We start from the raw sequence: 112,941 nt of genomic DNA, 5'->3' as shown, positions 1-112,941 counted from the left end.
ATGGGTGGTGGTGGTGGGTGGTGGTGGTGGTGATGGGTGGTGGTGGTGGTGGGTGGTGGTGATGGGTGGTGGTGGTGGTGGGTGGTGGTGGTGGGTGGTGGTGGTGGGTGGTGGTGGTGGGTGGTGGTGGTGGTGGTGGGTGGTGGTAGTGGGTGGTGGTGATGGGTGATGGTGGTAGTGGGTGATGGTGGTGGTGGTTGTAGTGGGTGGTGGTGGTGATGGTGGCCCCCGAATTAATTGTTTTAATGCAGTACTAGGCCCCATACATGTTCGATACCACTCTCCGGGATCTTTTTTTTTTTTTTTTTAATTTTAGGGAGTGGGGAGAAAAAGAAGAGAAGGGATGAGAGAAAGCAAAAGTGGGGGGAGAATGAGACAGGGAAAGAGAAGAAAGACACTACAGCATCACTCCTGTGAGGGCTAAAACCCAAGGCCTCATGCATGTTAAGTTGTACACTCTAACAACTGAGCTATCTCCCAGCTTCTCATAAATTAAGCTTTCAAGGACTGGGGAGGTAGCATACTAGTTATGCAAAACACTCTCATAGCTGAAGCTCTGAGGTCCCAAATTCAATCCCCAACACCAGATCTGAGCTCACATTGTGTGGTCATGAGTAGGAACATTCCAAGCTGCCCCAATATCAGGACCATCTTCCTCAGGTGTAGCATAGAGTATGTTGTCCAACCTCCCTTCAGAGGATGGAACATTCTCTACCGTTGTTGATCCAAGTTGAGGGCAAGGTCCTATGGGGGGCCCACAAAGGGGTCTCTTGTGTTGTTCCTGATAGGAATGACATAACAATGGAGAGAGGGATTTAGTCAAGGTCTAGGCCTATCAAGTCTGTTTGGGAATCTCAGGATTCCCTGATTAGGGCCCCAGCTGGTGGGGTGGCCTGATAGTGACTAAAGAGTCATCGTGAAAGTATGCCAGTCTCTTGCCCTTATTCAGCTTTTGCAGTCCTTGCTTTGATGAGGTTAGCTTTGGAGTGAGTGAGAGAACTGTAATAGGAAGTAGGTGAGGAGGGTGTCTAAGTCTATAAGTAGACACTATTTCATTGTGAACTTTATACTGACTTTATACTATCGTGTATTTTTGCTTTCAGGTATATATTTTGCCCTAATTTATGAATACGTGTGAACATATGCTCTATCTTACAGGACCTGGTCTATATCTAGGTTTTGGGATTTTGTTAGGAAGTGAACCGCCTGGATTGGAATTAGTATGAATACTATGAAAGGAAAGGTCTCACCCAAGTGATGAGGGTGAAGGGTTGACATTCTATGCCTGACGTCTCGTCTCTGGACACAGTCTAAAGAGAAGCATGCTGATGTGGCACTCCTTGCATTGATTAGGTTGCGATCAGAGGATACAATATCATTTGGTAAGAATTGAGAGAAGCATGCAGGAAAGTGAGCCCCACCCTAGAGGTTCCAGGACTGGGGGAAATATAGGCTCTATAGAGGAAGTGGGCCTCTCTTCCTTTTTATTTCCTTCTACCATCTCAATTTCTGGCTTTCTCTAGCCAATAAATAGATTTAAAAAAAAAAAAAAAGTTGAGAGTTGGCTCAGCATGGTTTCCAAGAGTGAGAAGCCAGCAGCATCTGGCTGAGCAGCTGGTCCTCTGTAGTCTCTGACTCTTACTGTTGGGGAGACAGCATAACAATGATTATGCAAAAGATCTTTCATGCCTGAGACTCTGACATCTCAGGTTCAATTCCCAGCATCACCATAAGCCAGAGCTGAGCTATGTTCTTTTTTTTTCAATATATTTATCCCCTTGTTGTTGCCCTCGTTTTTATTGATGTTGTAGTTGTTGTTACTGATGTCATTGTTGTTGGATAGGATAGAGAGAAATGTAGAGAGGAGGGGAAGACAGAGGGGAAAAGAAAGACACCTGCAGACCTCCTTCACCGCCTGTGAAGCGACTCCCTGGCAGATGGGGAGCCGGGGGCTCCAACCGGGATCCTTACGGGTCCTTGCGTTTTGCACCAAGTGCGCTTAACCCACTGCCGCTACCACGTGACTCCCCTGAGCTGTGTCTGATACCTATTTGTCTCTGTGTATATATACCTCCCAATAAAATGTTTTAAAAAACTAAGTCTTAAAATGATTAGAAACATACATATAGCTAAGTACAGAGTGAAACTTGCAGTCCGCTCAAGCAGCCAGCTCTGTTTGGAGTGTGCAATCTCTCCAAGGCACTCGCATTCCCATGTCTGCTATCCCCCAGTCCCTCACTTACAGCCAGCACTGTGGATTTTATGTATACCAATGGCACAAGTTTCCTAATCAGTTGAAAATGAGACCTTGCCCTAGAAGTACTATAACCACCCACAACAAAAACACACACACAATGTCAGTATCAAGCAGCTTCTGTTGCCCATTCGAGCATGCACGCACATACACACACAGTATGAGGGTAGGGGCAGCGGGTAGGTAGATAGCATAATGATTATGCAAAGAGAGTCTCACACCTGGGGCTCAGAAATCCCAGGTTAGATCCTCCACACCACCATCATCCAGAGCAGAACAGTGCTCTGGTTAAAAAAAAAAAAAAAAAAAAAAAGCACGCTCCCAGCTACCCCCCTGCAGGGGAGCCACTTCACAGGCAGTGAAGCAGGTCTGCAGGTGTCTGTCTGCCTTTCTCGCCCCCTCTCTGTATTCCCTTCCTCTCTCCATTTCTCTCTGTCCTATCCAACAATAAAACAACAAATGCAACAAAAGGGAATAAATTTTAAAATATTATTTAAAAAAACCCGAATGTGGTCCTGGAGATGGCACGGTGATAAAGCTTTGGACTCTCAAACATGAGGTACCAAGTTTTATCCCCAGCAGCACATGTGCCAGAGTGATGTCTGGTTCTTTCTCTTTCCCATCTTTCTCATAAATAAAATCTTAAAAAAAAAAAAAAAAAAAAAGGTAGTGATCCAGGAGGTGGTGCAGTGGATAGAGCATTGGACTCTCAACCATGAGGTCCTGAGTTCGATCCCTCGCAGCACATATACCAGAGCATGTCTGGTTCTTTCCTCCTATCTCTCTCATGAGTAAATAAATAAATTCTTAAAAAAAAAAAAGTACAGAATTGAGCAATAAAAGAAGCAAACTGCAGACGATGCCCACAAGTATTGCTACTCTGCCACGCGTGTTGCATGAACTTTTGTATAGAGGGCATCGTGTATGTATGTGTGCTTGTGTTTTTAGAAATACCCCTATCTGCATGTACGAAGTTTTGTTTTGCTTGTTGTTTTATTGTTGTCGTTGTTGGATAGGACAGAGAGAAATGGAGAGAGGAGGGGAAGACAGAGACCTGCAGACCTGCTTCACCGCCTGTGAAGCGACTCCACTGCAGGTGGGGAGCTGGGGGCTGGAACCAGGATCCTTATGCCGGGTTAACTGCGCTTTGTGCCACGTGCAGTTAACCGGCTGCGCTACCACCTGACTCTCAAAAGAGGTCATTTTTCTGCTCCTTTTGGAAAAAAAAGTGGGCAGTTAGGTTTTAGAGGTGCCCATGGTCCATCTCCAGTATTGCAGATGATATGCCAAACCTGCAGTGGCAACAAACAGCTGTTTTCCAGGACCTCAAAAACATCAACCGCTGAGATGGTAGTTCGGATTCCATGCTCTTCAGACAGGCATCACAATTAAGATGAATTTTTTTTTTTCAGAGCCTGTCTCACAGATATGATTTGGCTATTTCCAGGCTGATGTATCATTCAGAAATAGAAAAAGGTCACAGCACCAGTCCCTGCACATTGTCATGGCACTCCCACCTGGAGCCAGTTTACAGGAATGCACGCAAGCTCTCTCTCTCTCTCTCACTCGCTCTCTCACACATACACACACACACACGCACTTTACTTATTTTCATGAGATACTAATAGGGGTAGGGAGACAGCATAATGGTGAAAAATGCAAACCAAAAACCAAAAGGCCACGAGGATTTGTATTGCCAGCATTGAGCCTTTGCGATAACACTGGTGGCAATTAAAAAAAAAAAGAAAACAAGAAAAACCCTTTAAAAAATAAAGTGTCCAACAACAGATGAGTGGCTGAGCAATTTGTGGTATATATACACAATGGAATTCTATTCAGCTGTCAAAAATGGTGACTTCACCGTTTTCAGCCGATGTTGGATGGACCTTGAAAAAAATCATGTTGAGTGAATTAAGTCAGAAACAGAAGGATAAATATGGGATGATCTCACTCTCAGGCAGAAGTTGAAAAACAAGATCAGAAAAGAAAACACAAGTAGAACCTGAAATGGAATTGGTCTATTGCCCCCAAGTAAAAGACTCTGGGGTGGGTGGGTGGAGAGAATACAGGTCCATGAAGGACGATAAATGACATAGTGGGGGTTGTATTGTTAAATGGGAAACTGGGGAATGTTATGCATGTACAAACTATTGTATTTACTGTTGAATGTAAAACATTAATTCCCCAATAAAGAAATTTAAAAAAATAATAAAAGATATTTACTTATTTTTTAAAAGATTTTATTTATTTATTAATGAGAGATAGGAGAACAGACAGAAAGAACCAGACACCACTCTAGTACATGTGCTGCCGGGGATTGAACTCAGGCTTGAGTCCACTACTTTATCCACTGAGCCACCTCCTGGACCACTTATTTAGTAAATATTTTTTTAAACTTTAATAGGACTAAGAAATTTAGCGGAAAGGGGGATAGAGAGAATGGTGACGGTAGATAGCATAATGGTTATGAAAAGAGATTTTTATGCTTGAGGCTCCAAAGTCCCATGCTCAATCCCCTGCAGCACCATAAACCAGAGCTGATCAGTGGAGAGACAGAGAGACTCCCGCAGCACTACTTCACCACTCGTGAAGCTTTCCCTGTGCAGGCGGGGAGCAGGGGCCTTGCTACTGCACAGCCAACATTTGAACCCTGGTGCCACATGGGAGAACCACTGTACAGGGAGAAACTCTGGCACTATGGTGTCTCTCCCTCTGTCACTATATGAAATAAAAAGAATGAAACAATCCAGAAGTGGTGACATCATGTATGTGCTAGCAAAAAGTTTTTAAATACAAATACTCCTATGAAATAAATCCCGTCACACATTGGTTTTCCGTATAATTTATTCTCACAACATTTTACTTTGCTATACTCAAAGTAATAAAACTATGAAGGCAGTCTAAGAGAACAGTCTCACTTGGTGTCAATTTTCCAGTTAACTTGCTGGCTTGTCCACTCACATACACTTGCTATCTTGAAGAACTTACTTCCAGATATGGCTGAAGCTTCTATGAGGTCATCTTTGAATTCTTGAATATAGGCAATCAATATTATTAATGGTACAGCCTGTTATACTTTTTTTTCTTGATAGTTACTGGTAGTGAGTCACACTGGTTATTCTCTTGTTAAAATGCATCTTCAATGGTAGCTAAAAATTTTCCAACAACAACAACAAAAACAGCAAAGGAAAAGGATCAATGATGAGTAAAAAAATACTCTTGAGAATAGAGTATGATACATACACACTGGAGAAAATAGTGAAGCTTCTCTTGATTTAAACCCTTTTATTGTTACAAGTCTGATAAAAATGTACTCAATTATATTTAATACAGTAATATTTAATGGCTATTGTCCAAAAGTAAGTAAGTAAGTTAATTTGTAAAAATAACTAAAGTTTTTATCACTTAGTCTCTGGTCAATGAGAAAGGAAGAAAACCTTGCGTGACATAACAATAAATAATTTCACACAAAAGGCTAGGTAACCATAAGAATAGTATATTAATCAATATATTCTCCTTGTATTTACAATAAATCCATCTGTTAATACTGTGCTAGAAAAAAAATAATTAGTACACATCATGTAGTAGAAGCAGACTGAGATCGATCATACCTCTCACAATTCAAGACATACAGGTATTTCTCTCACAACTAAAGTACGTGTCAACATGACAGTCTCGGTTGAAGATACAACTGACAAGAGTATTTTACAGTAGATCAGGCATGTTGTAGAATCAAGGGCATTACCATTAGGCAAGCAAAAAAAAAGTTAACTAGTTTTTCTACGAGTGTTTAAATAAAGTAGTTACCATGTGAGAAAACAGTAAACTGGGGCACTGCATTAATTAAAAACAACTCAAACAAGAAAGTCATCAATAGAAATAAAACAAGGCATTCTTATAACTGTATCATGCATAAAGGGATAATTTAACATAAATTTAATGACAAATAAATCAGGTCAATTTTACAATCATTGGAACAAACTATTTAACCACATAAGAAGTATTGCAACACCATTGCTTATGTTTTAAATTATAATATAATCTAACATCTAAAAGCTGCATACTGGGAGTCAGGCAGTAGTGCAGCAGGAAGTGCAGGTGGTGCAAAGCGCAAGGACTGGCACAAGCATCACACTTCGAGCCCCTGGGTCCCCACCTGCAAGGGAGTCACTTCACAAGCAGTGAAGCAGGTCTGCAGGTGTCTATCTTTCTCTCCCCCTCTGTCTCCCTTTCTCTCTCAATTTCTCTCTGTCCTATCCAACAATAATGACATCAAAGTAACAATAATAACTACAACAATAAAACAACAAGGGCAACAAAAGGGAATAACTAAATATTTTTTAAAGTAAAAAAAAAAGCTTTAAAAAACTGCATAGTCTGAATGTTTTCTTTAGGAAACTGCTGTAAATTATCATCTGAATATAAATTATAAATACCATGACACAATTATGTAATCACCAATACATACATGCACAGTGAAAATTCTTGAAAGCTGGGGAGGAAAAGATAAGACTGGTCAGAATTCAAATTTCAGACTAATCCATGATAATATAGAATAGAAAAATTCACAAAAAATATATATAACTTGATATCCTTTCCAAATTCAACAGTCCACTAAGAAACAATCTCTAAACAAATTCCCTGCCTCAAAGGTAAAACAAGAAAATGTAAATCTATTGTTTTAATTTTCAAGTTTATGCTCTGAAAAAGGCTAACACTAGCCAGAACTGCAATACTATTTTTTAAACCTCGACTCATATATATATATTCATATTCATTTTTAGTTACTAATAGGGGATAAAAAGAGAAAAAATATTATTAAGGAAAAGCACATATAACCAGGATTCAAACTATATACTGATATGATCGATTTAATCAAGCATTTCGTACTACACTGCTACTATCTATTCTTGGAATATTAATTTAAAAGATATCTTATCATAACTACTAAACACTTTTCATAGTAAAACAACTTTCATTTTTTATTTCCTTCTGTCCCTTGTTACTTAACACTCTATTAACTGTCTGATAAGAAACATTCCACTACAAAATCCTTGGTTCCGTTTCTGAAGAGGTGTTTTTAACACTTAAACCTGCCGATCCTGAGATGATGGTGTTGAGTAGTGATGATGACGACAGGAAAACTAAGATCCAGAAGACTTTTTACTCAAATTTCTGCTTTAGTTTTTTTTGGAAGATGGCTGGCAGAATAGAAAGAACAGCCAAAATCATTAGGACAAATACTGAATTCCAGGAAACAGCTTCCCCTGCTGTTGTAAGTTGGTATAGTGTTGTTCCTGCCTTAATTGCGACAAAAGAAGGAGGTGCAACACCTAAAATAAAAAAAAGAAAAGACATCAGTAAAAGCCATTAATTGTTTTTACAGCTGGACAGTTACATACATATGACTTCCAACAGCATGAACTAGAGGCCTTACCTAGAAAAGTGCCAATAAAAAAAACTTTCAATGGCACATTTATCACAGGAGATGTAATATTAATAAACCAATTAGGCAGAAATGGTGTTATCCTCAAAAATATAATGTAGTTAATGAGATGTTCTCTATGGCGCTCAACCTGTTATTAAGGAAAAACAAAAAAGAGGATCAAGATATGGCTAGTTTGGGAAACAGCTTACTTAATATGAACTATCTTAAATTTTCATTCTTGAGAGTTCAATTTATCTAGTAGCAATGATACAAATAAGAACCATGCTAAGTAACCAACTTTTTAGTGCCTTTGACTTGCAGTAAGGGCTAGTATAGCAATCAAAAACCTAGTCTCCAAAATAATCTCAAATCTTTAATTTTTGCTATTATGACATATATCACGAGTGAATTAATTCATTATTGATGAATCAGATTAAACAAGTTTTAAGGCAATACTAGCTGGTTAAATATAAGGGATTATAAATTATACTCATTTTGATTAACAATTTACTTACATAAAAATATATATATTCCAAAGAAAAACTTACATATAAAATTATTTTAATGTTCAATATAAATAAAGGTCATAAACTGAGAAAAGTACTATACTAGATGTCCAGAGATCTGAGATTTTAGATTTTTTTTTTTTTAATTTATTGATAAGAAAGATAGGAGAGAAAGAACCAGACATACTATTGTACATGGGCTGCTGGGGACTGAACTCAGGACCTTATGCTTGAGAGTCTAATGCTTTATCCACTGCACCACCTCCCGGACCACCAGATCTTGCTTTTTAAGAAAATAATTGTGGCTTTGGGTCAGAGCTTAAGGAATAAGACAAGATAATCGCTAAAATCCTGAGATTTAAATAGTGTGATACTTTTGAATCTTTCTACAATATCAAATATGTTAGACCTTTTTGCAGACTAGTGGATATATTTATTTTGTTGTTGTTACTCTTTCGAGACTATAACTGAAATGAACTTTTGTACCCATTCATGAATTACATTAATGGAGTTGGCCAATACAACTTTTAGTAACCCACTGGCAGTATAACATGTCAACACAAAACTGGTGGGGTTGTCTTTGCAACACACTGAGTTCTATGAACTGTCACAAAATAGTGCCCAGAGGGGATCGGGCGGTAGTGCAGTGGGTTAAGTGCACGAAGCACAAGGACCGGCATGAGGATTCCGGTTCAAGCCCCTGGCTCCCCACCAGCAGGGGGTTTGCTTCACAGGTGGTGAAGCAGGTCTGCTGCAGGTGTCTATATTCCCCCGCCCCCGTCTTCCCCTCCTCTCCACATTTCTCTCTGTCCTATTCAATAACAACGACATTAATAACAACAATTAAGGGGGGGAGCGCAAGGACAGGTGTAAAGATCCCGGTTCAAGCCCCCGGCTCCCCACCTGCAGGGGAGTGGCTTCACAAGAGATGAAGCAGGTCTGCAGGTCTTTCTCTTCCCCTCCTCTCTCCATTTCTTTCTGTCCTATCCAACAACGATGACAACAACAACAGCAATAATAACTACAACAATAAAAAACAAGGACAACAAAAGGGAAAATAAATAAATAAGTAAATAAATAAATATTTTTTTTAAAAAAGGGCAACAAGGGGGGGGAGAAAATTTTTTAAAAAGTGCCTGGGAAGTGGAAGTGTTGGACTGGCAAGCATGAGGTTGCAAGTTTGATCCCTGTCATTGCACTCTAGTTTTCTTTTTCCCTTCCTCACCCCACTCATTAGTAAATAAAATAAAGAATTAACATAGCTTTATAGGCAAGTTTGCATTTGAGGGGCCTGCTGATGTTGTACCCAGTAGAGAACTCAAAGTTATAACGTGCAAAGACCAGAATTCAAGCTCCCAGTTCCCACCTGCAGGGGTAAGCTTCACAAGTCATACAGCAATGCTGCAGGTGTTTTTGTCTCTCCTCTATCTCCCACTTCCCTCTCAATCTGTCACTATCTAAAATAGATAAAAATAATTATTTTAAAATTTTTCATTTGAAATTATTATTTTTTGGTTGTCATCCTTTTTTAGCTTGTACATGCATACATTTCTCAGTTTTCCATATAACAATACAGCCCCCACTAGGTCATCTGTCATCCTTCTTGGATCTGTATCCCCCCCCAACCCCAGAGTCTTTTACTTTGGTGCTCATTTGAAATTATTAACATTAATTACCTACCACTTACTTGATTTTATATTGGTAAAAGAGCATATTTAAACCTTAAGTCTGAATAAATTTATGTAGAGAACTATACACTGAGCTACCAATCAGTTAAAGAATGACATTTAAATAATTTTAAAAATACTTGTTTAGGGAGTTGGGTGGTAGTGCAGTGGGTTAAGTGCATGTGGTGCAAAACGCAAGGACCAGTGTAAAGATCCCAGCTCGAGCCCCCAGCTCCCCACCTGCCAGGGAGTCGCTTCAAAAGCAGTGAAACAGGTCTGAAGGTCTTTCTCCCACCCTCTCTGTCTTCCCCTCTTCTCTCCATTTCTTTCTGTCCTATCCAACAACAACATCAATAACAACAACAATAAAACAAGGGCAACAAAAGGGAATAAATAATATTAAAAAAAATACTTGTTTACCTGCTGTGACCATTTAACTGCTTTCTCTGTTAGGTATTTGTATACAACTGGTCTCCCAACTAAATAGGAGAGCATATAGCAGAATGAGGCACCAAGTCCAGAACACTAAAAGATAAGAAGCCATAAGCATTTATAATTTCCCAGTTTATGTAGGTAGATATATTCACCTAATGAAAACTAGCTTATGTCTTTGGGGAGTTGGAAAGGTACTATGTATGACCCCCCCCAAAAAAAAAGTTTAATCTGGTCCTTTTTCAAATTATAGCTAATATGAAACCAATGAAGACAAACCAAAATTTATGGTTAAATTTAAGGACCATATCCAAAATGTTAATGAGACTATAGATTAAAACTTTTTTCTTTTCTAAATGAATGTTTGAAAATACCACCCTCAAGCAGCCAAGAAATAGCACAATAGGTAGAGAGAAACTGCCTTGACATAAAGCACAGACTTGAGTTCAAAGCCTGGCAACACATGTAAGTACCACGGTGGTGGCACTGAGGAAAATTCTGGTATTGTCCCATCTCTTTTCTATCCAAATGAAAAAGTTGGCCATGAAAATGCAAGGCCTTGGTTCCACTGAAAAAAGAAAAAGACACTGTCCCTCTTAAGGAGGGATTTAAGTTCCTAACACCCCGCCCCATTCCCAGAAGGTAGCAAGGCAGACAGTTACAGAGACCACAGTACCAATGCTTCCTTCAAGGCAATGGGGGCTGGGCTCAAATCTGGGTCATGTACATAGCAAAGCAACACACTATCCAAGTGATCTATTTAGTTGGCCTGGGGTTGAACTCGTAAAATTGAAAGTCTTTTAAAACTAGTAAGTCCAGATGGGAGATAGGATGGTTGTTATATAAGACTTTCATGTCTGATACTCTAAGGTCTTGAGTTCAACCACTGGTGCCACCAAAAGCAAGAGCTGAACAGGGTTCTCATCAAAATCATCATCATCATCATCTACCTGGGCAGACAAACCCACCAATGTGTCCTAGAGCCTCCCCCCCCTTCAAATCCCTTCCCCACTAGGGAAAGAGAAAGACAGGCTGGGAATATGGATTGACCTGCCAACACCCATGTTCAACAGGGAAGCAATCACAGAAGCCAAACCTTCCATCTTCTGCATCCCATAATAACCTTGGGCCCATACTTCTAGAGGGTTAAAGAATAGGGAAACTATTAGGGGAGGGGATGGGATACGGAGTTCTGGTAGTGGGAACTCTGGGGAAATACAGTTTTTGTTCGTGTTTCCAATTTATAAATCAAAAATTAAAATAATAATAAACCAGTGGGACTAGGACTATTCTCTCATCATTCTAGCTGAATGATGTTTTTTTTTTTCCTAGTCTCCCAATTTCTTTTATATACTTACCAAACAGACAAGAAATAAGGCTAGAGGAAAGGGATAAAGGAACCCTGAGAGAATACTGAGGAAGATGGAGCCAGGAATAGCAAATGTTTGCAAGCTGTTAACTTCTAAGTTAAGGATAAAAACATGACAAAATAAAACTTTTAAAATAGGAGTTTTATGAAAAACCCAACACTTCAAAAAAAAAAAAAAAAGTATTAGCGTCCTTTAAAATGACTTGATTGTAATACTCTTAGGTGTTGACAATTTATGAAAATCAAATTTCTAATATATACAAGATGAACTATGTACATTGGCAAAAAAAGAAAAAGACTATAAAAGTGTTTCCTAATGCACTAAATTTACTCTCTAATGTTTTCAGGAAGCATGATTTCTTTTTATTTTATTTATTACCAGAATACTGCTCAGCTCTGGTTTATGGTGGTGCTGGGGACCTTTGGCGCCTCAGACATGAAAGTCTGTTTGCATAACCATTATGCTCTCTCCCCAGTCCAGGAAGCATGATTTCAATGAAGGTAGGAGTGTGAGTGAGTGAGTGAGTGAGTGAGTGAGTGAGTGAGTGTGTGTGTGTGTTATAATCACTTATTTTAAACTATAGGTGGAACACATTAACTTGTACAATTTTGTGTTATATTTATAAAACAGTTATGCTATATAGCCTAAGATAAGGTCTTTCTCTTACTCATTGAGTTTAAAAAAATAGTGTATTTTTCACACTTAAGAAAATTTACACAGGTTTCAAAGACTACATCTCCCATAAGCCATTCACCTAAACAAAATTAATAAACCCAATGAACTGACAATAATAGTAGCCAAGTTTATTTAAGTTAAAAGCATTTTGTAACAATAAATTAAATCTTAGTACCATGGACAGCACCAAGGAAAGTTCTTAGATGATGAATAGTGCTTTGTCTCCATCTCATCTGCCTGCCTGTTCCCCAAAGGTATAGATTTAAAAAAATGGTATGGAGTACAGGGATAACAACAGTTGTTATGCAAAAAGACTTTTCAGACTTAACCTGGAGCTAAGTGCATCACAAGTGCCAGAGTAATGCTCAAGTTCTTTCTCTCCATTCCCTATTAATAAATAAAACTTTCAAAAATCTCCAAAAGCAAAACAGGCTGGGAAGACAGCATAATGATTATGCAAATGACTTATGCCTGAGGCCCTGAAATCCCAGTTCTTCTATAAACTGAACTTATTATTTTGAGATATTTATAAGTTCACATGCAGTAATAGGAATAAGAAATGGTCATCTGCACAGGTCCCCACCTGTAGGGGGTTTCCGCTTCACAAGCGGTGAAGCAGGTCTGCAAGTGTCTATCTTTCTTTCCCCCTGTCTTCTCCTCTCCCCATTTCTCTCTGTCCTATCTAACAAGGATGACTTCAATAACAACAATAATTACAACAATTAAAAAAAGGGCAACAAAAGGGAAAATAAATATTAAAAAAAATTTAAATGGTTATCTAATTATCTTTTACCCAGTTCTTCCCAATGGAAACATGTTGCACAAAGGCAGTTCAAACCAAAGCAAACAAAATACTGACAATGGGGGCCAGGTGGTGATAGGCCTAGTTGGGCACACACACTACCACGTGCAAAGCCCTGACTTCAAGCCCTCAGTGAAGACCTGCAGGGGCGAAGTTTCACAAGCAATGAATAGTCCTGCTTCACCACTTGTGAAGCTTCACACCTGTGGGTATCTCTTGTCTCTCTCCCTACCTGCCCCTTTCCTCCCAATTTCTCCATCTCTGCAAAATAAATAAAGCAATACAAAGAATACTGACAAAGCTTTGGTCAAGTATAGATTCTTTTCTTTTTTTTTTTTAATTTTTTTATTAATTTTATTTTTGAGAGAGATGTAGAGAGAGACACACACAGAGAAACACCAGAGCACTGCTCAACTCTGGCTTATGTTGGTGCAGGGGATTGAACCTGGGACTTAGGAGCCTCAGGCATGAGAGTCTGTTTGCATAACCATTATGCTGTCTCCCCTGCCCAAGTATAGATTATTTTCATCAGGCTGGCAAAATAGCTCAGGCAGCTAGTGTTGCTCTGTCATAAGCATGACCCAGGTTAGAGGGTCTCTCTCCCTCCGTGTGCACATGGAAAACAAAACAAAGTAAAACAAAAAACTTATTTGTTTTAAAAGGGCAACTCCATGTTGCCCTTTTAAAGCCAAAGCTATTTATTTCCCTTTCACCTTTGAAACACCTACCTTAAGTCATGTCAACTGGTAATCTGTTTTATTTTTTAATTTATTTATTATCCACTTTATTTTTAATTATTTATTGGATAGAGACAGCAAGAAATTGAGAGCAGAGGGGGAAATAGATAAACAGACACCTGCAGATCTGCTTCACCTCTCGTGAAGCTTCCCCCCCTGCAGGTGGGGACCAGGAGCTCTGACATGAGTCCTTGTGCACTGTATTGTGTATACCCAACCGGGTGCACCACTGACTGGTCCCCACTGCTAATCTGTTTTACATTTTTTAAAGTTTTATTTATTTATTTATTTGTTATTGGATAGAAACAGAGAAATTGAGGGGGGGAGATAGAGAGGAATAAAGATGCCTGCAAACCTGCTTCACTGCCTGTGAAGCGACTTCCCTGCAGGTGGGGAGCCGGGGGCTTGAACCAGGATCCTAACCAAGCCACTGCAATACCGCCCGACTCCCTGTTTTACATTTTTTGATGTTGTTGTTTTAAAGATTCAAGGATAAAGTTTAATAAAGCTATTCACTATGACTATGCTTCGGTGTGTAATATCTTCTAAATTGGTGAAATGTTTTTTAATTGTAGTGTAATAACTTCAAATTTTTAATTAAATCATAATTCATTAATAGTCACAAAAAATAACTACCTTGAATAATACAGAAAAAAAGAAAATGTTTATAAATTAAAGTAAGCAGACAACAAAATAACAGATAAGTATTCAGAATACCAACTGATTTGAAGAGATATAGGATAATGGTGAGAATATTTTTTCCACTTTAACTACTTACTATTACAACACAACAGATCTTTTAAAACCTTTTTCTTGAGCAAACTATAAAGCATATTTCAGTTAAAAGGATACAAAATATATGTAGCAAAATAAGCTACAAGTACTTGTACATAAAAGGTGTCCTTATATTTGGATAAAACTTTTCCTAGAGCCTTGGCATCATCCATATCTCGGGGAACCTTCATATTCATTCTTTCTTCTCTAAAGAAATAAAATTAAAGTGAAAAATTATAAAGCAGAATTTACTAGAGTAGCATCAAAGTTTAGAACATGAAGTTCTATAATGCTGTTTTATTAATGTTAATAAACGCAAATTTAAATTCTATAAACTATATGTATATTAAAATATATTACGACACTCCTTGTGCTTTGCGCCACATGCACTTATCCCACTGTGCTACCACCCAACTGCCCATAAACTGTTTTAATATAATTTCATGAGATGTGATCTATTTGTGAAAATTCAAGATGATCCAAAGATTAAAAGGGTTTTCTGTTTGTTTTAACAGAGCATAGCTCAGCTGTGGCTTATGGTGGTACTGTGGATTAAGCATGGGACCTTCAGTTTGCTTGCATAACCATTATACTATCTCCTCAGCCCAGATTAAAAGTATTTATTCTAACATTGGTTTATTTATTTTTTAATTTTTTATATTTATTTTCCCTTTTGTTGCCCTTGTTGTTTTTCATTGTTGTAGTTACTGTTGTCATCATTGTTAGATATGACAGAAATGGAGAGAGGAGGGCAAGACAAAGAGGGGGAGAGAAAGATAGAAACCTGTAGACCTCCTTCACCGCCTGTGAAGCGACTCCCTTGCAGGTGGGGAGCCCGGGATCATTATGCCGGTCCTTGTGCTTTGCGCCATGTGCGCTTAACCCGCTGTGCTACCCCCGGACTACTTAACCGGGTCAGAATCTCTTTGATAATATACAATGCTGTGGATGGAACTTAGGACTCATGCTTTTGGGTCCAAAGATTTATCTACTGTGCCACCATCTAGGTAACTTAAATTTATAAATGAGAAAACCCATTTTAGCTTACAAACTTTTCTTTTACTTGATAATCTTTTAGAATTTAAAATAGCATTTTATGTTATTTTTGAATTCAGTTGAATTTTATCAAGTAAACAAATGAACACGAGTATTTTAAATATGAAGATGCTTATTTTATGGCTTAATATGAAATTTTGGTTTCAGGGTCAGGGGTTAAGCAAACAGAAGTATTAAGGACCCACACAAGGATCCCAGTTGGAGGCCCCAGTTTCCCACCTGCATGGGGTTCACTTGAAAAACGATAAGCAGGTCTGCAAGTGGCTGTATTTCTCTCTCTTTCTCTCTCTCTCTTATTATTATCTCTACTTATTTATTGGATAGAGACAGCCAGAAATTGAGAGATGGGGAGATAGAGTAGAAGAGACACAGAGAGAGACCTGCAGCACTGCTTCACCACTAGCAAAGCTTTCCCCCTGCAGATGAGGACCAGGGACTTAAATCCAGGTCCATGTGCACTGTAATATGTGCGCTCAACCAGGTGCACCACCACCTGGCCCCGTGGCTGTATTTCTCTTTCTCTGTCTCCCCTCCTCTCTCAACTTCCTGTCTTATCCAATACAAGAGAAAAAATGGCCATAAGAGTAGTGGATTCTTAGTGCCAGGCACCGAGCCCCAGCAATAACCCTGGAGGCAAAAATAGAAAAAAAAATTTTTAAAAATTGGGCTTGGATAGTTCAGGGAAGCTGTGAGCTATAAGTTCATTAATATATTTAATTTTACTCAAAATTGATTAGTGACTTTAGATTATTATGAGAACTACTTAGATTGAAGCTAAATATGTTTTTTTAAAGATTTTATTTATTTATTTATGAGAAAGATATGAGAGAGAGAGAAAGAACCAGACATCACTCTGGTATATGTGCTGCCAGGGATTGAACTCAGGACCTCATGCTTGAGAGTCTAGTGCCTTAGCCACTGCGCCACCTCCAGACCACGAAGCATATTAGTTTTATATGTCTTAAATTCAAAATTTAAACCAATGAGGAGCTGGGCAGTAGCGTGGCAGGTTAAGAGCATATCATGCAAAGTACAAGGACTGGCTCAAGGATCCCAGTCCGAGCCCCCAGCTCCCCACCTAAAGGAAAGTCGCTTCACAGGTAGTGAAGCAGGTCTGCAGGTGTCATTCTCTCCCCATCTTTCTCCATTTCTCTCTGTCCTATCCAACAACAATAACCAAAACAAAGATAAAACAAGGGCAATAAAATGGGAAAAATGGCCTCTAGGAGCAGTGGATTTGTAGTGTAGACACCAAGCCCCAGCAATAACCCTGGAGGTCAAAAATATAATTAATTAATTTAATTTAATAAAATTAAAAAATAACTCTTTACAGGCAGGAGACAACATAATTGCAAAAGACTTTTTCACACCTGAGGCTCCAAGGTCCAAACTCCAGCACCCCCCCATAAACCACAGCTGAGCAGTGGTCTGATATCTACCTATTGGCACCTACCTATCTTTCTCTCTGCATCTCTCATTAAAATAAACAAATACTAAAAAGAAAACTCCTTATAAGAGTGTGCATTAGTTTACACACAAAGAAATAAGCGAAATATAAAAAAGGTCTGTAATAGCACTTTTTAAAAATATTATTTATTCCCTTCTGTTGCCCTCATTTTCACCTCCTTTCAGTATACTTACTCATTTAGCTGAGGAAAGTTTTTATATACCAAAAACATAACAAAAGCTGCAGATAAAAAAATAGACACCAATATAAGGAGTGACATCCTTGCTGAGCCAGCTTCTGCACAGGCGATTTCTGATGAAACAAAAGAAAAAGCTAAAATTAAGGTAAATACAAGACAGTACCTCCCCCCCAATCAGTAATTTTAAAGGCTTTTCTCCAATAACAAACAACTGATAGTATCAATTCAGACTTTTGCCTAACACAGTTATAATTATTATTTTTGGCCAATGTGGTGATTGCTGGGATTGGTGCCTACATGACTTCACCGCTCCTGTGGCCTTTTTTCCGTTCCTTATTTTTTTTCCAACAGAGCACTACTCATTTCTGGTTTATGGTGAGGGGGGGGCCTTTAAAACTGGGAATAAAATCTATTTGCTTAATCATTATACTATCCCCCCTTCATCCTTTTTTTCTTAAATATTTTTTATATTTATTTTTATTTATTTATTTATTCCCTTTTGTTGCCCTTGTTGTTTTATTGTTGTAGTTATTATTGTTGTCATTGTTGTTGGATAGGACAGAGAGAAATGGAGAGGGGAGGGGGAAGACAGAGAGAGGGAGAGAAAGATAGACACCTGCATACCTGTTTCACTGCTTGTGAAGCAACACCCCTGCAGGTGGGGAGCCAGGGCTTGACCCAGGATCCTTATGCGGGTCCTTGTACTTAGCTCCACCTGCGCTTAACCCTCTGCGCTACAGCCCGACTCCCCATCCTTTTTTTTTTTTTTTTTTTAGAGGCAGAAATAGATAGGGAAAGGGCAGGAGTAGATAGTGTAATGGTTATACAAAGAGACTCTCATGCCTGAGGCTCCAAAGCCCGAGATTCAATCCCCTGTACCACCAAAAGCCAGAACAGGGGAGGGGAGGGGACAGGAGGAGAGGGGACAGGAGGGGAAGGGAGGCAAAGGGAGGGGAGGGGAGGGGAGGGGAGGGGAGGGGGAAAGGAAAGAAAGTATAGTATAGAATTGCCTGTGTGCTATTTATTACTGTAGCAAATTCTTTATGAACATTTGTAAAGCTATATTAAAGAGGTATCACTCTCCCCATGAGATCCCAAGTTCAATTTCTAGCAGCACACGTACCAGAGTGATGTCTGGTTCTCTCTCTCCTATCATTTCTCATGAATAAATAAATAAAATTATTTTTAATTAGTGCAATGGACCTGCTCAAGGATCCTGGTTTGATCCCCCTGCTCCCCACCTGCAGGGGTGTTGTTTCACAGGCTGTGAAGTAGGTCTTCAAGTGTTTATCTTTCTCTCTGTCTCTCTGTCTTCCCCTTCCCTCTCAATTTCTCTCTGTCCAGTCCAGTAACAATCACAGCAATGACAACAGTAATACAACAACGATAAACAAGGGCAACAAAAGGGAAGGAAAAAAATCTCCAGGAGTAGATTCATAGTGCAGGCACCGAGACCCAGCAATAACCCTGGAGGCAAAATAATAATAAAATAATAATAATAATAAAGTAAGAGGTAATCACTGCCAGTTCAACAGATATTTCACTTCTCCTAAAATTAATGTCTTTCCTATGTCCCCACTGTGTTCTAATCACCAGAGGGTGATCCCATTGGCCCTATTCTTACTGTGTAACTCCAACACTCTGCCCTTCCAAGCAGACAGACAAGAATGGACACTTGAAGCAAGTAGAAATTGCTCATTATTGTGTGACTACATTTTCTCTTGACAATTTGATCCAAGAACACAGTCTTTTGGTGGTGGGAATGGTGTTTATGTACACTCCTATTAATTTGTAGTCATATAAATCACTAATTATTATGAGAGGGTAAAAATTGGTTGTATGTCTCAAACTTATTAAAGCACAGACTGAGTCTTTTTAATACATAGGCTGAGTCTGATATGTTGACTCTCTCAAAAGCCTAGACCAAGGAGAACAGAAGCAACCGGTGGCACAGCTACATACAAATGTCAAAGGACATGAATTATGGTGATGTTGGGTATGATACAGCAAATCCTAACAAAGGGATTTTTCTTTTTCTGTTTTTTTAAGATTTTATTTATTGTGGTCCGGGAGGTGGCACAGTGAATAAAGCATTAGATTCTCAGTTATGAGGTCCCGAGTTCGATCCCCGGCAGCACATATACCAGAGTGATTGATATCTGGTTCTTTCTCTCCTCCTATCTTTCTCATGAATAAATAAATTCTTTTAAAAAAATATTTTATGTATTTATGAGAAAGATAGGAGATAGGAGGAGAGATAAAGAACCAGATATCACTCTGACACATGTGCTGCCGGGAATCAAACTCAGGACCTCATGCTTGAGAGTCCAAAGCTTTACCACTGTATCACCTCCCAGACCACACAAAGGGATTTTTCAAAGTTAACCCAATTACCAAATAATGTGATTATTACAATAACTATTTATTGTCTTCTTGAACCCTAATACAGCAGGAACCTCACATTTCCACTATAGAGCCTATATTTCCCCCAGTCCTAGAACCTTAGGGTGGGGCGCACTTTCCTACATGCTTCTCTCAATTCATACCAAAAAATATTGCATCTGCCAATCCCAACCTAATCAACAACAAGTACCACCTCAGCATGCTTCACTTTAGACTGTCAAAAGACTTCAGGTGTGGAATGACAACCTTTCAGCTTCATTACTTGGGTGAAACCTTTCCTTTCATAGTATTCTCTAATTCCATTCCAGGAGGTTCACTTCCTAACAAAGTCCCAAAACCTAGATACAGACCAGGTCCCCTGAGATAGAGCATATGTTCACATGTATCCATAAACTAGGGCAAAATATATATCTGAAAGCAGAAGTACACTAGAGTCTGCAGAGAGTAGCCCCCAACACTTCATCTGCACTATTCCAGCCTTTAGGTCCATGATTGTTCAACAATTTGTTTGGCTTTGTATGGTGACTCTCTTTTCAGCCACCAGGTTCCAGATGCCAGCAAGATGCTGACCAGACTTCCCTGGACTGAATGACCCCACCAATGTGTCCTGGAACTCACTTCCCCAGAGCCCTGACCCACTAGGGAGAAAGGCAGGCTGGGAGTATGGATCAACGACTCAACACCCATGTTCAGTGGGGAAGCAATTACAGAAGTCAGACCTTCTACCTTCTGCATCCCAAAATGAACCTGGGTCCATACTCAAGAATAGGAAAGCTGTCAGGGGAGGGGAGGGGATACAGAGATCTGGTGGTGGGAATTGTGTGGAGTTGTACCCCCTTCTTATAGTTTGGTTAATGTCTACTTTTTTAAATAAACAAAAAAATAAATTAATTAAATTAAATAAATGATAAATAAAATAAATCTACCAGATACTAACTTGTCCAGCTCTCACTTTTCCACTTACTTTCAGAAAAGTATTAGAATAAGGTGCAAAGGGCAGGGGTAGATAGCATAATGGTTATGCAAAGAGACTCTCATGCCTGAGGCTCCAAAGTCCCAGGTTCAATCTCCTGCACCACCATCCACCATAAGCCAGAGCTGAGTAGTGCTCTAAAAAGAAAAAGAAAAGAATAAGGTGCAAAATAGAAGGACTGACAAAAAATTTATGGTGCCAAGTGGTGGCACACTTGATTGATCACACGTTACAATGTGCAAGGACCCAAGTTCGAGCCCCAGATCCCCACATGCAGAGGGAAAGCTTTACAAGTGATGAAGCAATGTTGCAGTTTATCTGTTTCTTTCCCTCTCTGATCTCCTCCTTCCCTCAATTTCTGGCTGTCTCTATCAAATAAAGATAATAAAGGGGGCTGGGCGGTAGTGCAGTGGGGTTAAGTGCACATGGCACAAAGCGCAAGGGCCAGAGTAAAGATCCCAGTTCGAGCCCCCGGCTCCCCACCTGCAGGGGAGTCGATTCATAGGTGGTAAAGCAGATCTGCAGGTGTCTTATCATTCTCTCCCCCTCCTCTCTCCATTTCTCTCTGTCCTAACAAGGATGACAACAATTAATAATTACAACAATAAAAAATAAAATAAAATAAGTTTTTAAAAAAAAAAAAAAGAGTGGTCCATTATTTAAAAAAAAAAAAAAAAAAGAGTGGTCCGGGAGGTGGTGCAGTGGATAAGGCAGCGAACTCTCAAGCATGAGGTCCTGAGTTCAATCCCCAGCAGCACATGTACCAGAGTGATGTCTGGCTCTTTCTCTCTCCTCCTATGTTTCTCATTAATAAATAAATTTAAAAGGGGGGGGGCCAGGCGGTGGTGCACCTGGATAAGCACACACACTACAGTGCACAAGGATCTGGGTTCATGCCCCTGGTCCCCACCTGCAGGGGGGAAGCTTTGTGAGTGGTGAAGCAGGGCTGCAGGTGTCTGTCTCTCTCCATCTCTATCTGTATCCAATAATAAATAAAAAATAGTTGGAAAAAAAAAAAGAATGATGCTCAGGTTCTCTATCTCTCTTTCTTTTGCATTAATAAATAAATAAAATCTTGTGGTCCAGGAGGTGGTGCAATGGATAAAGCATTGGATCCTCATCCATCCTATGACCCTGCAATTCCTCTCCTGGGGATATATCCTAAGGAACCCAACACATCCATCCAAAAAGATCTGTGTACACATATGTTCTTGGCAGCACAATTTGTAATAGCCAAAACCTGGAAGCAACCCAGGTGTCCAACAACAGATGAGTGGCTGAGCAAGCTGTGGTATATATACACAATGGAATACTACTCAGCTGTAAAAAATGGTGACTTCACTGTTTTCAGCCGATCTTGGATGGACCTTGAAAAAGTCATGTTGAGTGAAATAAGTCAGAAACAGAAGGATGAATATGGGATGCTCTCACTCTCAGGCCAAAGTTGAAAAACAAGATCAGAAAGAAAACACAAGTAGAACCTTAAATGGAATTGGTGTATCACACTAAAGTAAAAGACTCTGGGGTGGGTGGGTAGGGAGAATACAGGTCCAAGAAGGATTCAGAGGACCTAGTGGGGGTTGTATTGTTATATGGGAAACTGGGTAATGTTATACATGTACAAACTATTGTACTTACTGTTGAATGTAAAACATTAATTCCCCAATTAAAAAAAATCAGGAAAAAAAAAATAAATAAAATCTTGGGCTGGGGAGACAGCATAATAGTTATGCAAAAATACTTTTATGCCTGAAGTACCAAAGGTATTAGGTTCAATGCCTAGTACCATTATATAAACCAGAGCTGAGAGTGCTCTGATGAAAAAAAAAAAAAAAAAAGTTTGGGTGAGAGTGGATAGCATAACGGTCACATACAAAGAGACTCATGCTTGTGGGTCCAAAAGTCCCAGGTTCAATCCTAGAACCACCATAAACCAGAGTTTAAAAAATAAAGGGTGAGGGCAGGGGTAGATAACATAATGGTTGTGCAAAGAGAGTCTCATGCCTGAGTCTCCAAAGTCCCAGGTTCAATCCCCTGCACCACAATGAGCCAGAGCTGTGCAGTGCTCTGGAGTTTCTGTCTCTTTCTCTCTCTGCATCTCTCTCAAAAATAAAATAAATAAAATTTAAAAAATAAAAATAATGATTAAAAAAAAATAAAGGGTGGAAGTAGATAGCATAACAGTTACACAAACAGACTTTCATGCCTGAGGCTCCAATGTTCCAGGTTCAATCCTTACCCCACCTCCACCATAAGCCAGTGACAATCTGTGCTCTGGTTAAAAAAAAAACTGATTAATTAAAAAAATAAAATCTTCGGGAGTCGGGTGGTAGCACAGCAGGTTAAGCACAGGTGGTGCAAAGTGCAAGGAACGGCGTAAGGATTTGAGCCCCCAGCTCCCCATCTGCTAGGGTGTCACTTCACAAGTGGTGAAGCAAGTCTGTAGTTGTCTGTCTCTCTCTTTCCCTCCTCCATTTCTCTCTGTCCTATCCAACAACGACAATAATAACTACAACAATAAAAAAACAACAGGGGCAGGGGTCGGGCGGTGGCACAGTGGGTTAAGCACATGTGGCGCAAAGCGCAGATACCGGCGTAAGAATCCCGGTTGGAGTCCCTGGCTCCCCACCTGCAGGGGAGTCGCTTCACAGGCGGTGAAGCAGGTCTGCAGGTGTCTATCTTTCTCTCCCCCTGTCTTCCCCTCCTCTCTCCATTTCTCTCTGTCCTCTCCAACAACGACATCAATAACAATAATAACTACAACAACAATAAAAACAAGGGCAAAAAATAAATAAAATATTAAAAAATCTTTAAAAAATAAAATCTTCAAAACTTTTATTTATTATTTGTAAGAGTGACAGAGCATCACTCTGGCATATGTGATGCTGAAGACTGAACTTGGAACCTCATCTTCCCTTTGTTTCTCTCTGTTTCTGTCTCCAAAGGGGTGGGGGCTATGAAAAGATAGACACAGCAGGAAGCAGTGGAATGACATGAGCACAAAGCCCTGGCAAATTAAAAAAAAAAAAAAAAACTTACCTAGCACTTAAAAGCTATCTATATAGATACTCTTTTGACCAAGGACAACTTTATCTTATTATCAACAAATACATCAACAACTCTAGACAAGCCTGTCTGTATTGACACACACTAATTTGCAAACCTATGGTTCCCTTGCCCTGAATTTTCTTCTCTATTGAATCCAAACCCTTCATATCTCCTATAAACTTGGAGTGCTCACAAGTAATTTTAACAATATCCTAAAAACTGTTTTTGAATGTCTTGTGCTTGTGATGAAATGAAATGCACACACTTTGGAGGCTTCAAGGTTTTATTTTCTGAAAACTTCAGCTAAAGGAAAAAAAATGGGGGTGGAGGGAGGAGTTGCATAATGGTGATGCAGAGGCTCTCATGCCTGAAGCTCCAAAGTCCCAGGTTCAACCCCCACTCCCAGCACTACCAAAAATCTCAAAGCCAAGGTGGAATCATAATACATAATATCCTTAAAAATGTCAAGTTCAGGGGCTGGGCGGTAACGCAGTGGGGTAAGCATGCATGGCTCAAAGTGCAAAACCTGCGTGAGGATTCCGGTTTGAGCCCTGACTCCTGCAGGGGGGTCAGTTCACAAGAGTTGTGAAGCAAGTCTGCAGATGTCTGTTTCTCTCCCCTTCTCTATCTTCCCTTCTTCTCTTGATTTATCTCTATCATATCCAACAAGGACAGCTATAAGGACAATAAACACCAAAGGCAACAAAAAAGAAAAAAATAGCCTCCAGGAGCAGTGGATTTGTAGTGCAGGCACCGAGCCGGAGCAATAAGCCTGGAGGCAAAAAATAAATAAATTAAAAAAAAAAAAAAGTCATGTCCACGGTGTATTTCACCAAAGTAAAAGTCTCTGGGGCGGATGGGGGTGGGGGTGTGCAGATGCTGGAAAAGGATGACCGAGGACCTAGTGGGGGTTGCACCGCTATGTGGAAAACTGAGAAATGTCATGCATGTACAAACTACTGTTTTTACTGGTGACTGTAAAACATCATTTCCCTTGAATCTAGACACCATCCTAAACGAAAAGACCTTCATCATCCCCAAGGTCCGATTCAGATAGTGAGCTTTAGATAAGGGGCCTGGTGGTGGCACACCTGGTGGAGGGCAAGGACCTGGGTTTGAGCCCCCGATTCCCACCTGCAGAGGGAGCGCTTCACGAGTGGTGAACCAGGGCTGTAGGTGTGTATGTCTCTCTCTCTCTCTCCCCCCTATATCCCCACCCCTCTCAATTTCTCCATCTCTATTCAGTAATAAATAATTTAAAAGTAGGGAGTCGGGGGGTAGCTCAGTGGGTTAAGCGCACGTGGTGCAAAGCACAAGAACCGGCGTAAGGATCCCGGTTTGAGCCCCTGGCTCACCACCTGCAGGGGAGTCGCTTCACAGGCGGTGAAGCAGGTCTGCAGGTGTCTGTCTGTCTCTTCCCCTCTCTGTCTTCCCCTCCTCTCTCCATTTCTCTCTGTCCTAACCAACAGCGATATCAATAACAACAATAGTAAATACAACAACAATAAAAAACAAGGGCAGCAAAAGGGAAAATAAATAAATATAAATTTAAAAAAAAAAAAAAAGTAGGGAGTCGGGCTGTAGCGCAGCGGGTTAAGCTCAGAGGGCGCGAAGCACAAGGACCAGGATAAGGATCCCGTTTCGAGCCCGCGGCTCCCCACCTGCAGGGGAGTCGCTTCACAGGCGGTGAAGCAGGTCTGCAGGTGTCTGTCTTTCTCTCCCCCTCTGTCTTCCCCCTCCTCTCTCCATTTCTCTCTGTCCCATCCAACAACGACGACAGCAGTAACAACAACTACAACAATAAAGCAAGGGCAACATAAAGTAATGAATAGGTATTTTAAAAAATAACTAAATCAAACTTAAAAAAAGACAGCATATATAAAAGGAAGACAGCCACTCCAAAGCCACGTAAGATAGAGCAGAACCCAACGTCCCTGCCCTGGGTCAGCTTGCCGACTGGAGATGCCGCAGCCACTGAGGCCTCAGTCCCTCCCCCAGTGAGACTCCCGGCTGGTCGCCCCAGCTCCGCCCGGCGCCAGCATCGCCTCCGCCGACCGCACAGCAACAAGCCGGCGTCCCTCCTCCTCCTAGTGGAACCAGGCGGCGCCGGCGTCGTCGCTTTCACCTTTTATTCATCTTTCCTAAGCAGAGCCCTGACACGCTCTGGCTGAGGGTGGTGCGGGAACTGAACCTGCGCCCTGGAGCCGCAGTTTGCATAACCATCCAGCTACCTCTCGCCGCCCTCACTCCTCTCTGAAACAAACCCAACTAAGGCACTTGCGACGCGGCTACCAGTCCGGTCACCACAGCCCGGTCGCCCCCGGGGTCTCTGCACTCGGGGCCGCCAAAGCAACAGTCACTAAGGCCCCGGTCGCCACAGCCCCGGCCGCCACAGGCCCGATCACCACAGCCCCGGCCGCCACAGCCCCGGTCACCACAACCCCGACCGCCACAGCCCCAGTCACCACAGCCCCGGTCGCCACAGCCCCGGTCACCACAACCCCGGTCACCACAGCCCCGGCCGCCACAGCCCCGGCCGCCACAGCCCCGGTCACCACAGCCCCGACCGCCACAGCCCCGGTCACCACAGCCCAGGCCGCCACAGCCCCGGTCGCCACAGCCCCGGCCGCTACAGCCCCGGCCGCCACAGCCCCGGTCACCACAGCCCCGGCCGCCACTGTCCCAGTCACCACAGCCCCGGCCGCCACAGCCCCGGCCGCCACAGCCCCGGTCGCCACAGCCCCGGTCGCCACAGCCCCGGCCGCCACAGCCCCGGTCACCACAGCCCCGGCCGCCACAGCCCCGGTCACCACAGCCCCGGTCACCACAGCCCCGGCCGCCACAGCCCCGGTCGCCACAGCCCCGGTCGCCACAACCCCGGCCGCCACAGCCCAGGTCACCACAGCCCCGGTCGCCACAGCCCCGGCCGCCACAGCCCCGGCCGCCACAGCCCCGGTCACCACAGCCCCGGCCGCCACAGCCCCGGTCGCCACAGCCCCGGCCGCCACAGCCCAGGTCACCACAGCCCCAGTCACCACAGCCCCGGCCGCCCTCGGGGTCTCTCCCCTCCGGAGCCCGCCCGCCACGGTCACCACAGCCCGACCACCCCCGGGGTGTCACCCCTCTGAAACACGCTCACCCTTCAGGCGGCCTCCACGAGCCTGTATCGCGGGACCCGGCGTCCCCGCCGCGCTGCCCGGCTCCGTCTGCGTGCGCTCGGCGAATCTGCCTTTCGCCATGTCTGAGCAGGGAAGGGATCAGCCGAGCGCTGCCGCCGCACGTCAGTACCAGGTCCACCGCAGCGTCCCCAGAACACCCGGAGCCGCGGGCACTTCCGGGGCGACCCCGACAGCGCAGGCGCGCGGCGCGGTCCCGCCCCGCACGCCCGCCCCCAAGCCTCGCGCGATCACAGCGGCCCAGTGACCGCGAGACCGGTCGGCTCCGCCCCTCCCACATCCAAGCCTCGCGCGACCACAGCGGCCCAGTAACCGCGAGGCCGGTCGGCTCCGCCCCGCCCACATCCAGGCCTCGCGCGACCACATCCGCCCAGTAACCGCGAGACCTGCCAGACCCGTCAGCTCCGCCCCGCCCCCTTCGCCCCACCCCCACCGCCACCCCCGCCTTGGGGAGCATGCGCAGTCGCGGATCCCAAGTCAGGGTTTGGCTCGCGGACCGCGACGTCCGAGGCCGCTCTACGGACCCGGAAGTGCGTCCTGGGGCGGGCCGACCTGTGCCCCAGCCGCCGGAAGTGCCCGAGCGGTCCGCCGCTCCCCGTGCCGGCCGCTTGGCGGAGGTCGAGGCGCAGGGAGGCGCGCCGGCGGAGGGCTGCGGCCCGGGTTCTGCGGGCACAGCAGAGGCGCCGGGGACGGCGGTGGCCAGGCCGGCGGACTCCCCCCGGTTCGGGCCCCGCGCCGCCGGAAGCCCGAGCAGGCCAGGGCTCTGGTGAAGACGATGCTAAGCGCGCGCATCCCGGGGCACGAGGACCCGGGTTCGAGCCCCGCTCCCCGCCCGCAGGGGGAAGCGACACGGGTGCTGGGGCGGGGCTGCAGGGGTCTGGCCGCGTCCCCTCCGCCTCCTGCCCCTCGAGGTCTGTCTCTAACAGACGAGACGCTTTGCAGACCGTACAAACAGCCACGGGCAGCTGGTGTCGCGTCGTGTCGCGCGGCCGTGCGGGCACCCGGGGCGAGTGGCGACCGGCGCGCTCCCCTTTCTCGGGGACGAATGAGGAAAGCCTTCTTATTTTCCCTTCCGTGGCCCCTGCTTTGTTGCTGTAGTTACTGTTATTGTTGTTATTGATGTCGTCGTTGTTGTTGGCTAGGACAGAGAGACACGGAGAGAGGAGGGGAAGACAGAGAGGGGGAGAGACAGACAGACACCCGCAGACCTGCCGCACCGCCTGGGACGCCGCGACCCCCCTGCAGGTGGGGAGCCCGGGGGCTCGAACCGGGAGAGCGGAGACGGAATGTGGGTGGCGGGTGGGTGTGGAGCGACACGCTGGTGGCCCACCGTTAACCTTTCCCAAAGTGAGCATAGGCCCCTCTGCTCGATCAGCTAGGGCCGGGGGGGGGCGCACCTGGCTGAGCGCACAGGTTCCGGTGCGCAGGGACCCGGGTTCGAGGCCCCGGCCCCCACCAGCAGGGGGAGGCTTTGCAAGCGCTGAAGCAGGGCTGCGGGTGTCTCTCGGTCTCTCCTGTCACACCTTCCCTCCTGATTTCCGGCTCTTTGCAATAAATAAGAAGATCGATTCTTTTTTTTTTTTTATTTTATTTTCTCTATTGGGAATTAAAGTTTTATAGTCGACAGTAAGTACAATAGTTTGTACATGCAGAACATTCCCCAGTTATCCACACAACAATACAACCCCCACTAGGTCCTCTGCCATCGTGTTCCACGACCTGAACTCTCCCCCCCACCCACCTTAGAGTCCTTTACTTTGGTGCAAAACGCCAAAGTTTTTTGGGGGGTTTTTTTCAGTAAACTTCTGTTACCATCATGGTTAGAATTTAAAAAAAAAAAAAAAAAAAAGGGAGCCGGGCGGTAGCCGAGCAGGTTAAGCGCAGGTGGCGCAAAGCACAAGGACCGGCATAAGGATCCCGGTTCGAGCCCCCGGCTCCCCACCTGCAGGGGAGTCGCTTCACAGGCGGTGAAGCAGCTCTGCAGGTGTCTGTCTTTCTCTCCTCCTCTCTGTCTTCCCCTCCTCTCTCCATTTCTCTCTGTCCTATCCAACAACGACAACAATAATAACTACAACAATAAAAAAACAACAAGGGCAACAAAAGGGAATAAATAAATAAAATAAGTATTAAAAAAAAAGTTAAAACTTAGAGATTCAGGAGTCGGGCAGTAGCGCAGCAGGTTAAGCACACATGGTGCAAAGCGTAAGGACAGGCCTAAGGATCCTGGTTCGAGCCCCCGGCTCCCCACCTGCAGGGGAGTCGCTTCCCAGGCGGTGAAGCAGGTCTGCAGGTGTCTGTCTGTCTCTCCCCCTCTCTGTCTTCCCCTCCTCTCTCCATTTCTCTCTGTCCTATCCAACAACGACGACATCAACAACAACAATAATAACTACAACAATACAACAACAAGGGCAACAAAAGGGAATAAATAAATATTTAAAAAAAGAATAAAATAAATCAGATATTTGTAATACTGGTACTCATATAATCTTTGTTGAGTTTCTTTTATTTAATGCCATATCAAATCTAACCTCTTTTTTAATTAGAAGAATTTAGTGAAAACAGCAGCTTTTCCATATAGGTGAGCAGAATCTGAAACCCCTCATCTTTCATTCCCACGTGAGGAGACCTCAATCTGAACTGGAAATGGAAGCAATTCTGAAACAAAAAGAAGAGCAGCTTCTCAGAGAACCCAAAAAGGAGGGGTGTCCTGCTAAAAATAGGTTGGAGTGGAGTGGATGGACGCAGACATTCAGAACTAATTGTTAAGTCCCGGTATTAGGGCAGCTGTCAAAAGAGGCCGGTGGGATTAGCCCCGGAAGCCTGCTGGCAAAGCGGGGAAGAGGCAGCAGGCTGAGAATGGGGGCTGCAGGGTCAGCACCTGCGGGCACTGGGCAGTCTGCAGCTGCCCTGATGGACAGGAAGGCCCTGGGTGCCAGACTAGAAAAAGCGGGGTCAGGCTCCCTGGACCCACCTCACTCTGCTGCCAGAGCAGTCAGGTGGCTCAGAGTGGCTTTTTATTTTTTATTTTCTTTTGCCTCCAGGGTTATTGCTGGGGCTCAGTGCCTGCACCACGAACCCACTGCTCCTGGAGGATATTTTCCCCATTTTGTTGCCCTTGTTGTGGTTGTTTATTGTTGTTATTGATGTCTTCATTGCTGGATAGGACAGAGAGAAATGGAGAGAGGAGGGGAAGACAGAGAGGGGGAGAGAAAGACAGACACTGGTTCAAATCCCAGTTACCACCAGCAGACGGGAGAATGTTGGGGTGTTGCAGGTGTCTTTCTCCCTCTCCTTGTCTCTCCTGTCCCTCTTGATTTCTCTTTGCCTCCAAGAAAGAGATAAAGGAAGGGAGGAGGGAGGAAGGAAGGGAGAAGGAAAAAAGGGGATGAAAGAGAGAAAGAAAGAAAGAAAGGAGGAAGGAGGGAAGAAGGCAAGCAGACAGATAATTGAATAAGCATGTAGAGCTTTTTTAAAAAATTAAATTTTTTATATTTACTTTCCCTTTTTTATTGTGTTAGTTATTATTATTGTTATTGACGTTGTTGTTGGATAGGACAGAGAGAAGTGGAGAGAGGAGGGGAAGACAGAGAGGGGGAGAGAAAGACAGACACCTGCAGACCTGCTTCACCGCCTGTGAAGCGACTCCCCTGCAGGTGGGGAGCCGGGGGCTCGAACCGGGATCCTTACGCCCGTCCCGGCGCTTTGTGCCACATGCTTAACCCTCTGCGCTACTGTCCAACTCCCAGCCTTTTTTTTTTTTCCTTTAAGATTTATTTAGGGGCCGGGTGGGTGGTGCACCTGGAGGAGTGCACATGTTACAATGCACAAGGATCCAGGTCGACCCCCTGGTCCACACCTGCAGGGGGAAAACTTTTGGAATGATGAAGCAGTGCTGCAGGTGTCTCTCTGTCTCTCACCCTCTCTATCACCCTCTTCCCTATAGATTTCTGGCTGTCTCTATCCAATAAATAAATAAAGATAATAAATTTATTTTAAAAAAATGTGGGGGTAGATAGCATAATGGTTGTGCAGAGTGACTCTAGTGCCTGAGGCTCCAAAGTCCTAGGTTCAGTCCCCTGCATCACCATAGCCAGAGCTGAGCAGTGTTCTAGTAAAAAAAAAAAAAAATCAAAAATAGGGAGTCGGGCAGTAGTGCAGGGGATTAAGCACAGGTGGCGCAAAGCACAAAAACCAGCTTAAGGATCCCGGTTCAAGCCCCCGGCTCCCCACCTGCAGGGGAGTCGCTTCACAGGTGGTGAAGCAGGTCTGCAGGTGTCTGTCTTTCTCTCCCCCTCTCTGTCTGCCCCTCCTCTTCCATTTTCTCTGTCCTATCCAACAACGATGACACCAACAACAATAATAACTACAACAACAATAACAAAGGCAACAAAAGAGAAAAAATAGCCTCTAGGAGCAGTGGATTTGTGGTGTAGGCACCGAGCCCCAGCAATAACCCTGGAGGTCAATAAATAAATGAATGAATGAATAAATATGGTCTGGGAGGTGGCACATTGGATAAGGCATTGGACTCTCTCGAGCATTAGATCCTGAGTTTAATTCCCAGTAGCACATGTGCCAGAGTGATATCTGGCTCTTTCTCTCTCTTCTCCTATCTTTCTCATTAATAAATAAAATCTAAATAAATTAAAATTTTTGCCTCCAGGTTCATTGATGGGGCTCAATGCCTACACCATGAATCCACTGCTCCTGGAGGCCAGGTCTTTTTTTTTTATTATTGCTGTTATTGTTGTTATTTTGCTGACTAGAACAGAGAGAAATTGAAAGGGAGGTAGACAGAGGGGGAGATAAAGATAGACACCTGCAGACCTGCTTCACTAGTTGTGAAGCAACACCCTCTGACCCCCACAGGTTGGGAGCCGGGGGCTCGAACTGGGCTCCTTGTGCCCGGCCCTGCACTTTGCACTATGTGTATTTAACCCGGTGCACTACTACCTGACCCCCTAAAAATATTTTTTAAAGTGTCCTCTTGTCAGTCAGGGAGACTGAGGCCATGGACATGGAACTTCACCAAGTTGTGTGTACACATCTCATTGCAGCCCTAAGGGCAGCGCGGTCACCAACACAACCCCACAGCCTTCGACTTCGGTTGTTCTCTGTGATTTTAAGTGCTTGAAATAACTCTTTGGTGACTTCTGTGATGTTTGCTGAGTGGATCACCTGTTATTTTTAACCCAGAAGCCATCTCAAAGTGAATGGCATGTAAATCAGAGGCTGTTGTGACCAGCTTTCCTGAACCTTTTGACCAGGAAGTGTCAGGTGGGAAAGAGGAGACTTCAAGAGGAAGAGAGGTCACACCAGAGTATTTCGTGCCCCCAAAGACTGCTTAATCAAAGGCTAACTTGTTCCTTGCCTGCTTTTATTGTGCAATAGTTGGAAGAGTCCCAAACATACACTCTTACTGGTCATACACAGTTGATTGAACTGGTGTGTTGCTGTAAAACATGAAAAGCTTGTTTTAGTGATTGCATCCTGGGGCAAATATACACCAAGAGGTCAAGGTCAGAAAAGCTGCCTTACCAAACATGATCTACGGCGTGGACATGGGTGGTTCAGTGGTAGAATTCTCGCCCGCCAAACAGGAGCACGGCCATACCACCCTGAACATGCCCGATCACCGCTGATCTCCGCAGCTCTAGCTGGGAGCACCACAGATGGCACTGGGAGTGCTCAGGGGATGATGCAGCAGAGCAGGGGTCTCTCTCCTCTATATTTCTCTTTTTCCTCCCTTCCTTCCTTCCTTGCTTCCTTCCTTCCTTCCTTCCTTCTTTTCCACGACGCTGATTAGTTCCGGCTTATAGTGAGTGGTCCTGGGACCTGAGAGCATCAGGCATGAAAGTCTTTTTGCGTGATAATTATGCTATGCCCACAGCCCTCGCTCTTTTCCTTTTTGCGTGATAATTATGCTATGCCCACAGCCCTCGCTCTTTTCCTTTTTGCGTGATAATTATGCTATGCCCACAGCCCTCGCTCTTTTCCTTTTTGCGTGATAATTATGCTATGCCCACAGCCCTCGCTCTTTTCCTTTTTGCGTGATAATTATGCTATGCCCACAGCCCTCGCTCTTTTCTTTTCTTTCTCCAGTGAAAAAACAAAATTGAGAGCGGAGTCTCAGGCTCACTCGCACAGTACAATGTTTTGCTGTGTGCATGACCAACATTCGAGCCTGGTCCCTACCACATGGAAGGGTGTTGTGGTTCATTTCATTCTCTTTCTGCCTTTATATTTCTTTGCCTACCTGAAAAAAAAAAAGTGAGCAAGGGAGTCTATTCAGTGCTATCTTGCATATGGTAGGTCCTGAGTTAATTCCACAACACTTCATTGAAAAAGAAAAGAAATATACCAAAATATAGTGAGTAAAATGGTAGTGTTTTTTTTATTTCTTTTTTTTTAATTTCTTTATTGGGGAATTAATGTTTTACATTCAACAGTAAATACAATAGTTTGTACATGCATATTTAATTTCTTTTAAAAGACATTTTTATTTACTTTTTTTTTTTGCCTCCAGGGTTATCTCTGGGGCTCAGTGCCTGCACTGTGAATCCACTGCTCCTGGAGGCCAATTTTCTCATTTTGTTGCCCCACTACTTGAACTGTAATGTCCTGGACTTTACTGTAGTAGTTAGGGTGCTCTCCAGACTTAATTGTTTATCTAAAATCCCGAGTATTTCCTGTCTATGGATTCTGCTTTAATACGCACTCCCCCTTCTGTGTGTGTTTGGATTTGGCATAACCCAGAGTGTGCGTAATATCATTGCTTTGACCTGGTTTTTCTTTTTTTTTTTTACCTGATTTTTCATTCAGATAGAAAAGCATAGAGAGTGTCCGGGAGGTGGCGCAGTGGATAGGGCATTGGATTCTCAAGCATGAGGTCCAGAGTTCAATCCCCAGTAGCACATGTACAGAAGTGATGTCTGGCTCTTTCTCTCTCTCTTTCTATCTTCATGAATAAATAAATAAAATCTTTTTTAAAAAAATTAAAAAGAAGGGAATCGGGCAGTAGAGCAGCAGGTTCAGCGCACGTGGCGCAAACCGCAAGGACCGGCGTAAGGTTCCCAGTTCGACCCCACAGCTCCCCACCTGCAGGGGAGTCACTTCACAGGTGGTGAAGAAGGTCTGCAGGTGTCTGTCTTTCTCTCCCCCTTCCTGTCTTCCCCTCCTCTCTCCATTTCTCTCTGTCCTAACAATGACAACATCAATAACAATAATAATAACTACAACAACAATAAAAAGAAAACAAGGGCGACAAAAGGGAAAATAAATAAGCAAAATTGAAAAAAAGCAAAACAGAGAGAGAGAAGAGAAACACCTCTGCATCAGTGCCCCATTCTATATTAAAGCGCCTTCTGCATGGTTCTGTGGCTCAAACACACAGCACAAGCCCTGCTCACTGAGCTATCTCTCACCCTGGCTAAGAGCTCTGTTTCCCACTAACAGGCAGTGTTATTTTCTGTCTCATGGACAACACCGACTGCTACCTCACGCTACTACTTGCAGCTTGTCACAGTGTGTTCCCCAGGGGAGGTGCTACTGCAGCGGGCACTGTGCTCTGTGGCGGGAGAGCCCTGCTTCCCTTCCTCTCAGTTGGCACTGGATCACTGCATGACTTGAGTCAAGCATGAGCCATTTCCTGTGAGTGGACTGCTTTATTACTCTAAAGAACAGTGTGAACCTTGGGACCAACCCAGACAAAACAAAGTCCAGAGCAGTGAGCCCCTTGAGGACAGTCACCTGCAATGTCTGCTCAGGTGTGGTCGACGCAGGTCAGTCTGTTGCTCAGAAGCCCGTTCAGTGGACGTGGTGTGCACAGTGACGATTCATTTTGCCTTCCCCGTATCCTTTCTGGTCTGATAATATAACTTCTCCTGTGGTCCGGGAGGTGGCACAGTTGATAAAGAATTGGACTCTCAAGCATGAGGTCCTGAGTTCAATCCCCAGCAGCACATGCACCAGAGTGATGTCTGGTTTTTTTTCTCTCTCCTCCTATCTTTCTCATTAATAAATAAATAAGATCTTTATATATATATATATATATATATGACTTTATATATGTTATATATATTGTTTATATATATTTATAATATATTGTATATTTTATTATATATTATTTATATATTTTATATACAATGTTATATATTATTTATATATTTATTATATATTATATATGTAATATATATTATATATATTTATTATATATATTGTACATTATTTATATATATTTAGTCCCAGTTCTGTCAAACTCTAGCTTTAACCCTGGTCAATCAGAGCAGCACAATACCTCTTGGATACAGCAATTATATGACCCATGCTGGACTTAGGACAGTCTGACTTGAGAATTTACTAATTATTTTTTGCTGTGTCAGGCCTCATTCATGTAAGATTTACTTTCTTTCTTCCTTTCTTCCTTCCTTTCATCTTCAGAAAGAGAGGGAGAGATAGCAGAGTATCAGGGCTTCCTCTAGTGTGACATTCCCATGTGGTGTTGGGGTTCAAAGCCAAGTCATGCATCCTACCTGGTGAGTTATGAGCTCTTATCTGGGAATGTTAATTAAAACAATCAGGAAAAAAAAGGCATTTTTTTTGTTGGGGTGAAAAGATGCTCAAATGTAGCCTAGAAGTGTTCTTACATCTTTGTCACCTCATAGGGAGAGCCTGCTTGGGAATGAAGTCAGCTTAGAGGAAAGCAAAGCTGAAAGGCAGAGGTTAATCTGTCACGATTTGCATTTACCCTGATGCCAGCAACTGGCCAAAGGAGTCCCTGGTATATTACCAACATACCTGCTTTTATTGTGGGAATCAGCATGAGCTGGATTTTTATTGAAACTGATACAGATGCCTGCTCTGAAAAAAAAGAAAGGAAAAAAAAAAAAAGAAATGAATACAGATGGCAAGAAACACTGACTAGTATGTATAAGTAAATAAATAAATAGTATTTCCTTCTATTTTACCAGCTGAGTAAGTCTCCTGAGAGGAAATACACCAAAGCTGCAACGTACCAAGTTGCGTTGGGAGGCAGTGTGATGGTGAGGAGAAAGGCTCATTCCTGAGGCTCTAAAGTCCCAGGTAAATCCCCACATGACATAAATCAGAGTTTAGCAGTCTTTCTGTATCTTCTCTGTATCTCTCTTTCTCTCATGAAAGAAATAATAAAAGAAAGATGTAAGGGGGGCAGCTGAGCACCCACATTCTCATGTACAAGACTGAGTTCACGTCTTTGGTCCCCACCCACCGGCAGGGGGACGTTTCACAGTGCAGCAAGTGCTGCAGGTGTCTCTCTTTTTCTCTCCCTCTAGACTCCTCCCCTATCAGTTTCTCTCTATCATGTCAAAGAGAGAGAGAAAGGAAGACAGAGAGAGAAAGGAACGAAGGAAGAGGGAGAGAGAAAGGAGCCCTGGGAGTGGTGGATTTGTCATGTAATCACCAAGCTTCAGCTATAACCCTGGTGAATAAAAAAATTAAATTACAGGGAATTGGGCGGTACCACAACGGGTTAAGCACACGTGGCACAAAGCACAAGGACCAGCATAATGGTCCTGGTTCGAGGCCTCGGCTCCCCACCTGCAGGGGGGTCACTTCACAGGCAGTGAAGCAGGTCTGCAGGTGTCTGTCTTTCTCTTCCCCTCCTCTCTCCATTTCTCTCTGTTCTATCCAACAATGACAACAATAATAACTACAACAATAAAACAACAAGGGCAACAAAAGGGAAAAAATAAATAAAAATTACAAAATAAATCTAAAAAATTAAATTACAAAAGAAATAAAGAGTGTGGTGTGGGAGGTGGTGCATTGAGGTCCTAAGTTCAGTGTCTGGCAACATGTACCAGAATGATGTCTGGTTCTTTCTCTCTCCTCTTGCTATATTTATCATTAATAAATAAATAAAATCTTGAAAGAAAGAAAGGCACCAAGTTGAAGGAGCCAGGCAGTGGCTTAACAGTGCACATAGTACTAAGCACAAGGATCTGCACAAGGATCTGGGTTCAAGCCCCTGCTCCCCACCTGCATGGGGGGGGCACTTCACAAGTGGTGAAGCAAGTTTGCTGGTGTCTATCTTTCTCTCTCCCTCTCTATCTCCTCTTACCCTCTCAATTTCTCCCTGTCTTATCCAATAAAATGGAAAAAATGTCCTCTGGGAGTGGTGGATTTGTAGTGCCAGCACTGAGCCCATAAGATAACCCTGGAGGCAGAGAGAGAGAGAGAAATACACCAAGTTGAAAAAAAATATTCAAGTGGCCTGGGAGGTGATTCAGTGGATATAGTATTGAACTCTTTATTTTTATTTTATTTTATTTATTTATTTTTTAAATATTTATTTATTTATTTCCTTTTTGTTGCCCTTATTTTTATTATTATTGTAGTTATTATTGTTGTTGTTATTGATGTCGTCGTTGTTGGACAGAACAGAGAGACATGGAGAGAGGAGGGGAAGACAGAGAGGGGAGAGAAAGACAGACACCTGCAGAGCCGCTTCACCACCTGTGAAGCGACTCCCTTGTAGGTGGGGAGCCGGGGCTTGAACCGGGATCCTCATGCCTTTCTTTGAGCTTTGCGTCACATGCGCTTAACCCACTGCACTACCGCCCGACTCCCTATTTTTTTATTTTTTTATTTCTTTATTGGAGGATTAATACTTTACATTCAACAGTAAATGCAATAGTTAAATACAATACATGCATAAAATTTCTCAGTTTTCCACATAACAATACAACCCCCACTAGGTCCCCTGTCATCCTTCTTGGACCTGTACTCTCCCCTCCACCCACCCCAGAGTCTTTTACTTTGGTGCAGTACACCAACTGAACTCTTTTTTTAAACAAGGATTTATGTATTTTTTGTTTGTTTGCTTGTTTTTTATTTTTTTATATTTATTTATTTTCCCTTTTGTTGCCCTTGTTGTTTTTCATTGTTGTTGTAGTTGTTATTGTTGTTATTGATGTCATCCTTGCTAGATAAGATAGAGAGAAATGGAGAGAGGAGGGGAAGACAGAGAGGGGGAGAGAAAGACAGACACCTGCAGACCTGCTTCACCGCCTGTGAAGTGACTCCCCTGCAGGTGGGGAGCCGGGAGGCTTGAACTGGGATCCTTACGGCGGTCCATGCGCTTAACCCACTGCGCTACCGCCCGTTTGTTTGTTTTAAATATTTATTTATTTCCTTTTTGTTGCCCTTGTTGTTGTAGTTATTATTGTTGTTCATGTCATGGTTGGATAGGACAGAGAGAAATGCTGAATCCCCATTTTTTTTTTTTTTTTTATTGATGTAGAGAAGAGAAATTGGCAGAGTGAAAGACACCACAGCATCAAAGCTTCCTTCAATGCTGTGGGGACTGGACTCCAACCTGGGTGGCACACATGGCAAGGCAGCACAATTTGAGCTATTTCACCAGCCCTTTTAAATTTATTTATTTATTATTGAATAGAGACTGAGAGAAATCGAGAGGGAAGGGGAAGATAGAGAATGAGAGAGAGACAGGGAGACACCTGCAGCCCTGCTTCACCACTCATGAAGCTTTTCCCCTGCAGGTGGGGACCGGGGGCTTAAACCTGGGTCCTTGCACACTGTAATGTGTGAACCACTGCCTGGCCCCTCCAGCTCTTGTAAATTCGTTTTTATTATTTATTTATTTAAAAATGTTATTCATTTATTAATGAGAAACATAGGAGACAAAGCACCAGACGTCACTCTGGTACCTGTGCTGCCAGGGATTAAACTCAGGACCTCATGCTTGAAAGTCTAATGCTTTACCCACTGCACCACCTCCAGGGCCACTGAATTCATTTTTAAATTTCCAGAGTACGGGAGTTGGGCAGTAGCACAGCAGTTAAGCACACATGGCGCAAAGCACAAGGACCGGCATAAGAATCCCGGTTCGAGCCCCGGCTTCCCACCTGCAGGGGAGTCGCTTCACAGGCGGTGAAGCAGGTCTGCAGGTGTCTGTCTCTCTCTCCCCCTCTCTGTCTTCCCCTCCTCTCTCCATTTCTCTGTCCTATCTAACAACAACGACAGCAATAACAACAATACTAACTATAACAATAAAAAAACAAGAGCAACAAAAGGGAATAAAAAAATTTTCCAGAGTACTTCTGGGCTCCCGAAAATCAAGGGAAGGTGCTAGGTGTTTCTAGTAGCGACAGTGGAGAACACACCCCAGCCAGTGGCTGCACACTGCGGTTCCCCCCAGCCGCACTCCTTCTCTTCTGGACTCTCTTCACTTGGTTGCTCCTTCTCCTGTTCACTGACATCAGAGCACTGCAAAAACGGTATCATCTGTTTTCCATCTACACCATGCCTTGGCCTCGTGTGAGCTTAATGTGCAGCTTGGCGATACGAGAATCCGGCATGAAGCCCAGCCAGTCTATCTTGGCGTTACTCTCGATCGCACCCTGTCATTTCACGAACATCTCATAAAAACTGCAGCAAAGGTGGGCGCGAGGAATCACATCATTGCAAGACTGGCCAGCTCCTCATGGGGCGCGAGCGCTTCCACACTACGATCATCATCTCTGGCATTCTGCTATTCCACTGCAGAATACTGTGCCCCAGGATGGTTCCGTAGCCCCCATGTCCACTTGGTCGACTCCAAATTATATTCCTCCATGAGGATCATTTCTGGAACCATCCGTTCCACCCCAGTTCCATGGCTGCCAGTTCTTAGCAACATCGCCCCGCCAGATATTCGTCGGGATGTGGCATCATCTAAGTTCATTTCCCACGTCTACACTCAACCGGACCTGCCAATATACGCGGATATCTCCGCCCACCCTGTCCAACGCTTGACGTCTCGTCACCCAATCTGGTCCCCTACGCCTACACTGAACTTCTCTGTTCCAGACTCTTGGAAACAGAGTTGGCAGTCAGCTGAGGTAAAGAACAAACTCCTCATCACATACCCCTGCGAGCGTCAACCCGGCTTTGACCTAGCACGTTATGATCAGGCCCTCCTCAATCGCTATGGAACAGGCCATGGCCGGTGCGCCGCTATGTTCCATCGCTGGGGAGCCAGAGACGACCCGAACTGCCCCTGCGGCTCCAGACAGACTATGACCCATATAGTCAACGACTGCCACCTCTCCAGATTCAAAGGAGGTCTCGAAACTTGACATCAGGCTCAACCTGACGCTGTTGACTGGCTACGGAAGAAGGGCAAACGCTAGAAGAAGAAGAGCACTTATCATAGGGTGTAATCAAATGCTTATGAGCTTATCCTTACTCCTGGCTCCTGGAGGACAAGGACCTATTTTTTTTTTTTAATAATCTATTTGTTTATTTATTTATTTATTTTACTTTTTTTTTTTTTTTTAACCAGAGCACTGCTCAGCTCTGGCTTATGGTGTTGCCGGGGATTGAACCTGGGACTTGATGGAGCCTCAGGCTTGCAAGTCTGTTTGCATAACCATGCTATCTACCCCCGCCCTTATTTATTTATTTATTTATTTTTTAACCAGAGCACTGTTCAGCTCTGGCTTATGGTGGTGCAGGAGATTGAACCCGGGACTTTGGAGCCTCAGGCTTGAGAGTCTGTTTGCATAACCATTATGCTGTCTCCCCTCTGTCCTAAGGACCTGTTTATATCCCTTTATGCAGGATGAAGAGCACTTATATATTTGTGGGAGGGGTGGGGGTCTGGAGGAGCCAGAGAGGCTGGTGTGTTTTGGACACAAGGGGAAGGACTCTGGCCAAAGACAACAGAGTTGTTGAGCATTCTTGCATCAGGGTTTGAAGAACATCTTGGGTGGCAAAAATGTGCCGGGTCAGTGTGTGAGGGTTGCACAGGAATGTGGCGAAACCAGCTTAGGAAGTCACCACAGTGATCTTGGAACGAAAGCTTAGGAAACCCAAGATGGTTACAGTGGGACGAACCACATCAGAAAAGTAATCACAGGGGCCGGGTGGTGGGGCACCTGGTTGAGCACACATGATACAAGGCTCAAAGCCCCAGGTTCAAGGCCCCAGTCCCCACCTGCAGGGGGAAAGCTTTGCAAGTGGTGAAGCAGGGGTGCAGGTATCTCCGTCTCTCTCCCTCTGTATCTCCCCTTCTCGATTTCTGGCTGTCTCTATCAAATAAAGACAGTAAAAAAAAAAAAAAAAAAACTTTAGAGAAGTAATCACAGATAGAGTTGCTGGCTACTAGGTGCTGCTACTAGTTTCTAGGCTATGCCAATGCCACCAGGTCAGAATCTCCACTATTGGGCTCCTGTGTAATGTAAGATGTGGCCAGATGGCCTAACTAACTCGAAGGGAATAACACACCAGGCAAATGGCAGCACTGAGGCCACCCCCCACCACCACCTATTGCTAGAGATCCCAACAGCCAGGGGAGAAGTGGCCGTCTCTCTGCACTGCAGGGTTAGGACCAGTTTCCTCTGCTGGAGCCTCTGCCCCTCAGGTGAGGGTGAGCAGGGACAAGCAGCGACCCGGGAACAAGCTGTCAGCCCTGTCCAGGTCTTGCAGGAGGGCAGCTCCAGCGGAGTCAAGGGGCTGGACCGCACTGCCCTGAGCCTGGCCTTGGAGCAGCGGGGTCAGAAAAGCTGAGCTGGGGGAGTCGGGCGGTGGCGCAGTGGGTTAAGCGCATGTTGCGCAAAGCGCAGGGACGTTCGAGCCCCTGGCTCCCCACCTGCAGGGGAGTCGCTTCACAGGCGGTGAAGCAGGTCTGCAGGTGTCTATCTTTCTCTCCCCCTCTCTGTCTGTCTTCCCCTCCTCTCTCCATTTCTCTCTGTCCTATCCAACAACAAAGCAATGTCAACAATGGAAATGGTAACTGCAATGAGGCTGCAACAACTAGGGCAACAAAAAGGGGGAAAAATGGCCTTCCGGAGCGGTGGATTCATGGTGCAGGCACCGAGCCCAGCAATAACCCTGGAGGAAAAAAAAAAAAAAAGAAAAGCTGAGCTGGCACAGCCAGGCTGGGCAGGGAGGAGGGCCCTGCGACCCAGAGCCAGGCTGCAGAGAGGCTGGGTGCCGCCTGGGGAATCCCACCCAGGGGCTGAGAACAAGGACTGCGACTGGACATGTGTTCAAAGGGCCCCAAGCAGCTCATTTTAATTTTTTTCTTTTTCTTTTTCTTTTCCTTTTTCTTCTCTTTCTTTCTTTCTTTCTTTCTTTCTTCTTTCTGTCTTTCTTTCTTTGTTTCTTTCTTTTGCCTCCAGGGGTACTGCTGAGGCTCGTTGCCTGTACCATGAATCCACTGCTCCTGGAGGCTATTTAACCCCCTTTTGTTGCCCTTGTTGTTTTATAATTGTTGTGGTTCATATTGTTGTTGTTATTGATGTCATTGTTGTTGGGTAGGAAAGAGAAATCCAGAGAGGGAGGGGAAGACAAAGAGGGGAAGGAAAGATAGACACCTGCAGACCTGCTTCATCGCTTATGAATAGACCCCTCTCCCACGCAAGTGGGGAGCTGGGGGCTCGAACTGGGATCCTTAAGATGATCCTTGTGTTTCAGGCCACGTGCTTTTTTTTTTTTTTTGCCTCCAGGGTTATTGCTGGGGCTCAGTGCCTGCGTTACAAATCCACTGCTCCTAGGGGGCTGGGTGGTGGTGGTACACCTGGTTGAACCACATGTTACAAATCTACTGCTCCTGGAGGCCATTTTCCCCATTTTTGTTGCCCTTGTTATTGTTTTGCTGTTGTTCTTGGATAGGGCAGAGAGAAATTGAGAGGAGGGGAAGGTGGAGCGAGCGGGGAGGGGAAGACACACACCTGCAGACCTGCTGCACCACTTGTGAGGGGATCCCCACCTGCAGGTGCGGAGACGGAGGCTGGACCTGGGATCCTTGCTCTGGTCCTTAGCTTCCCACCACGTGCGCTTCACCCCGTGCGCTACTGCCCGGCCAGCTTACTTTCTAAAGATCCATAGTCATGGTCTCACGTGATTGTTAGCTGTTTCCCTGGGTCCTTGTGCACTGGAACATGTGCGCTCAACTAGGTGCGCCACCTCCAGCCCTCTTTCCTTTTACTGAGGGTGTTAATGCTCACCAAGCAGTCACTGTCCCATGAGTTCAACTTCATCAGGCATCAGGCCCTCAGCTCTCTTCCACTGGTCCCTCCCCACCCCTTCCCCAGAGTTCCCTGTTTTGCTACTGTACATCACGCCCAGTTCACATTTCACTTTCTTTCTTTTTAAAAAAAATTTTTTTATGTACTTATTTTTTCCTTTGTTGTCCTTTTTTTTCGTTGTTGTTGTCGTTATTATTGCTATTGATGTTGTCGTTGTTATATAGGACAGAAAGAAAAGGAGAGAGGAGGGGAAGACAGAGAGGGGGAGAGAAAGACAGACACCTGCAGACCTGCTTCACCGCTTGTGAAGAGACTCCCCTGCAGGTGGGGAGCCGGGGGCTCAAACCAGGATCCTTGCCGGTCCTTGTGCTTTGCGCATTGTGTGCTTAACCCGCTGCGCCACCGTCCAGCTCCCTACATTTCACTTTCTTTTCTCCCTCCTGCCCTGTTCATTAGGCCCTACTTATAAGAGATCATATGGTGATAAACAGATTGTAGGACTTATCTATTTAGATAATTTTACCAGAGCCCTGCTCAGGTCTGGCTTATAGTGGGGGCCAGGGATTTTATTTATATTTATTTATTTATTACCTGAGCACTAATCAGCTCTGGTTTATAGTGGTACTGAGGATTGACCCTCTGGGGCTTCAGGCATGAAAATCTTTTTTTCATAACCACTACTCTATCTCCCCAGCCCCAGGCCAGGTATTTAAGCCTGAGGCCTGGGGAGAGTCAGGCATTCAAATCTGCTGTACTGTCAGTGACTCAGTCTTTCCACGGTATTTGTCTCTGACTGTTGTTGTTAGTTTCGCCACCAGATTATGACTGTGGTTCAGTGCCTGTGGGAACTTCACTGCACCAGGCGACTGCTTCCTTTCCTCTAAGCAGAAGGTGAAAGACTCTGGGGGTATGTGTGGCACGCCTAGTTAAGTGCACATATTACCATGAGCAAGGACCTGGGTTTGAGCCTCCTGGTCCCACATGCAGGGGAATAGAGACAGAAAGGAAACGAGGGAAGGGAGCCGGGCGGTGGCGCAGCGGGTTAAGCGCATGTGGCGCAAAGCGCAAGAGCCTGTGTAAGGATCCCGGCTCGAGCCCCCGGCTCCCCACCTGCAGGGGAGTCGCTTCACAGGCGGTGAAGCAGGTCTGCAGGTGTCTATCTTTCTCTCCTCCTCTCTGTCTTCCCCTCCTCTCTCCATTTCTCTCTGTCCTATCCCAAAAACAAACAAACAAACAAAAAAACCAGCTATGACAACAATAGTAATAACTACAACAAGGGCAACACCAAGGGTAACAAAATGAGAAAGATGGCCTCCAGGAGCAGTGGATTCCTGGTGCAGGCACCGAGCCCTAGCAATGACTCTGGAGGCAAAAAAAAAAAAAAGAAAAGAAAAGAAAAACATGAAAGAGTAGATAGAGAGGGACCATGAGAGACATCCACAGAACTTCACTGCTTGTGAAGCTTTTCCCCTGAAGAGGCTTGAACCTGACTCCTTGAGCACTATAACGTGCACTTAACCAGGTGTGCCACTACCTGACCCTACGATTATTTTTGTTTATTTTTTATCAGAGTACTGATCAGCTCTGGTTCATGGCGGTGCGGGGGATTGAACCTGGGACTTTGGAGCCTCAAGCGTGAGAATCTCTTTTTTTTTTTTTTTTTTTTTTAAATTTTTTTGGTTTTCTTTCTTTATTGGATAGACAGCCAGAAATCAATCAAGAGAGAAGGGGGGATAGAGAGGAAGAGAGACAAAGAGACACCTGCAGCACTGCTTCTTGACTCGTGAAGCTTTCCCCCTGCAGGTGGGGACCCGGGACTGCAACCTGGGTCCTGGCATGTTGTAACATGTGCACTGAACCAGGTGCGCCACCAACTGTCCCCCGAGAATCTCTTTGCACGACCAGTATACTGTCTGTCCCCACCCAAGATTCTATTACCTAATACAGATTTACAGGAAGTAAAAGACAATACAACAAATGATGATTTTCTTTTAAAAATATTTTATTAGGGAGTCGGGCGGTAGCACAGTGGGTTAAGCGCAGGTGGCACAAAGCACAAGGACCATCATAAGGATCCCGGTTCGAGCCCCGGCTCCCCACCTGCAGGGGAGTCGCTTCACAGGCGGTGAAGCAGGTCTGCAGGTGTCTGTCTTTCTCTCCCCCTCTCTCTCTGTCTTCCCTTCCTCTCTCCATTTCTCTCTGTTCTATCCAACAACAAAGCAACGTCAACAATGGCAATAATAACCGCAACGAGGCTGCAACAACTAGGGCAACAAAAAGAGGGAAAAAAATGATCTCCAGGAGCGGTGGATTCATGGTGCAGGCACCGAGCCCAGCAACAACCCTGGAGGAGAAAAAAAAAAACACAATATAACTACAACAACAGGGTGGAGAGTAGATAGCATAATGGTTATGCAAACAGACTTTCATGCCTGAGGCTCCAAAGTCCCAGGTTCAACCCCCCCGCAGCAACATAAACCAGAGCTGAATGATGCTCTGGTTAAAAAATAAGAAAAAAAAAAGAAAGAAAGAAATAACTACAACAACAATAAAAACACAACAAGAGCAATAAAAGGGAAAATAAATATATAAAAAATAAATAATATTTTATTAATTTTAATGAGAAAGATGAAGAGAAAAAGATACAGAGAGATGAAGAAAGAGACCAGAACTCTGCACAGCTCTGGTTTATGGTGGTGCTGGGGTTTGAACCTAGGACCTTAGAGCCTGAGGCATGAAAGTCTTTTTTTTTTTAATAATTTTTATTTTTATTTAATAGTTTTTAAATATTTATTTATTTTCCCTTTTGTTGCCCTTGTTTTTTTATTGTTGTTGTAGTTATTATTGTTGTTATTGATGTCATCATTGTTGGATAGGACAGAGAGAAATGGAGAGAGGAGGGGAAGACAGAGAGGGGGAGAGAAAGACAGACACCTGCAGACCTGCTTCACCGCCTGTGAAATGACTTTCCTGCAGGTGGGGATCCGGGGGCTCGAAGGAGGCATGAATATCTTTTTGCTGACTTATTGCACCAAAGTAAAAGACTCTGGGGTGGGTGGGTGGGTGGGGAGAATACAGGTCCAAGAAGGATGACAGAGGACCTAGTGGGGGTTGTATTGTTGTATGGAAAACTGGGAAATGTTATGCATGCACAAACTATTGTATTTACTGTTGAATGTAAAACATTAATTCCCTAATAAAGAAATTTTTAAAAAAGTCTTTTTGCATAACCACTATGCTATCTCCCCAGTTCCCAATGATAATTTTTCAGGCAGAGTATTTGCCTAGTTTTCAGGTTGTTGCAGGACTTGAGCTAATTGATTCATATGTATGACCTTACAACAATTTAGTGACAGATTTCTGTTGTTCTTTTTAAAAATTTTTTTCTTTCATCTGTTGTTCTTTTACAGAAGAGAAATCTGTGTCTTTTTGTCATATAGAAACTAGGAAGCTATAGAGTTGCGTTCAACCAACCTTTGAGATTCATACTTCCTCTCCTAAACCATGGTATTGAAATTGTAAGTGACTAGAATAATGTTTGGCATTTAAAAGCTAGGTTTTTTTTGGCTGACGAAATAACTCAATAAATAGGGTGGTGTGATTCAAGCCTGGCCACCATGACATTGAAGCAAGTTTCAGTGCTAAGATCTCTTTCACTCTCCCTCTGCCTTTTTGACTTTCTTTACAATAAAATACCTTTAGCCCACCTACATGTTAACTGTTGGCCTCAGGCAAAAATCAGTAAAGTCAGGGGTCCCTTGAAATCTAACTAAAATAGACTTCCTGGCTTTTTCCAAAATGGAGACCCCCCAAATCCCACCTGCTCTATTCTTATCTTTAGGGCCCTAATTATTAAACAATTTGTTCTACTTTATATCTTAATGCTTTTCAGCCACCAAATTTCAGATGTTACCATGAGGCCAACCTGCTTCCCTGGGCAGATGACCTCACCAATGTGTCCTGGAAGCCCACCTCCCCAGAGCCCTGCCCCACTAGGGAAAGACAGAGACAGGCTGGGGGTGTGGGTCCACCTGCCAACACCCATGTCCAGCGAGGAAGCAATGACAGAAGCCAGACTTTCTGCTCCCCACAATGACCCTGGGGCCATACTCCCAGAGGGATAAAGAATAGGAAGTCTTCTCCTTCTTTTTTTTCACAGTATTTGTCACACTGCATTTTAATTACCTGTATCAATCTCCCATTAGGCTTGTGGTCCCCTGCGAGCAGACTATCATGTTCACTCTTTGCTGAAGTAGCAAATCATTCAGTGAGTAATGAACAACATTGCTTCCCCTATGTATGCGTCCATAATTACTGAGTAGTCATCTCCAAATGTTGATTTACAAATGATTAGATTTAAAATCCTTAAATTTAGACCAAAAAAAAAAAAAAAAGCCAAGACCTGGACTTATTTTTTGCTTAGTCATTAAAAATTGTAGTATTGAGGCATTTTATTATTTAAAAAAGGTATGTATATGCATAAACTATTAAGAATTTAAGTTTCATCACACATGTACTTCATTTTTTAGCTTGATCTTCTAGTGAATCTTTAGCTTCATTGATTTCGCTTGCTATATAAGGAGGTCCTCCTCTATCTGGGTGATTTAAAAGCATAATAATTCGAAGATGAGCATCTCTTATTTTCCCTTTGTTGGCAGTAGAGCTTACACCCAGTATTAGTGCTGCTTCCCGCTTTGTCATTTAGGGTTCAAACCCACCTCTGTAATAGCCACCACTGAAGGCAGATTTCGGTAGACTTTGAAAAACTTGTTTTACTTGAGGCTCCACATGCTTCATGGCTTGCAAAACATAGCAACCTGCACATCCTGCAGCTGCAATGGTCAGTCCAGCTGCTACCACTGTGCTCGCCATGGCTCCAGCTCGGCTGCCCAGGCCCACAGTGCGGTTCATCCCAGCCTCACCGGGAAACTACGAGGCCGCCACCCAGGACTTATTAGGATGGGAGATGAAGACTCTCTCTCTCTTTTTTTTTTTAAAGATTTTATTTACTTATGAGAAAGCTAGGAGAGCAAAAGAAAGAACCAGACATCACTCGAGTTCATGTGCTGCCGGGGGTTGAACTCAGGACCTCATGCTTCAGAGTCTAGTGCTTTAGCCACTGCACCACATCTCCCAGACCACAAGGGAGCATTCTAATGGAGGGGCTGGGATGTGGGCTGGGATATGGACTCTGGTAGTGCGAATTCTTTTTTTTGCCTCCCGGGTTATTGCTGGGGCTCAGTGCCTGCACCAGGAACCCACTGCTCTGGAGGCCATTTCCCCCCCCCTTTGTTGCCCCCTTTTTTTTTTCTTAAAAGGCAGAAACATTTTTTAAAAGTTTTATTTACTTATTCCTGAGAAATGATAGGAGAGAGAGAAAGGGCCAGACATCACTGATACATGTGCTGTCGAGGACTGAACTCAGGACCTCATGCTTGAGAGTGAAGTCCAAAGCCTTAGCCACTGCGCCACTTTCCAGACCACTGTTGCCCTTGTTGTTGTAGCCTTGCTGTGGTTATTGTTGTTGGTGTCGTCCTCATTGTTGGATAGGACAGAGAGAAACGGAGAGAGGAGGGGAAGACAGAGAGGGGGAGAGAAAGACAGACACCTGCAGACCTGCTTCACCGCCTCGGAAGCGACTCCCCTGCAGGTGGGGGGGGGGGGGGCTCGAACCGGGATCCTTACGCCGGTCCTTGTGCTTTATGCCACATGTGCTTAACCCACTGCGCTACCGCCCCACCCCCTGGTAGTGGGATTTTTTTTTTTTTTAATGAGTTTATTTATTTATGAGAAAGATAGGAGGAGAGAGGAAGAACCAGACATCACTCTGGCACATGTGCTGCCAGGGATCCAACTCGGGACCTCATGCTTGAGAGTCCAAAACTTTACCACTGCACCACCTCGGGGACCACGGTAGTGGGAATTCTATGGAACTGTACCCCTCTTATCCCACAATCTTGATGATAATTATTAAATCAATTAAAAAATTAAATGAAACTTAGGTTTCTGGGTGAGTTCTCAGTCTGATTACTTTCCTAGAAAATGAAGGCTATGAAATACACACCCATATACTTCATTCTGGGGGAATATTATCTGACCTCAGGACAGTTCTGTGAGCGTTGGCACCAAACCCCCCTCATGTGTATTCTGATATTTCTGTTCAATCTGCCTGCTGAACTTGACTTTGCATATTACAGGATTATGCAAAGTGTAACAGCTCCTTCCTACCTTATGGTAAAAGGAAACCTTCCTATGTGAGTTAAAACAATAATCCAGCTAGAATAATTATTAGACATATGCAGGACATGTAAACCTGTACGCCCAAGCTGAGTGGTGGTTTGTTCTCTAAAAAATATTTTTTTATTTGCTTGGGTACTGGAAAGTCTTTTTCTTTTCTTTTTTTTTTTTTTCATGTCAGACGGGTAATGTGCCTGCGTCGTAACAAGGTTTATGGGTGGCACACCTCACGCAGTCGCATGACAACCCAATCATCACACTTATGAACTACAAAAGGATCTGGAAAGTCTTTTTCATCACCCTTATGCTATCTCTCCCCAACCCTCTCGCCTGTTCTATATCCAATCAATATGCAAAGATAGTAAAATTTTTTGATAATTCTTTTTTCTCTTTAATTTTTTTATATTCATTTATTTTCCCTTTTGTTGCCCTTGTTGTTTTATTGTTGTTGTAGTTATTATTGTTGTTATTTTTTAAATTTTTTATATTTATTTATTTTCCCTTTTGTTGCCCTTGTTCTTTTATCATTGTTGTGGTTATTTCTTTATTATTTTTTTTAATTTATTAATTTATTTTCCTTTTTGTGGCCCTTGTTTTATCGTTGTAGTTATTGTCGTTATTTAAATTTTTTTTATATTTATCTATTTGCCTTTTGTTGCCCTTGTTGTTTTATCGTTCTTGTAGTTATTATTGTTGTTATTTTTTTAAAAAATTATATTTATCTATTTTCCCTTTTGTTGCCCTTGTTGTTTTATCGTTCTTGTAGTTATTATTGTTGTTATTTTTTTAAAAAAATTATATTTATCTATTTTCCCTTTTGTTGCCCTTGTTGTTTTATCGTTCTTGTAGTTATTATTGTTGTTGTTGCTGTCGTTGTTACTGGACTGGACAGAGAGAAGTGGAGAGAGGAGGGGAAGACAGAGAGGGGGAGAGACAGACAGACACCTGCAGACCTGCCGCACCGCCTGTGCAGCGACTCCCCTGCAGGTGGGGAGCCGGGGCTCGAACCGGGATCCTTCCGCCGAGAACTCCTTTTTGCGGAGTGAGAGCCCCGCCCTCGGCCGGCCGCGCTGCGGCTCGCGGCGGCCCGCGCGGACTCCATCTCCCAGGCTGCCCCGCGCGCGCGCCGACAGGAAGTGGCCGCCGCAGCTCCCGCCTCCACGTTGTGGCGAGGAGGCTCTATCCGGGCCTCGGGGCTCCTCTTTCCTTTCGCGCCGGTTGCCGCTGCGGAGCGCGGCGGGTCCATGTGCGAGGCGAGCGGCGCTGTTCGTGGCCCAGTAGCACCCGAGCTCGGGGTTCGACCGCGTCCGCGCCGCGATGGATCCCAACACCATCATCGAGGCCCTGCGGGGCACCATGGACCCTGCCCTGCGCGAGGCCGCCGAGCGGCAGCTCAATGAAGTGAGACGCGGCGGCCGGGGCCGGGGCCGGGCGGGAGGCGGGGGGCGGGGGGCGGCGGGCGGCGGCGCGGGCTCTGACAGGCGCGGCCGCGCGGACCCGGGGGAGCGCAGAGCGCGGCGGACACATGGCGGCCGGCGGCCTGTGGCGCCCTCGCAGCCGGCCCTGCGCCCAGGAGGGGGCGAAGCTCGCGCGCCGGCGGCTTCCCGGGCGCTTCCGGGAGCCGGGGGCCGGCGGGGCGCCGCGTGGGGCGGGGCGGGGCGGGGCGGGGCGGCCGTGCGGGGTGCGGGGTGCGGGGTCCGTCCGTCGCCCGCCGCTCGCGGGTGCAGCGAGTGCGGGGACCCCGCGCCTGGGCTGCCTCGGCCCCGCTGTGGTCCGCACGCCCCGTCCTCGGGAATTATTTGCTGGGAGGCGACATGGGTGCTGCGACTCGGTGCCGGCAGAGTCGACCTGGGTGCCGGGAGTGACCTGGGTGCCGGGAGTGACCTGGGTGCCGGGAGTGACCTGGGTGCCGGGAGTGACCTGGGTGCCGGGAGTGACCTGGGTGCCGGGAGTGAGCTGGGTGCCGGGAGTGACCTGGGAGTGACCTGGGTGCCGGGAGTGACCTGGGTGCCGGGAGTGAGCCGGGTGCCGGGAGTGAGCCGGGTGCCGGGAGAGTGACCTGGGTGCCGGGAGTGACCTGGGTGCCGGGAGTGACCTGGGTGCCGGGAGTGACCTGGGTGCCGGGAGTGAGCCGGGTGCCGGGAGTGACCTGGGTGCCGGGAGTGAGCCGGGTGCCGGGAGAGTGAGCTGGGTGCCGGGAGTGACCTGGGTGCCGGGAGTGACCTGGGTGCCGGGAGTGAGCTGGGTGCCGGGAGTGACCTGGGTGCCGGGAGTGAGCCGGGTGCCGGGAGTGAGCCGGGTGCCGGGAGTGACCTGGGTGCCGGGAGTGAGCTGGGTGCCGGGAGAGTGAGCCGGGTGCCGGGAGTGACCTGGGTGCCGGGAGTGACCTGGGTGCCGGGAGTGAGCCGGGTGCCGGGAGTGAGCCGGGTGCCGGGAGTGAGCCGGGTGCCGGGAGTGACCTGGGTGCCGGGAGTGAGCCGGGTGCCGGGAGTGACCTGGGTGCCGGGAGTGACCTGGGTGCCGGGAGTGAGCTGGGTGCCGGGAATGAGCCGGGTGCCGGGAGTGAGCCGGGTGCCGGGAGTGAGCCGGGTGCCGGGAGTGACCTGGGAGTGACCTGGGTGCCGGGAGTGACCTGGGTGCCGGGAGTGAGCTGGGTGCCGGGAGTGACCTGGGTGCCGGGAGTGAGCCGGGTGCCGGGAGTGACCTGGGTGCCGGGAGTGACCTGGGTGCCGGGAGTGAGCCGGGTGCCGGGAGAGTGAGCTGGGTGCCGGGAGTGACCTGGGTGCCGGGAGTGACCTGGGTGCCGGGAGTGACCTGGGTGCCGGGAGTGAGCCGGGTGCCGGGAGAGTGAGCCGGGTGCCGGGAGAGTGACCTGGGTGCCGGGAGTGAGCCGGGTGCCGGGAGTGAGCCGGGTGCCGGGAGTGACCTGGGTGCCGGGAGTGACCTGGGTGCCGGGAGTGACCTGGGTGCCGGGAGTGAGCCGGGTGCCGGGAGTGACCTGGGTGCCGGGAGTGACCCGGGTGCCGGGAGTGACCCGGGTGCCGGGAGTGACCTGGGTGCCGGGAGTGACCCGGGTGCCGGGAGTGACCTGGGTGCCGGGAGTGACCCGGGTGCCGGGAGTGAGCCGGGTGCCGGGAGTGACCTGGGTGCCGGGAGTGACCTGGGTGCCGGGAGTGACCTGGGTGCCGGGAGTGACCTGGGTGCCCGGGTGCCGGGAGTGACCCGGGTGCCGGGAGTGAGCCGGGTGCCGGGAGTGACCTGGGTGCCGGGAGTGACCTGGGTGCCGGGAGTGAGCTGGGTGCCGGGAGTGACCTGGGTGCCGGGAGTGAGCCGGGTGCCGGGAGTGACCTGGGTGCCGGGAGTGACCTGGGTGCCGGGAGTGAGCCGGGTGCCGGGAGAGTGAGCTGGGTGCCGGGAGTGAGCTGGGTGCCGGGAGTGAGCTGGGTGCCGGGAGTGACCTGGGTGCCGGGAGTGACCTGGGTGCCGGGAGTGAGCCGGGTGCCGGGAGAGTGAGCCGGGTGCCGGGAGAGTGACCTGGGTGCCGGGAGTGAGCCGGGTGCCGGGAGTGAGCCGGGTGCCGGGAGAGTGACCTGGGTGCCGGGAGTGACCTGGGTGCCGGGAGTGACCTGGGTGCCGGGAGTGACCTGGGTGCCGGGAGTGAGCTGGGTGCCGGGAGTGACCTGGGAGTGACCTGGGTGCCGGGAGTGACCTGGGTGCCGGGAGTGAGCCGGGTGCCGGGAGTGACCTGGGTGCCGGGAGTGAGCCGGGTGCCGGGAGAGTGAGCTGGGTGCCGGGAGTGACCTGGGTGCCGGGAGTGACCTGGGTGCCGGGAGTGACCCGGGTGCCGGGAGTGACCTGGGTGCCGGGAGTGACCTGGGTGCCGGGAGTGAGCCGGGTGCCGGGAGTGACCTGGGTGCCGGGAGTGAGCCGGGTGCCGGGAGAGTGAGCTGGGTGCCGGGAGTGACCTGGGTGCCGGGAGTGACCTGGGTGCCGGGAGTGAGCTGGGTGCCGGGAGTGACCTGGGTGCCGGGAGTGAGCCGGGTGCCGGGAGTGAGCCGGGTGCCGGGAGTGACCTGGGTGCCGGGAGTGACCTGGGTGCCGGGAGTGACCTGGGTGCCGGGAGTGACCTGGGTGCCGGGAGTGAGCCGGGTGCCGGGAGTGAGCCGGGTGCCGGGAGTGACCTGGGTGCCGGGAGTGAGCCGGGTGCCGGGAGTGACCTGGGTGCCGGGAGTGACCTGGGTGCCGGGAGTGAGCTGGGTGCCGGGAGTGAGCCGGGTGCCGGGAGTGAGCCGGGTGCCGGGAGTGAGCCGGGTGCCGGGAGTGACCTGGGAGTGACCTGGGTGCCGGGAGTGACCTGGGTGCCGGGAGTGAGCCGGGTGCCGGGAGTGACCTGGGTGCCGGGAGTGACCTGGGTGCCGGGAGTGAGCCGGGTGCCGGGAGAGTGAGCTGGGTGCCGGGAGTGACCTGGGTGCCGGGAGTGACCTGGGTGCCGGGAGTGACCTGGGTGCCGGGAGTGAGCCGGGTGCCGGGAGAGTGAGCCGGGTGCCGGGAGAGTGACCTGGGTGCCGGGAGTGAGCCGGGTGCCGGGAGTGAGCCGGGTGCCGGGAGTGACCTGGGTGCCGGGAGTGACCTGGGTGCCGGGAGTGACCTGGGTGCCGGGAGTGAGCCGGGTGCCGGGAGTGACCTGGGTGCCGGGAGTGAGCCGGGTGCCGGGAGTGACCTGGGTGCCGGGAGTGACCTGGGTGCCGGGAGTGAGCTGGGTGCCGGGAGTGAGCCGGGTGCCGGGAGTGAGCCGGGTGCCGGGAGTGAGCCGGGTGCCGGGAGTGACCTGGGAGTGACCTGGGTGCCGGGAGTGACCTGGGTGCCAGGAGTGAGCTGGGTGCCGGGAGTGACCTGGGTGCCGGGAGTGAGCCGGGTGCCGGGAGTGACCTGGGTGCCGGGAGTGACCTGGGTGCCGGGAGTGAGCCGGGTGCCGGGAGAGTGAGCTGGGTGCCGGGAGTGACCTGGGTGCCGGGAGTGACCTGGGTGCCGGGAGTGACCTGGGTGCCGGGAGTGAGCCGGGTGCCGGGAGAGTGAGCCGGGTGCCGGGAGAGTGACCTGGGTGCCGGGAGTGAGCCGGGTGCCGGGAGTGAGCCGGGTGCCGGGAGTGACCTGGGTGCCGGGAGTGACCTGGGTGCCGGGAGTGACCTGGGTGCCGGGAGTGAGCCGGGTGCCGGGAGTGACCTGGGTGCCGGGAGTGACCCGGGTGCCGGGAGTGACCCGGGTGCCGGGAGTGACCTGGGTGCCGGGAGTGACCCGGGTGCCGGGAGTGACCTGGGTGCCGGGAGTGACCCGGGTGCCGGGAGTGAGCCGGGTGCCGGGAGTGACCTGGGTGCCGGGAGTGACCTGGGTGCCGGGAGTGACCTGGGTGCCGGGAGTGACCTGGGTGCCCGGGTGCCGGGAGTGACCCGGGTGCCGGGAGTGAGCCGGGTGCCGGGAGTGACCTGGGTGCCGGGAGTGACCTGGGTGCCGGGAGTGAGCTGGGTGCCGGGAGTGACCTGGGTGCCGGGAGTGAGCCGGGTGCCGGGAGTGACCTGGGTGCCGGGAGTGACCTGGGTGCCGGGAGTGAGCCGGGTGCCGGGAGAGTGAGCTGGGTGCCGGGAGTGACCTGGGTGCCGGGAGTGACCTGGGTGCCGGGAGTGAGCCGGGTGCCGGGAGAGTGAGCCGGGTGCCGGGAGAGTGACCTGGGTGCCGGGAGTGAGCCGGGTGCCGGGAGTGAGCCGGGTGCCGGGAGAGTGACCTGGGTGCCGGGAGTGACCTGGGTGCCGGGAGTGACCTGGGTGCCGGGAGTGACCTGGGTGCCGGGAGTGAGCTGGGTGCCGGGAGTGACCTGGGAGTGACCTGGGTGCCGGGAGTGACCTGGGTGCCGGGAGTGAGCCGGGTGCCGGGAGTGACCTGGGTGCCGGGAGTGAGCCGGGTGCCGGGAGAGTGAGCTGGGTGCCGGGAGTGACCTGGGTGCCGGGAGTGACCTGGGTGCCGGGAGTGACCCGGGTGCCGGGAGTGACCCGGGTGCCGGGAGTGACCTGGGTGCCGGGAGTGAGCCGGGTGCCGGGAGTGAGCCGGGTGCCGGGAGAGTGAGCTGGGTGCCGGGAGTGACCTGGGTGCCGGGAGTGACCTGGGTGCCGGGAGTGAGCCGGGTGCCGGGAGTGAGCCGGGTGCCGGGAGTGACCTGGGTGCCGGGAGTGACCTGGGTGCCGGGAGTGAGCCGGGTGCCGGGAGTGAGCCGGGTGCCGGGAGTGAGCCGGGTGCCGGGAGTGAGCCGGGTGCCGGGAGTGAGCCGGGTGCCGGGAGTGAGCCGGGTGCCGGGAGTGAGCCGGGTGCCGGGAGTGAGCCGGGTGCCGGGAGAGTGACCTGGGTGCCGGGAGTGAGCCGGGTGCCGGGAGTGAGCCGGGTGCTGGGAGTGAGCCGGGTGCCACTTTAGTGGACTGTCTCCAGCGTCTTTGTTTCTGCATTTCTCCAAATTTTTTCAGGACAGTGCTTCTCAAAGCTGCTTCAGATGACCCCTGTGACAGCTGCAGTCAGTTCATAGCTGTCTCTGTGCCGCTGAGTCTGCCACCTATTTGAAGTTTAAGGACCCCCCCTTAGGATAAAAATAAACCTTTAAGTGGCAAATTTCATTTATCTTTCCCGAAGTGGTAGGTAAATCACTTAAAAGCTTATACTGATTCACTAGATGCAGGGTACTTCCCGGTTGAATGTTTTCAGTATATGTAATACTACATTGAGATGCCCTGTACTCAAGGAAACTGTATTTAAAAAAAAACCCAGTTTATAGAATTAAATCTCTTACCTGGAATTATGCTCAGATTTGTAGACTTAAAGTCACCTTGGGATGACTTAGATTTCAGAGGTAAAATAATGGGTGGAAACAAATTTTATTAGGACTTTTACTAACGGGGTATGTTTTGACTTGGGATACATGCAGGTTAAGATGAACATAAAGGGGAGTCTGGCGGTAGAGCAGCGGGTTAAGCGCATGTGGCACAAAAGCGCAAGGACCAGCTCCCCACCTGCAGGGGAGTCGCTTTACAGGCAGTGAAGCAGGTCTGCAGGTGTCTGTCTTTCTCTCCCCCTCTCTGTCTTCCCCTCCTCTCTCCATTTCTCTCTGTCCTATCCGACAACGATGACATCAATAACAACTACAACAATAAAACAACAGGGGCAACAAAAGGGAATAAATAAATAAACATAAAAAATAAAAAGATGAACATAAAGTATATTTGAAAATACAGATGTTACTAAAGTTATGAGAGTACTACTGTGGCTTTGCTGTATTAGCACATTATTTGACTAAACATACTGAGTACTATTACTAAATTGCAATTTGCTTGAAAGAGTTGCTTCTCTTGTACGGAAGTTGGATAAAAAAAGCTGCCTGCAAAATTGAAATTCAGCTTAACATTTTTTTTGAATTATCTTTATTTATTGGATAGAAACAACTAGAAATCAAGAGGGAAGGGGTGATAGACAGAGAGACACCAGCAACCCTGCTTTCCCGCTCTTAAAGCTTTCTCCCTGCAGGTGGGGGGGCTTGAACCTGCATTGTCCTTGCGTGTGTGACAAATGCACTCAACCACATGCACCACCACCCAGCCCCAGCTTAATATCTTCTATAAGTAGAGACCCAATGAACCAAAGAAATAATTTTACGTGGGGCCGGGCGGTGGTGCACTTGGCTGAGTGCTCATGTTATAATGCGTAAGGACCTGGTTTCAAGCCCCCGTCCCCCGCCTGCAGGGAAAAAGCTTCATGAGTGAAGAGGGCTGCAGGTGTCTCTCTTTATTTATTGGATAGACAACCAGAAATAAAGAGAGAAGGAGGTGATAAAGACCCCTGCAGCCCTGCTTCACCACTGACAAAGCTTTCCCCTGCAGGTGGGGGCTGGGGCTCGAACCTGGGTCCTTGCGCATTGCAACAGGTGCACCACCACCCGACCCCCTTATGATTTCCTTGCCTTTTAAGCCCCCTCCTTTTTTTTTTTGCCAGGGTTTTTGCTGGGGCTCCACTGCTTCTGGATGCTATTTTCCCCCCTTTTGTTGCCCTTGTTGTTTATCATTGTGCTTTTTGTTGTTGGCTAGGATGGAGTGAAATGGAGAGAGGAAGGAAAGACAGAGAGGGGAGAGAAAGACAGACACCTGCAGACCTGCTTCACTGCTTGTGAAGCGAATCCCCTGCAGGTGGGAAGCCGGGGGCTCAAACCAGGATCCTGATGCCGGTCTTTATGCTTCACGCCATGTGCACTTAACCTGCTGCACTACCGCCCAGCTCTCCTGTGATTTTCTTTATAAAGTGAAAGTAGTGATATTGGGTTGTTGGAAAAGCCAGGACACATTTTTGCACAGAAAACCAGAAAATACATCAGGACGCTTCCAACAGCTCAACAGTATGTGTGGGCTGAATGAAGTGGTGCATGCTTAACCCGATGTGCTACCACCAGGCTCCCCAGATAGCTTGCTTGCTTTATTTATTTATTTATTATTTTCTTCAAATGTATTTTATTGATTTATTATTATTGGATAGAGACAGCCAGAAATTGAGAGGGGAGGAGGATATAGAGAGGGAGAGAGACACCTACAGCCCTGCTTCACCACTTGTGAAAGCCTCCCCGCCTGCAGGTGGGACCAGGGGCTTGAACCCGGGCCCTTGCACACTGTAATGTGTGTACTTAACCAGGTGCGCCACCATCTGGCCCCGCATTATTTATTTAAAAAATTTTTTTTTAATTAACTTTATTGGATAGAAACAGCCAGAAATTTAGAGGAGGGAAGCAGGAGAGAGACCCCTGCAGCTCTGCTTCATCACTCACAAAGCTTTCCCCTGCAGGTGGGGGCCAGGGGCTTGAACCCTGGTCCTTTAACACTGTAATATGTTGCTCAACCAGGTGTGCCACCACCCGCCCCCCCCATAGCATTATTATAGCATGAAAATTGTCGCAATTGCATGCCCAGTGCCAACTCTTCGTAAATGTTGAATGCAGAGAGAGAAAAATTTGAGTGAAATGGAAATGTTACCTCATCTTTAAATCTGTAGATTGTGTTATAGTGATCTGGCTCTTCTCATTCAGGTGCCATGTTTGAGGTTAGCAGATGTGTGAGAGACAAGAGAATCAGGGCAGCACGCTGGCACATGTGACGCGTGTGTCAGACTCAGGACCTCATACTAGTCCAGTGCTTTTGCCGCCTCCCAGGCCGCTGTGCAAGTCATCTAGATTGCTTTGTTAGGTGACCTAAAGTGAGTGACATTTAGTCGTTTATGTATTCGTTTATGCCAGCATCAAAGACAACTTGCTATTGAGACCTGCCGTTCCTATGTATTTGTATATACCCAAATGTCTTGTATGGTAAATATGAAAAAATAATCTCCAAAACCTTTTGACAATTTTTTTGGTAGTAGATCAGTCTCTGCTCATTTCCTGCTTTTGCTGCCATAAAAACCTGTCAACCTGTTTGTCGTACATAAACCTGTATTCAGATTTCTTACCCTTCTGTTAAACTCTTATCACCTAAAAGTCTTCCTGTCTGTAAATCATATCCATCCATCATACATGCCATTGTCTCTGGTTTTCTGCTACTATGTGAACTTAAAGTTCAACATTTCAACACCTAATTTTAAATTCAACTCACATTAAAAAATTTTTAAAAATATTCTCTTTTGTTGCCCCTGTTTTATTGTTGTAGTTATTGTTGTTATTGATGTCGTTGTTGTTGAATAGGACAGAGAGAAATCAGGAGAGGAGGGGAAGACAGAGGGGGAGAGAAAGACAGACACCTGCAGACCTGCTTCACTGCCTGTGAAGCGACTCCCCTGCAGGTGGAGAGCCGGGGGCTCGAACCGGGATTCTTATTCGGGTCCTTGCGCTTTGCGCCATATGCGCTTAACCTGCTGTGTTGCTGCTCGACTCCCTTTAAAACTCAGATTTTAACTTTTTAAATTTCTGATTTTTTTTTTTAACCAGAACACTGATCATTCTGGCTTATGGTGGTGCGGGGGATGGAACCTTGGACTTTGGAGCCTCAGGCATGAGCGTCTGTTTGCATAATCATTATGCTATCTACTCTCCCCCCTTTTTTTAATATTTATTTATTTTCTCTTTTGTTGCTGTCGTTTTTTATTGTTGTAGTTATTGTTGTTGTTGATGTCACCATTGTTAGGACAGAGGAGAGGAGGGGAAGACAGGGGGATAGAAAGATAGACACCTGCTTCACCGCCTATGAAGCGAACCTCCCTGCAGATGTGGGGGTGGGGGAGGGTCTTGAACCCCTGCCCTAAGTTTTTAAATTTCATTTGAACTTGGTGATTGCTTTTTCTTTCTTTTTTTTTTTTTTTTTAATTTTTTATTTATAAAAAGGAAACATTGACAAAACCATAGGATAAGCGGGGTACAACTCCACACAATTCCCACCACCAGAACTCCTATCCCATCCCCTCCCCTGATAGCTTTCCTGTTCTTTATCCCTCAGAGTATGAACCCAGGGTCATGGGTTGCAGAAGATGGGAGGTCTGGCTTCTGTAATTGCTTCCCTGCTGAACATGGGCGTTGAAGGGTCTGACAGGTGGATCCATACTCCCAGTCTGCCCGTCTCTTTCCCTAGTGGGGCAGGGCTCTGGGGAATCGGGGCTCCAGGACACATTGGTGGGGTTGTCTGTCCAGGGAAGTCTGGTTGGTATCATGTTAGCATCTGGAACCTGGTGGCTAAAAAGAGAGATTACATATAAAGCAAATCAGATTGTTGGCTAATCATGAACCTAAAGGCTGGAATAGTGCAGATGAAGAGTTTGGGGGTCTTCCTTTTGTAGATAGCTAGTAGGCATATTTTAGTTATATTCCAAAGGGCTGGGCGGTAGCACAGCAGGTTAATCAATCACACACCGAATCGACACCGAACCAGTGCAAGGATCCCGGTTCAAGCCCCCTTACTTCAGTCCTTGTGCTTTGGCCTCCTGCGCTTAACCCGCTGCGCTACTGCCCGACTCCCAATTGAAAACTTAAAATTTTTTTTTTAATGTTTGTTTGTTTATTTTCCCTTTTGTTGCCCTTGTTGTTTAACATTGTTGTGGTTATTGATGATGTCCTTGGATAGAACAGAGAGCAATGGAGAGAGATGGGTACATGGGGAGAGACAGACAGACACCTGCAGACCTGCTTCACCGCCTGGGAAGCGACTCCCCTGCAGGTGGGGAGCCGGGGGCTCAAACCGGGATCCTTACGCCGGTCCTTGTGCTTTGCGCCACGTGCGCTTTGCCCGCTGCACCACCGCCCGACTCCCCCAATTGAAAACTTTTATTGAGGGGCCAAGCAAATAGCTCAGTTGTATACCGTGCTGCTTAGCCCTGTACTTGACCTAAGTGTGAGCTGGCTCCCACCACATTAAAGGAGGCTTCCTCCGAAGCTGCTCCCCCCCCCCCCCATGTTATCTGCAAGAGCCAGTCAGGAGCCATGAAGATGATATAATAACAATAACAGCAGTAATGATGGTGCAGGTGATGTTCCTGATATGGATAAAGTGTGAATTAATGTTGATTTATATTTAGGTCCATGATAGGTAATGAGAAGGTAAAAGGTTGTTTTAAGAGACCTGAGAGGTGGCACAGTAGATAAAAGCATTAGACTCTCAAGCACGCGGCCTTAAACTGAGCGCCTGGAACCACGTTTCTCAGAGTGAAGATCTGGTTCTGTCTCTCATAAACACATACTTATAAAGGGTGTCTAAGACAGCGGCTTTATTATGGGGACATCTTTTAAACTTCAGTGTTTAGTTCTAGTCGTGCATAGTGATGTGCTATGATCCATTATGTTGTCTTAGTTCTGGTTCTCAGACTACTAGAAGTCGAGCTTGAAGCAGGGGCCTGTAATTAGTGGTAGCTTTCAGAAGTTATATATATATATGTATACATATTCATAAAAAGTTTATTGAAGCATCTTTGGGGCTTACATCAGTGTTTGCCAAACTGATGATCATAATGCCATAATTAAAAGTTTAAGGTTTTAGTGGTAAAGATTGTTTTATTTATTTATTTACCAAAGCACTGCTCAGCTGGTGGCTTGTCGTGGTACAGGGACTGACCTGGCACTTTGGAGTCCAGGCATGAGTGTCACTGCATAACCATTGTGCTTCCCACCACCACATTTACTTATTCTTACAGTTTTTGCTTATTCACTAACACAAGACAGAAGGAAAGCCAGAGCATTCTCCTGGCTCCTGAGGAGCTGTGGGTCAGACTCAGCCTCATCACTCCGTGTTTAGGGGCTTGAACCTGTGTCCTTGCGCACTGTAATGTATGTGCTTAATGAGTTGTGCCACCTCCTGTTTCCTTTTTTTTTTTTCTCAACTGATTTAGTTTATTAATGAGAAAGGTAGGAGGAGAAGAGAGAGAGAACCAGACATCACTCTGGCGGTACATGTGCTGCTGGGGACTGAATTTAGGACCTCATGCTTTAGAGCCCATGTTTTACCCACTGCTGCACCTCCAGGACCGCTCTCTCCCTCTCCACCTTCCTCTCAGTTTCTGGCTGTCTTTATCCAATAGATAAAGATAACAAAAAAATGTCTTAATCACTCTTTAAGTCAGCTGACTGAAAGTAAATGCCTTTGCTTTGTTGACACTTTTTTTTTGCCTCCAGGGTTATTGCTGCTACTGGAGGCTATCTTTTCCCTTTTGTCTTTTTTTTTTTTTTTTTTGCCTCCAGGGTTATCACTGGGGCTCTGCCTGCACTAGGAATCTACTGCCCCTGGAGGCTGTTTTTTCCCTTTTGTTACCCTGGTTGCTTATTATTGTTGTTGTTGTTGTTGGATAGGACATAGAGAAATGGAGAGGGGAGGGGAAGACAGAGGGGGAGAGAAAGACAGACACCTGCAGACCTGCTTCACCGCCTGTGAAGCGACTCCCCTGCAGGTGGGGAGCCGGGGAACCGGGATCCTTTAGCCAGTCCTCCAGTCCTTGGGCTTTGCGGCATATGCGCTTATCCCGCTGCGCTACCACCTGGCCCCACCTTTGTTTATTGTTGTTAGTTTTGTCATAGCTGTCATTGTTGGGTAGGACAGATTAATTGGGGGGGGGGGGGAGAAAGACACCTGCAGACCTGCTTCATCGCTTGTGAAGCGACACCCCCCTCACCCCTACAGGTGGGGAGCGGGGGGCTTGAACCGGGATCCTTGCACTGGTTTGGTGTCGATTCGGTGTGTGATTAACCTGCTGTGCTACCGCCCAGCCCCCTTGTTTGTTAACAGTTTCCAGATTTGCTGTTGATTACATAGGAGAGTTTCACAGGAGGCAGAAAAGGAGAGAGAAACCAAAGCAGTACTTGGCTGGAGATGAACGGGGCCCATGCAGGTCTGACGTTCTGCTGACTGAGCCTTTTACTGCAGTGAGGTATCTTGCCCAAGCACTGCTCACCCTGGTTCATGATGGTGCAAGGGAATTGGACCTGGGACTTTGGTGCTTCAGGCATAGAAGTCTTTGGCTCTCCTGTGAGGGAGAGAAGAATGTCATCATGCCTGCAATGCCAGGCTGCACCCTTGCGTGAGGATACAGTGCTTTATCCGTGTGCTACCTGCTGGGCTGCTGTTCTTTCTTTATTTGTGAAAAAGAGGACAGAGAGAACCAGACATCACTTTGGCACACACGGGGATTGAACCCAGGACCTCATGCTTGAGAGTCCAACCTTATCCACGGAGCCACCTCCCGGACCACATACTTTATCTATTTTTATGTGAGAGATGGAGACAGACACACATACACACCCATAGCAGTGCTCAACACTGGTTTATAGTGGTGCTGGGAATTAAGCCTGGGTTCTTGGAGCCTCAGGCATGAAGGGTGTTTGCATAACCGTTATCTCCCCAACCCTATTTGGGCGATTTTAAGGTGAAGGGACTCATGGTAGTAGAATAATGAAGTGGTAAATGCTTATTTCAGTTTTCTCAAACTTAAATAGTGAATTCAGCCATCTGAAGTATCCAGTGCTTTTGAACATTTAGATTTATGCAGCTCTCTCCACACACGTTAGAACACTTTAGAAAAGTGACCCCTAGAAGCTGGGCAGTGGAGGACCCATTTTAGCACACATACCAAGGACCTGGGTTCCAAGCCTCAGCCCCCACTTAGAGGTGGCACACTGGACATGTGATCTGCAGGTGTCTGTCTCCTTTCCTCTGCTCCCAATTTTTCTTTCTACTACATACCTAAAACCAAACCAAATCTGTAAATAATAGTAAGGGTGGGAAATAAGGTGTAAATAATACCTTTTTTTTTTTTTTTTTTTTTTTACCAGAACACTGCTCAGCTCTGGTTTATGGCGGTGTGGGAGATAGAACCTGGAACTTGAGAGCCTCAGGCATGAACGTCTCTGCATAAACATTATGCTATACCCCACCCTAAACCTATTTTTTAAATATCAAATAAAATAGGGGGGTGGGGAGAAGGCTACTGGAAGTGGTGGATCCGTAGTATCTGCATGGAGCCCCTGCACTGGTGGGGGAAAATCATCCATTAGCTAGCTGGTCACTATATCCTATTTTTAATATGTATTCAAAGCAGTTTAAAATTTTCTGTTGAAGTATAGCATGTTGGTAAGCAGCACAGTGGACAAAGTGCTGAGCTCATGAGGCCCAAGTTCAATCCCTGGTCTGATGCTTGCTTTCTCTCTCTCTCTCTCTCTTAATTCATGAGAAAGGAGAAGAAATTAAAGAATCAGACATCATTTTGGTATGTGTACTGTAAGGGATTGAACATGGGACCTCGTGCTTGAGAGTCCAATGCTTTATCCAGTGTGCCACCTCCTAGACCACCACTCTAAATAAAAATCTTTTTAAAAAGTAAATAAATACACTGTGTATAGGAAAAGTAATCATAAAGGTAGTTTTCACAAACTGAGCACACTTACATAGAACAGCCACATTAAGAAATAGTTATTATTGGGAGTCAGGCGGTAGCGCAGCAGGTTAAGCGCAGGTGGCACAAAGCACAAGGACCAGCATAGGGATCCGGGTTTGAGCCCCTCGGCTTCCCACCTGCAGGGGAGTCACAAGTGGTGAAGCAGGTCTGCAGGTGTCTGTCTGTCTTTCTCTCCCCCTCTGTCTTCCCCATCTCTCCATTTCCCTCTGTCCTATCCAACAACGACGACATCAGTAACAACAATAATAACTACAAGAACAATAAAAAACAAGGGCAATAAAGGGGAAAGTAAATAAAAGTAATTAAAAAAAGAAATAGCTACTATTTAAAAAATAGGTATTATTCACACCTCATTTCCCACCCTTACTATTATGTACAGATTTGGTTTGGTGTTAGGTATGTAGCAGAAAGTGTCTAATGAAAACGTTGCTGATTTGGGGATGTAGGTCTCACAGAGGATGCCATCGCTAAGCTGTCAGCACCAGTAACAACTGCTGGTTCGGTTAATAGGTACAGGGCATCACGTGCAGACAATACACAGAGATCTGAAACACTTCCCGGGGCTTCAGTTATTCAGCTGCTGTGTTCTCTGTAGGTGGGTGCTGGGAGTAAGGTCAGCACCAGCCAGTGCCAGCTAACCAGTAGAATAGAGTTCTAAATTATTTACTTAAATAAATTTGAACATGATTTGTTTGTTTGTTTGTTTGTTTGTAGGCACACAAGTCTCTGAATTTTGTTTCAACACTGCTTCAGATTACTATGTCGGAACAACTGGATTTACCTGTGAGACAGGCAGGCAAGTTTGCTGTATTATTTTCTTGGATGTAATGGTCTATAGTTCAATAGCAGTAGTGCCTTGGGAATATATTTCAGTCATTTTCCTTGAAAATCAGTTTACTCACGTGTAATTACTATAAACAGCAACTGTCTGGATGTTTTGTCAAGATTTAAAGGAATATTGTTTTATTCCTTGAATTTATAAAGATAAATGGAAATGGGGTTCATTGAAAGATTTTTATGTGGTCCTTATTTTCCTCCCTGCTATTTCTAAGATTGAAACTTTCTTATCCAGTTATTTCTTGCATCTGTTTGCTTTTACTGTTTTATTTGAAGCATTCAAGGTGCTGTTTTAATTGTCCTTTCTGCAAGACCTTGAATAATCCCCCAGTATCAAGTAGTCTAAAAAATCATGCAGGGAGTCGGATGGTAGCTCAAGGACCAGCATAAGGATCCTGGTTCCAGCCCCCTGCTCCCCACCTGCAGGGGAGTCGCTTCACAGGCGGTGAAGCAGGTCTGCAGGTGTCTGTCTTTCTCTCCCCCTCTGTCTTTCCCTCCTATCGATTTCTTTCTGTCCTATCCAACAACAGCAGTAACAACAACAGTAACTATAACAATAAAACAAGGGCGACAAAAGGAAATAAATATTAAAAGACATATTTAAAAAAATTATGCAGCTCACATCTTGAGTGTCTTGTTATTCAGTTTATTTGCAGATATATTTTGTAATAATAAGTGAAAGTGCCAACACTTTTAACCATTTTAGGAAAACCAGTTATATTTTCTTGTTCTTTTTCTCTAGCAATTTAAATGTCTTTTTTCCTTGCCAACTTCACTTATAGTAATCATTTCAGTTATTATTTGTTAAAGTTTGGTTTCAGAATGTTTCATCAACAATTTCCAGTGTCTAAAAAGTTTTACCTGACAAACTGAGAAAATGAATATGTACAAATTCTTTATGGTTTTTTAAAAATAATTTATAAGTAAAACAATAATTGAGCTTTTGTTGCTTATACTGTTAATTTCATCTGACTGGATAGTAAATAATTTTTATTTCTCAATACAAAAAGGAAGCCTTATTTTAATTAATTATTTTTAGCTGTGAAGTTGACAATTCCCCATTTACTTAATTTTTTAAAGATTTTATTTATTTATTAGTGAGAAATATAGCAGGAGAGAGAGAAAGATCCAGGCATCACTCTGGTACATGTGCTGCCGGGGATTGAACTCGGGATCTCATACTTGAGTGTCCAATGCTTTATCCACTGTGCCACCTCCCAGATCACCCCCATTTAGTTATTTTTTAGATAAATTTTTTTTTGCCATTAAATCTCAGATTTGGGACAGAGGACATGCCTTGCATGTTTGAGACCCTGGTTTGTTTTCTAGCATTAGAGCAGGGGAGGGAGGCTGGGTGGTGGCATACACACAAGTTACTGTGCACTGCCATCCGGGTTCAAACTGTCAGCCCCCACCTGCGAGGGGGGCAGCTTCTCAAGAGGTCAGACAGTGCTGCAAGTGTCTCTCTTCCTCCTTCCCCTCTCAATTTCTGTTCCTAGCTAACATAAATAAATATACACAAAAATAATACTCAATTTTATTAAGCTGTTGAAAGCATTAGGCAGTTAGATCCTGAACATATTCTAGAGACCAGATTTGTGTTTATTGACAAAATTTACTTGTGCCAGAAAATCGTGTATTAGGGTGGAGGGTAGATAGCATAATGGTTATGCAAACAGACTCTCATGCTTGATGCTCCAAAATCCTAGGTTCAGTCCCCAGCTGAACAGTGCTCTGATTGAAAAAAAGAAAATTGTATATTAGTATGTATAAAAATAAGCAACTTGGGGAGCCGGGTGGTAGCACAGTGGGTTAAGCACATGTGACTATGACAGCATCAATCATAACTACAACAATAAGATAAGAAGGGCAACAGAAGAATAAATAAATAAATATTTTTAAAAAGCAACCTGTACCTATGCAGTTGGTTAGTCATTTAAATGTAATAATTACTTTAGATTATATTCTTGTGATAGTTGGTGCTTTGTAGTAGATGAGACACTGAGAACCCTACAAATCAGAATGTATGTATTCTTCTTCTTTGTGTATTATGATAAAAACACTAAAGAGCCTGCACCCAGAAGATAGAAGGATTATTTCAGTTCTTAATTTTCATCCTTGTTCTGTTTTTGCAGAATTAAAATTTGAAATAATATTAATATTAATCTGGAATATGTCGGGTTCATATGTTGGGCTGAGCCTGTGTTCTTTAATGCTAATGTAGTTTATCTAAAAACTTTGTTGGCGGCATATGGTAATATGTAAGTTTTGCAGAATTAAGGAATTAATTTTGAATAATTTCGCTCTCCTTCATATTCTATACATCTGTTATTAAGGGTTGTTTCTTATTTAGAAGAGGGCTGGATAAAAAGCGATCCAGTTCAAGTTCAATACCAGTGTGCAAGATGACTGAAAGAATAGTCTGTGATTTAAAAAAATTTTTTATTAGCTTTATTGATTGGATAGAGACAGCCAGAAATCAAGAGGAAGGAGGGAGATGGGGAGAGATACGTGCAGCGCTGCCTCACCACTTGTAAAGCTTCCCCCTGCAGGTGGGGACAGGGAGCTTGGTCTTAGTGCATTGTGATGTGTGCTCAGCCTGGCGTGCCACCACCTGGCCTCATAGTTTTTTTTTTTTTTTTTTTTTAATTTTATTTATTTATTAATGAGGAAGATAGAAGAGAGAAAGAACCAGACATCACTCTGGCACATGTGCTGCTGGGGATTGAACTCAGGACCTCATGCTTGAGAGTCCAAAGCCTTATCACTGCGCCACCTCCCAGACCAATATTTTGTTTAGTTTATTATTATTATTATTTTTAATTTTTTTTAGTTTTTATATTTATTTTATTTATTTATTCCCTTTTGTTGCCCTTGTTTTTATTGTTGTAGTTATTATTGTTGTTGTCGTTGTTGGATAGGATAGAGAGAAATGGAGAGAGGGAGGGGAAGACAGAGAGGAGGAGAGAAAGACAGACACCTGCAGACCTGCTTCAACGCCTGTGAAGCGACTCCCCTGCAGGTGGGGAGCCGGGGTTCGAACCGGGATCCTTATGCCGGTCCTTGTGCTTTGCGCCACCTGCGCTTAGCCCGCTGCACTACAGCCCGAATCCCTTAGTTTATTATTTTAATGAGAAAGTGTAAATACAGAGGGAAAGAGAGAGAGAGAGATACCAGGACACTGCTCAGTTCTAGCTTATGGTGGGGCTGGGGATTGAACCTGGGACCTCAGCCTCAGGCTTGAAAGGCTTTTGCATAACCATTATGCTGTCTCCCTAGCCCTGTAATTTTTTTTTTAATGTTTATTTATTCCCTTTTGTTACTCTTGTTTTTTGTTGTAGTTATTGATGTCGTCGTTGGATAGAATGGAGAGAAATGGAGAGAGGAGGGGAAGACAGAGAGGGGGAGAGAAAGACAGACACCTGTAGACCTGCTTCACTGCCTGTGAAGCGACTCCCCTGCAGTTGGGGAGCCGGGGCCTGAACCAGGATCCTTAGGCCGGTCCTTGTGCTTTGCACCACCTGCGCTTAACCCGCTGCACTACAGCCCAACTCCCAGTTTGTAATTCTTTTTTTTTTTCTCCTCCAGGGTTATTGCTGGGCTCGGTGCCTGCACCATGAATCCACCGCTCCTGGAGGCCATTTTTTCCCCCTTTTTGTTGCCCTAGTTGTTGCAGCCTCGTTGCGGTTATTATTGCCATTGTTGACGTTGCTTTGTTGTTGGATAGGACAGAGAGAAGTGGAGAGAGGAGGGGAAGACAGAGAGAGAGGGGGAGAGAAAGACACCTGCAGACCTGCTTCACCGCCCGTGAAGCGACTCCCCTGCAGGTGGGGAGCCAGTCCCTGCGCTTTGCGCCACGTGCGCTTAACCCACTGCGCCACCGCCCGACCCCCTGTAATTCTTAAACAACACATTCTCCCATGAAATAACATAGTCTAGAATTGGTGTGGCCGTGGTGTATCTGCATGCTTAGGACTGGGATCCAGGCAATGGCACACCCATTTTAGCCCCTTATTCTGTAGCAGGGCCCTGAATTCAAATGCGTAGTCCCTCCCTGCAGGAGAAGCTTCACAAGCAGTGAATCAGAACCACAGGCATGCCCCCCCCACACACACCCTTTTATTTCAATACATGTTTTTTTTGTTTTACCAGAGCATTGCTCAATTCTGGCTTATGGGGTGGGGGGGTTGGACCTCTGACTTTGGAGCCATGAGATCTCCCATACCCTATATGTCACGGTTCTGCAGGCTATCTAGTCAAGATCAAAACACTAGCATTTTGGCATCTAGTGAGGACTCACTTGCTGATTCATGGAACCTCAAGTAGTAGAAGGGAAGAAAACTAGCGCTATGGTTTCCTTCCTCCCTCCCTGCCTTCCTTCCTTTTATTTGATAGAGACAGCCAAAAATTAAGAGGAACGGAGAGATAGAGAGGCAGAGAGTCAAGAGACACCTGCAGCCCTGCTTCACCACTCTCAAAGCTCTCCCCCTGCAGGCTGGGTGGGTGCTTGAGCCTGAGTCCTTCACAGTGTAACTTGGGGCATTTATCCAGGCGCACCGCCACCTGGCCCCTGGTTTTTTAATACGGGCATTAATTCTACTTTTGGCACATTCTTTAGTACATAGACATAGGCATAGTACCAATGCCTCATTCCCTGATAGGATCACATTGGGGACCAATATGTTAATATAAATCGAGGCAGTGGCACAAACATGCAGTCTGTAGTAGTTTCATTAGCATTTTGGAAGTGTGAGGAAACTTGGTAAGTGTGCGGCTTTCTTAATAGGGTTCATTTAAAAACTTTTTGGTAAATTTTAGTTCTACAGAAAACAATAAGTATGAAAAAAGTTCTGTAAAAAATATTTTACCCTCAGTCTTAAGTTTTACGGTGTGTTTTTGTATACTCAATATTTTATGTTTATTAAAAATCAGACAACTATAGTTGTTTATTAATGTTAAGTGTTGACTGTCCACAGTTAAAGTAATAACGTAGGTTGGAAGAATAGCATTATTAACAAAGATTGATCTGAAAGAAAGAAATTGAGGTATAGACTCTTACAAGGGATATTTACAGTAAATACTCTTTTGTCAAATTGATCTATATTTTAGGTGTTATCTATTTGAAAAATATGATAACACAGTACTGGCCTGATCGGGAAACAGCAGCAGGGGATATGTCCCCTTATAATATTCCAGAAGAAGATCGACACTGTATTCGAGAAAATATTGTAGAAGCCATTATTCACTCTCCTGAGCTCATCAGGTATATATGTGAGTGTGTGTGTGCGCATTTTATTTTTAAGTTTTATCTATGTTAATTGAGATAGAATCTCACAAGAGCGAATGAGAGCGAGAAGCCAGAGCAACCTGCGATCAGACCCGCAGCCATGTGCCTGCCAGCCCAGCTGCTGCCAGAGTCTCTCAGCTGTGCGTGCCTCCAATTTGCACATTGCTGCAGGTGTAGCGAAAGCGCTAGCGCAAAGCGAAGGCCCAGCGTGGGATCCCGGTTCAAGCCCCAAGCCCCCGGCTCCCCACCTGCAGGGGAGTCCCTTCACAAGCGGTGAAGCAGGTCTGCAGGTGTCTGTTGTTCTCTCCCCCTCTTGTCTTCCCCTTCTCTCTCCATTTCTCTCTGTCCTAACAATGACATCAATAACAGCAACAATCATAACTACAACAAAAATAAAAAGGCAACAAGGGCAACAAAAAGGAAAATAAATAAGTAAAATTTAAAACATACTAAATCAGAACAGTTTTTAACCCCAACAGTCATTTTCTTGTATGAGCTAGCAGCATCTTATCTAGAGAGCATTCCTTCTCCTTACAGTTTGTTTTATACTTTCAGGGTACAGCTTACTACATGCATTCATCATATCATCAAACATGATTATCCAAGTCGATGGACAGCCATTGTGGACAAAATTGGCTTTTATCTTCAGTCTGATAACAGTGCTTGTTGGCTAGGAATTCTTCTTTGCCTTTATCAGCTTGTGAAAAATTATGAGTAAGTGTCCTTAATTCCATAGAGTTTTGTGATACAGAATTTTGGATTTTGTGATACAAGATTTAACTAATTTCTTTGAACGTCTAAAATGACATTTAGCATATATAACACTTTTATTCTTTAATCTCTACTCTTTAATAAAATCCAGTGCGTGGGGCCACCCCCTTTAATGTTTATTAATTTTTAAAAATTCTTTTATCATCTTTATTGAATAGAGATAGGCAGAAATAGAGGAAGGGGAGATAAAGTGGGAGAGACACTGCAGTCCTTATTCACTCGTAAAGCTTTCCCCCTGCAGGTGGGGACCGGGAGCTTGAACCCAGGTCCTTGTGCACTGTAACGTGTGTGCTCAACCAGGTGGGCCACTATCTGGCCCCGTTTACTAATTACTTATTGGATAGAGAAAGAAATTGAAAAGGGCCAGCTAGTGGCACACCTGGTGGAGTGCACATGTCACAGTGCACAAGGATCCAGGTTTGATCCCCCTGCTCCCCACCTGCAGGGGGAAAGCTTTATGAAACGGCTGTAGGTATCTCTCTGTCTCTCTATCGTAGGTATCTCTCTGTCTCCCCCTTCCCTCTCTATTTCTGGTTGTCTCTATTCCAATAGAAAATAAAAATATTTTAGACGTAGGGACTATTTAATGTCTAACGTTAGTGATCAGAAAACAAACCTATCACTGGACGTTGAGGCATGGCACTAAAAGGAACGGGCCAGATATTTAAGGGATTTTCTTTTGTGTGCCTGGTGAAGGTAATGAGCTTGTTTGACACTTCAAAGCTTGGTTATTCAGAGACTTGAGGAGTGCTTTCACCATGATGGTGACTTTACTTCTAGTCCCAACAGATATACAGATGCCATTGTGAGCCCTCTTTTTCTGGGACTGTAGTTAGCCTCCGTTACCCATTTTAGATCCCAGCTCAAAGTAGCTGATGAACTGCTGTTTTTGTTCTGAGCAAGAGAGAAATACCACTGGTGTTCCCACCACCTACCCATCTTCCTGATAAGAAATGTCCCCACAGTTGCTCCCATCTCTGTCACACTGCCAGTTGTTGTAGTTCTGGTGAGTGAGTGACTAAAATGAGAGTCTACCAGTAAACTGTCATTGTCATTGAAGAGGGTCGAGTTCCTTCTGCTTTACAATTTTATCAGGGTAGAATGCAACAAGTTTTTCTTTTGTTTGTTTTTGTTTCTAAACGGGAGATTCAGGAGGCTGCTACAAACGTGGGAGTTCCCATTCATTTCCCGCTCGTGTTCAGTTATGGAGCACAAGACGTTCACCAGGGATCTGTGTGGACTGAGACAGTTACAGGAAAAATCATGGTGCTATTGGAAGTGGTGGCCTTTAGGTTCATAGCTCCTTGGATATTTAAAGAGAAGGGTGTCACGGAGGAGCACAGAGAGGCACAGAGATGACTGGCGGAACACCAGTGTAATTGCATTCCTGAGCTTCTTGGTTTGAGACCCCAGGGCTACATGAACCAGAGGGATGCTGTGGCCCTGCCTCTCCCCAGATAGAACACATCTTGAAGAAAATGTATAGGGGGAAGGAAATACGATGTCTCTTCAGTATCTGTAGTTATGAGGCCACTAAATGCTATAATTTCTGTTGAAGTCGGGGATGATTTTGAATTGGTAGAAGCAGATTTATTTTTAAAGGTTTAAAACATAACCGTCACCATTCTGCCTGTTGATACCATTACCCATGTCCTGAGAACAAAAAGGAATTCAGAATTCAGGATGTTGTTAAAAGTTTACATAGGCATTATGTACAAACTAATACATACATGTTTTGTAACACTCCTGTTGAAATGTGTAGCATCATGGCTCTGTATAAGCCAGAAAGAGAAGGATGACTATGGGGGTGATCCCACTTCGACAGAAGTTGAAAATAAGAATAGAAGAGAAGCATGTGGACAGGATTTAGCTGCACCAAAGTAATGGACTCCGGGGTGAGGGTGGGGGCGCTTTAGGTCCTGGAACGTGATGGTGGAAGAGGCCCTAGGTGGTTAATAATAAACTGGGCTGGGGGGTGACCCAGTGGTAAAATGCATGTGTAAGACCCTGGGTTCCCTCCCCATCAACACCATTTTTAGTTAATTCATAAAAGGCAGTTTGTACATTCTGACTATACAACTGTAATTATAGATGACATTTAGAGCATTCATTTTTAACAATAGGGGTGAGAACTGTTTTGTTATGCACTTTTATTCATTTATCCAATTCAGACGACGGCACATTAAGACAGTGACTATACCACGCTCAGACACTCCTTTCTTGTCCGCCTCCCTGTCTACATCAAGCAGTGGACTAGAGGTTGGCTAGTACTACTAGTCTAAGCTAAGTGTGTATGAAAATGATTCATAGTCCAAAATATCACTAAGGGGCCAGGTGATGGTGTACCTAGGTGAGTGAACATGTGTTATACTATTTTTACGGATCGAATATTTTCTGCTTTGAGAGGCCGTTTCTGCCTTAATGTGCTTGGATTAAGTCACAGAATGCTGATAGAGATGTCCACCATCCAGTGTTCTGGCCCTCCAGTGTATTGGTGCTCACAGGCGGAGACAGCATGCTGAAGAGGAAAGCCCTGAGTCTTCACTACTGAGTTTCATGCCTGAAAGCATTTAGGAAGCATGTCTTAACCTATTTGTACCTTTTGCTTCAACTATAAAACTGAAGGTCCTAATGGGATCTTTTTTTTTTTTCCCCCTACTATAGCAATGCTCAGCTCCAGTTTGTGGGGATTTTTGCATAACCTCTGTGCTATCTCTCCAGCTCTAGGGATATTGAAGATAATAAAGATGCACTAAATTCTTAAATTTACTTGAAGTTTAATTTTATGTTTTTCTTTTATCTTTTCTTTTGGTAGGAATCTGAAGTCAGTATGAAAGTGTGTGGTTGTTTGTGCTGTTTGAATTTATATCATATGTATGTATGTATGTATGTATGTATATATTATCTTGAAATAAATGCTTACAGAATTAGTTTGTATTCCTACCCAAAGGTACAAGAAACCAGAGGAACGGAGTCCGTTAGTTGCAGCAATGCAGCATTTCCTGCCAGTTCTAAAGGACCGTTTTATCCAGCTTCTTTCTGATCAATCTGATCAATCTGTTCTCATCCAGAAGCAAATTTTCAAGATTTTCTATGCTCTTGTCCAGGTAATGTTTATAAAGCACTTTATATATTAAAAGTCAGTGTATCACTTACCACATTGAAAGATACCAGTGACCTGGAGCCTCAAACTTAAAATATGAGGTTCTGAGCACCTGCTGTACCACATATTGCAGGATTGCAAAGCAAAAGGACCGGTGTGAGGAGCCTGGTTCGAGCCCTGGCTCCCCACCTGCAGGGGAGTCGCTTCACAGGCAGTGAAGAAGGTCTGCAGGTGTCTGTCTTTCTTTCCCCCTCTCTGTCTTCCCCTCCACTCTCCATTTCTCTCTGTCTTATCCAGTAACGAAGACATCAGTAAGTTCAAAACAATAAGTTCAAAAACAAAGGGAAAATGAGTAAATAATATTAAAAATTAAAAATAAAAGAATTTTGCTTATGCACATAAATATTTAATATATTATCAAGTACATTTTAAATATTGTGTAAGTATGTACATTCAGTATTGTGATGGCATAGTAGGCATTGGGATTAGCTCTTACACAGTTTTAACAATGTTAATTTTTCATTTTAATTTAGTATACCCTACCTTTGGAGCTGATAAATCAACAAAACTTGACAGAATGGATAGAAATTTTAAAGACTGTAGTGAACAGGGATGTTCCTAACGTAAGTTTCTGTATATGTGTTTGTGCTGCTAAGTACCCTTAGCCTTGGAGGATTTAGATACTTTCTGGAATACTGTTTCTAAATATACTCAATTTGTCCTGCAGATTTTATGTTTATTCACACATGTGCAATCTCATGATGAAAAATTATGTGCTATTTGTTTTGTAGTAGACTATATTATTTTGGTCTTGAGTAAGAGGTTGAAGCTTTTGTTAGAATTTTTAAAAGCATGTCCTTTGTAGACTAATAATGAAGTATTAAACATTTCCTTAAGTCCAGTAAATATTTCCCACATTCTTTAATATGAGACCCTTTTGTTATGGAAGATAAAGAATTGGAGCAGCATTCAAATTTTTGTGAATCTTTTCTCACCTCATACTGTCTCTTAGATTTTATCATCTCTTTCTATTATTAAATAAATGTCCTTTAAAGGAAACCCTTCAAGTTGAAGAAGATGACAGACCCGAGTTACCATGGTGGAAATGTAAGAAATGGGCTCTTCATATTTTGGCAAGGCTTTTTGAAAGGTATGTTTTTCTCAGGACATGATTTAATATTTTGCTTTTGTATGTGAAGTATAAAAAGGAATTATGAGCACTTACGTTAATATTTTTTTAAAGATATGGAAGCCCTGGTAATGTTTCCAAGGAGTACAATGAATTTGCTGAAGTGTTTCTGAAGGCATTTGCTGTTGGTGTCCAGCAAGTAAGTCTGAGATTTAAGTGTATGCTTATTATATGTTGACATCAAACGCAGCTGAGGTCAAGAACAAACATCTCATCACAGACCCCTGCAAGCGTCAACCCGGCTTTGACCTAGCACGTTATGATCGGGCCCTCCTCAATCGCTATGGAACAGGCCATGGCCGGTGCGCCGCTATGTTCCATTGCTGGGGAGCCAGAGACGACCCGAACTGCCCCTGCGGCTCCAGACAGACTATGACCCATATAGTCAACGACTGCCACCTCTCCAGATTCAAAGGAGGTCTCGAAACTTGACATCAGGCTCAACCTGACGCTGTTGACTGGCTACGGAAGAAGGGCAAACGCTAGAAGAAGAAGAATCAAACATAGAGTCTTTTTGATAAAGTGATTATTATTTGGCTGAGGAGATAGCATAGTGGTTTTGAAAAAATAATATGCTCTATAATGTCCCAGGATTAATATTCAGAAGCACTATAAGCCAATAGTGATCAGTGTCTTGGTATCTCTTACTCTTTATTTAGGAATAAATAATGTATATATTTTGCTCCAGGGTTATTGCTGGGGCTCAGTGCCTGCACTACGAATCCACTGCTCCTGGAGGCTGTTTTTTCCCTTTTGTTGCCCTTGTTGCTTATCATTGTTACTGTTATTGCTGTCATTGTTGGATAAGACAGAGACATCGAGAGGAGGGAAAGATAGAGAAAGGGAGAGAAAGCTACACCTGCAGACCTGCTTCACCACTTGTAAAGCGACCTCTCTGCAACTGGGAAGCCAGGATCCTTAATGCCAGTCCTTGTGTGTCGCACCATGTGCACTTAACCCTCTGCTACCACCCAGGCCCCAAAAGTAAATAATAATTAAAAAATATATTTTAATTATTTTCCTTTTTTTGTTGCCCTTGTTTTTATCATTATTGTGGTTATTATTTTTATTGATGTTGTTGCCAGATAGAACAGAGAGAAATTGAGAAAGGAGGGGGAAGAAGAAGATGGGGAGGCCTGCTTCACCACTTGTGAAGCCATCTCCCCTACAGGTGGGGAGCTGGGGAATCGAACCGGGATCCTTATACCGGTCCTTCTGTTTGTGCTACCTGCACTTAACCTGCTGCGCTACCACCCTACTCCCAGTTAGGTAATTAAAAAAATTTCAATTTGAAAGAATACTTAGGAATTGGGGATGGTTTGGGTGGGTGTGTTTGTGTGTGTGTGTGTAAAGTCTATGTAAAGACCAGTGTTTTGCAGTGGTCATTTGTTTTTTACCCTCTGCAGCTCTGGTTTATAATGGTGCATAGGATTGAATTTGGAAATAATTGTAGTGTAGAGAGCATTTATCATCGTAACACCTTATTCTGTATTGAACTTTGAAAGCGTCAGTATCCATATAATATTTTGTAATTTCCTATAGACACACCTTTTTACCTCCCTTTAGAGCACTCCTCAGCTCTGGCTTGTGGTGGTTCTGGATTGAAACTGGGACTTCAGAGCCCCAGGCTTGAGAGTCTCTTTGTATAAGCATTATGCTATCTACCTCTGCTCAGTTCAGATCTGCATTTCCTTCCCTGCCTCCCTCCCTCCCTTTCTTTATTGGGGGGATTCCTGGTTTACAGTGGCCAGTAAAATAACAGTAGGTTGTCCATGCATCACATTTCTCAGTTTTCCACATAACACTCTTAACTCCCCACCCAGGTTCCCTCCACCATCCTGTTCTAAGATCTGAACACTTCCCCTACCCTTGCCCCAGAGTCCTTTACTTTGGTGCAATACACACAGATGTTTCTAGGTTACATCTCACTATTAAGTAAACAATCACATGGTTCCATAATACCACTTTTTTTTTTTAAATACCACCTGTCTTACTAAATACCAATGTTTGTATGTTGAGAAAATATCAAGTAGGATCTAAGTGGTGGTGTAGAAAAATATATATAAGGAAGCAAATAATTAATGATGTTGAAACTTTTTTTAGTATTTATTAATTTGTTCCTTTTTGTTGCCCTTTTTTTTTTATTGTTGTAGTTGTTGTTGGATAGGACAGAGAGAAATGGAGAGAGGGGAAGACGGGGGAGAGAAAGACACCCGCAGACCTGCTTCACCACTTGTGAAGTGACTCCCCTGCAGGTGGGGAGCTGTGGGGTCGAGCTCGAGCTGGGATCCTTACTCCCGTTCTTGTGCTTTGCACCACGTGCGCTTAACCCACTGCGTTACCTCCCGACTCCCAATGTTGGAATTCTTAATTCATGTTAATATTAGCATGTTGGGTGGTGTGGGGAGTTCAGGTCCTGGGACAGCATGGCAGAGGACCTTGTGGGGAGTATATTATTAGTGGGGAAAAAAAATGCTTAAAGTGATAAAAATAACTAATTTTGTTCACTTTTTTTTTCCATTTTTTTTTTTTTTTATGTCTTTACTGATTTTCTTCCTGGATGATCTGTCAAGTTGAGAGAGTGGGGTGTTGAAGGCCCCTACTATGATTGTGTTACTGTTAATATATTGCTGTAGCTCTTTCAGTAGAAGTTTGATGTATTTCGATGGCTTCTCATTGGGTGCATAGATGTTAATAATAGTTAAGTCCTCTTGATTGACTGATCCTCTGAGCATTAAGTAGTGTCCATTCCTATCTTTTTAAATCTTATCTATTTTAAAGTCTATCATGTCAGATATGAGAATAGCTGTTCCTGCCCTTTCTTGTGGGCCATTGGCTTGTATGATAATCCTTTCACTTTAAGTCTGTGTTTGTCTTGTTGAGTTAGGTGAGTTTCCTGTAGACAACATATTGTTGGGTTGTGTTTTCTGATCCATCTTCCTACTCTGTGTCTTTTAATAGGTGAATTCAGGCCATTGACATTTATTGATATCAAAGATTGAAGATATTTTAACGCCATTCATGTAGAGTTAGAGTGTTTTGATATATGTCCTGTTTGTGGTGGTCTGGTTGTTTGTAGGAGACCTTTCAGAACTTCTTTCAGGGCAGGCTTGGTGATGGTTGCTTCCTTCAACTGTTGCTTGTCTGAGAAGGTTTTGATGCTTCCATCTAGTCTGAATGACAATCTAGCAGGATATAGTATTCTTGGCTGAAAGCCTTTCTCATTGAGCACTCGATAGATATCTTGCCATTCTCTTCTGGCCTGTAGTGTTTGTATGGAGAAGTCTGCTGCTTATCTTATGGGTTTTCCTCTGTAGGTGACTCTTTGTTTTTCTCTTGCAGCCTTGAGGATCCTTTCTTTATCCTTATTCCTTTCCATTCTAAATATGATGTGTCTTGGTGTCTTTAGGTCTGGGTTAATTCTGTTTGTACTCACGGGTGATTTACTGGGTTCCTGTGGTCATTCTAGTCCTGTCTTGTTTCGGTCTGGGTGGTCTCCTTTGGTATTCCTAGTTGATCCGGGAGAGGGGGATTAATGTTTTACATTCAACAGTAAATACAATAGTTTGAACATGCATAACATTGCCCAGTTTCCCATTCAACAATACAATCCCCACTATGTCATTTATCGTCCCATTTGTTCACTTTTGAGGAAAAATTTCCATATGCACAAATGTAGAGATCCACAACACTTTTGCTTTCAAAAGTATCTGATAAGACTAGAAAGATGGCTTAGCTGTGCATTTGAAGGTCTGGGTTTCATCATTGACACTTTTATTAAAAATTAATGTGGGTCCCTGAAGGTGGCATGGAAGATAAGGTCCCATATTTAATCCTCGGTGCCACATATGTCCAAGTGGTGCTTTGGTTCCCTTCATCCCATGTCTTGGTTAAGTATACACATGTTTACAAGATGCTAAAGTGTCCTTCTTCACCCTGGAAGCTATACAGAATTGAGAGTTTGAAAACCAGCACTTGATGTTGTGACATAAGACAACTAGATTTTTCAATCTTGAGTTTTGCCTGTGTGCCTCAGCAGGGCCATAACAAGTGATTTTTGAGGACTGGATTAAATCTTGAGAACAAAGAGTTTCTCGATAGATAATTTAAATTAATTCTTTTTTTAGAAGAATGGCTGTATGTTGACAATGATCTAGTTGCTATGATAACATTTTCTTTTTGATAACATTTTTTTCAAAGGTTTTATTGAAGGTATTATATCAGTACAAGGAGAAGCAGTATATGGCTCCTCGAGTCTTACAGCAGACGTTAAATTATATTAATCAAGGAGTCTCCCACGCCCTCACCTGGAAGAATCTGAAGCCTCATATACAGGTAATTTTCTGTCTGAAATGTTTTTCTAGAAAATCTAGTGGTGTGGTCCAGGAGGTGGCGCAGTGGATAAAGCACTGGATTCTCAAGCATGAGGTCATGAGTTCAATCCCTGGCAGCACATGTACCAGAGTAATGTCTATTTCTTTCTCTCTCTCCTCCTTTCTCGTTAATAAATAAAATATTTAAAAAAAAAAACAAAGTCTTGTGGATATAACAACTTCAGTGTTATTTCAAGAAGTACTTTTTTGTTGTTGATTTGTATTAGTATAGCAGTGATTATTAAAAATGTAGAAAAATGAGATACAACTTGACAGTCTTATTAAAGGTAAAATGAATATTCACATCACTTATTGTTTTTATTGCTACAAGTGTTATACATCATTCCTGTTGTCTGTAGTACCCGCCCCCCCACACACACACACACACTCTTTCTGCCTAGAAAAATAGAGAAGGAAAGTGAGTTCCCAGGTTCCCAGGCTCAGTTCCCTGCACCCCATGTCCAGCATCGCGCTCTGGTGTTCTCTTCCCCCCACTCCACCCCATGTTCTCTCTCCTCCCAGCTTTTGTTAATATGTTTTTAGATTTTGTATTATTAATATTTATTAATACTAATGACTAATGAATTCCCTGGGAAGGCAACTCACCAATGTGTTAATGGAACTCCACCTCCCCAGAGCACTGTGTCCCACTAGGGAAAGCTAGAAACAGGCTGGGGGTGGATCAACCTGTCAACACTCATGTCCAGTGGAGAAGCAATGACAGAAGCCAGACCTCCCACTTTCTTTCTGCTCCCCATAAAGAACTTTAGTCCATCTTCCCATAGGGATATGGAACCTTCCAATGGAGGGAAGGGGATATGGAACTCGGTGGTGGGAATTACATGTAATTGTATCCTTTTAAAAAATTATTTATTTATTTATTCCCTCTAATTGCCCTTGTTTTTCATTGTTGTAGTTATTACTGTTATCACTGCTGTCATGTTATTTGATAGGACAGAGAGATATGGAGAGAGGAGGGGAAGACAAGAGGGTGAGAGAAAGACAGACACCTGCAGACCTGCTTCACTGCTTGTGAAACGACTCCCCTGCAGGTGGGGAGCCGGGGACTCGAACCGGGATTCTTACAGTGGTCCTTGTGCTTTGCGCCACCTGCACTTAACCCACTGTGCTACTGCTCGACTCCCACTTGAATCCTTCTTATCCCACAAACTTGTCGATCATTATTAAATCACTAATAAGAAAATAAAAATTTTGTTTATTAATGAGAAAGATAAGAGGAGAAAGTACCAGTCAAGACCAGACATCACTGAACTCAGCACCTCATGTTTGAAATTCTGATGCTTTATCCACTGTGCCACTTCCGACCAAAATCACTGCATTCTTAATACATTTCTCTCTCTCTCCACCATAGTTATTGTTAGGACTCAGTGCTTTATATTATTGATTTTCGCTTGAGACAGAAATCTAATGGATGAGTAAGGAGGGCGAGACCTGGTACAGTGCTTTACCAGCTATCAAGTTTCTCCCCTGCAGGTTTGGATGGGACTTGAACTCAGATGTGCCATCTCCTACTAAACTCAGGCGTTCCCCCTCCCCAATAAATAAGTAAATAAACTCTTCTACAAAAATAATTTAAAAAAGAAAGAGCAAGTATTCGGGGGCTAAGTGGATTATGCTTCAGTACAGCTTCGTCAACTCTTGTGAACCATATCTTGCTGTGTGTGGGGTACTGTACAGGGCTCACTACCTCCCGGTCTCACCGATTAACTGTTGAATTTTGCCATGAGTCTGGGCTTTTTCACAGCCTAGAGCAGGGAGTGCTGGGGACTCTGAACTTTAATGAGGAGTGTGGCAATGCCTACGTGTCTCTTTGTCCATCTGTCTTTCTGTATATAAAAGATCATGTACATTGATCTGAGAATGAATTAGTATGTAGTTTGCTATTTTGTAATGCCTGTTATGGGGGTTATCTACTTTAGTGCTTATCAGAAATCTGAAGTTTTGAAATTGAGGGTTGATCTAAGGTTTTTATTTTCTTCTAAATTGCAGGGAATCATTCAAGATGTCATTTTTCCACTGATGTGCTATACAGATGCTGATGAAGAACTGTGGCAGGAAGACCCTTATGAATATATACGCATGAAATTTGGTGAGTCATATTCATATATATGTCTGTGTATATAATTATTTTAAAATTTCTTTATTGGGGGAATTAATGTTTTATATTTGATAGTAAATACAATAGTTTGTACATGTATAACATTTCTCAAGTTTTCCACATAACAGTACAACCCCAACTAGGTCCTCAGTTATCGTTTTTGCACCTGTACTCCCCCCGTCACCCCCACCCCAGAGTCTTACTTTAGTGTAATGCGCCATATGTATATAATTTTAACGAGAGGCACACTCAGCCAGAGCAGCACTGAATTGAACCTGGAACTTTGGAGCCTCTGGCCTGAGATTTTTTTTGCATATCTATCATATGGCTTCTCCCCCTTAAGCAAAAGTGTTAGTAGTTAAGTTTATACATAGTAAACTTAGGGGCTTATTCTAAATCCTGCATTTTGATGTAATTGAAACCAGTGATTACAATCTTTGGACATTTTGTGGACTATTCACTGTTTATGACACTGTTTTAACCAAGCTCTTGGCTTGGAGTCACGCACAGCAGTAATGCACCAGATTTGCATGCTTGAGGCGCCAGAGGACCCAGGTCCAGTATCAGGCACTACCGTTATCCAGAGCTGGGTAGTATTCCTCTCCTGCGTAAAATAGCAAAACCTTTAAGAATTAATGACATTGCGTGGTCTGGGAGTTGGCGCAGTGGATATAGTGTTGGACTCTTGAGCATGAGGTCCCAAGTTCAGCCCCTGTCAACACATATGCTGTGATGTCTGGTCTTTCTCTCAACCTATCTTTCTCATCAGTAAATAAATAAAATATTTATTTAAAAAATAATGATTTTGACATAATGTACCAAAGTAGGAGACTTGGGTGTGGGAGAAGGGTTCAAACATGATGGCAGGGGAGGGCCTAGGTGGGTGGTTAGATTGTTATATGGAGATGTTCCACACGTACAAATACTGTCTCTCTCTGTCTCTTTTTTTTTTTTAAATTTGAGCAGCTCTACATTTTATTTGATTAGGTCAGTAAATGATATCCCTGGGGGCCATTCTCAGCAATTTCTTCCTCAATTTACATTATCCTCTGTTTTTTTTTTTTTTTTCCTCTTTTTTTTTTATTGGGGAATTAATGTTTTACATTCCACAGTAAATACAATAGTTTGTACATGCATAACATTCCCCAGTTTCCCATATAACAATACAACCCCCACTAGGTCCTCTGAATCCTTCTTGGCAAATACTCTCTTACTGTCAGCTGTACACCACTAATCCTAGGTGGGTGGGTTAGATTGTTATGTGGAGATGTTCCACATGTACAAATACTGTCTGTTACTGTTAGCTGTACACCACTAATCCTAGGTGGGTTGTTATATGGAAATGTTACACACGTACAAATACTATCTGTTACTGTCAGCTGTACACCACTTATCCCCTACACTAAGGAGAAAAAAATGATGGTGGACTAGGACGTAGCCTACCCAATAGAGTTTATGCTTTGTCGTGTGAAAGAACCCAAGTTCAAGTCCCCAAGTCCCCCCCCCCCCCACCCCACTACATGGTTGTACTGCAAAGAGCAGGCCAGTAAGTGGTGAAGTGGCCAAATGTTAGATTCTTAAGTGTGGCATCCTGAGTTTAATCCTTGCGTATTATGTGCCAGAATGATGGTCTGTTTCCCTCCGTTCTTAAACGTACACATAAATATACATGTAAATTAATTACCGGATAGTGACAGAGAAACCGACATGGAATGTGGCATCAGTCTGGCAGGCTTGTCTGGTAATCTGCTTGAGACTTCATGTTTTGAAAGTCCAGCACGCCACCTCCTAGGCAGCTTACAAACACACAGATACAAGTGTGTACCAGGTTTTGACTACTAAGAATACCTGTGTGGATTCCAAAAGTGTTAGGCATTCTGGATCATGATAACACAAAGTATTGGAAGAAGCTGGGGGGAAAGTGTTTATTTCGTACACTCCTTAGCATTGTGTCTAAATTATATTTTTATACCATCAGTTATCATATGGGAATTCAGACAGTGCATACAACAATGTTACAAGGAGTCTCAAACCAAAACAATGGTGATTTAACTAATGCTATTTGCCCTTCCTACTGAGATATTGCAGACTTTTAATAGTTTGTATTTTTGTTACACTGTTGTGAAGATTCCCAAACTTAATAGTGCTTATGTATAAGAAATACAAATTAGGAGAAAATCATGAATAAGCATTTAAGTTGACTGATGAAAAGACTTGGAACTAGGTTTTGCCAAATGTCTGGGTTATTTTCCATTGTTTGTATTGCCAGAGCCTCATACATGCACGCCTCCATTATTCCTCAGCAGGCTTTTCATTCATTCTCTTCATTATTGCAGATTCAGAGAGAGACTGTGGCACTGATCACCCATCCATAGAGCTTTCTCTGCCTGATAATGTCCCCTTTGTGCCAAGGCTTTGCCCATGGTAGCATGCACACAGCCTACTGGGTGAAATATATCCTGGCCCTGGGTGCATTTTGTTACTCACCTTGTGTGAAAAATTTAGCAAAAAATTAGGTTCCTTGATAGATTTTTTTCCTATGAATCGTCATATCATATTCAAATGTGTTGATATCTACATTTGTTAATTTTAAATTTATGTTCTAGATGTATTTGAAGATTTTATTTCTCCTACTACTGCTGCCCAGACGCTTTTGTTCACAGCCTGTAGCAAGAGGAAAGAGGTAAGTTACTTAACTTACGTAGCTTAACTATTTAAAATTAATCTAAGTAGACATTTTTCAATGCTTTTTTCAGGAAGTTGTTTTAATAATGATTTTTCAAAAAATGTTTATGTATTCAAGAGAGCATCACTTTTCCCCCATGCTAGGTGTTACAGAAGACTATGGGGTTTTGCTACCAGATTCTCACAGAGCCAAACGCAGACCCTCGGAAAAAGGACGGGGCGCTCCATATGATCGGCTCCTTAGCTGAGATACTCCTGAAGGTATCACAGCCTCTGCTTGTTGTTTCACAATGACTTTAGTTATGCTTGCCTTTTTATTTATTTACTTACTCACTCATTTAGTAATTGTTTACCAAAGCACTGTTCAGCTCTGGCATTTGGTGGGTGCAGGGAATTGAATGTGGAGCTTTGAAGCCGCAGGCATGAGAGTCTGTTTGCATAACTATTATGCCATTTACCCTCCAGCCTTTATTTTATTATTTATTAGATAAGAGACGGGTATCGACAGTGAAGTAAAGGGGTGGATGGTGAGGAGAGAAAGTTGTAGCCATGTTTTGTCACCACTCATGAAGAGCCTCCCCCCCCCCCCCCGCCGGTGGGGTGCAGGGACTCAAACCCAGGTCCTTGTGCACCGAAGCTGGTGCACCACCACCCTGCCTTCAGTGTTACAGTTTTTGTTAGTGCCAGCTTGAGATATACCTAGCATACAATTAAAGCTTCCTGCTTTGTGGTCTTTTGTGTTTATTGACAGTTATTCCAAACATTTTCAGCACCCTAATGGCAGGCCTTATTTTTTTAAAAAAAATTATCAGCACTTGTCTCCAAGGCCTCCAGGAACAGTGGATTCATGGTGCAGGCACCGAGCCCAGCAATAACCCTGGAGGGAAAAAATAAATTAATAAAAGTTTTCTAAGAAAATTTTAATTAAAATTTCCAGTGTTCACTACCACGACTCCACTTAAAATACAGTACTTGTAAAAACAGTGATGTGAAAGGGGAAATGAGTTCTATGATAAAATCAGGTGTAAGAAAGTTGGATTTATTGGGGTCTAGGTGACAGTGCATGGGTTAAGCCCACATAGTATGAACCACAAGGACCCACGCAAGAATTCCAGATTGAGCCCCTGGCTTACCACTTATAGGGGAGTTGCTTTGCAAGCAATGAAGTAGGTCTGCAGGTGTCTATGTTTCTCTCCCCTTCTCTATCCTCCCCTCCTGTTGATTTCTCTCTGTCCTGTCCAACAACAGTGGAAAAAAGATGGCCTCCAGTAGCAGTGAATTCACAATGCAGCCACCGAGTCCCAGCAATAACCCTGGAGGCAAAAAAAAAAAAAAGATAGAAAAGAAAATTGTGGGCAGGGAGACAGCATAATGGTTATGCAAACAGACTTTCATGCCTGAGGTTCCTAAGTCCCAGGTTCAATCCCCTGCACCGCCATAAGCCAGAGCTGAGCAGTGCTCTGGTGTTTCTCTGTGTGTGTCTCTCTGCATCTCTCTCAAAAATAAAATTATTAAAAAAAAAAAAAGTTAAAAGAAAAGAAAATTGAATTTATTTTGTCATGTTGACTGAGGCTAGAGTTTCTAGTTCACATGCTAAAAAGGAAGAAAAAAATGGATGTGTATGTTGGGGTAAAAAAATAAGCAGAATAGTGTATATCACTAGTTGTTTTTACTGATGCTGTGGTTATTTGACATCTTAGATGATTGTATTTACAACTCTTTCAAAAATAAAATCTTTATATTTGCAGAAGAAAATCTACAAAGACCAAATGGAGTACATGCTACAGAATCACGTTTTCCCGCTCTTCAGCAGCGAATTAGGCTACATGAGAGCAAGGGTAATGTTGTTCAATCATTTGTTTGTCTTGTTATAAACTGTGTCGACGCTCATGTTTGCTTGAGCCAAACTGCTCATCTCTGTTCAAGTATTTTAAAGGTTTGCTTTTAGATTTTTTTTAAATGGCTGCTCTAATTAATGTGTGCACAGTTTTTATCTGTGTCTGGTAGCAGTGTCTGTCTGTGTTTTGCATTCAGATCTTGCTATCCACACAAGCAACATGCAGCCAGAGAATAAGTTGGGATCATAGTACTGGTTTAGTGTTGTCTCTTCAGACATAACTACCACTGGCCAGCCTCCAAATTCCCACACACAACCATGCAAAAAACTACTATACCACTGCGAGGCTTAGTATGAGATATAAATGTAGTAACTCAGTGCATCTTTTACAGGCTTGCTGGGTTCTTCACTATTTTTGTGAAGTGAAGTTCAAAAGTGACCAGAACCTCCAAACAGCATTAGAATTGACACGAAGATGTCTAATTGATGATAGGGAAATGCCTGTAAAAGTGGAAGCTGCCATTGCTCTTCAAGTATTGATCAGTAACCAAGAAAAAGGTAAATGATTCAGTTCATACAGTGCTCTGACTTATTATTATTATTTGTATTTGTTTATTGGGTAGAAACAACCAAAAATTAAGCGGGAAGGGGGTGATGAAGAGGGAGCCAGACACCTGAAACATCTCTTCAACAGTCGCAAGGCATTCTGCCTGCAGATGGATCCAAGGACTCGAACCGGGGGCCTACCCATGGTGTAACGTTCGCTCAACCAGGTGCAACACCACCTGGCCCCCACAGTACAGTGTCTTTACACAAGACATAATTCCAGAAACTCAGTATATTGTGTGTTTATTTTAAAGTAGTTATTTTCATACTTTTTTCCAGTCAAGTTTTAATAAGCTTTAGCTAAATCATTTTTTTCTCTTATAGCTAAAGAATATATCACACCATTCATCAGACCTGTCATGCAGGCTCTTCTTCATATTATAAGAGAAACAGAAAATGATGATCTTACCAATGTCATTCAGAAAATGATTTGTGAATATAGTGAAGAAGTTACTCCTATTGCAGTAGAAATGACACAGCATTTGGTATGTTATTTGAAGCAATTTAATGTATGCATGATTTTCAGTGGTGTAGGGGTTTGAAACTGGGACTTTGGAGTCTTAGGCATGAGAGTCTCTTTGTATAACCATTATGTTGTCTACTCCTGCTATTTTTGAAATTATTTACTGGCTAGAGACAGAAAAACTGAGAGGGCTTGGGGGGCTATGGGAGGAGAGACAGACCTTTGGTACTGCTTCACCACTTGTGCAGGGTCTTGAACCTGGGTTTCTTGCACAAGGTAACAACATGTTTGCTCAGCTGGGTGCTTCACTGCTTGACCCCTGTGGAGTATTCTTAACACTGGGAGAAAAGAGGTATAAAAAGCTAAAGGCAGGGTGCCGGGTGGTGGCACACCAGGTCAGGCACACATAGTAATAAGTGCACGGAACCCCACAAAGATGCCAGTGTGAGCCGCCAGCTGTAATGCAGTTGATTCACAAGCAGGGAAGCAGGTCTGCGGGTGTCTTCTACTCCCTATTTCCTGCCCTCTCAATTTCTCTGTCTTTTGAAAAAATAGCCACCAAGACCAGTGGATTTGTAGTGCCGGCATCAAGCTCCAGTAATAACCCAAGAGGGAAAAAGAGAGGGAGGGATGCACTGGGATTCACTCCTGGGCTTTTTGCTCCACATGGCAAGTTCTCAACTACTGCTGTGTGTGCAGCTTTCTGAATACTTAGGAAAGATGAAGTAGAGATATTAACTACTTACCCGTTTCATTTAAAAAAAAAAATTTATTTATTATTTCCTTTTGTTGCCCTTATTTTATTGTTGTAGTTATCATTGTTGTTAATGTCATTGTTGTTGAATAGGACAGAGAAATGGAAAGAGAAGGGGAAGACAGAGAGGGGAAAGATAGACATCTGCAGACCTGTTTCACCACCTGTGAAGCGACTCCCCTGCAGGTGGGGAGCCGGGGGCTTGAACTGGGATCCTTACGCCGGTCCTTGGTCTTTGCGCCACATGCACTCAACCCGTTGCGCTACTGCCCGACTCTCTACTTATTCATTTCTAATGAACTGCTTCTAGGCATTTTGTAGTTCATCCTTATTATGCATAGTCCCAAACTTAAGAATAAGCAGTGTGAATAATTTAAGGATAGGAGGAAGCATAAATGTGTTTTCACCATTTTACTCAGTGCTACCCTTCATGCAGTTTTATCTGATGCAGTTTGTATTCCTGCTGATAAATACTGGATTAATGAAGCGGAGTCCTCCTCAGCATGACTCTATCCCCAGAGCCCTCTCTCCCCTGTCCCCGGTAGAAAAGGAAGAGCAGATCCCACTTGACACAGGTGGTTCCACTGTGATGCAGCTTTGCAGTAACTTAATTCACCTATGAACTATGAAGTGTTTGTAGTTGATACAGCAGATAAACATTGAATTGTTTTGTTAACTGAACACTGCTCAGATTTGGGAATCAGAGGGATTGAGCCTGAAATCGTGGAGCCTCAGCTATAAAGGTCTGTAGCTATACTATCTCCCCAGCCTCAGTGCTAAACACTGGCTTTGTCTCCTTTCTCCTCAACAGTGCATTGTAGTTCCTAAATGAAATGTCAGCGAACAAAGGCCAAGTACACTAGTCACTTAGTTGCTTAGTGGTGGCATTTGCTTTGAATTTATGCTTTAAATTATTGATGATCAGAATGGCGACATTGCAACAGTGAAAACCTTGAAAATTTAGCAGTTTCAAACCCAAACTGTACTGCTTTAAAGTGAGTTTACATGATATTCTCTTTGAATATAGGCGATGACATTTAATCAGGTGATCCAGACTGGACCAGATGAAGAGGGAAGTGATGACAAAGCAGTCACTGCTATGGGCATTTTAAATACGATCGATACACTGCTTAGTGTAGTTGAAGATCATAAAGAGGTAAGAATACAATCAATTCATTGTTCAGGGAATTTCAAACCATACTTCCACTGCTGATGCTTCCTTAGAGGACTCCTCACTTAAATTTCTGGTCACCTAATATTTATTTGGCCCTGTTTTAGTTTTTCTAAACATGTATTTATTAATGAGAACAGGAGGGCCAGGTAATGGTGCCCCTGGTTCCAAAGCACTTGTCCCAGTGCACAAGGACCTGTGTCCCCACCTGCAGCAGGAAAACTTACAGTCTGTGAAGCAGGGCTGCAGGTCTGCCCCCTCCCCTCCCCTCCTCACTCCCTCCCCACCTGCAGCAGGAAAGCTTACAGTCTGTGAAGCAGGGCTGCAGGTCTGCCCCCCTCCCCTCCCATCCCCACTCCCTCCCTCACCCCTTCCCTGTCGATTTCTGACTGTTTATCAAAAGCAAAATTAACGAGAGCAAGAGAACCATAGCACTGCTTACCCACATGTGACAGTAGAAATCAGACTTGTGCTTGTACTGCCCCTTGCCACTGCAGTTTCACTCAGATGTCCCCACGGGACTGTTTTGCCTTCAGCAAACAAGCCAGAATTGAGCAGTGCTCTAGTTAAAAATATAACAATTCTTCCTAGTTCAGTCCATGACATGTGGCATTAAATGAATGATGGCCTGTTTCTCTCTCTCTCTCTCTCTCTAAAGAAGTTGTTTATTCATGAGAAAGATAGGAGTGAGAAAGAACCAGATGTACTTGTGCTTTGCACCATTTGCACTTAACCTGCTGTGCTACCGCCCAACTCCCAATATCTCTATTTTCTTAATTATATTTTATAGGAGACTACCTCATCCTTTTTATTTAAATTGCATGACCAAAACATCTTTGTTGTACTCTGCCTATGGTTTTGCTGAAGACTTAACCTGGGGTCTCAGAGCCCTAGGCATAGAAGTCATTTGCATAACTATTTTATATTTTGCTTTTTTATTATTTTTTACTATTGGATAGAGACAAATTAATGGGAGGAGGAGGTATAGAGGGAAAAAGACAGATGCCTCCAGAACCTTGGAGATTTTGCTTCTATTGATTTTTTTTTTTAATAGCTTTGTTTATTTTTTATTATTTACTTAAAATTTTTTATATTTATTTTTCCTTATGTTGCCTTTGTTGTTGTACTTATTGTTGTTGTTGGATAGGACAGAGAGAAATGGAGAGAGGAGGGGAAGACAGAGAGGAGGACAGAAAGATAGACACCTGCAGACCTGCTTCACCGCCTGTGAAGCGACTCCCCTGCAGGTGGGGAGCCGGGGGCTCATACCAGGATCCTATGCCGGTCCCTGTTCTTTGCGCCGCTGTACCACCGCCGACACCCGATAGCCTTATTTATTAGTGACCAATAGAGAGAATCTATGCATCACTGACATTTGTGATATAGGGCATTGCACTCAGGTTTGTGCTTGCGAATTCAGTCTTTTATATACTTTACTGCAACTATTTTTTTCATTGTTATTTTCAATTTTTGTTTTTACTTTTGGCCAGATCACTAGTAAACTCTTGCTTATGGGAGTATTAAAGAATACATCTAGAACCTCCAACCTCAGGCATGAAACTTGGTGCTACCTCCCAGCCCTGATAGTAATGTTATATTTTAAACAAACCTCAATTCCAGATTGCATTTCAAAACAAAGATAATGTTAACTCTTAATAATATTGAATATTTATCATCATTTTACATTTATTATTGTTTTGCCAGAGCAGGGCTCAGTTCTGATTTACAGTAGTACAGAGTACTGAACCTAGGACCTTTTGTGCCACGTGCATAAAAGATCTTTCTTATATGCTTTATGCTGTCTCCCCAGCCCTTAAATTTACATTTAAATACATTGATTGGTAATACTCACCCTGTGTTTCTATGACTTTTTTTTTGTCATAGATAACCCAGCAGCTTGAGGGCATCTGCTTACAGGTCATTGGAACTGTCTTACAGCAGCATGTCTTGGGTATGTATGCACCTGTTTTTGCTATGATTATCCATCATTTAAGTGCACTAAGCCCTGCTGTAATGCGTCACTATTCCCGTTTAGAATTCTACGAGGAGATCTTCTCCCTAGCACATAGTCTGACTTGCCAGCAAGTGTCTGCACAGATGTGGCAGCTGCTGCCTCTGGTGTTTGAGGTCTTTCAGCAAGACGGCTTTGACTACTTTACAGGTAGGTCTAGTCAGCATTGACTTTCCATTGTAAATCAATCCTGATCAGCTCAGCTAGACATATGCTTTGACATAAGTGCTTTAGACACTTTAGGCTACATAAAACAAGCATACTGGTAATTGGTAGCTTTAATGTGTTACATATACAGTTTAATATTTTAAAAGCTATTTTGTTGGTGTGTCAAAGTAAAGGAGTTTGAGAGGAAGGAGGATAAAGGAAGGGTAGCAGAGGTGTAGGGTCGTCCAGGAAGTGGCACAGTGAATAAAGTGCTGGACTCTGAAACTAAGGGGCCTGAGTTATATCCCTGGCAACATATGTAACAGTGATATCTGGTTCTCTATTTATCTCTCATTAATAGATAATTAAAATAATAAAAAGAAAAAAGATCTTTGGGGCCCTGGTGCATAATGAAATTTTACTCATATATCAGTGATAGTGCTGTAAATTATTAACCCCTTAGAAACATCCTATAGATATAGAGAGTTAACAGTAGCCTTGTTTCTATATAATTATAAATGATCATTTATATTGAGAGCAAGACCATTACAGATTAGCCTTTTTGTGATTTTTAGAAATAAATATTTCATATTAGTATTGATATCTGATTTTTTAATACAGATATGATGCCTTTGCTTCATAATTATGTAACAGTTGATACAGACACACTTCTGTCTGATACGAAGTATCTCGAAATGATTTACAGTATGTGCAAAAAGGTATGTCTTTTAGTTCCTGTCAGAGCATATATCATAAAGTTCTTGAATGTTATAAACTTTTTACAGATAAAAACAGCCTTTGATCTGTAGATGCCACATTACAACAACCAAAACATTTGGGAGGTAGGCCTACAAATGGCCCTCCTTTCCCAACCCCAGTGTCAGGATTGTGTTTTCCAAGCAAGATGCTAGTATATTAGCGGAGATTTTTGTAGTTCTTTATACGTTAGAATTTGATATCCCAGGCAATGAGATAACATCAGATAATAATACAAAAATACTTTCATGCCTGAGGCTCTGACATCTCAGGTTCAATCCCTAGCACCACCACAACTGAGCAGTGTTCTGAAGAAATTAACAAAACAAACGAAAAGCACCTTCCAGGGCCAGGTGGTGGTACATCTGGTTAATCCCACAGTGAACAAGGATGCAGGTTCAAAACCCTAGCCCCGGAAGCCAGGCAGTAGCACAGCGGGTTAAGCTCACACGCACAAAACTCTAGCCCCCGCCCCCACCTGCAAGGGGAAGCTTCACAAGTGGTGAAGCAGGGCTGGACTTGTCTCTCTGTCTACCTCCCTTTCCCCTCTCAATTACTGGCTCTCTCTCTCTCTGTCTAGTTATAAATGAATAAAAGTATGTTAAAAAGGAAAACAAACAGCAGCAGCAGCAACAACAACAACAAAAACCTTTCCTGGATACTTAAGACTCCACGCTGTGCGTGCCTGTGCACTGAATATTGCATTTGTTCCTACAAACTAGCCAGTGATTCGTTCACTTTTGTCTTCACTGCCAGGTCTCCCTTTTCATATAGAAAGACCTGACAGCATTAAAGTTGTTGGGGACCAGGCTCAATTCTGGACCCTGCCCGTGACAAAGCAGGTGCACTTTCTTTTTTTTTTCTTTTTATATATATATATATATTTTTTTTTGTTTGTTTATTGTTTTTTTTTTCCTCCTCCAGGGTTATTGCTGGGCTCGGTGCCTGCACCATGAATCCACCGCTCCTGGAGGCCACTTTTTTTCCCCCTTTGGTTGCCCTTGTTGTAGCTTCGTTGTGGTTATTATTATTGCCCTTGTTGACGCAATTCGTTGTTGGATAGGACAGAGAGAAATGGAGAGAGGAGGGGAAGACAGAGAAGGGGAGAGAAAGACAGACACCTGCAGACCTGCTTCATCACCTGTGAAGTGACTCCCCTGCAGGTGGGGAGCCGGGGGCTCGAACCGGGATCCTTACGCCGGTCCCTGCGCTTTGCGCCACATACGCTTAACCCACTGCGCCACCGCCCGACCCCCGCAGGTGCACTTTCTAAGTGAGCCACCTTGTGGACTCTAGACATGATTCTTTATCTCCGTGCCATCACTGCCATATGACTCTTTCACATAGAAAGAAGGGGGTGAGGAATAGACAGGCACAGCACCAAGGCTTTTTCCTCTAGTGCACAGAGACGGACTCAAAACAACTGGTTTTCCAGCCTGAGCTAGACTCTCTCAGATACTTCTGGGGGACACCATTCTCAAGGAACAAATGGCCGCCAGGAGCAGTGTATTCATCCAGTAGTCGTTGAGCCCCAGCACTAACACTATGGCAGTGAAAGAGAAGAGAAGAGGAAAGAGACACTTCCAAGACTGTACATCGAACTGGAATTTCTTATTCTAAAGGTTTTGCGATGCGTGTTGCGATTCATATTCTCTGTTGATCAGGTTCTTACAGGAGTCGCAGGAGAGGATGCAGAGTGCCATGCAGCTAAGTTGCTGGAGGTCGTCATTCTGCAGTGCAAAGGACGTGGCATCGACCAGGTCAGTGAGCCTCACGGTCTAGGTGAGGAAAGAGTGAAAGAAACCACTTCTGAGCGGCCAGGCTCGAGCCTCTTGATTCCACACAGGTTACGCGAGCTGCTTGACCTGCCTCGGGTCAAGAAAAGGAACCTTGGGAGCCGGGCGGTAGCCCAGCAGGTTAAGTGCACGTGGCACAAAGCACAAGGACCGGCATAAGGATACCGTTCGAGCCCCCGGCTCCCCACCTGCAGGGGAGTCGCTTCACAGGTGGTGAAGCAGGTCTGCAGGTGTCTTTCTCTCCCCCTCTCTGTCTTCCCCTTCTCTATCCATTTCTATATCCTATTCATCAATGACGACATCAACAACTACTACAATAAAACAAGGGCAACAAAAAGGAATAAATATTAAAGAAAAAAAAAGGAACCCTTCCCTTCATGTATTGTTTTGTTAAAATAGTATCCTCCCGTATGTTTATGACTGGCAAATTTAATGTATCTTTATTTCAAAGATCCTCATGTCTTTGCGGTAAGGTAAATTTAGCCACTAAATTTACATGTTTGATTTTAGTAGTAAGCTCTTTTTCCCCAGTTGTATTGATGTATACTTGACATAACATGTAAGTTTTTGTTATTAGTGTGATGAGTTGACAATATGAAGTGACTACTGCAGTAAGATCAAAAAGTAATGAGTCTATAATTAGTAGACTGTTAGAGCACTGGTAACTAACTACATGAAGACATGAGTTATTCTAAAGTAGGAATTTTCTGTCAAATAAGTCAATATTAAAATCTGTTGGAAGATGTGATTGTGTGGAAGGGAGTATTTGGGCAACAATTAAGGTAAGATGGTCAGGAGAGTTGATAACAGTCGAAGACCTCAGTTTTGGAATGTTTTGCTCTTCGTAGTGTATTCCCTTATTTGTGGAAGCAGCTTTGGAAAGACTGACAAGAGAGGTGAAGACCAGTGAGCTTCGGACCATGTGCCTGCAAGTCGCCATAGCTGCTTTGTATTACAACCCTCACCTGCTTCTCAACACCTTAGAAAATCTCCGCTTCCCTAATAATGTTGAACCAGTTACAAATCATTTTATTACTCAGTGGCTTAATGATGTGGATTGTTTCCTGGGGTAAGTAATACGCTAGTAAAGCTTTGCTTATTTGATTTTATTACAAACTCTGCTTGTTAAAAAATGATGATTTTATAAATTTCTTTTATTGCTTTTTTTTTTTTTTTTTTAAGGCTTCATGACAGAAAGATGTGTGTTCTTGGCCTGTGTGCTCTCATTGACATGGAACAGATACCACAAGTTTTAAATCAGGTTTCTGGACAGATATTGCCAGCTTTTATCCTTTTATTTAATGGGCTAAAACGAGCATATGCTTGTCACGCAGAACATGAGAATGACAGTGATGATGATGATGAGGCCGACGACGACGATGAAACAGGTGCGAACGGGTATTTTATTTAAAACTTTTTGTATGTTTTTTATTATTACTGTTAGTGATGTGTTCATTGTTGGATAGCACAGAAAGAAATGTAGATGGGGAGCCGGGGGCTCGAACCGGGATCCTTAGAGCCAGTCCTTGCGTTTTGCACCGCCTGGCACCGCCTGGCACCGCCCAGCCCCCAAGATGATAATTATTTAGGAGACTTGTACCTATGTCCAATAAGCGAAACAGTTCTATTTGTGGGCGTTAATATTGGGAAACTTCATCTGTCCGTGCTAAGAAGCAAATGTACCTGCACTATATCAAGCAATTCCTAAAAAATTCCAAAGGGGGGAAAAAGCCACAAAGTTTCTAGAGCTTCTGTGATGCTAGTATTAAATGTCAACATACAGACATATATTCAGTAGAGACAGAAAAACGATGAAGAGGAACAGGAAAAAAGACGCCTCCTGCAATACTTCAGCACTCACAAAGCTTCCCTATGCGTGTGGGGTCTGGGACCTTGAGCCAGGGGACTTGGCATGGTGACCAGTATGCTCAACCAAGCACAGCACTCCCCAGCCCCCAGATAAAGTTGTTTCTGTTCACTGGAGAATATGCGTTTAATTATGATTTGTAATTTATCAGTAGTGATTAAGAAATAATAATTGGGGAGTCTGTCCTATCCAATGACTACAATAATAACTACAACAGTAAAACAACAAGGGCAACAAAAGGGAATAAGTAAAGATTAGGAAAAGAAATTAGAATTGTATTAACAAAAGCAGCTGTTCTATTAATTTGTAGAGGAACTGGGCAGCGATGAGGATGACATTGATGAAGACGGGCAAGAATACTTGGAGATTCTGGCTAAGCAGGCGGGTGAAGATGGAGACGATGAAGACTGGGAAGAAGACGATGCTGAGGAGACTGCTCTGGAGGGCTATTCCACAATCATTGACGACGAAGATAACCCTGTTGATGAGTATCAGATATTCAAAGCTATATTTCAAAGTGAGTCAGCTTTGTGTGTCATTCAGGTAACAGTGTCTCTCATTTTCCTGAGGCAGCCACTGTTAGTCATGTCGGCACTGCGCTGTAGTCTAGTCAGTGTGCAGTCGCCTTGTTCAAAGGAACACTGCATGTCAGGAGCACATCATGCGGGCCTGCCAAGGGTGCTCCCACCTCCAGTCTCACGGGAGCAGCGCACCTGCAGTCGTGTGAGTCCCTGGCAGAGAAAACCTTTAGTTTAAAATGCTGCTGTGGTGCTGACACATGAATAGCGCAGCATTTTACCATAAGCTTTGCTCCTCCGTTAATCTTCATACTTTGAAGATTAATCAGGAGGTTGTGGCAGTTTATTCACATCTCTGTCCTATCTAACAGCGACGACATCAATAACAACAACGATTAAAAAAAGGCAACAAGAGGGAAAATAAGTAAATTTAAAAATATTTTTAAAAACTACTACAATACTCTGTGACTCTATCTGATTATATTGAAACCATTAATTTACATCAGATTATTTATTGGATAGTAACAGAGAGAAAGCAAGAGGGAAGCTAGCTGAAATAGGGAGAAAGATACCTCCAGTACTTCTTCATCACTTTTTAAGCTTTTTTGCTATCGTTCGGGACCAGGGGATTAAATTTGATTCCTCACACATTGTAATATGTGTGTGTCAGTGTCCAGCCACATAAATCCTTTTATAGTAATGTTTATAAATATTCAATAGAGGAGAATGGCATAGTCTAATATTTATTCAGTGGCTGCTCAGGTGACTCAGCAGGTAGAGTGCATATCTTGGCTGTATAAATCCTAGGTTCAATTCTTAGTACCATATGGGGATATCAAGTACAGAAACAGACGTAACTTTATGAATGGTGAAAAAGATTCATTTTCTTTTGCCTTATCTCTGTGAGCTTATTTTCTGGCACCATATATAAACTATTTTACAAAAGGATATAGCAGGGCGAAAATGATGAGACGGCACCGTTACTTCCATGTGAAAGATCCCGTGTCCAGGCCTGATGTTACTTTCTAGGAACTAATTTAAGTAGACCAGAATTTCAGCTCTGTGAGTACAGTAGACAGAACACAATGAAAAGGAACGATTGGACTTTTCCTCATTGCTTTTTTTTTTCTTTTCTTTTTGGTAGCTATTCAGAATCGTAATCCTGTGTGGTATCAGGCTCTAACTCATGGACTTAATGAAGAACAAAGAAAACAGTTACAAGACATAGCAACTCTAGCAGATCAAAGAAGAGCAGCCCACGGTATGGTGTTGAATCACAGCCTTTAGTGTAGTTAATGACTAATGAAGCTTAAGTTTCTGTGTTACATAATACCAAAACTATAGCTACTATCACTACAGATAATAGGAATCCTCACTAACATAAGTGGATAAAGTGCCAGGCTCTCAAGCATGAGGCCCTGAATCAGTTCCTGGCAGCACGTGTACCAGAGTGATGTCTGACTCACTCTCTCCTCCTGTCTTTCTCATTAATAAAGAAAATATTTTTAAAAAAGAAAATGGATTTCGGTTTGGGGTATGATTTATGGAGTTGAAGACTACCTTGAATATGTAGCAGTACCTTTATAGTTCAGGATCCTCACAGTGACTTAACAGTAAAAATTAAAAGTACTAATTCTTTAATGTTTCCAATATATTAAGATCCCGTCATTGTGTTTATTATATATATATATATATATATATTTATTTATTTATTTATTTTGAATGGAGACAGGAGGGAGAAATATAACTGCAGTGCTGCTTCAGTGCCTGTGAAGCTCCCCCCATCGCAGGTGGCAGCCCGAGTCTTGAACCTGCGCCTTGCACGTGTATTCTGAGCCAGTGTGCCTCCACTGTGCTCCCGTATCTTAATGTGCCTAAAGAATTCAGAGTGCATTTTTTCAAATGAAGACATTTTAGGTAATACACTTGAATAGTTCTTAATATTATTAAATAAAATATGGGTGGGGGCCAGGCAGTGACACAACTGGTTAAGCGCAAGGTCCCGGGTTCAAGCCCCTAGTCCCCACTCACAGGGGGAAAGCTTCATGAGTAGTGAAGCCAGGCTGTAGGGATGTCTGTCTCTTCTTCACTATCTTCCCCCTTCCTCTCAATTTCTCTCTCTCTCTATCCAATAACAAATAAAATAAAAATATTTAAAATTTGGGTGGAAAATGGAGACCAATTTTGGGACTTGCTGACCGTATTACTATCTAAGCTGTTGTTTTGTTAATATCTGTCAGTTATCAATACTTTCGAAATGGCCGGGTGATTTTAATGCTGCATTAAACTTTCATGTTTTCTAGAATCCAAAATGATTGAGAAGCATGGAGGATACAAATTTAGTGCTCCAGTTGTGCCAAGTTCTTTCAATTTTGGAGGCCCGGCACCAGGGATGAATTGAATTACTACTTTATTTCCTACTGTGTGATTGTAGTGAAGAGCTTGTGTTCCTCCTAGTAGTGGTTCCAGAACTGGTTCATGTTATCTACTCTAAACTAATTGATCAATAATAGATGGACAAAATTACCAAGGAGGTGAGACCTGATCATGCAAGCTGGCACTGAAACGGAAACCAGAGGGTTGGGGGTGGGGTATTGTCTTTATTTTTTTGAAGAAACTTAAGATTTTGACTGAAAGTTCAAGTGACACTGTGGAAATCTGAAACAAGAGGGGATGTCATGAAGGCAGCTTTTCTTTTTCTGAGGAAAAAAATAGGCGTGGGCTACAGGACTATTTAAAATGTCTCATTTACAGTATAAGCTCAAAGGTAGATATAATTTTTACACCTATGAGTATTTGTCCCATTTCTGTCTCTTCTTCCTCATCATTGGGTATCCTTTATATGTAAATATGGTAAGGTGATTGGCCTTATTCATTCTTCATTTTCATCATCTAAGATGGTTCCTGTGTAAACTATTGGACATTTATTGTAGCACTACATAACTGATTAAGGAAAAAAATCTGTAAATGAATTAGCACTTTCATATTGAAACAAGCCTGCTAGCCTATGTATAAAATAGCAAAATGTTTGCTGTTTATAAAAAGAAGGGATGTAATGGGGAGGGGTGGGGTAATTTCAAGTTCTTAATTTAAAGTGAAATAGCAATTTTGTACCTGGTGACTTTGCGGTGCACTCACCTCTGATAGTGACTTGAATTCGGTGTGTTCAAAGGGGTTAGTGATATTTCATTGCTGCTAAAAAAAAAATGGCATTTCCCTCTGTGTCCTATGTTTTTTCTTCAAACTGTGTACAAGTGGATATATCAATACAAGACCTCACTGTAACAGAAAACAAGGTGGTGTTTTCATTTGAAGTATGTAAATTGGCCATAAAGTTCTGCTCTTAAAGAGTTGATCAAAGAATATGACTAAACTGACATATATGCAATCTATTAAAACAACTTAATTTGGCTATTATTTCTTGATCTGATTGCATTTTTTCCTAATTATAATTTTTTTCCTCTGTAGTGGACCTATTTATATCCTGTTATTACAGAGTGCAACTTGCACACTTTAATCAGACACGTAATTAATACCCGCCACCCGGTTCTACCATCTCCCAACCCATGTTGTTGATTGTGGTATCTGTTCTTAAATAGATTAAAGGTAAACAATTCCCTCCTAAAACCACTATTGATACCACTGCAAAATCAAGCCAGCAAAAAAAAAAAAAAAGGACAATGTCGGAGGTTGGCTTCTTCCCTTTTCCTAACTGCATGTTCAAAAATAAGTCTTTATTGGTCTGAAACTAGACATCTGTCAGATGAGGCATACATTTGGGTTATTTTTTATATACGTGTATACACGAAATATTTCAGATTGAAAGTAGCATCTCAATGGATTGAAAACTATTAAATGCTGTTGTCTATAACAGACTAGGAAAATTGTAGTTGTAAGACTGCGGCAGATGCACATATATTTAAAATGCATATAACAAAAACCCAACGTTGTGTTTTTCTTATATGCCAATAATTAAGCCACTGCTGTTGGCACTGTTTGGTTTTCTATTTTAACACTGAAGGAATGAAAGTATTTCCTATATTTATGAATTTCCTATGAAGAATCTTGGCCAAAAAAAAAAATTGTCTAAGATGTGGGTGAAAACTGTTAATCAAGTATGTTTCTACTTTCCCCACCCCACTGTGGATGCCATCTGTATACGTTAGGTTGCTTAGTGGAATTTCATTATTATATAAAGATCAGTAATGTTAAAATTGAGTTGTATATATGCAACATTGTGTACAGATGGGGAAATATTGAATAGTATTCAGCATTTTTGTCTTCCTTTATTTTTTCTCTCTGAATACCTGGTGTACTTTTTAAAATTTCAGACTTCACTGCTATCTGAATTGACTATTTCAATTTTCACATTGTTAATCAAAAACCATATCTAATAAAGGCTCTAGCTGTTCCCATGCACAGTATGAAAATTCTCGTTTGCTGAGGTTCTAAGAAAAATGTATTGACATGTCTTTGAGAAGTTTTATTGTCTCCTGTGTCATACAGTCCAAACTACGTTCAATTTACAGGTTTTAACTGAAATTAAAGACCTCTAAATTATATTTGTTGTTAGTATTCAAATGATAGTTTCTAACGCATCTATTATATACCTCAATTATTTTTAATTATTTACTAAAATTTAACACAAAACTTTAGTTTCTAATACATCATGCATCTTTGTGTCTGTTTTCAGATAAGGTAGAAATATTGGGTTACTTTAAGAGTAATGTATTTATAAACCTGCAAAGCAGTTTTTTTTGTTTGTTTTTTAACAGCTTTACCCACACTAACCTGTAACTTGTTTCTTTGTAGAATTTTAACTGGCTTTGTTTAGGTTTTAGTATTTGTCTTTGTTAAGCATAAAGTGTTTTTGTAAGTTTAAAGCCATCCATTTTTTTTAAACCTATTTTAAATAAAGGAAGTTGATCTGTCTTCTTCTGCAGGTAATAAAATGGTGATTGCTAATCTAAACACCTTATAAAGCCACGACTAATATGCTCACCTCTGGGAACTCAGGGTATTGAATAGAGGCTGCCAGACTGCAGCCTCTATCGCTGTGTTTCGCTATTCAATCCCACATGTGTGTAACCCCTGAAGTAAGCATGAAGGGAAAGTTATGAAGAATTGTACGGGCACTCACTGGGGAGCGCACGTGTTACAGTGCACAAGAACCCAGGTTCAACACCCCGCCCCATCCACACCTGCATGGGGAAAGGGGTGCAGGCGTCTATCTCACTCTCCCCTCCTGAATTCTGTCTCTATCCAAGAAATAAAGATTAAAAAAAGAATTGGGGGCAGGTGGTAGCCCTCTTGGTTAAATGTATACAATACAGTCTGCAGGGACCTGGGTTCAAGCCCCTGGTCTCCACCTGCAGGGATAAAGCTTCCAAGTCATGAAGCAGGCTTCAGGTGTCTGTCTCTGCTCCTCTCTACCTCCCCTGCCCTTCTCAGTTTCAGTCTATGCAATAATAAATAAAAACATCTTTTAAGAAACTTAAAAAAAAAAAAAGAATTGTGAGGGTTGGTGGTATAGCATAATGGTTATTCAAAGACTTAAGCCTGGGGCTCTGAGCTCTCAGGTTCAATCCACCACACCACCATAACCCAGAGCTGAGCGGTGTTCTGGTAAAAAATAGGGAGGAGGGGGAGCACAGCGGTTAAGCACAAGGACCAGCATAAGGATCCCGGTTCCCCATCTGCAAGGGAGTCACTTCACAGGTAATGAAGCAGGTCTGCAGGTGTCTTTCTCTCCCCCTCTATATGTCTTCCCGTCTCCATTTCTTTGTCATATCCAACAATGACAACATCAATGACTACAATAAAAAAGGAGTATTTAAAAAATTCATTAAAGGGGGAGGAGGGACTGCACCTCGTTTAACACATTACTGTATGCCAGGACCCGTGTTCGAACCCCCAGTCCCCACCTCAAGGGGATAGCTTTGCGAGTGGTTAAACTGTTACACGTGTGTCTCTGTTATCACTCTCAATTCCTAGTGACTTTCTCTGTTCAGTAAATAAAGATATTTAAAAAGGGGGCGTCCGGGTGGTGGCACACTTGGTTGAGTGCACATGTTACAATGTGCAAGGACCCAGGTTTGAGCCCCCAGTTCCCACCTACAGGGGGGGAAATCTTAGTGAGTGGTGAAGCAGTGTTGAAAGTGTCTCTTTTTCTCTCTGTATGATCTCTTCTAGATTTCTGGCTGTCTCTATTAAATATAATACAAAAAAAAAACATTTTGAAGACAGTCTGCATAACCATTATGCTATCTACCCCCGCCCTCTTGCTCACTCTTAAAAATAATCAATTGGCACAATGGATAAGTGGGACTATGGATAGTATTGGGTTCTCATCAATGAGTAAACTTTTTAGAATTTTATATTTTCCCTTTTGAGAGCTTGTTTGGAGGTTCTAGCAAGGGAGCGCAGCTACTCAGATACCCTCAACCAAAGACTGATCCATCCGTCTTTATTTGTGGAAGGCCGTCCTCTTCGACTGAGCGCGCAGCTTCGGGAGGGACACACATGGAGCAGTGAGGGAGGAAAGGGACACCCTCCTAGCCAGCCAGATCAGCTGAATTAACCCTGGCGATCAGTGGGGTGACAGATGTCACAGCTAGATCACCCTCACCATATTTTCCCTTTTGTTGCCCTTGGTTTTTTTATTGTAATTATTATTGATGTCATCATTCTTAGGACAGAAATGGACAGAGAAGGGAAAGACATTGTGGGAGAGAAAAAGACAACCTGCAAACCTGCTTCACCACTTGTGAAGTTCTCCCCTTGCAGGTGGGGACCAGCGGTTTGCCTGGTCCCTTTGGTATAGATTCATATTAGAGTCTCCTGCTCTAGCATTCACTTGTCCATGTCCTCTCCCCATTTTTGGATGGGGCTATTTTCTTGTTGAGTTTGGCAAGCTCTATATATTCTGGTTATTAGCCTCTTGTCTGTGTGCCATGTAAAGATCTCCCATTCTGTGAGGCGTCTCTGGTATTCTCTGGTTTCTTCTGCTGTGCAGCTTTTTTAAAATTTCTTTATTGGGGAATTAATGTTTTACATTCAACAGTAAATACAGTAGTTTGTACATGCATCACATTCCCCTGTTTTCCATATAACAATATAACCCCCACTAGGTCCTCTGTTATCCTTCTTGGACCTGTATTCTCCCCACCCACCCACCAGTCTTTTACTTTGGTGCAGTACACCAATTTTTATAATCAAGAGTGAAGCACAAAGCTATAATTATAGAATCCTGTCACTGAGAAAAACTGTGACCATTAACTTTTTTGGGTAAAATCTGGGCTCCGCGTAAGCAGTATTTCACTGCACCACTGTACTTCCAGTGTGCCAGGAGTCAGTCTGGGCCACCAGTGTGCCCACCCGGTGAGTTGTTAGGCCAAGGTTGAAAACTACACTAGCTTTCACACAGGGCTGCTTGTTAAAGGAGGCTGCTCCTCAGTTTTCTTGAAATGCCTCTCTAGGTTTTGTTGCTGCTGCTGTTTGTAAAGCGCTGGAGATAATTTTCTTCATATGAATGTTGTAATTACCTATAGATGGAAAATTGTTTTCCAAAATACAGTTATGTCCCCTTGCAGTCAATAGTGCATATGGTATTATATCTAGATCAATTAGGCAAGAAGGAATGAAAGATATCCAGACCATAAAGGAAGATGATAAAACGATTCACAGATGACTTTGAGGTTTCAGGACATAAGGTCAATATATAAAATTCATTGTTTAAAAAATATGCATACTGGGAGCTAAGCAGTGGTGCACTAGTTAAAACGCACATAGTAATAAGTAAAAGGACCCAGGTTTGAGCCCCCCAGTCCCCATCTGCAAGGAGAACAAACTTGCAAGTGGTGAAGCAGTGTTGCAGGTGTCGCTCTGTCCCTCTCATCACCCCCTTCCCTCAATTTCTGGCTCTCTACCCAGTAAAGTGAGGATGATAATAAAGGATCCCAGTTTGAGCCCCGCCTGTCCACCTACAGGAGGACACTCCACAAGTGGCAAAGCACCTCTGCAGCTGTCTTTCTCCCCATCTAACCCTCAAAATTTATCTGTCGTGTCCAATAAAATGGTAACATTGGCAACTAGGAGCAGTGGATTCAGTGTCGACACTGAGCACCAGATAACCCTGGAGGCAATATATATATACACACACACATACATAAGTGCAATGAAATGGAAAAGGACCAGGGGAATAATTTAAACATATGTATCCCAGTAATGTCTGGTTCTTTCTCTCCTATCTTTCCCATTAATAAATCTGTAAAAAGTTGTATTGGGAGTTGAGCTTTAGCGTAACAGGTTAAGCGCACATGGTACGAAGTGGAAGGACCAGCTTAAGGATCCCAGTTCGAGCCCCTGGCTCCCCACCTGGAGGGGGGTCACTTCACAAGCACTGAAGCAGGTCTACAGATGTCTTTCTGTCCCATGTAATAATGACATCAATTACTACAAGGGCTGCATTGGATCGACCTTCTCGTGGTGCATCCCGTGAGTACCCATTCATTGGGGAAACTGACGATCCTTCCTAGCCGACTGAATCCACATGGATCCCAGTCACTTTCAAAGCCAGCAACAAGCAGCTCCTGACAGCTTTCAACCTGACACTGTTGACTGGCTACGGAAGAAGGGCAAACACTAGAAGAAGAACTACAAGGGCAACAAAAGGGAAAATTAAAACAATATATCATCTATTATAGAACCTACTGCCTTAATCTATATGTTACAATAGTCTCATGCTTGAGAGTCCAATGATTATTTTTTTTGGAGATTTTATTAATGAGAGAACCAGACATCCTTCTGGGACATGTGCTGCCTGGGATTGAACCCAACCTCATCCTTAATAGTTCGATGCGTTCCCCAATGTCACCTGGACCACAATGACACATTTTTAATGGAAAAGAAGGTACTAGTTTGGTTTGTTTTTAAAGAGAGATGGCCAGAAATTGAGAGGAAGGGGGAGACAGGGACAGACACCTGCAGCCCTGCTCCACTGCTCATGAAGCTTCCCACTGCAGGTGGGGACTGGGGGCTTGGACCTGGGCCACCGCCTGGCCCTGAAGATTGCTTTTTATTTATTCTCTTGTTCTTTTATTGTTGGATAGGACAGAGAGAGGAGGGGAAGACAGAGGGAGAGAGACGGACACCTGCAGACCTGCTTCACTGCTTGTGAAGCGACTCCCTGCAGGTGGGTCTCCTTAGGCTGGTCCTTGAGCTTTACTGCCACCTGTGCTTAACCCGCTGTGCTGCCTCCCCCCGACTCGCTGAAGATTGTGCATTTGTGACAGGAGAGAATAGAGAAGCAGAGCATCACTCTGGCACATAAGCTGCTCGGGTTAGAACTCAGGATTTCTACCACACTAGGGACAGAAAGACTGGGCGTGTGGGTCCACCTGCAACACCCACGACCAGCAGAGAAGAAATGACAGAAGCCAGAACTTCCACCTTCTGCTCCCCATGAACATCAATAATAACTCTTAACAAAACAAGGGCAACAAAAGGGAATAATTAAATATTAAAAAAAAAATTTAGTCCATCCTCCCAGAGGAACAAAGAATAGGGAAGCAGGAGTCGGGTGGTGGCGCAGCAGGTTAAGCGCAAGTGGCTCAAAGCGCAAGGACCAGTGCAAGGATCCCAGTTTGAGCCCCTGGCTCCCCACCTGCAGGGGAGTCGCTTCACAGGCGGTGAAGCAGGTCTGCAGGTGTCTGTCTGTCTCTCCCCCTCTGTCTTCCCCTCCTCTCTCCATTTCTCTCTGTCCTATCCAACAACAAAGCAACGTCAACAATAGCAATAATAACCGCAACGAGGCTGCAACAACTAGGGCAACAAAAAGGGGGAAAAATGGCCTCCAGGAGCGGTGGAATCATGGTGCAGGCACCGAGCCCAGCAATCACCCTGGAGGAGAAAAAAAAGAAAATAGGGAAGCTTCCAGTGTAGGGGTGGGGCAGGGAACTCTGGCGGTGGGAACTGTAACTCTTTATTTCACAATCTGTCAATCATTAAATCACTTAAGAAAAGGAAGAAGACACTCAGGAGTGAATGCTACCCACCGTGACAGTGGTTTTCAGTCTGACTAGCCACTGTGCCACCACCTGAGGCAGTGTGTGCTGGTCTCGGCCAGGTCTCCCCTGCAGGTTAATTTTCCAACAAGACAGGAGGATGCGGGAAACACAACGCTGAGATTCGGCGCGGGGGGTCTGTCTGGGCTCGAACCTGGTCCTGCGCACAGCAGCGGGTGCGACGCGTGCAGGCGAGCTCGTGGCCTAGCGCGGCTGCTGCTGTGCGCGAACCCGAGCCGAGCACCAGGCCGACTCCTGCCGCCGCCCTCCCTGACACTGCTTTAGCCGCGCGGACTTTTATCATTTGCTGTAGGGGAGCCGGGCGCTGGCGCAGCGGGTCAGGCGCAGGTGGCGCCAAGCACGAGGACCGGCACGAGGATCCCGGTTCGAGCCCCCAGGCTCCCCACCTGCAGGGGAGTCGCTGCACAGGCGGTGAAGCAGGTCTGCAGGTGTCTGTCTGTCTCTCCCCCTCTCTGTCTTCCCCTCCTCTCTCCATTTCTCTCTGTCCTGTCCAACGACAATGACAACAATAATAACCACAACAATAAAACAAGGGCAACAAAGGGAATAAATAAAATATTTTTAAAATTTTTTTGCTTTCTTCCTTTTGTTGCCCTTGTTTTGTCTTAACTAAAATCAAAGCATCCAACAAAGACAACAGTAATAACTACGACAACAAAACAACAAGGGCAACAAAAGGGAATAAATAAAATGTTTTTTAAAAAAATTACCTATTAGAGCCAGGCAGAGTACGGCCCTTTTTTTAAAAATTATTGTTGTAGTTCCTATTGTTGTTATTGATGTCGTCGTTGTTGTTGGATAGGATGGAGAGAGGAGGGGAGAGACAGAGAGGGGGAGACAGACAGACAGACACCTGCAGACCTGCTTCACCGCCTGTGCAGCGACGCCCCTGCAGGTGGGGAGCCGGGGGCTCGAGACTCGCCAGCGGACGCGGCCCGGTGAGCGCAGCCGCCCAGCCCGGCCCGGTCCCCGGAGGACGCGCCGCCCGCCCGCCCGCCCCGCCAACCCGCCGCCGCCCAGGGTCCGCGGCCACAGGCCCGCCCGCCACGGCCACGACCCCGCAGCCCGGCCCCGCATTCCGCGCGGCGCCGCCTGCGCTTCGCGGTCGTCCTCCCCGACCCCAGGGGACGGAGGCGGCCCGGCCGCCACACCAGCGTCACGGCTGCAGCGCTCGCCCGCACGACGGAAGAGCGGGAGGCGCGTCGTCGCCCCGCAAGCGGCCGCCGGCTGAGGGACGCGGAGAGACGGGGGCGCCCGGCCGGTCGCAGGACGCGCTGCGGCCACCCGCACGGCGAGGCGAGGCGAGGCGAGGCGAGGCCGGCCCCGGGCCCCTGGGGGAAGATGGCGCCCGCCGCGGCTGCTCCCTCCCGGCCAGTCTCAAGGGCCAGCCTCCCCCCCCCCGCTACAAAATGGCGCCGCCCGCTCGGGCCCCGGAATCGGCACGACGGCGTCACCGGCGGGGCGGAGTCGGGCGGGATGAGCGGTTCCGCCGACCAATCAGGCCGCGGGGCCCGGACGCCTCGCGGTGCGCCGGCCACTCAGGAGCGGGCGCCGCGGACGGGCGCCGGTGACGTCACGCGGGGGGCGGGGAGAGGGCGCGCCCGTTCGCCCGTCGCCGGAACTCGAGCCAATGGCGGGCGGGGAGCGCCCGGCGAGTGGCGGGGAGGCGGCCCAATGGAGGCCGGGGGCGGGCCTCGCGGCGGCTATGCGGGGTGCGGGGCCCGGGGGCCGGGCGGCTGTTTCCTGTCCTGGTGCATGGTGGTCGGACGGAGGAATTGTTGGAAAATTTTCGCGGAGGTTCGTATATAAATGTGTTTTTACCCAGTGTGCATTATTCTCCGCCCGGCCGCCGCCCTCGGCGCGGGTGCGCGGGGCCGCTCGGGCCCGGGCGCCTGGGCGCCGCCATGTCTGCGCCGCGGAGGCCGGGTGGAGGCGGCGGGCGCGCCGCAGCTTATTCGCCACCGCGGCCGCCGCTCCGCGCCCTCGGAGGCCGCCGCCCGCCGCCCGCCGCCCCGGCGGAGCCGCACTGGGGGAGGGCGGAGCCGCCTCACCTCCGCGCCGAGCGGGTCCCGCCGCCGCCGCCGCCCGGCCCCGCCGCCCCCGCCGCCCCGGGAGAACCGCGCTCCGCCGCCCGCAGCGTCCGTCCGGGCCTGCTCCCCCCCGGGTCCGCGGGGACGCCGCCGGGACCCTCGCGCCGCCTCGGGGCCTGAGTTCGATCCCGCGGGCCGGGTCCCGCCGCGCCTCCTCGCGAACGAGGGAAACTGGACGGACGACCGGCGGCGGGGCCGCGCGGCGCAGGTGGCCACCGGGAGGGTCCCGGGTTCGAGCCCCCGGCTCCCCACCTGCGGGGGCGGCGCTGCACCGGCGGCGAGGCAGGTCTGCGGGCGTGTGTCTGTCTGTCTGTCTGTCTCTGCCCCTCCTCTCTCCGTGTCTCTCTGTCCTGCCCAACGACGACGACGACAATAGTCATAACTGCAACAATAACAACAGCAACAAGGGCCGCCGAAGGGGCAATGAGCACCAGAAATGGAAGCGAGAGAAGCTCCGCGAGCCGCGCGGTGGCAGGCGGCCCGGTGGCCTCCGCGGGTCTCGCTCGGGTCCGCGCCGCTGCGGGTCCCGGAGCCCCGGAGCCCCGGCCCGGAGGCTCCGCCCGCCCGCCCGCCCCAGCCGCACGTCCACTGCCCGGTGTCCAGGCTTCTCGGGGCGGAGGGCGGCGCGGGCGCCGCGGCTCAGCCCCGCGCCAGCGGAAGCCCGAGCTGAGCAGGAAGCCAAGTCTCTCCTGGAGCCTGCTTTCCATCCCGTTGCCCCTGTCGTCGTTACTGTTACTGTTACGGCTGGCGTTGCCGGGGACAGACACACAGACAGACAGACAGACAGACACCCGCGGACCTGCCGCACCGCCTGTGAAGCGACGCCCCGGCAGGTGGGGGGCCGGCGGCTCCAACCGGATCCTTATTTTTCAATCTTTTTTTTTTTTAAAGAATTTATGTGTTTATGAGAAAGATAGGCGGAGAGAGAAGGAACCAGACGTCACTCTGGCGCATGTGGCTTGAACCTGGGTCCTTGTGCACTGTGATGTGCGCCACCACCTGGCCCCCAGATTTTATTATTATTATTATTAATTATTTATTCCTTTTTTTTTTTTTTTTTTTGCCCTTGTTTTATTGTTGTAATTATTATTGATATTGGCATTGTTGGCTAAGACAGAGAGAAATGGAGAGAGGGGGAGAGAAAGACAGACACCCGCAGACCTGATTCACGGCCTGGGAAGCGACTCCCCTGCAGGTGGGGAGCCGGGGGCTCGAACCGGGATCCTTGTGCTTCGCACCACCTGCGCTGCCGCCCGACTCCCCCATTGGTTGTTTATTAATGTCAGAGGCAAAGCGTGCACACACCAGAGCGTCGCTGCAGTGCTTGTAAGCCGGGGGTTCGGGCCCTGGGCCTCGTGCTTAAAGAGTCCAGTGCGCTGGACCACCGCATCTCCCCTCCGTCTCTCCTTTTAAAAGAAACCAGAGTATCGCATCTATTGTGCATCCAACTCAGGACCTCATGCCTGAAGGTCTAGAGCTTTTCTCATCGCGCCTTCTCCTGGGCTGCTGAGTTAACTTCCCTTTTTCTTTTTTTCTTTGCGTGATGAGTTGCTGAGCAGTCCGGGAGGTGGCGCAGTAGATAGTTGGACTCTCAAGCATGAGGTCCTGAGTTCAGTCCCCAGCAGCACATGTACCATCGTGATGTGTGGTTCTCCTCTCTTTCTCATAAATGAATAAATAAATAAAATCCTTTAAAAAATGAACTGCAAAACATTTGTAGCCCCTTGGTGCCTGATGAGATGTTACTCATCTCTACAGCACATGAGGTGTGATTATCATTCACTTGGAGCCCCTCTCTCAAAGTCTGAAAGAGTTACACATGCTTATTTCCGTTCAAAGTCTGCGAATGCTGGTGAGCAAAGTTACCAAGACATGATGACAAAGGGTGGGGAGACAACAGTGGTTACGCAAACCGATTCTCAGGCCTGCGGATCCAAAGTCCAGTTGCAGAACCACCGTAAGGTAGAGCTGAGCAACGCTGAGGCCAAACAGAACCAGAAAACCTGCTGCCACAGATGCTGTGAGCGACTGTGCAGTGTCGGTCCTCAGACGATCGGTCCCCTCACCATAATAATGTCTTCATTCGGTCATATCCCCCCCCCTCCATTAAAACCATTTCTATCAAAGGACATTTGTTTCTCTTTGCCTCCAGGATTATTGCTGGGGCTGGGATGAATCCACTGCTCCTGGAGGCCATTTGTTCCCCTTTTATGCCCTTGCTGTTTATTGTTATTGCTCTCATTGTTGGATAAGACAGAGAAATGGAGAGGGGAGAAAAAGATAGTCACCTGCAGACCTATTTCACTGCCCATGAAGCAACCCCCCTTCAGGTGGGGAGCCGGGGGCTTGAACCGGGATTCTTGCGTGGGTCCTTTTGCTTTGCGCCATGTCTTTTTTATTTTATAAATTAAAAATAAAAAATTAATGTAGAGACTGGGAAGATTAGCGTAATGGTTATGCAAAAAGGCTTATGTATTAGAAAGTGTCAGCATGGGGTGGGGGTAGATAGCATAATGGTTATGCAAACAGACTCCTGCCTGAGGCTCCATAGTTCCAGGTTCAGTCCCCCATATCACCATAAGCCAGAACTAAGCAGTGCTCTGGTTAAAGAAGAAAAGGTGCCTGCATCGTTGAGTTTGTATAGATTATTCTTTTCCAATTTGGATCAAAACTACATAGGCTAGAACCTTTCTAAAGATATTTAGGGGGTCGAGAGGTAGCACAGCGGGTTAAGTGCAGGTGGAGCAAAGCGCAAGGACCGGCGTGGGGATCACAGGTGGAGAAGCAGGTCTGCAGGTGTCTGTCTCTCCCCCTCTCTGTCTCCCCCTCCTCTCTCCATTTCTCTCTGTCCTATCCAACAACGAACGACATCACATCAACAATAACAATGATAACCATAACAAGGCTACAACAACAAGGGCAACAAAAGGGGGGGGGGGAATGGCCTCCAGGAGCAGTGGATTCATGGTGCAGCACTGAGCCCCAGCAATAACCCTGGAAGCAAAAAAAAATAAATAAGTTTTAACAGTTGAGCTAATGTTGGTATTAGGGGCTTGAACCTGGGACTTTGGAACCTCAGGCATGAAAGACCCTTTGTGTGGTGGTTATTCTGTCTCCCCTTCTCAGTATATATATATTACATATATATTTTTTTTTTTTCTTATTTGCCTTAGGGTTATCACTAGGGCTTGGTCCCTGCACTGCGATTCCTCTGCTCCTGTGACCTTTTTTTTGGGGGGTGGGGTGGGGGAGGTTTGGATAGGACAGAGGGAAATTGAGAGGGAGAAGCTAGGGAGAGAGACAGACACCTGCAGACCTGCTTGACCAACTCTTGTGAAGTGACTCCCCTGCAGGGGAGGAGCCGGGGGCTTGAACTGCGATCCTTGTGCGGGTCTTTTAAAGTATTCATTTGTAAAAGAAAAAGAGACACCAGAACATCGCTTTGACACATGGCATGTTGGGCCTAAAACTCAGGACTTTATATGTGCCAAGTCTGGATCCCCAACCACTGCACATACCTCCCAGTCTGTCATCAGATTGTTTTTCTTTCTTCAATCAGTGAGATAGATGGGAGAGAAAGAACCAGACCTCGCTCTGGTACATGTGTTGCCAGGGATCGAACTCAGGACCTCATGCTGGAGAGCCCAATGCTTTATCCACTGCTCCACCCCCCGCGCCCCAGGGATTTTTTTTTTTTACCAGAGTCCTGCTTAGCTCTGACTGCTGTGAGTGTTTGAACCTGGGACTTTGGAGCCTCAGCAATGAGATTCTTTTTGCATAACCATTACCTGTACCCACCCCTTACTGCCATGAAGGGTCTTAACAACACAGTAGCTATTTGTTTATTATTTTTTTTAGGGAGAAATTGAGAGAGGAGGGGAGCCGGCTAGAGAAAGACAGACACCTGCAGACCTACTTCACCATCTGTGAAGTGATTCCCCCGCACACAGGTGGGAGTAGGGGGCTCGGACAGGGACCCTGTGCTGGTCTTTGTGCTGTGCGCCATGTGCGCTTAACCCACTGTTGCCACCCATGCTCATTTATATATGGATACTGAAATGACGTCTTTAGCACTGCAAAACCCTCAGGAGACCTGCCGGTCACGTCCCTGGATCATAGCAGCTGTTATCCCAAGTCCTGTGTCAAACAGTTCTACTCACAGAGGTGGTGGAACCTTGAGGAGAAGAGAGGGCGCGGGGTAGCAGCATAGTGGTTATGCAAACAGACTCTCAGGCCCGAGGCTCCAAAGTCCCAGGTTCAATCCCCCGCACCAGTATAAGCCAGAACTGCAGTACTCTGGTGAAAAAAGAAAAGAGAGGAAGGGTGATATGGGGGCTACTGGTAA

The 112,941-nt window shown here is 45.0% G+C and overlaps 2 protein-coding genes, 1 long non-coding RNA gene, 2 other non-coding genes and 1 pseudogene across 6 annotated transcripts; 2 read left to right on the top strand and 4 right to left on the bottom strand.

The window, feature by feature from the left end:
• Positions 1 to 5,080: 5,080 nt before the first annotated feature.
• Positions 5,081 to 27,168, bottom strand: TMEM41B (transmembrane protein 41B). Of its 2 annotated transcripts, XM_016191759.2 has the most exons (7): positions 26,911 to 27,168; positions 17,343 to 17,460; positions 14,724 to 14,852; positions 11,646 to 11,739; positions 10,276 to 10,380; positions 7,692 to 7,830; positions 5,081 to 7,587 (listed from the first exon to the last, which is right to left on the bottom strand). In XM_016191759.2, exons 1-7 carry the CDS (start codon positions 27,008 to 27,010, stop codon positions 7,418 to 7,420), a joined length of 855 nt encoding a protein of 284 aa, XP_016047245.1. In that variant the 5' UTR covers positions 27,011 to 27,168; the 3' UTR covers positions 5,081 to 7,417. The 2 variants fall into 2 exon arrangements, with proteins under 2 accessions (XP_016047245.1, XP_060033183.1); XM_060177200.1 differs by lacking the exons at positions 5,081 to 7,587; positions 7,692 to 7,830; positions 10,276 to 10,380; positions 11,646 to 11,739 and having other exon boundaries at positions 13,093 to 14,852; positions 26,911 to 27,167.
• On the bottom strand, positions 5,081 to 99,697 carry LOC132533931 (uncharacterized). Its single transcript, XR_009545693.1, has 3 exons — positions 99,560 to 99,697; positions 85,629 to 85,808; positions 5,081 to 6,398 (listed from the first exon to the last, which is right to left on the bottom strand). It is a non-coding gene; the product is annotated as an uncharacterized LOC132533931 (long non-coding RNA).
• On the bottom strand, positions 47,369 to 47,839 carry LOC103120735 (mitochondrial import inner membrane translocase subunit TIM14-like; annotated as a pseudogene).
• Positions 49,373 to 49,476, bottom strand: LOC132534221 (small nucleolar RNA U13). Its single transcript, XR_009545890.1, has one exon. It is a non-coding gene; the product is annotated as a small nucleolar RNA U13 (small nucleolar RNA).
• Positions 50,371 to 101,352, top strand: IPO7 (importin 7). The gene is made up of 25 exons (XM_007531199.3): positions 50,371 to 50,598; positions 64,846 to 64,927; positions 70,078 to 70,231; positions 70,811 to 70,969; positions 73,977 to 74,133; positions 74,663 to 74,752; positions 75,185 to 75,279; positions 75,373 to 75,457; positions 79,519 to 79,653; positions 81,702 to 81,801; positions 84,417 to 84,493; positions 84,640 to 84,756; positions 86,244 to 86,333; positions 86,725 to 86,890; positions 87,263 to 87,423; positions 89,183 to 89,311; positions 91,211 to 91,277; positions 91,362 to 91,487; positions 92,106 to 92,203; positions 93,905 to 94,000; positions 94,885 to 95,105; positions 95,219 to 95,424; positions 96,214 to 96,420; positions 97,566 to 97,682; positions 98,725 to 101,352. Exons 1-25 carry the CDS (start codon positions 50,515 to 50,517, stop codon positions 98,820 to 98,822), a joined length of 3,117 nt encoding a protein of 1,038 aa, XP_007531261.1. The 5' UTR covers positions 50,371 to 50,514; the 3' UTR covers positions 98,823 to 101,352.
• Positions 86,465 to 86,648, top strand: LOC132534166 (small nucleolar RNA SNORA23). Its single transcript, XR_009545839.1, has one exon. It is a non-coding gene; the product is annotated as a small nucleolar RNA SNORA23 (small nucleolar RNA).
• Positions 101,353 to 112,941: the final 11,589 nt, after the last annotated feature.

This window comes from Erinaceus europaeus, chromosome 17, assembly GCF_950295315.1.
Source record: "Erinaceus europaeus chromosome 17, mEriEur2.1, whole genome shotgun sequence".
In the NCBI taxonomy this organism is placed as follows: domain Eukaryota; kingdom Metazoa; phylum Chordata; class Mammalia; order Eulipotyphla; family Erinaceidae; genus Erinaceus; species Erinaceus europaeus.
This window is presented reverse-complemented; position numbering and strand designations above follow the sequence as displayed.

Bases quoted from the DNA above. Each gene is read 5' to 3' on its own strand.
- IPO7 (XM_007531199.3), top strand. From the start codon at position 50,515: ATGGATCCCAACACCATCATCGAGGCCCTGCGGGGCACCATGGACCCT. The intron at 79,654-81,701 runs GTAATTTTCTGT...TCTAAATTGCAG, and splicing joins ATCTGAAGCCTCATATACAG to GGAATCATTCAAGATGTCAT. The intron at 81,802-84,416 runs GTGAGTCATATT...TTTATGTTCTAG, and splicing joins ATATATACGCATGAAATTTG to ATGTATTTGAAGATTTTATT.
- TMEM41B (XM_016191759.2), bottom strand. From the start codon at position 27,010: ATGGCGAAAGGCAGATTCGCCGAGCGCACGCAGACGGAGCCGGGCAGC. The intron at 7,831-10,275 runs GTAAACAAGTAT...CCTTAATAACAG, and splicing joins CAGTTAAATGGTCACAGCAG to GTTGAGCGCCATAGAGAACA. The intron at 7,588-7,691 runs GTAAGGCCTCTA...TTTTTATTTTAG, and splicing joins TTTTATTGGCACTTTTCTAG to GTGTTGCACCTCCTTCTTTT.